At 43.6% G+C, this 134,395-nt stretch overlaps 1 protein-coding gene across 1 annotated transcript; it reads left to right on the top strand.

Moving 5' to 3' along the window:
* Positions 1 to 61,764: 61,764 nt before the first annotated feature.
* Positions 61,765 to 134,074, top strand: LOC124605900 (arylsulfatase B-like). The gene is made up of 9 exons (XM_047137846.1): positions 61,765 to 61,794; positions 70,364 to 70,503; positions 76,120 to 76,279; positions 86,364 to 86,587; positions 91,799 to 92,048; positions 98,616 to 98,773; positions 111,766 to 111,901; positions 129,675 to 129,833; positions 133,572 to 134,074. Exons 1-9 carry the CDS (start codon positions 61,767 to 61,769, stop codon positions 134,072 to 134,074), a joined length of 1,758 nt encoding a protein of 585 aa, XP_046993802.1. The 5' UTR covers positions 61,765 to 61,766.
* The last annotated feature ends 321 nt before the right edge of the window (positions 134,075 to 134,395 follow it).

The following is a 134,395-nucleotide window of genomic DNA, read 5'->3' as shown; positions in this document are numbered from 1 at the left end:
GATGATGTTGGCTGGAAGTCAAAGCGGCGGCAGGTAGTGTGCACTGGTAGCAAAGGCGATGACTGGCAGCAAGCGCTGATAACAAAGGCGACGATGCTGACGATGACGACTGGGAACTTGTGTCTATCCGAACTGTAACTCCAAAAGCAGTCCAGGCAGTTCTTATTGTCGAGAGAAAGAGGCGTTCCAACCCCTGAATGACGTAAAGTTGTATCGTTTTCCAGAGCCTTTCAAATACATATTTCATATGCAGAATATCACGTCTTTACTCACATTTTCATTTGATTCGCAACAAATGGTGGTGAGACTGTAACTCTTTTCTAGGCATGTGTAACATCAAACTACTTAAAAATAGCGTTTCCCAATCAAAGTTTTCAGGGGATTTCTAACACTATTCCTTGTGTGACAATTAGATGTGTTCTGGTGTGGATGCAGAGTACAGCGACGAAGTATTTCACTGCTACACTTGAACTTCACAAAGTCATTAATTCGCGTAGTCTACCTGGAATCACCAGTGACCATCACATTAATTTGCCTGTATATTACAATTCCTACATATTTTCATGGTATGGTATGTTTGTCGCAGTTGTGTTGCCCTTGATTCAGGCTTACATCGCACATGCATTCTTTACTTGAATTTTTCGTTTAGAAAAAGATCTTCAGCTAAAATGTAAGTTGGTGCTAATTTCCTTCTGATGAGATTACACAACAGTTAAGGAATACAGTCGAGCGCCGGCACGTCAGTCGGGAACGACAAAGCAGAGAAGATCAATCAATCACACACTGGCCGTACCTCCCTCCAGGACGACAACGCAACAACATCAGCACCTATGTCAAGATCACGTAAGCGCTGCAACCAACTGCTGACGGCCCAGTTCAACAGCAGCTTTAAGATCAGTGACTTCGATACCAGCGTCAATGCTTGACACTTCGTTTGTACTCTCTAAGTAGCACAGACTTGTATTGTCTGCACTCAAGAAGATCGAGTATTTTCTGTGTCGCACTTTGCTTGCGACACATCTGTGTAATTGCATTTGTAAATTTCTTATTGTAATAAAACTCATTAATACAACTATGTGATTGTTTGTCTAGCGAACCGAGAATGCAGGCTTTCTAGACACCACATATTTGGCGACGAGTTGGACGAATACCACAGCTGAGACTCAGAGCCTACCTGCCACAGTTTTCTGGTGTTGTGGGTTTTTGTGTTTTGCTGGCGCCTTAATTCTCCCTTGTCTTTTCTTCGTGGGGGTGTGTTTACATGTTTTAACAGTGTCTCTTATAGTGTTTCAAAAATGGTTCAAATGGCTCTGAGCACTATGGGACTCAACTGCTGTGGTCATTAGTCCCCTAGAACTTAGAACTACTTAAACCTAACTAACCTAAGGACAGCACACAACACCCAGCCATCACGAGGCAGAGAAAATCCCTGACCCCGCCGGGAATCGAACCCGGGAACCCGGGCGTGGGAAGCGAGAACGCTACCACACGACCACGAGATGCGGGCTATAGTGTTTCTTCCATTCAGTGTTTTCAGGTGGTCGTTGACGATATTTTATTTGCTTGTGTGCTTATTTTTATTGCTTGCGTTGTCTGTTTATTGCATTTGCCTATTCCAAAATGAGCAACCCACCCCACCCACCTCCCGCTCAGGCACCACAAATGCAAGCGATAGATGCAGTGCAGCTCATACAGATGTTTCCGTTTTTCGACGCAGCAGATTGCCACTCTTCTAAACACGGTACAGCAGCTACTAGACAACCACGGGAAAAACGCATCGCAAAATACAGTTGTAGCTCCTACTGCCACACCGTCTTTTCGCCAGTTTAACGTAAAAGAAGAGGAATGGCTTGAGTAGTTGCAACAGTATGAAGGCCATGTCATTGCTCACTATTCCCTATCGCCAATCCAAGTGAAGTTTCCTATGATCAGGTCGTAGATTCTCTAACCAAATGTTATGACCAACAAGTGACTGTGGTACCAGCTACATACCAATCCTTCCGTTGCAAGAAAAGGTAAGAACAAATTTATCGCGAGTGGGTAACAGATTTGCAGAGTATGACTAAATAGGAAATGATAATTCAGATGTGCTTGTGGTGATTTATATTCAGATGCTATGTTGCTTGATGCGATCGTGTACAATGTAACTGTTGATAAACTTAGAGACCAGATTTTGAAACAGCCAGAATGAAGATTTCAATACGTTTTTGGAAATAACGACATTGTGTCAATGGAGTGAGTGACTGATTACTTTGCAAAAAATTTTTGTATATTTATAGACGCAATCACATTCTTATGACACAGTCATAACTGGTTTCGGCCATACAATGACCATCTTCAGATGCTACAACAATACAAAAGAGAATTAATATTAAAACCTAAAGAATTAGTGCTATATTTAACCAGGCTTATTAATAATCTACTGAATTTATGCGAAATACATATAGTTCATACCTAAAGGCGGAATACATTGAACACAGGTTATTGCGTTGTCAAACTAGCTACAAAATGTAAAACCCCGGTCTTATATAGATATAAGAATTTATTAGATTTTGTTCCCTCTCTTTGTGCTAGATGCGCGCGTCCTCTGTAAGATGGTCTTTATTTTTCAAAAGCCTAAAATATGGCAAATTTACTGTTTAGGTCAAATGTATATAAAATTTAAAATTACAGAACAGATCGTTAAAGCAGTGAAATAACATTTCAAAAAAAAAAAGAGAAAACATTGCTATAGATGAAAATAGTAGTAGCACTTGTAGACTGTATGTCTGACGCCAGATGCCGCTGTATTTCGGGCTATCGGCCGTCAGAAATACCCTCTACAAGTGCTACTACTATTTTCATCTATAGCAATGTTTTCTCTTTTTTTTGAAATGTTATTTCACTGCTTTAACGATCTGTTCTGTAATTTTAAATTTTATATGCATGTGACCTAAATATTAATACTAAATTTGTTATATTTCATGTTTTTGAGAAATAAAGACCATCTTATAGAGGGTGCGCGCATCTAGCACAGAGAGAGAGATCAAAATATAACAAATTTTTGTATCTATATAAGACCGGGGTCTTACATTTTATAGCTAGTTTTGCAATGCAATAACCTGTGTTCAATCTATTCCGCCTTTACGTATGAACTATATGTATTTCGCATAAATTCAGTAGATTATTAATAAGCCTGGTTAAATATTGCACTTACTTTTTGGTTTTAATATAAATTTTCTTTTGTATTGTTGTAGAATCTGAAGATGGTCATTGTATGGCCGAAACCTGTTATGACTGTGTCATAAGAATGTCCTTGCGTCTATAAATAAAGGCCCATGAAAAAAATGCAGCGTATTCAAGGCCTGCTGAAGGCATTAGCAAATCTAGCAAGCAAACAATTTCTTCAGTGACATAGCAGTCCAAACACTGTTGGTTTGCATATCAGTGGAAAACTTGTGAAATGTCAGTTGGACACGGGAGCATCTGATACACTGCTGAGTCGTAACGCATATGAACTGTTAGGCTCCCCACGCCTGTCTAAAACTAGCTCACACCTGACGGCTGATAATGGCAAAGATATTCCCGATCTCTGAAAATGTACTTTGCCTGACATGTATCGCTCGCTTACGCGAGCTGTGACTTTCACTGTGCTACAAACAGGCAATTGTGAGAACATATTTGACATTGATTCGTTTGATTTATTTGGCTTAGAAATTTAGGACAATGTGTTGTCAGTGACTGCATTCAATGCCAACGACAGTTCATCTAGCCTGCTGGAAGAATTCCATGAACATTTTCCCGAAGGTTTAGGCAAGGGTAACAGTTTTGTTGCACTTATTACTATGAAAGACAATGCTCAGACGAACTTTTTCCGGGACAGAACTGATCCAATTGCATTATGGGACAAAGTGGCCGCTGAACATAAGGAATTGCAAGGTAGCGGAGCTATTGCACCCATAAAAGATAGTCTATGGGAGAGTCCACTGGTTTTGCTCCCAAAACCTTCCTGTCGCATTTGTCTCTGTGTTGATTTTAAGTCTACAGTGATGGATACTTATCCATTGCCACGCTTAAAAGATCTTACGGACAGATTAAGCGCTGGTCAGCACTTTTCAAAAATTGATTTGCGCGACGCATATCTTCAAATACAACTAGATGAAGAATCTCAAATCATGTGTGTTGTGAACACTCGTTTGCCTTTTGGCAGTGCTTTCACACCCGCCATTTTCCAATTATGTTTGGAACAGCTGTCTGCTCAAGTATAAAACTGTTCAAAATATTCCGACGATAATATAGTAGCACATTGTACATCTGAAGAACATATCGCAGATTTGCGTGCTTTGTTTCGTGTGTTATCTGATGCAGGACTAAAGTGTAGACTAGACAAATGTGATTTTTTAATCCTGAGTTGCACGCACTATCTTGGTCATGTCATAAACAGTTAAGGTGTACATCTTCTTCAAATACGTTCGTTAGCCATATGTGACCTTCCAGTTCCTCGCAATGTCACAGAATTACAGACAGTCTTACGGCAAATGAACCATTATATTCATACCGAATGCTCCACAAATCGCATCTCCACTGCATCGCTTGCGTCTCAAGAACGTCCCCTTTGTTTGGACAGATGAGAGCCAAGATTCTTTCCAAAACTTAAAGATGCATTGCTCAGTGATCGATGTGTTTTTCACTTTGATCCTGATAAACCAGTTGTGTTGAAAGTTGAGCTTCCTCTTATCGAATCGGTGCAGTGCTTTGGCAGAGATTTGGTGATAAACACAGGCCTATTGCTTTCGCATGAAAAGTGTTGTCTAAAGCTCAGTGTAACTATTCGCAAACAGAGAGATCGGCATTGGCTATTCTGCATGGTGTTACCAAATTCCATCACTACTTGTCTAGGAGGAAGTTCTATTTCATCCGATGGAGGCGGTTCCTGTAAGGACTGCCGAAAAAGCTTCGAAGATAGGTTTGTTGTTGTCTCAATACCAGTACGATATTGTGTGTCCTCCGACAGCTCAACACGGTAATGCGGACGCACTGTCACATATGATACAGACTTCGACGCTTCCGCTGCATCTTGTTGTCACATCGATGCTCACAACTCTGAATTGCCTCAATCCTTTCCTCTACACTATGGGAAAACTGCACAGACCCGGAAGGTGATTCAGATTAGAACATTTTGCTAGAATACATTCACACATATTGGCCTCGCTAATTGTATACCATAAAGAACTCTCTAGTGCACCGATACTTTCCACGCCGGCATAGCCTGACTATACAGCTAGGTGTGATTCTTATTCAGAGTGACAGTGAACAGTCACGTGTTTTGATCCCCAAAGCTTTGCAAAAAATGTGTTGCACTTACTTCACCAAGGACAGTGGGGGATTGTTCGTACTAACAGTTAACTCGTCGAAAGTGTACTTGGCAGGGTATGGACACCCAAATAGATCTGATGACGTCACAGTGTTACGCAAGTGCGGAAAATCAGTCCGCTTCGCCACAAAAATTCGCAAACACTATGGCAACGTGTGCACATAGACTTTGCGGGATCTTTTTGGAACCCTCGTTGGTTGATTGTGTTGGACTCTTATAGCAAGTTTCCTTTTACAGTGCCAATGAACTCGACAACCTCACGTCCTCTATTCGGCGTTTTGCCTCGAAGGTTTGCCTGAAATTATAGTGTCAGACAACGGACCTCAGTTCACGTCAAAAGAATTTGAAACAATCTGTGGACGCAATGGCATACAGCATCTAGCTAGTGCACCGTTCCATCCACAGTCAAACGGCGAAGCAGAAAGTTTTGTCAGAATTTTCAAGTAGCAGACGCCCAACTTTCTCACAAACCACATCGCGATCAATCACTGGAACTGTTTCTCGCCTCCTGTCGTTCGCATCCATTAGACGAACCATCGCTCCACGGTCGCCGCAATCGGACACTGCTCTACCTGCTCCAGCCTCTTCAGCATCCGACGTCGAATAAAGGCGGCAAGTGTCGCTTCGCGCCGCCTGATATTGTGTTTTTTAGGGTCTTTAGCTGTAGCAGACGGTGGGCGCGAGGCGAGCTCCTTCGTCGACCTCGTGCTGGCATGTATCTCATTTCAGGCCCAGACGGACTGCGGCGCCGACATCACAATCAAATTCGCCACTCTGATGTACACGCTGATACTTCCCCAGATTCACGGATCCGGAGAACAGCGCGACTTCCAACCTACTAGTTGCCTACTGGCTACCGACAGATGCACCCCTGTGTCCAGCAAAAACTGTGCTTCTAGCCTCTTACAACACCCACTGCACATTCCACCTCTGCATACGTACTTGATGCATCTAATTTTAAGTGCAACACGTTTCATCTGATTTTGGGTTCTCTCGTGCGTTTAAAGGTTTCTTCCTTCCTCCATGTTCACCCCTATCACCGTTACCATAATACTGCTGCTGGTACATACCCCCTTTACTCCAGTAAGGCTGGTGGCACTGCATCCGGATTTGCTGTGCAAGCCCACAGCTGTAACACCTCGCATTCACAGAGAATTCACCACGCGTATCACGCACACTGACACATCACTCCCTTCGCCTTCCATCCCCACCCTGACAGCCTATGTGAGATGCTTACGCAGACCTGTGCACTTACTTTTGACATATAAAGTGACAAGCCTCTTAAAATGGCATTGAGTGCCCTTTACTCGGTCTCATGAAGCAAAACTCAATTTTTTTCATGTCAGTTACCCAGCTCATATTACAAAGATTCACTTTTCTTATTCTGTCAGAAAAATCCTCTGCGCCTTCCCCTTGCCCCTCCCAGAAGAACTTGGCAATGTTTTGCTTCTTCTACGTCTGCAGAAGCCCCTGTTTCAATTACTCATTCGTCTCCACCTTCCTCAGTACTTCTGTGGAACACAAAAAAGTTTTTGCCTCTCCTGCCAGGCATTATTTTGCTATCTACAATACATGACTATCCTACAAACGAACAAAATCACCGACGTCGTCAGTTCTTCCACGAACGCCATGACATCCTCAGTGGACCTTCCAGAAAAGGGACTGATTAGGTTTGTGTCAGATGGATCTACTACAAGGTTTCGAGCCTGGAGCGGCGGTGTTCCCTCATTCTTATCCGCAAACTTGTTCTGCAAATCCGTATTATCATTCACACAAAATATAAATATGTAACAATTAACAAACTGAAACACGAGTAGTGAATTATACTTTACATCTGATGATCATTCATGTAGATTCCTATATTGATTTGCAGCATGACCTAAATGGTGGCACATAAAACAAGTTGCACATACTGATTCAGCACATGGCACAGAATGCCCAAAGTAGGTTACACTGCGAACATCTAACATGTTCCATATAGTACTTCTTGACGTTGCCCTGAAACGCAGATGTAGCAACCAATTCGTCTGTCATAAACAAAGTAACACTCAGGTGACAATGACACTCTCTACTTGACTCTACGTCTGCCACGCTTACCAATGGTAACCAAAAGTTTTTGCTCTCACTGCACTGTGTTGGCACCGGAAGCTGCGATCGAGACGTCGCGCTTCATGGACGAAGCACCCTCTACTGTCTGCTATAGACAACGCCACCAGTTCGATTTGTAACAGACTCTATGGGTGGCTACCTTTGTCAGAATGTAGAATGGCTAAGAGTTGCTGGTTGATGAAGGCTCAGAGAAAAGCGGCTGTGCAAATCAGTATTTTACAATTTTCTTGTAAAACAGCACTGCGTCGATATGGGGAGACTAGCACAACACCATCCCAGAGGCCCAGAAGCTGGCCAGGTGGCTGCTATCGACCGAACAGCTGGCTGTAATACATGTTCACTGCCTACTTTGCTGATACCTGCACCTGGTGCCAGCAGTAGCTTCACGTGGAGATGGACAGGAATCTTAGAGTGGTAACCAACTCCGTGATGAACGGCTGAATCTGGGTGGCCAAAGCGTGTAGTGAGTAAGCGCCCCAGTCGCATTGTGAGAAGGTGGCTGCTCTGCCTGGCATACGACCCGCTGCCACTGGGCCTGAGATTGGCTGCTGCTGGAGTGAGTATAGCAGGCCAACTACACAATGGTCTAAATGAAGACTTAGTGCACAAGGCTGTTTACTGCAACAGAAACTCGAACCCATTGCTTCTGCTGGCAGCTCCATATCATATCGTCTGGTGTAGCGCCTTCACCCCAGGACACTGTTGAGTTTCGAATGAATCTGCCACAAAATCGACAGCGGTTTATTCCAGATATGAGTGCACCTTTTGTGGCAATGCTCCGCTTCTGGTCACGTACTGGGCAACTCCACCGAAACCACGATGATGGAGACATCCCCCTGCCTGTGCCGCGCATTGCAGATGAAATTAGACGAAAACAACATCGATGTTGGCTTAGCCCAAATGATGTCACGCCATATTCAAGCACCTTCTCACTGACTTTGACCTTGAAGCGGTGAAACAGTGATGTGAAGAGGAAAGAAGAAGCAACAGCCACAGATAAACCGAGACCAGGAAGACATTTTGTTCTGACAGAGAAGGACATGGAACATTGTGCAGGATGGTTGAAAAATCGTATGAAGTCAGAGGAAGGAATTACTTGTTGGATCTTAAATGCTAACAGCAGTCCAGCTAACACGATGACTGCGTGCAGGGCGTATAAAAGAATCGGTACAATGGTCGATTAGATCCTCATAAGCCACATATTTATGTTTTCGGTGCTAAGCGAATCTTAAGGTGGTGTAAAGAACGGACAGTGGATGACTGGAAATGAGTGGTTTCGAGTAATGTATCGTGATTTCCCATATGGCACTTCCAATGGAAAGGTTTGGGTCTGCTTAATACCTGGAGGACGTTACCTGTCATGTGTAGTGGCAACAGTGAAGTACAGCGGAGGTGGTATTAAGATATGGAGGTGTTTTCAGTGGTTAGGGTTTGGCCGCTTACTGAGGCGATGATTGTTCACAACCTAAGGACAGGCGCCATCTCAACAAGCAGCATCTGTGAGGCATGGGCTGTGGACAAAGATATTCCTGAAAAGGTCTAGCCCCTCCATAGTCCCGACCTTAAACCAACGGAAGACGTTTGGGATGAGGTAGAACGTCTAATTCGCTCGAGACCAAGTCTAAATTTCTAGTTTAGAATCTAGAGGAAGAATGGGCTGCCTTCCCTTCACAAACATTCAGACACCTCATTGAAAGTGTTCCCAGAAAAGTTGGAACGGTTATCAGTGCCAAGGGTGGAATCATTTCATAACAAAATTAACCAACAAATACCTGCATAGTTTTGTGTCTGATATTCCATACGATATTGAGTTTACAATAGCAAACGGTCACTTTTCGAAATGGTTGCTTATTGTCGACATCCCGTACCACCAAAATATATATCTGAATAGCTCCAATGTGCCTGTTGTGGCTGTCATCAGCCTTTGTTCCATAGCATTATTTGAAGCGGAAGAACAGTGGCAGATGGCGTGACACACTTGCAATCAGGCAAAAGGTCCACCTGTCACCGCCACACTCCGCCGTTACTCCATGACACTCTCACCTTAAGTTGAGGTACCCTGTGTTGTGATGGTGGCCTGTGACGCCATTGTTATGGCGTCTACCAGAGCACATTTCGAAACTTAGGAGAGATGCAGTGTATCAAAGTGAATAGCGTGTACTCTGACAAATTGTCAGTTCTGTTCAGATGAAAAGCACGTTTATTATATGCTGACTGAAGCAGAGCAAGGTAGGTACAGAGGAAGTAAAAATGCAGAAAATAAATAAATAAATAAGAAAGACTACAAACATGCCAAAATAAAAATAGTACAGAATATTGTTATTAAATGTAGCAAATAATTCCATTTGAATTCTTCGCTTTCATCATCTTCTTAAATGGCGACCATCGTAGAGTTATGGGACAACTCTTCCAAAAGTGATCCCTGACCTTTTTATTAAACCATTACTCAGATGAAGAAATCCAATGGATTTAATTTAAATCATTAATACTACATAACAGTATGTACACAATTTAATCTAATATCAATGACTGCAAAACTAAGTACCTCTGTTTCTTTTTATTCTATGCAGTGACAGAACCTTGCAGTGTGTTTCTGGCGGCTGACCAGCTATGAGAATGAACATTAGCTCAGAGGGGAACGGTGTGCAGCCCATAAAAATGCACCTGCTAAAAGCCAGGTTTTCTTTGAGGTATGCGCTGCGAACTGAACACTGTCAGATGCAAATTCCCAGGTGATCGTCATGGGAGTGGCAGACCGAGAGCGCCCAGCACACATAGTGAGAGGAATTTCTGTCTTCTGCCCTACTCAACAGAGAGTATTGGTTAATCACAGCAGTTTTGTTAGGAGAAGGGAAATTGTTCTAGTTGTTATCAAATTTTCATTGGTGAGAACTCGAATAGTATACTTCTAGGGCCTCCCGAGATTCCGGTGCTGGCGGAATCGGTTGGATTTTGTGGAGAAGAGAAACAAGGCACTTGGTCTCAGGACACGATAGAATGCAGACTTCATCTCAGATCTCCACGGGAAGAAGACTTCGTCTTGGGACTACAGAAGGAGGACTCTTCAATACTGCAAAGGGGGATGTCTTCGCTTTAGATCTCTTCACCGAAGCTGGTCTAAGAATTCTCAGCCAACAGTGCAGGTATCCTATGGATCTGCATATCACCAGAGAGGTTACAATGGACCGCATTTGCCCATGTCGTATCGAGGGAACCACAAAGTTTCGTTCTTCTGAAGTGATCCATAAGCCAGCTAGTTGAACTCAGTATACACTTAGGTGAGGGAAGTGGTACTTGCACGTACCTTTCTCGGCCTTTTCTTTAACCTATGAGCTTATTCAACAATCATCAGGTATTTTATTATTCCTATTTCAAATTCATCCACCTGTGCCAAGCCCTTGCATACATGTTTTTACACCCTCGCCCTTGTACCCTATGTTGTTTATTCAGTAGGTAGAATCACATTAATGCATCTAGCAACATATCAGTTTGTTACAGTGACCTTTAGTTTCATGTAGTAGCTTGATGGAAGGTCTTAAAATTATATCTATGGTATCCACATATTATATGTTTAATTGGGCCACCTCTATTTTGATGCACATGTTTAATTAATTATCTGTTTCGTGACTTTGCTTGTTCATTTCACATGGTTCATGAGGAGCTATCTGTTTATTGTACAGATCACTAGGTGCAGTCTCTTTTAGGGCCTCAGGGGTGTGCCATATGCTCAGCAGACACCTTGCAATCTATATCACACTTGCTTATAGTAAAAAGTCCCTTGCTTGTTTGTGACGTCCGTGATGGTAGTCTTTTTCCTCGTCCTCCTTTCCCAAGTATATTTTCTTGAAGAATGTTCTGCAGCAGTTTACACTGTTTCCGTTCCTCAACACATGGTCGAGATATTGCAGTTTTCTAGGTTTCAGTCTTTTCTTTTTCATTCTTCATTTAGGGGAGAATGTCGATGTAAGTAGCTTTATTTGTGCATTCCAGTCTTAGCATTGTCCTGTACAGCCAAATTTCAAATGCCTGACGTATTTGCTCTCGGTATTGGTCAACGACCAGGTCTCAGCACCATAGAAAAGGGTGGGAAATAAATAAGAAAGTAAAAGTTTTCACTTTGTTTCGGTCGACTGGTTGTAGCTCTTGAGCGCGTTAGACATAGTAAAAAAGAGGTCTCTGGATTCCTCAATACGGTCTTTAATTGCTTACGAGTAAACCTATTGCATGCTACTATTATTTCCCAGATAATTCCCTTTGCTTACTTGTTCAAATGGCAGTTTGGCAGGTCTTTCATCCCGATAACAATTCTTTCGATTTCTAGGCCATAAGACTCACTACTTTTGTTGGTTCGGGTTACAAGATGTTGTAGACTATTCAAGCTGTCAGCAGATATAAATCTTCGTCAGCGTGGCGGACATTGTTCGCCTTGTCCCCATTCGAGACGATTCCGTCTTCAGATTTTCCAAGTCGATGTGGTTTTAAAGTTATCGATGTATTTCGATGGATTCTTAATTACTAGTGATTAAAACATCATCTTTTAGCTGAAAATAAGTATCCATAAGTATCCGAAATAATATATTTGGACCTTGTGCTTCGACTGATCTTTGTCTCAATGGCTTCAAAATGCTCTTGAAAGATAGTTAAAAAAACTCAGCAATAAGTACGCTCGTACTAGGTTTGATGGAACTAGCTCAAGGACGTTAATTCACCACATAACACTCTCTATCACTGCCTTTACGAAATCGTTCTGACTTTCAATATTGATAATAATTGGCAAAATTTCTAAAGCAAAAGCTCAAATTACATGATCAGACCTGATAGGGTGAAGCTTGTGTGAAACAGATGGGTTAATTCTAAACAACGCTGTAGCTTCCCTGGCGGAGTGAAAATTCATTCCGGAAGCAATTTTGTCTTCTAGTCGAAAGTGTCTTTCGTATTGTACACAGTTTTTATCACCCCAATGTTCAGACTGATGAAGTCAGGAAAAACAGATCAGATGTACAGCGGGAGTCTATAGTTGGTTCTACAAAAATTGCGCAGTTTTGAACACAATAACATCACAGCGCTTCGCAGGGGAGGTAGATATATTCGAATATTGTTTAAGCGCACTCAAATGAGTGGATAATACGAAACACTTGTGCGTAAGAGTAGTGAGGACTACAAACAGGTGTTATCGTCGAATCCGTCTCTATGGCTTGTTGGGTTAGCTCACTTGACCATCCGTCCGTTACGTGTGACACTGATTCTGATCATAGAAAATGTGTGACAGACAATGTTTCACAGTACACCGGCATGAGGTCGGTTATGTAAGTATTTATTACCTCCTGTATGGCTACAATCTCTCCATCTCAAGTGGTTGCAGATAACATTTATCACAGAATGCTGTCGACGCGTCGGCGTCGCGGCGATAAGCTACCTGAATTTAACTGAAGTGTCACTTACTGTGATCTGTTATATCTTGATCTTTTGGAGCTTGTTCCTAATTGACTGTGTTGACTGTCTTACTTTATAAAGACCTGATGAGATGAAAATAAATTACATAAGGTTCCCATGAAGAATGTGACGTTACGTAATCATATCATTTCAGCTTCGTGTTCTGTAATCGACGACAAGATAAAATCTGGAGAACAGCGGGAAAAAGCCAGATTCTCTTTGAAATGTTATACAGTTACTGTGTGATTACTACAAGCCTCCGAAAGAAAATAACAGTAGGAAACTTAACTCAGCTGCAATGGTAAAACTTCAATGTTCGAGGTTATTATAAGACAGTCATTAATTGGTGAAGATAATCTATAAAATGTCATGAAATTATTGTCTGGTTAGATTCTTTGACCCTGCACAATTTCGTCCATTACCCATCCTTTTCTCTTTGTTTGGTACTAACTTGTCATTTGAATTCTTCATGTTTGCGCAGCAGCTTCTCTTTCTCAAAAGATTTCTACGATTTTCCTGTGTACGATTCATATTTTTCCCTATAGTTATTCATATATCTACAGGTTGTATTTTTCCTCCGGCTGTATCCACATGGCACGGTAAAATTAATCTTTCAAGTGACTTTAACGCCTTCTGATTGCTACATCTCAGCTTGTTATATTCTCTGCTTTCATCAATAAACTTAATATCTATGTGTTTTCTAGGATTTATGATGAACCTTGTCCGTTTACCTAGTTTTCTCTCCTGCTGCCTTCAGTTATGACACCTCACAAAACTACCAACATATGATTTACTGTACTTCCTTCCCCTATTTGAATTAGTCATTGTCAAAAGTTTCCACCGAATTTCTCAACAATCTCTGTTTAAACTTATCGCGTTCTCGTCTCATTAATTACAGAGTGATAAGTATGTTAGCAGTTACAAGGAGAGACAGAGAAACCTGTTGGGACGAGGACGTGGCTGTGAGCTAACGATAATGAGAGCAGAAAATGTCGCTAAATGCTTGTTAGGTCCGATGAATGAACCCATGTGTAATATCAAATGACCTCGATGGGTTATCGTGTACGAGATTAGAGTATTGTGAACAGTTAAGTAGTATTTCTGTTGGCTCTTATTTACTATGAACTTGTGGTACATCTGCACCTGAAGGAGCGGAACCTACAGAGTTGCTTGGGAGTGTAAAACGCGTGAATAAGTCACTCGGAACTTTCTCTCTCATTATACATGAACAGTCACAAAAACTTCGAGCGTTCGCTGCTATAAGCTCACAACTGAAGGCTCTTGTAAACAGAGGTCATTATTACTTGGCGATTTAAACCGAACTGAATTCACGTGAAAGAGCTTGTGGAGGCCCAGTTTCGCTCCTTTCTTTTATGAATGAGTGCATAGTGTTTCCTTCGATGTATGTTTGTCGTGACTACGGAAGAGTTAGAACTGAAACTACAAATAAGTAAGAGCAAATAATCCCTCGTATTGAATTCATAAAATACTCATTGTAGGAAATGTAAGAAGCATTACTGGATGTTCTGAATATACGATAGAAGACGCCAAAACAGGCCTACGAATAGGAAAAAAAGCCATAATTCAACCGTCATCCCATAAAGAAGACCGTGATAATTTCAACAGCTACAGAGGTACAAGCCCCCTAGTGGCGCAGCAAAACTTGTGCTAAAATACTAACAAAGCATATAGAGAAGTATTGTCGAACGGAGTCTTTACAGAGAAAACAAGCAGTACAAAAGTGAAGAGAGTACAGTCAGCAGATATGTTTTGTCTATTGACTTTGTTCAGGAGTAACTTTCTATATACATAAATGATCTGGCGGGAAGTGTGGTCAGCAATTATGGTTCTTTGCTGGAGATGGTGTCATGTACGGGAAGTTGTCTAAGTTTAGTGACTGTAGGAGGATACAAGATGAATTAGACAAAATTTTTAGTTGGTGTAATGAATGACAGCTAGCTCTGAACGTAGAAAATCGTAATTTTGGGCAAGTGTGGTTGAACTCTAAAGGAAACAGGATACAGAACGCTGGTGCGACCTATTCTTCAGTACTGTTTGAGTGTTTGGTGTCCGTACGAGGTCAGATTGAAGGAGGACATCAACGCAATCCAGAGACGAGATTTGATACCGGTAGGTTCGAACAACACGTAAGTGTTACGGAGATGTTTTTATAACTCAAATAGGATTCCGTGGAGAGAAGCCGACGTTATCTTAGAACAACACAATTCCGAAAATATATAGACTGCCTTTTGAAACTGACTGCAGTATGATTCTTACTGTCGCTAATAGACATTCCGCGTAAGGACCACGAAGATAACATACAAGAAATGTGGACTCATGCGGACGCATACAGACTTTTTTCCCTCACTACATTTGTGAGTGGAAGAGGGAAGGAACTTGCACGTAATGGTACAGGGTACCCTCCGCTACGCACCGTACAGTGGCTTCCGGAGTAGCTATCTTCTTGCTACGATCTGCTATGAAAGAGAATGATATAACGGTTAGAAAAGTATGCGTTATTTTGCGTCTACAGCGACGTAATAGTTTGCAAAATAATTTGTTTAGTGAAGACCAAGTAATCTTCGCAGAAAACCTTCCTAAGTTTCACACACAAAAACACAAAAATAGAGTTCAAAAGTAGTAATTTTAAAATTTTAAGTCGTGATTTACAGAGGAAAATATTCAGCCACATCAAAGACAAAGAGTAAGTAATATGATAACGTAACAAGCATTTGGGATGCCTAATTTGTTAAGACGAGGTGGATCATCTATAATATATATTACGCATATTTGAGCAGACAGTCGGGTGCTTTTTTGTAGAGCTATTAAGAGAAAATGACAGAAAACAAAATACAGTAAAATTACGCAAATTTCTAGATATACATTTTCTCATGTACAAAAGTGAAAGCTGGACACTCTTCAAAGCATGAAAACGAAAAAATTACTCAGCAGATATAAAATTTTTAAAGTGTACCAAAGGATACAGCTTGACACATCATATCAGCACACATAAGGTAACAACGGGGAAACTGTAATTAGAAGAAGAGAAAATATATGGTAAACATTATTCGGTAGAAATCCAACGAATGGATGGTTCTTGACTAAACAAAAAATTTCTGTAATCAAAGATGTAAAGCCGTAGAACATCAAAAAACTCTATGGGAAGGTAAAGAGCGTCCGGACAGTCATTAAAGAAGGAAAACATACGTTCAATTCTTCTGAGTTGTCTTATTACTATCAAATCTCACAGGTGTTTCTCTTATTACTATCAAATCTCACAGGTGTCTCCTATGATTACATTGAGATGGCTGCTAAATGTTCACAGGACTGATCTTTCCTTTACATGAGGTTGTTGCGTTATCGAATTGTAGCCTCTCTTTTGAAGTATATTGTCCTATAAGAACAGAACACAGAATTTACATGCATGACACAGGTTCTATGACAGGTCACATGGAAAGTTGCAGCAGCAGTCCATCTGGACACTTGTAACTAATTTCTTGTGATTATTCTAGTATAGTTCGTATTTCTTTACTTATAATCTGTGTAGAAGCGTTGTGCTGCTTCTTTACGGGTGTATTCAACTTAAATGTTAGACTTGGGTAGTGGTTAGCGTTTTTCCACTACTTTTCCTTCTTGAACTGCTCTCTACACACATTCCTGATGAAACTAAACTCCATCCGAGCAGGCCATGGAGGCCCAACGATACCGACCGGCCGCCGTGTTATCCTTAGCCTACAGGCGATTGCATGTTGTCAGCACAACTCCCACCCACCCCCACCTCCCCCAGCCGTAAGTCAGTTCACGAGATCGGAGTCGCCGCTATATTTCAGTCAAATAGCCACACAGTTTGCCTCACAAGGGCTGAGTGCACCCTGCTAGCAAACAGCCCTCGGCAGACCTGATAGCAGAATTTAAATCTAATATTTGGCCGTGCACATAGGCGTGTCCTCTTCTCGGCGCTTTACTGTGTCAAAGTATGAAAAAGTAATGAGACAAAGTGATAACCAAATCGTTAAATAGCAGCAATGAAAAGAACTGAAAGAACAACTACATGATCTACTATTAAAGAAATTTTGCAAATGTTAGAAAAGTTTGCCAGACTGCTGTTCTCCACGAGATATGAAGGGCTTATTTCAATAGTGGTACAAGTCCATTACCTCCACTTTTCTGTCTATAATGCTTCGGAAATTAATGAGCCAAACAAACAGAAAGAAAGGTTCATCTCTAGCAAGAAGCAATATGCTTGAATATTTCTGGTATCTCAACTGCAGATTTTTCAGCGCTTATTTAACTTTAGGACTCTGTATCTCAATATGAACAAAAATGTACCACTATTGAAATAAGCCCTTCATATGCTCTCAAAAATTACAGACTGTTCTTGGATGGCATAACACGTAAGGTCGACTACGAAACTTCCCTTGCTAGTGGAAAGGTCTTTCACGTAAATTTCTTTCATCACTTACTAAACATGCTAGCTATCCTGTCAGTGTATTTATTCTGTTAAACAATACTTTACTAACAGTGATTTGAAAATATTTTTTCGGCACTGTTATGTACATTCTCTAAAATTATCTATTGTCGACGTAAATTTTCAACAATTTGTTCAGTCATTTCTCTCCAGTATTTACTTAACTACTACCACTATGAGTACCGCGTGGGGTAGCCGCGCGGTGTGAGGTGCCTTGTCACGGACCGCGCGGCTCCCCCTGTCGGAGGTTCGAGTCCACCTTGGGGCAGGGGTGTGTGTGTTTTCCTTAGCATAAGTTCGTTTACGTTAGATTAAGTAGTGCGTATGCTTAGGGATGACCTTAGCAGTCTGGTCCCACAAAACGGTACCACAAATTTCCAAATTCCCACTATGAGTACCACAGTTTTGGTGCTTGGCAAATCATTATTGTGTTTACCTGCATATTAGCACTTTTCATCACTCTCGTCTGTTGTGGACTGAGCCCCAGGCAGGCCGTCACAAGCAACCAGATGATAGGCGGGCCAAGCAGGAAAAAGCTTTGCAGCCGGGCGCTCTAGCATCCTTCAGTGTGGTATTCTATTGTCGATGGTGGAATGTGTTGCCAAAATATTGATTCACAAGGCGGCTTTTCCGCAGCTGGGTACGTGACGGGACCCCACCTGCTGTCACAACGCTCCCTGTCACAGGAGGTACAAATGCTTGCATCTCAGCTAGTGTCATCAATCCTCCGGTGCCGTGCATTTGGCAGGAGCAGTCCCCGCGCAAGGCATCGGTCGGATATACAGCTTAGCTTCTCCGACCTCGTCGAGTGACTTCACCAGCTGGGCACAGTCGCTGACGTGCGAGCTGTCAGCTAGCAATGATAGTTCCAGACATTAAATTGGATCTGCCTAGTCGCCCACAAGCTGCTATCGCTTGGCACTCCTGCCAGAGTGCCGGCGGTTTCGAACGACAGCCCGAACTGGCCGTAAGACATCGAGCCGACAAGAAGACTTGCATTGGTAGGGTCACTGCCACATGCTGGACGCCGATGTCCCACCACACTGCCGGTGATGACACTTGCTGCCCATCAGGCGTTGAGGCGAAGCAGTAGATGTTGCCCACAGTGAACCTCACAGAAGCTTTCTTGCTACATGCAATGACTTTTACCTAAGAAAATACCCTTATGTTCGCACTTTAATAAGACAGTCATCAAGCTATGCATATGAAGAATGATCGATTATTACATACGTTGCTATGAATTCTTAATGATGTTTCTAAAAGCCCAATCATTGTGAAACTTTTTTAAAGAGTGTAGTTAACAATAATATAAATAATGGCTGTTTATCTAAAGTAGCTTTCGTAATATCAAAAATTATTAACAATACGGAATTTATGACTTTCTTCGAGAAATAATTTCCTGACATATTAATATGTTATGTGTACGAGTCAGTGAACGATGTTAGCTAAATGTTTAGTATTTCAATAATGGAGTAAACAACATTTTGATGAAAACACTGAAAGTTTACGTAATAATATCAGTACCAGGTTCCTGTTGATATTTCTACTGGACCGTATAATTTTCATTTGTTTTCTTGTCTGAGTGAATGAGGAAATGAATGCAGCGTGTATCTGAACCATAAATCGTTCATATTGTAAATGATAAGTATGAATGGGACTGGGAATGAGGCTATGCAACTATGATGTGAGTCGTATATATGAGGTAAAATGATAATTGTGAACTTGCCAGTTTCCAGTAGTTTAGAAATGTAAAATATACTTCAGTTCCTTCTCAGGATTAACGATACGGATAATCTGTTTCCATTTGTTAATTGCATTCGCTTTTTGAAATGTGTCTTTTACCATTTCGTGTTAACTGGTTTCTGAATACCGATCAGCCCAAGGAGGCAAAATACCGGGCTTAGTAAATGAAAATATGAAAATGACTGGATCTGCGCTACTGTGGCAATCAACAAAGAAATCTTTCGTGTACTTTCGTACCGGGATAGGAATTTTGTGTGAGTGTCGAGATGGGTCCATGATCAGCTCTTGTGGCGTGGGGTAAATTAGGCCGGAGCTCTAGAAATTATGGTTAAAATTTATTAATGCTCTCCAGAGGACCGAGGCGTTTCCATATGGCTTTGTTAACATGTGCTTGATTTTCTTGGGATTTCAACTTTAATTGGTCTCACTTGCTCCACATAACCTCTACGCAGGCTTCCTACAGGTCCACAAAGTTTGGGAAGTTATACATACATGATTACTTCAATTGCCAAGGTACTCACCTTCAACCCCAGACGTTTCTGATGTCATGTTTGTGTAGCAGCTTCTCGTATATCTTTTAATACAGTCTGTGTATTACTCGAGGGGTCTGTTTGAAAGTTGGCATTTCACACTGACTGTCAAATATTGTTCTTATTTTTCCACATCCGATTCGGCTATCACTCAAACTCTAGCAACATCGCTGGGTTACGGTTTATCATGCGTAATTCGCTTCCTGCACTCCCGCAATGAAGAGGCAGGCATGTGCTTCCGTTAGACGTCAGTAGACTTTTTTTATATTGCGTTCACAACAAAATGTAGTCGTTAAACTATTATTCAGATTTCCGGCACTGACGTTGGTTACTATAGTGTTATATGGTAGACTTAGAGAATGTGCAGGAGGTTCCTAATTCTTCTCGTTTGTATAATTATTATTACAGCTTTGTTTGAAGGATCTGTTGGTTGTAACGTCATAGCCAATGGCGAATGTTTCTGGAAGGAATTCTGTCTGATCGCAAGCTCTTACTGTTACTCATGTGGAGTACACAAACAGACAGAATGTTCGGAGGGGCTTGCTTTTGACTGGGTGGTGGTTCGAAGCAACATCTAAATACCAGTTTGTGATGGTAGGCTTGATGGAGGCTCTGCCCTCTAGAGTGCTGTCGCTTTTTTTGTAGATGTACACATCTCAGAATGGGAGCCAGACTTAATTTTCCATCTCCATGGTAAAGAAGTTGTTCTTATGAATGATGTATGACAACAAACGTGACTCAGCTACCACTGGTGACAAAGGTGAACTCGTACTAAACCTGTCACAATGTTTGATAAATTCTCCGTTGTATTTAAAGTATCTCTACCACAAGCATAATTGTAGCAGGTCAATCACATTTGGAGCAATTTTATCGCCAGTAATCTCTATATAACATTTTATTGGCGTGTTAGTAAATAAAGATTTGATGTTGACTAATATATTAGTCGCGGATATCTTCAATGAGTGTTGCATTTCGATAAAATCTTATGAATATTTCACAACAGTGTCCATTTTTCTGAAAAGATGATTCAGTTTCCTTCATAACTGACAAGCTAAAAAGCACGTTGGAGGGTCAATCCCATTCACTCTGGATCTCAGTGACATCCTTCTTCGTGAATCTTCAGTACATTCGTATATTCGAAGCGACGAAGGTAGATATAGGATCGGACTAATTGTAATGGAGCTATCGACTTTGTAATTTAATAACAGATTTTCACTTCTCTTACATTCTTGTTCAGCAGATCACAGAGTATGAGGTATAACCGTAACAGGCTTCTGTACAAGTACCTCTTAACACTCATAGAATGAAAAAGCCTGTAATTAGCCATACATTAAACATTCTACGTACGTTCACAAATATCTAGTGTAGGTGGACTGAACTATAATCGAATAAGGTCTTGCTTGCAATATCGTGTTGTTTGATGTTCTGTGTCACACCCACTGTGGTGCCTTGTAACACTATGTGGCTAAATCATACATCGTTAGTGCACAATGGAGATTGCCACTGCTTACAATTTAAGAATGACCCTCAAAGGTGGGGCGTTACTCCTTACAAGTGCTTGGTAACCAGAATTTATTCTGTAACGCACCAGAATACCCGAATGACTGTATAGAGAATGGGTTTTAGAGCAGGCATAATGGTATGTAAGATAATTACGAGAAATCAAATGTTGCATGTCAAGATTCTTGACTAAAAACTGTTCACTAAAAACTGTAGGATTCTATGGAAGAATACTAATAAATAAGAACCTGTCAAATATGTAGCCAAAGGTTATTATCAAAGACCGCAGCATGGAGCGTACAAACTGTACAGGAAGTATATTCTTATCATAGAGACTTGTGCAATCCAGTTCGTATCTACAGTAGTGGCCATGAATTATACAGTGCAGTACAGCAGCATTTACAAATCGTCTCACTCACAAGGTAGGCCTCCTACAATCATGATGGTCTTTTCCAAGTGCCCCAATTGCCAAGCCTGAAATCATGAAATGAACTGTACAACCTCAATTACTAACATCTTATTTGTTCAGAAATGACTCTAAGCACTATGGGACTTAACATCTGAGGTTATCAGTCCCCTAGAGTTAGAACTACTTAAACCTAACTAACCTAAGGAGATCACGCACATCCATGCCTGAAGCTGGATTCGAACCTGCGATCGCAGCAGCAGCGAGGTTCCAGACTGAAGCGCCTAGAACCGCTCGGCCACATCTTATTTGTTGTTACAATGGCAGTCATGCATGGATGTCTGAAAGAATAGACGTTCTAATAATAATAAGTATTACAATTTATTGACAAAATGATGATAGCACTGACGTTCACTATGTTCGTCTCATTGATCTTGTTGCGGGAATCCTGGTAAGCTGCAAGCAATGAGGAGGTGGGAACTGTGGAATAGGTAGGTTTGGATCGATCCTGAAAGCATGCACACACAGCCAAAATGGTGAAGGCAACCGCTCGCGATAAGCAGGAAATCCCGTTTAGAGTCCTGGTCCGGCATAATTTTAATGTGTCATCAACAAGTATGATTACCACGCCTAATACAGCTGATGTCCAAAATATTTACAATTGCGACAAAATTTCATAAGATCATATTTGTTGTCATGCTGTTTAGTGCTGTGCGTGGCCTGGTCTTCAGTCGAGAAGTACTCAACAGTTGCTGAAACTTCCGCGTGAGGATGTGGTTTCAACAAGATAATGCATGATGCTACATGGATAACAACAACATAGACCTACGTCTTAAGGCAGGAAGCGCAGGTGCTGCCCCACGGCAAACACGGTCGCCTTATCTCACATGCGATGTAGTTACATTGAACCCCAGTAATATGAACTAACTGTATCCCAGCTAAATGTACAAGAAGCACCAGGACTGCTTGGAACGGTACTGTAAAATCTTGTACGTCTTCGTATTGCATGAACTGAGAATGTCGGCCACCACTTGCTATGACCTTAAGCTTTTGCTACAAGTTAGTAGTTTTGGATGTGAATAAGAAGTTGAATATTCATTTCCAGTCATTAGCAAGTAACCTCAATATACTATGGTAAGGATCCTATGCATCATATTTTGGATATTGTGGGAATTGCAACGGATATGAATAAGAAGCTGAATATTCATTTCCAGTCATTAGCAAGTAATCGCTATATACTATGTTAAGGATACTATGAATCATATTCCTGACATTTTGGGGATTGCAACAGATCAACACGATCAGAAAAAAAGGATTTTCTTTACTCTTTACGCTGACTTTTGTTTTGCGTCCTTGCTACCTGTTTTGTTGCCAAATACCATCATCACATCATACTATAATTAAAAAATATCACGGTCCATAGTTTAAAAAATTCTATAACTCAGATTACGAAATATTTTTCCTCTTTGATAGGAAAAGCACGGTATTCAGCGCAGCATGCAAATATGGGTAGGCCCTTATCCCTACTGTGCAATAGCCAAGCTCCCTTCCCATGTAGGGGTGGCGTGTACTAAAAGCAAAGGTGATATGCTGTAAATAGATGTAAACTACAGCCAGAAGTGATAAGAGTAGCCTAGACCGTAGACGACTAGAAAACTGTGGACTGGTCTTATGAATCCCTGTTTCATTTGGTAAGAGCTGATGGTAGAGTTCTAGCCATGGGCTCACGTCGTCAACGAGGCTCTTTGCTGGTTGCTTGTGGTTCTATAGTGATGTGGGCTGTGTTTACATGGAACAGACTGAATTCCCTAGTCCAATTGAACATATCTTTGGCTAGAAATGGCTATGTTTGGCTGCAGCCATTTCAGTACTTCATGTTCTCAAAGAAGGGTGGAATCATTAAATTTTTATGGATGACACTTGGCCATGTCACAGAGTCGCAATTGTTAGCGAACGTTTTGAAGAATATTTTGGACAATTTGAGCCAATGATTTGGCCACCCAGATCACCCAGCTTGAATTCCACCGAAAATTTATGGGACATAATCGAGAGTTCAGTTCGTGCACAAAATCCTGCTCCGGCAACACTTTGGCAGTTATGGATAGCTATAGAGACAGCGTGGCTCAGTATTTCTGCAGGGGACTGCCAATGATTTGTTGAGTCCATTCCATAAACACTTGCTGCAATATTCTGTGTAAAACGAGATCCAACATGATATTAAGAGGTATCGAGTGACTTTTGATGATGAAAGTGATGATATTTGGTTTGTGGGGCGCTCAACTGCGCGTTTACCTTTACACAGTCCAATCTCGTCACTTTCACGGGTGATGAACAAACGATGCGGACAACACAAACACCCAGTCCCCGAGCGGATAAAATCCCCGACCAGGCCAGCCATCGAACCCGTGATTTCGAGGCAGCAATGCCAGCGACTTTTTTTTTTAATCTCATTTTGATCTATATTGTTCGTTGAATTTGTTTGTGGCAGACGTCCGATGACACCTGTTCAGGTTGTTCGTTGATCCGTTCACTCAGTTATTTTATTACAGAAGGTAGATAAACCCTCTGACCGAACACGATGGGCTACCGTGCCGGTAAATGATTATGAAGGACGCACAACACTCAGTCCCCTGCCGGGAATCGAATCCGCGCCCTCCGCATGATTGCCGGTAAAGTTCGTTATGGTTCATTGCATTTGCTCATAGCGGACGTCACATGACATTGTTGAAGTTCGTTGTTGATCCTTTTACTCAGGGTTTTTTTATTTTATTTTATTTTATTTTTTTTATTACAGAGAGCATCCAGCTCTCTAACCGGACACGCTGAGCTACCGTGCCGGCAACCACTAGACCACGAGCTGCGAAACTAGAATAACTTTTATCACTGCAGTGTATACGTAGTCTACGAGGTATGACTGCCGCTATAACTTCAGTACGGATGCACAACAGGGCCAGAGCATCTTGCGGGAATACGGGACTTACTGCGAGCAAGTAGGTGAACGAATAGAGGGTGTCACCAGCGAGTGTAAAGTAAAAATTTGGGTCGGACAGAAGCACGTTCATATGGCAGAGGCGGTTAAGGCAACCGCCAACCTTGAACTTGAGATGTGGGTTAGAGAACCGGTCCGCCACAAATTTTCAACTTTCACTATCGAATTATTTCAACGCTCAATTGCAGCTGGACTTGTTCTCTTCTTGGAAACTAGGTATTTACGGCAACTGTATCAAAAAAAGTCTGATGTCTGTTCTGTCGGTCATTTACAAAAGGGTAGCTATCACTCATATATATAATGTGCAGTGTAGTTGCAATATGTGCTAAGAACCGAAATTATTCGTGCAGAAATGACGTCCAACTTCCAAAGGGAATAACGACACGGTGTGGCTACTTACTACTCTTCAACTATCAGTTGACGAGCTTTGGTCGTATTTCCAGTTTCATGTTTAATCCAGCAATGTTCATGTGTACAATGTTTCTCTAGGTGGCACCTCATCGCAGTTCCTCAATGTCGTGTCCTATTTCACGTGGACACTACTAGGTTGCACAGGAAACTGAAAATGTGGCAAAAATCGTTTCCTGATAGTTTCAGAGTGATACCAACCCACACTGTTGCACTACCCGCTCTGACTACTGAATATCTTTGCTGTCTAAATAATTTTGGTTTTTAGCATATAACACTATTATTATAATCAACACACGCATGATTAGATGATTCGTGGTCAGATGACCGTTTTATAGTAGTATATACCACATACAAACGGTCAATCGAAACATATCAACCATTAATTGCGGCAATACTGGCTATGTTTGGGAATCCTGACTATATGGAATAATTATTTATTTGTATTTACTGCTACCACTACCTTTTGTTTTGCTTCTAATTTAACATTACGCAACGCGTTTCGAACATGTTCTGCCCATCTTTTGGTTTCTGTGCATACAAATAATTGTCCTACACTAGACGAACATAAAAATTTTTGTTTGTTGTTTGCTGCTAGACGTGTATTTGGGTTATTTGGAAGGAGAAGCGTGCACTGGATGGCCAGAAATTGATATCAAAAACTCAAAACTCTTCAGGCTTGTTAATACAGTTCTAATGCAATAGATTTAAGGTGTGTCTATGCAAACAAACGACGACCAGGCTGTCAATACCGTGAACATCGCAGTAAAATCCGATAACCGATAATCACACATGACTGCCATGATGCATTAAGTGTACGGTGTTAATATATATATATATATATATATATATATATATATATATATATATATATATATATATATATATATCGAGTTTGAGAACTGCTCAGCAACGGTAATGGGTACCTATGTTTTAAGGTTACACTCTTTACCGTGCGTATTCTGTCGTGGAGAGAAAATACTCTGTAAACGTTACGTAAAGAGATTTTTTAGTCATTTTGATCATAAGATGGCTTGATGATGATACTTGGTACGGAATCTGGTAGGCACTAAGAAAAATAAAAGAACTACTACAGACTAATACAGTTTTTTTCCATCCAACACAGTGTTTGTCATTTTGAACGTATACCTTTGGGACAATTTACTTGTAAAATCTCATACTCCAAGAACCTGAAGATGAGTGTCTTTCCCCAAAAACTTTGTTACATGTTGTGTTGTATGTAGGCAGCATCAAAAAAGAGTATGATATCAATATTCTGATTTATTTGATGCGGTACGGCAGGACTGTTTCGCCTTATCTCAGAGTACCACTACAGCTTCTCAGCCATTTGTGGGATCTGTCTCTCCCTATCGTTCTTACCCTCTACGGCTCCCTCTACTGCCATGGAAGTTGTTCACTGATGTATTTACATATTTCCTATCTTCCTGCCCTTCTTATCAGTAATCGTTGAAAATACCGCTTCAGTTGCAAATTACGTTATTTTCATTCGACCAGTTTTGGACTGTTATAAGCCCATCCTCAGGTGTCGTAGCTGAGCTGTGGTCCCCAAGCGTCGCGTGTACCAGGCGCGGTGTTCTGCCTATGAGCGCAGAACAGTGAGTCCATCAGTGTTTTCCACATTTCAGTTTCCACGCCGATTCTCCGGAGAAACTCTTCTTCTATTTTTCAACATAATTCCCTAACACCACATTTCAAACGTACCGATTCGTTTCCTACGTACTTTCCCACACCCCACGGATCAGTTCTATACAAAATTTTGCATCAAACGTAGATTCTCAGAAATTTCTTCTTTAAATTAACGATGTTTTATAATAGCAGCCTTCATTTGGTAAGGAATGCCCTCTTTGTCTGAACCACTCTGTTCTTTGCATCATTGTTGCGTCGTTTGATATGTGTTATTTTGCTTCCAAGATAGCAGTCTTAATTCGCTTTGTCTGATTCGTGGTCCCCACATTGAGATGTTAAGTTTATGCTATTCTTATTCCAACTGTTCTACGTGACTTTCCTATTCCTTCAGTTTCATCCCCATCCATACTCTATATTCATTAGGCTGTTCATTCCTCTCAACGAATATTATAATTCTTTCTTCTTTCACTGAAGATAGCACTAAGAACATTGTTGCCTGCAATGACATAAATCCCGCGTTCTATACAATAATCAAAGGAGAGCTCTAATCTACGTTCTGCCGGCAGTCATCCAGATACTGTATTGATGGCACTCTGCCGGTCTTCCAGCAAATCTGGTGAATGAGAGCCTTCGTGCAGTCAAAGCTGTTATGTCTCTCCTCTCTTGCTGTAAATCCTTTTGGGTACAAAACCTCGGACGTATCAGCGGTTCCCGTGTTAATTCAGATCGTTCAGGGACGCTTCTTGTGAACGAACGGACCGATCCATTGACAAGGTCGTTATAGGGATGAGTCGGAGTATTAAAGAGGCTTTAGATGCCCCCAGAGAACATCTTTACCCGCCGCCCTCGCTGCGTTTTGCTACAAACGTTCCATCGAGAAGGGAATACTTCATTGAGATCGCTACTCGCTAGAAAGAATCACAGAAAATCGGTAAGACCCTTCTAATTGTAGACTCTTACAGTGAAGACCAATACAAGTAATGTTTTTATGGATTTACTCCCAACATGCAAGCAGTAAAGGAAACAAAAGAAAAATTCGGAGTAGGAATTAAAATCCATGGAGAAGAAATAAAAACATTGAGGTTCGCCGATGACATTGTAATTCTGTCAGAGACAGCAAAGGACTTTGAAGAGCAGTTGAACGGAATGGACAGTGTCTTGAAAGGAGGATATAAGATGAACATCATCAAAAGCAAAATGTGGATAATGGAATATAGTTGAATTAAATCAGATGATGCCGAGGGTATCAGATTAGGAAATGAGACGCTTAAAGTAGTAAATGAGTTTTGCTATTTGGGGAGGAAAATAACTGATGATGATCGAAGTAGAGAGTACATAAAATGTAGACTGGCAATGGCAAGGAAAGTGTTTCTGAAGAAGAGAAGTTTGTTGACATCGAGTATAGATTTAAATGTCAGGAAGTCGTTTCTGAAAGTATTTGTATGGAGTGTAGCCATGTAGGGAAGTGAAACGTGGACGATAAATAGTTTAGACAAGAAGAGAATAGAAGCTTTCGAAACGTGGTGTTACAGAAGAATGCTGAAGATTAGATGGGTAGACCACATAACTAATGAGGAAGTATTTAACAGAATTGGGGAGAAGAGAAATTTGTGACACAACTTGAATAGAAGAAGAGACCGCTTGGTAGGACATATTCTGAGGCATCAAGGAATCACCAATTTAGTATTGGAGGGCAGCGTGGAGCGCAAAAATCGTAGAGGCAGACCAAGAGATGAATATACTAAACAGATTCAGAAGGATGTTGGTTGCGGTAATCACTGGGAGATGAAGAAGCTTGCACAGGATGGAGTAGCATGGAGAGCTGCATCAAACCGATCTCTGGACTGAAGAGCACAACAACAACAACAACAACAACAACTCCCTATATCCAACATTACCAATGGACTCGAATAAGTTCGGAAATCAAAGATACTTAATGAAAAACTTTCTGCCTATGTTTCACTATCTGTGGACGTAAGTAAGGTACAGTAGGATATATACAGGTTGAGTTTGTGGTCAGGAAGAAATAAATAGGTGATAGTTGCCTATACTGTAACACCTCCTAATTTACACCACTATTATAAAATTTGTACCAGTTGTACTGTACGACATTTACTGAGGTCCGCGTGAACTATGTGCACACTGGAGCCATACTGTCTGTTTGGTGTGTCGAGGATCAGATCGTCTGAAGACAGCGTTGATTTTTTTGTAGTTTTCATATAACGTGTTGCGTACATTACGGATAGAATTGCTATTAGAAGGTAAATGATAACATAATTCATTATTTATGGTTGAATAACCTCACTCAAAAATCTGTATTCGTTGTGGTTAGCTTGCTTGGAACTGACAAAGAGAAAATGGTGACGTTGCATATAATGTACCGCTGTAACTTTCCGATACCGTAAGTTTCAGATACAAGACATTTGCTCATATAATGAACTTGAAGATATGCATTTAGCATTGTGAGAGCAGCACAATGTTTATAAATGTTGTGGTGAATTTGCTAATGCGTTCCTTATGCTTTATGTGTGTTACAGTAATGCAAAAGAAAGGTGTTATGGGAAGTGGAGCACAGATGAACCGTATTTAATAGTAACAGTTTATCTAAACGTGAATCATGAAATAAATCAATGTTCGTGTCTAAAAACAATGTGCCTAAGTTAACAACTAAGTAGCACACTGAAAATAAAACCGAAACAGCAAACGGACATTACAAAGCATATGACAGGAGAGAAGTGTTTTCCAATGAAGCTGAAAACGATTTACAAGAGTGTGCTCTTACGTCTGCAGAGAAGATGTTTGGGTTAAGGTCAGGCGTAAGAACATATCCGTCTGACATTGCAGAAAGGAATTGATTGCCCTGTTATTTCACTGCATGAGAAACCTCGTCAGGCGAAATGTGGCCTAAGGATGTCCGACCAGAAAGTGTCGCCGAATCCGAGGGAACGAACGGAAATGATGAATGCTCCAAGCAAAACTCCAAGGCCCATATAAGGACCCTGCAAACTGAGGATAAGAGGAGTATCCTACGACAGTAAATTAATGGCAATAATACGAGAGTTAACAAAAGTAAAGGAGAAGAAATCTAGAGCTACAACTTCACATGTTACAAACAAATGTATTTGAGACTGCGGGTAAGCCACTACAGAAACTCATTCGTAAAGAAGAGGAATCGTATTGAAAATTGTGAGAGTATGATCGAATGGGAAAAACGATTAGATGGAACACTGAAAAATGTGAATTCGTGGAAACTGTGCAGGGATGGGGAAAGGAGTCTTCTGACTAGTTTCACGCGGTAAAATTTCCTCTCCTGTGCCAACCTCTTCATCTCGGAGTAGCAATTATCTGCTGGGTGTATTTAAATCTCTATTTTCCTCTACAGTTCTTACCTTCTACACCTCCCTACCGTATCATGGAAGGTATTCCGTGATGTCTTAATAGATGTACTATTATACTGTCCATTCTTGTTGTTAGTGTTTCCCATATATTCCGCCAGCCCGGGTGGCCGAGCGGTTCTAGGCGCTACAGTCCGGAACAGCAAGACCGCTACGGTCGCAGGTTCGAATCCTGCTTCGGGCATGGATGTGTGTGATGTCCTTAGGTTAGTTAGGTTTAAGTAGTTCTAAGTTCTAGGGGACTGATGACCTGAGAAGTTAAGTCCCATAGTGCTCAGAGCCATTTGAACCATATATTCTGTTGTGGCCTGGCAAGACAGCCAAGCCACTATGATTGGTAGCCGAAAGGCACGCGTCTAAGCTCACGCAGGCTGGCGTGAGGTCTGGAACAGTTATAGGAGTTTATAGTAGGAAGAAAAGTACGTAGCTTCTGGAATACTTAACTTTAATCCATAATTGGTGAACATCGGTCTGACGGCACATGCATCACAAGATAAATAGCAAATGATAATGGCACCTTGCTAGGTCGTAGCAAATGACGTAGCTGAAGGCTATGCTAACTATCGTCTCGGCAAATGAAAGCGTAATTTGTCTGTGAACCATCGCTAGCAAAGTCGGCTGTACAACTGGGGCGAGTGCTAGGAACTGCCGTGTGGCGGCGCTCGGTCTGCAATCACTGACAGTGGCGACACGCGGGTCCGTCGTATACTAGCGGACCGCGGCCGATTTAAAGGCTACCACCTAGCAAGTGTGGTGTCTGGCGGTGACACCACATATTCCCTTCCTTGCCGATTCGCCGGGGACCCTCATCCTACCTTACCTTATTCAGTCCACCTAATTTTCATCATTCTTCCGTAACACTGCATCTCAAATTCTTTGATTCTCTTTTCTCTGGTATTTCCACAGTCCATTATTCACTACGGTACAATGCTGTGCTCCAAACGTACAATTCCCGGAAATTTCTCCCTCGAACTAAGGCCTGTGTTTGATACCAGTAGATTTCTCTTGGCCAAGAATGCCCTTTTTACCCGTGCTAGTCTACTTTTCATCTTCCTTGCTCCTTTCGTCATGGGTTATTTTGCTGCCTTGGTTGCAGAATTCTGATGTTCTTCCTTGCTGTTCTCATTTCTGCTCCTTCCCGTTACTTTCATCTTTCTTCGATTTACTCTCAGTCCATATTCTGCACTCATTAGACTGTTCATTCCATTCAGCATATCCTGTAATTTTTTTCATTTTCACCACTTTCACTGAGAATATCAATGTTATCAGCAAATATATCGTTGGTATCCGTTCACCTTGAATTTTAATCTCACTCTTGAACCTTTTACTTCCGTAACTGTTTCTTCGATGTAGAGATCGAACAGTAGGGGCGAATGACTACATCCATGTATTACATCCTTTTTAATCTGAGCGCTTCTATCTTCGTCTCTCATTCATATAACTCTCTCTTGGTTGTTGAACATACTGTATGTTACTCGTCTTTCTCTACACCTTACCCCTATTTTTCCGAGAATTTCGAACATCTTGCACCATTTTACACTGTCGAAGGCTTTTACTAGTTCAACATATCCTGTGGCCGTAACACTAGTTTTCTTCACTCTTTCTTCGATTACGAACCACAATATCGGAAATGCCTCTCTGGTGCCATCACCTTCCCTAAAGCCAGACTGATCGTCATCTAACGCATCCTTATATTTCCTTTCCATTCTTCTGTGTATTTTTCTGGTCAGAAAATTGGATGCATAAGTTGTTAAGCTCATCGTGCGATAATTCTAGCACTTGTCACCTCTTTCAGTACCATGTCCAAACATGTAAAAGGGTAAAGTTTTCATGGGGCTCTCATTTTTACCCAGGTGATTCAAATGCAAACAACATGATTATGGGCCAACGACGGTTGTTAACACACTTTTAAAACAGAGCTAGAGGCATGGGCTATTCCATTTCGGAAACTGTTAGGGATTAAATATATCGAGATCCACAGTGCCAAGAATGTGCCAAGAATAACAAATTTCGAGCGTTACCTCTCATCGTAGGCAACGCGATGGACGACAGCCTTCACTTAACGACCGAGGGCAGCGTAGAGTTGTAAGAGCAAGCAGACAAAGAATATTACCTGACATAACCACTGAAATTAATTAGGGACGTCATACGAACGTATCGGCTAGGACAGTGTCTCAAAACTTGGAGTTAACAGGCTTAACAGCAGACGGCCGTCGCGAGTGCCTTTGCTAACAGCGCGACATCGACTACAGCCTCTTCTCTGGGCTCGTGACCATACAGATTGGACCCCTGACGCTGAAAAACCGTGGACTGGTCAAATGAGTCCCGACTTGAGGTGGTAAGAGCCGTTCACAGGGTTCAAGTGTGGCCCACACACCACGAAGCCATGGACCCAAGTTGTCAACAAGTCACTGCGCAAACTGGTGGTGGCTTCATAAGGGTGTGGGCTGTCTTTACATGGAACTCGCTGGGTCTCCTGGTCCATCTGAACCTCTCATTGACTATAAATGGTTATGTTCGGCTACTTGGAGAGCATTTGCAACCGTTCATGGACTTCATGTTCCAAAACAACTATGCGCCACGTCCTTGGGACACTCGTGTTCGCGATTCGTTTGAATAACATTCTGCACATTGAAGCTTATGTTTCAGCCAGCCACATCGCCTGACATGATCCAATAGAAAATTTGTGCGACATATTGGAGACATGAGTTCATACCCTAAATCCTGCATCGAAAACACTTTCGCAATTACAGACGGCTCTAGAGGCAGCAGGGATTACTACATCTGCAGGGGACTTGCAACTACTTCTTCATGTCACGTCGTTTTGCTGGGCTAAGCAGGGCAAAAGGACGTCCGGTACGATGTTAGCAGGTATTCTTTTACTTTTGTCACCTCATTGTACTGTAGTGCTTGCAAGTAGTGATTAACGAACTAAGCATTTCCTTAAAAATATGCTAGGGCATATCTTTCAGCTCAAGGACATAGCTTTCAAGGTTGGTACAATTTATGCACCCACTGGTACAAATTGCGAAACCAGGTTACTAATTTGTACCACTTGCAAGTGCTTAGAAAATACAATGCAGGGTCTTTATTTTTCTCAGGATTTCCTTTCATTAAACAAAATGCCATAATCAACATCTTATAGTTGACAATGACATCCTTTAAATAATTCTATATCTTTGTGATTAGGCTATTAAATAAAATCTCAAAAGTTGTACATTTAGGCAACTCTTCCCTATGTGATAGTTATTCAAGTAATCCATAGGTACTTGCGCAAATGCAAATGAAAGGAAAATGAAATAAAAATTACAATTCCAGTACCTAAATCTTACTTTAAACGAATTCCAGATACATCATAGTAATTCAGGGATAACATACAAAGCGATGTGAGCTGTGTCAACAAATTTGTAATTGGAATGAGTATGCCATAATCCAATAAATAATCCAAAGATTTTGATATGTCAGACAAAGCAACGTCCCAATGCAAATATGAGTATTTCGTCCAAAACTGGACTCCAAATGTCATATGTAAAAACACAGTAATAGAAGGAATGGTAAACTAATCAGTTCACTAAAATATCTGTGGTATCTACATCAGAATAACTGGTGAAGAGTCAATTCCTATGCGGATCGGAAATTTTATCTACTAGGGGTTTGGTATTGTGTTGTCATCATCATTTCATCATGACACATCATCATTTCATTTCATTTAACCTGCTAGGATAATTAACAAGGAAAGATAATTAACCACAGAGGTACAGGGAAGTATGTGTTGGAAACGAACAACTAATAAAACTTAACTGATAAAGAAAATTCTTAAAACAAGTAACAATTAAGGCATTTTCTTTTTACTCTAAAGCTTAACTGGTTTCAAATATAAAGACTACACAAAACACGAAAAAGGTACTTTTTGTTACTTTTTTTTGGTAACTGCTTTGTGATGTGAGTCTTTTAGAAATGCATTCATATATGACTTCACTTTTCTCTGTCACGTACACTTCTGTGATAAAGTGACTGCTTTATAAACAAAACAAATAACATCAAAAAGCGTATAAATGTAATTAATACTAATTCAAATACTGAATATGTTGTTTTGTTGAGATATAAACATGGAAACCTACCTTCCTCATGGATAATGCCATGTTGTATCTGTTGTTATTCGGAATGGACTGCAGACTCGAGAAAGGGAGTGCGGCTGTCGCAGCCGAGCGAAGCAGACGTGCGGTGTGTGCTCTCCGCTGTCAGAGAGGGCCGGCGCGCCTTGTTTACTTTCTTCGGCCGACACTAACGTGATGCTGTCGCGCTACAAGACCATGGCAAACAAATACAGAAGATCAACCTTGAAATTCACATTTCGGAACGACTTTACCCGACCAAAGGCGCTCGAAGTCGAACGCTTTTTAAATGAGGGAGCCAAGATCCCGGCTGCCGACATTGTCGGCATTCACTTTTCGATCGTCAGTAGCACGGTCTATGTAAAGCTCATAAACGAAACTACATGCGACAAGGTGCTTCGTGAGATGAAACAAGAACTCCGCTTCTGCCACGCAGATGGCAATGTTGGCAACGTCGAGGTCGGCCATGCCGCAATGGGACTGCGGACTATCCGCATATTCGAACTTCCATTTGAACTCCCGGCGGCAGAAGTTGTAGCGGCGCTCCGCCCCTACGGCACGGTACACGAACACGTGGCTGAAAAATGGACCCAGTTTAAGGCGTATCCAGTAATCAATGGAGTACGCCAAGTGCGCATAGATCTCCAACGACACGTGCCATCCTATCTACAGATAGGAGGATGCCGGGCCATAGTTATTTATGAAGGCCAGCCGAAGACGTGTTCCGGATGCGGCAAAGAAGGACACCTTCGTTCCGAATGCCTCCAGCGTCGGATCACACAACTCCCACCGAAGGACGTTGCACCACCAGCGGCGAAGACTATTCTACCCGTGACTTACGCGGCGGCGCTCACGACGTTCTCCACACAACAGACACGGCCGACCGCTTCAGCGGTACAAGAATCACTTTCCACGGACAAAAACCTGGATGATCCGCCGACCTGGCTAGTGGTGGAAAATAGTACTACGACTCTGGAGCTACCGAACGCGACAGACATTGACGCCGGCAAGATGGCAATTGATTCCCTTATTGTACCGACCGAAGCGTTTGTTCCGGCGGAGCGTGAGTCAGTGCCGTCTTCTGACAATGAAGGCCATGTACGGAAACAGCGATCACCGAAACGCCGAAAGCGCCGTCGTCGGACCGTTTCGGAACACAGCGGTTCGCATTTGGCCGGGGAAGAACAACTGACCACTCAAGAAGCCAGCCGCGAAGCTGAGGCTGTTTCCACTGACTCCAACCTTGCAGAACAAACAGAAAAACATGCAGCTTTCGAACATCAGCCCATTGACAGAAACAGTGAGCAGCGGGAAGGTACCAGTGCAGGCAGCGAAGTCGCCCGGTCCCTTACTACCAAACATTCCGAGGCTATGGAACATGAACAGACATCCGCGCCCGCTTCGTGGGCCGAGGACGTCGAGACACAAGATCCCGACCCGCGGCCAGCTGAGGCGCCGCCGGATCATGCTGCATAAGCAGCACAAGGAGGACCGCGTTTGGCGGGGGGTGACATTACTTCCGATGTTCGCTTCTCTCCAACTTCAACATGGATAACCTCGCCCAAACAACATGATCAGTTCTCCTGTCAAGATCCAACTTTTGAAAGAAACCATACGAGCCATGGGAGTTGACTTTGCTTTCCTACAAGAAGTGAAAACGACTGCACTCCCGCACTTTTACGGTTATGCCACACATGTGACGCCCGGTAGCCCTGCAGACACCGGAGTGGCGATATTAGTGCGTGAAGGTATTGAAGTTACCGACGTCACGTTTCTTCCCTCCGCGCGAGGAATAGCATTTACGGCACTCAACACCCGATTCATTAATGTTTACGCGCCGTCGGGTACCACAAGACGTCACGACCGCGCCAGATTCTACTCCACAGATGACGCTCCCCTTTTCCTTGGACGATACGACCACAGCGTCTTCGCCGGCGATTTTAACTGCGTACTTCACCCCAAGGACCAAATCCCACATTACATGCCTTGTCCGGAACTGGGTGCGATGATCCAAGAACTTCACTTGTGCGACACGTGGGAAAAAGTCCACGGTAACCGCTCTGGCCACACTCATCTTACCAGTCATTCGGCCAGCCGACTTGACCGCATATATGTGTCACAAGGTCTCACACAAGGTGTGGTGGACGCCGAATTATGGCCTCAAGCCTATTCCGATCACAGTGCCTATATCTGCACTATGCACCTACGCGCCCAACAAGTCTGGCGCAGCAATGGCTTTTGGAAGCTCAACATAACTCATCTCCAGGACCTGGATTGCCGTCGGCAAGTTGCAGTGACGTGGACTGACTGTGAACGCCGCCACCCACGATACACCTCGACCCTGGAGTGGTGGCTCCTCTGTGCCAAACCAGCAATCGGTAGGACACTTACGCGATATGGCAAGGACGTGACTGCGTGGCATCGACAGACCCTCGATTTTTACTACGCGGCACTCAGGGACCTCGACGCCTTACCCCCTTCCCCGGAGAGACAACATGACCAAAGCAGAATCAAGGCTCACATACTATCATTGACGAAGCGTCGACTAGAAGGTGCAGTAGTCCGCTCGCGACGGCACGACCGAACGGTTGCAGAGGAACCCACTATGCACCACGTTGTGGCGGATAAGCGCCGACAACGCCAACATTTAATCACACAACTCAGGACACACGACGGTCGCTTATGTACGACACAAGCAACCATAGTAAAGGCGGTGGAGGATCATTTTCGTCATCTTTACAAGGAAAGAACCGTCAATGACGAGGCCACTACTGAAGTGTTACAGCAGGTAACACGTACTATCGACGAGGCTACCGTGAATGCACTAACAGAGGAAATCTCACTCGAAGAAGTCGAAGACGCCGTCGACAAAGGTGCGGCCAATAAATCTCCTGGACCTGATGGATTGCCCATCGAATTCTACCGGACTTTCCGTGACATCATGATGCCTCGCTGGGTTATAATGTTCCGCGAACTTATGTCTCCAGACTGTGTTGTGCCGCCAGCGTTTGTAGAAGGTCTCCTCATACCAGTACACAAGCCAGGTGGAGGCAATCGATTAACGACTATCGGCCGCTTACAATGCTGAACGCCGATTACAAGATTTTCACCAGGATTATGGCGAGCCGTATTAATACGACTTTGCCGATGATCCTCACTCCAGAACAGACGTCGCAGGGGGGAGAAGCCAACATACACACGGCCACCGGTGACTGCAGGGTCTTAATAGCGATCGCTTCTGCGTGCCGTCTGAGAGCGGCGATCGTCTCCGTCGATTTCAACCGCGCCTTTGATAGAGTGCACCACAACTTCCTCCTACGAGTGATGGACTGTATGGGATTCCCCCCGGGCCTCATCGACACCCTACGGCATCTTTGGACCGCAGCCATCTCACACGTCCAGGTCAATGGAAGGACCAGTACTCATTAAGAGGTCTCTACGACAGGGTTGTCCCCTTTCTACCTACCTTTATGCAATCGCACTCGAGCCACTCCTAGGGGGCCTTAACCACTGCCTATCTGGTATCACGCTGCGGGACGTCACCTTTCGCTTTAGGACATACGCTGACGACCTGCTACTGCTGGTTCGTTCCAATGTCGAAGTTCAAAGCGTACTAACCTGGATTGAGCGATACGGACAGGCCGCAGGCAGTCTTCTGAACATCAAAAAGTCGACGGCGTTGGACATTGGGCGTGGTCTCGGACCGGAAGCCCTCGCTCCCCTCCCACCAGTTTCTGATCTGGGATATTTGGGAATCACGTTCAAGAAAGATCTACGTAAAACAGCTGCAGCAAACTACCGACGGTTATTACAGGTCATACGCGCAATGGTGCGACAGAACCTGCTCCGGGACTTGAATCAGCTACAACGTGTTCAATACCTGAACCTCTACGTAGCATCAAAACTCAACCACGTGGCACAGGTCCTCCCACTACCGCTGCAGATAGGTCGCCGGCTTCAGGCGGCCTTCAGTTACTACGTTTCCGCAGGTCATATCTTTAAAGTACGATACGACACTCTTACCCTCCCAGTGCACAAAGGAGGGCTGGGATTGGTCAACGTCAGGGCGAGAGCAGCTGCCCTTTACATGAGCAACATGAGGAAACGATGGAAAAGTCAATATACCTCTCTCACGGGTCGTTTACTACAGGTTCTAATGCCAGCCTCTAACGTCCCGCCGGTGTCTGTTGCGCACGTCGCACCACAGCTCTCCCATGTGTCGACCTTCATTCTTGATTACAGCTATGTCAGCTCGAACCTCTCCGCCACACGTCCACCTAAGGCGAAAGATTTTTATACCAACCTTCTGCGGGCTGTTCACCATAACGTGGTGGAAAACAAGTACCCTACGGTTCACTGGCCAAGAGTGTGGAAAACGATACACTACCACTTTCTGTCATCCACGGTGCGTTCGAAGTGGTATCAGATCGCCAACAAAAAATATGCCACACGCCAGCGACTTCACACTATTGGACTGGCAGACTCCCCTTATTGCCCAGATTGTCACCTTTTAGACACCGATGAACATCGTTTTACTTGCACATCATCGTCCGGAGTTTGGCGACTAACACAGAAGGTATTGGCTTGTTACCTCCGGGTCACACCTGATATGATTGACCCGCAGACCCTACTCTGTCCCGATGAAACTTACTTTCCGGCTGCAAAATATCATGCGCTTACATAGTTCAAAGGACTTACCGTCGCCTACATCTTTAGCGACGGAGAGAAAGAGCAGCTTGATTACTGGTGGTTCCTTCAAAATGCTCACAATGCCCTCGAAAGCACACCGAAATACCGTACGCTCTTCGCAAATTATTTACGCAGCGTTTTCGTTAACCCCCCACTCAGCTGTGGTTAATGTGCTGTGTCGCATCACGCTAACGGCTCAACGTTCTGCCTTGTCAGCCATGACCAAAGGAAGAGACAAGCTGCTGCAAGGATACTGTTTTCCTTGAGGCACTAGCGAAGCAGAATGCCTCCGTTGCAGATGCCCTTCAAAGGCGCTATTGGCGATTTCAGATAACGATGGCGAGGCTCCAAGTGGAACCAGTTACATTATTGAAGAACCTATTAGTTAGAATTACATCAGTGGTTTATATTATTATTTTTTGATTTCTCTTTTATGCCACCTATGTTGTTGTAACAGTTACTTGTAACTCTTAGTTAGTAGAATTCTCATTTGTACACGCTCCCTAAATGTAATCATATGACAAGTGGCGGTGGCACTTAGGTTTTTTTATTTTTTTTATTTATTTATTTTTAGTTCCATTTTCCTAAGGGGCTTTTTAAGGGAAAAAACTGGTCCAAAAAGGGGTTAGCGTCTAAAAAAATTAAAAACATAACAAAAAAATTAAAAAAGTTGGTAAAGCGCTTGCCCGCGAAAGGCAAAGGTCCCCTAAAAAAAGGGGGGTAGCGTCTGAAAAATAAAAAAAATTAAAAAAAAGTTGGTAGAGCACTTGCCCGCGAAAATTAAAGGTCCCGAGTTCGAGTCTCGGTCGAACAAAAAAAAAAAAAAGGGGGTAGCGTCTAAAAAAAATGGTCTTTGATTCATAATCAAAACGTCTTCGGTACCGGGTTCGATCACCGCCACTGCCTAAATTTTGATAAATAATCAGCATTGGCGGCCAAAGACTTCCGGCATAAGAAGTCAGCCTCATTCTGCCAACAGCCTTGTCAAAGAGGGCGGAGGAGCGGATAGAGGTTCAGGGCACTCTCTTGTCCTAGGGGTGGGAAATTGCCCCTAAAGGCGGAAGAATCAGCAATGATCAACGACATGAGGATGCACAAGGCAATGGAAACCACTGCATTAAAGACACGTAACGTGTATCCACAGGACATGTGGCCTGATCTCTCCATTGGCAAAAGATTCCGGAATAGTCCCCCATTCGGATCTCCGGGAGGGGACTGCCAAGCGGGAGGTTACTATGAGAAAAAGATTGAATAATCTACGAAAGGATAATGTTCTATGAGGCGGGGCGTGGAATGTCAGAAGCTTGAACGTGGTAGGGAAACTCGAAAATCTGAAAAGGGAAATGCAAAGGCTCAATCTAGATATAGTAGGGGTCAGTGAAGTGAAGTGGAAGGAAGACAAGGATTTCTGGTCAGATGAGTATCGGGTAATATCAACAGCAGCAGAAAATGGTATAACAGGTGTAGGATTCGTTATGAATTGGAAGGTAGGGCAGAGGGTGTGTTATTGTGAACAGTTCAGTGACCGGGTTGTTCTAATCAGAATCGACAGCAGACAAACACCGACAACGATAGTTCAGGTATACATGCCGACGTCGCAAGCTGAAGATGAACAGATAGAGAAAGTGTATGAGGATATTGAAAGGGTAATGCAGTATGCAAAGGGGGACGAAAATCTAATAGTCATGGGCGACTGGAATGCAGTTGTAGGGGAAGGAGTAGAAGAAAAGGTTACAGGTGAATATGGGCTTGGGACAAGGAATGAAAGAAGAGAAAGACTAATTGAGTTCTGTAAGAAGTTTCAGCTAGTAATAGCGAATACGCTGTTCAAGAATCGCAAGAGGAGGAGGTATACTTGGAAAAGGCCGGGAGATACGGGAAGATTTCAATTAGATTACATCATGGTCAGACAGAGACTCCGGAATCAGATACTGGATTGTAAGGCGTAACCAGGAGCAGATATAGACTCAGATCACAATATAGTAGTGATGAAGAGTAGGCTGAAGTTCAAGACATTAGTCAGGAAGAATCAATACGCAAAGAAGTGGGATACGGAAGTACTAAGGAATGACGAGGTACGTTTGAAGTTCTCTAACGCTATAGATACAGCAATAAGGAATAGCGCAGTAGGCAGTACAGTTGAAGAGGAATGGACATCTCTAAAAAGGGTCATCACAGAAGTTGGGAAGGAAAACATAGGTACAAAGAAGGTAGCTGCGAAGAAACCATGGGTAACAGAAGAAATACTTCTGTTGATTGATGAAAGGAGGAAGCAGAAACATGTTCCGGGAAAATCAGGAATACAGAAATACAAGTCGCTGAGGAATGAAATAAATAGGAAGTTCGGGGAAACTCAGACGAAATGGCTGCAGGAAAAATGTGAAGACGTCGAAAAAGATATGATTGTCGGAAAGACAGACTCAGCATACAGGAAAGTCAAAACAACCTTTGGTGACATTAAAAGCAACGGTGGTAACATTAACAGTGCAACGGGAATTCCACTGTTAAATGCAGAGGAGAGAGCATATAGGTGGAAAGAATACATTGAAAGCTTCTATGAGGGTGAAGATATGTCTGATGTGATAGAAGAAGAAACAGGAGTCGATTTAGAAAAGATAGGGCATCCAGTATTAGAATCGGAAATTAAAAGAGCTTTGGAGGACTTACGGTCAAATAAGGCAGAAGGGATAGATTACATTCCATCAGAATTTCTAAAATCATTGGGGGAAGTCTGGCGATATACCATCTGACTTTCGGAAAAGCAACATCCACACAATTCCGAAGATGGCAAGAGCTGACAAGTGCGAGAATTATCGCACAATCAGCTTAACAACTCATGCATCGAAGCTGCTTACAAGAATAATATACAGAAGAATAGAAAAGAAAATTGAGAATGCGCTGGGTGACGATCAGTTTGGCTTTAGGAAAAGTAAAGGGACGAGAGAGGATATTCTGACGTTACGGCCAATAATGGAAGCAAGGGTAAAGAAAAATCTAGACACATTCAAAGGATTTGTCGACCTGGAAAAAGCATTCGACAATATAAAGTGGTGCAAGCTGTTCGAGATTCTGAAAATTTAGGGGTAAGCTATAGGGAGAGACGGGTCATACACAATATGTACTACAACATAGAGGGAATAATAAGAATGGACGATCAAGAAAGAAGTGCTCGTATTAAGAAGGGTGCAAGACATGGCTGTAGCCTTTCGCCCCTACTCTTCAATCTGTACATCGAGGAAGCAATGATGGAAATAAAAGAAAGGTTCCGGAGTGGAATTAAAATACAAGGTGAAAGGATATCAATGATACGATTCGCTGATGACATTGCTATCCTGAGTGAAAGTGAAGAAGTATTAAATGATCTGCTGAACGGAATGAACAGTCTAATGAGTGCACAGTATGGTTTGAGAGTAAATCGGAGAAAGACGAAGGTAATGAGAAGTAGTAGAAATGAGAACAGCGAGAAACTTAACATCAGGATTGATGGTCACGAAGTCAATGAAGTTAAGGAATTCTGCTACCTAGGCAGTAAAATAGCCATTGGCGGACGGAGCAATGAGGACATCAAAAGCAGACTCGCTATGGCAAAAAAGGAATTTCTGGCCAAGAGAAGTCTACTAATATCAAATACTTGTCGTAATTTGAGGAAGAAATTTCTGAGGATGTACGTCTGGAGTACAGCATTGTATGATAGTGAAACATGGACTGTGGGAAAACCGGAACAGAAGAGAACTGAAGCATTTGAGATGTGGTGCTATAGACGAATGTTGAAAATTAGGTGGACTGATAAGGTAAGGAATGAGGCGGTTCTACGCAGGTTCGGAGAGGAAAGGAATATGTGGAAAACACTGATAAGGAGAAGGGACAGGATGATAGGACATCTGCTAAGACATGAGGGAATGACTTCCATTGTACTAGAGGGGGCTGTAGGGGAAGAAACTGTAGAGGAAGACAGAGATTGGAATACGTCAAGCAAATAATTGAGGACGTAGGTTGCAAGTGCTACTCTGAGATGAAGAGGTTAACACAGGAAAGGAATTCGTGGCGGGCCGCATCAAACCAGCCAGTAGACTGATGACCAAAAAAAAAGTAGTATTCATAAAATAAGGTAAGGCTAATGAACCATGGACCTTGCCTTTGGTGGGGAAGCTTGCGTGCCTCAGCGATACAGTTAGCCATACCGTAGATGCAACCACAACGGAGGGGTATCTGTTGAGAGGCCAGGCAAACGTGTGGTTCCTGAAGAGGGGCAGCAGCCTTTTCAGTAGTTCCAGGGGCAACAGTCTGGATGATTGACTTATCTGGCCTTGTAACACTAACAAAAACTGCCCTGCTGTTGTGGTACTGCGAACGGTTGAAAGCAAGGGGAAACTACAGCCGCAATTTTTCCCGAGGGCATGCAGCTTTACTTTATGGTTAAATGATGGCGTCCTCTTGGGTAAAATATTCCCCCATTCGGATCTCCGGGCGGGGACTACTCAAGAGGACGTCGTTATCAGGAGAAAGAAAACTGGAATTCTACGGATCGGAGCGTGGAATGTCAGATCCCTTAATCGGGCAGGTAGGTTAGAAAATTTAAAAATGGAAATGGATAGGTTAAAGTTAGATATAGTGGGAATTAGTGAAGTTCGGTGGCAGAAGGAACAAGACTTCTGGCCAGGTGAATACAGGGTTATAAATACAAAATCAAATAGGGGTAATGCAGGAGTATGTTTAATAATGAATAGGAAAATAGGAATTCGGGTAAACTACTACAAACAGCATAGTGAACGTATTATAGTGACGAAGATAGACACGAAGCCCATGCCTACTACAGTAGTACAGGATTATATGCCAACTAGCTCAGCGGAGATTGATGAAATGTATGATGAGATAAAAGAAATTATTCAGATAGTGAAGGGGGACAAAAATTTAATACTAACGGCTGACTGGTACTCGATAGTAGGAGAAGGAAAAGAAGGAAACGCAGTAGGTGAAAATGAAATGGGAGGAAGGAATGAAAGAGGAATCCGCCTGGTAGACATTTGCACAGAGCATAATTTAATCATAGTTAACACTTGGTTCAAGAATCATAAAATGAGGTTGTATACATGGAACAATCCTGGAGATACTAAAAGGTATCAGATAGATTATATAATGGTAAGACAGAGATTTAGGAACCAGGTTTTAAATTGTAGGACGTTTCCAGGGGCAGATATGGACTCTGACCACAATCTATTGGTTATGAATTGTAAATTAAAACCGAAGAAATTGCAAAAAGGTGGGAATTTAAGGAGATGGAACCTGGATAAACTGAGTAAACCAGAGATTGTACAGAGTTTCAGGGACAGCATAAGGGAACACTGAAAGGAATTGGGGAAAGAAACACAATAGAAGACGAATGGGTAGCTCTGAGGGACGAAGTAGTGAAGGCAGCAGAGGATCAAGTAGGTAAAAAGACGAGGGCTAGTAGAAAACCTTGGGTAACAGAAGAAATATGGAATTTAATTGATGAAAGGAGAAAATATAAAAATGCAGTAAATGAAGCAGGGAAAAAGGAATACATACGTCTCAAAAATGAGATCGACAGGAAGTGCAAAATGGCTAAGCAGGCATGGCTAGAGGACAAATGTAAGGATGAAGAGGCTTACCTCACTAGGGGTAAGATAGATACAGCCTACAGGAAAATTAAAGATACCTTTGCAGAAAATGGAGCCACTTGTATGAATATCAAGAGCTCAGATGGAAACCCAGTTCTGAGCAAAGAGGGGAAAGCAGAAAGGTGGAAGGAGTATATAGAGGGTCTATACAAGGGCGATGTACTTGAGGACAATATTATGGAAATGGATGAGGAGATAGATGAAGATGGAATGGGAGATACGATACTGCGTGAAGAGTTTGACAGAGCACTGAAAGACCTGAGTCGAAACAAGGCCAAGGGAGTAGACAACATTCCATTGGAACTACTGACGGCCTTGGGAGAGCCAGTCCTGACAAAACTTTACCATCTGGTGAGCGAGATGTACGAGACAGGCGAAATACCCTCAGACTTCCAGAAGAATATAATAATTACAATGCCAATGAAAGCAGGTGTTGACAGATGTGAAAATTACCGAACTATCAGATTAATAAGTCACAGCTGCAAAATATTAACGCGAATTATTTACAGACGAATGGAAAAACTGGTAGAAGCCGACCTCGGGGAAGATCAGTTTGGATTCCGTAGAAATGTTGGAACACGTGAGGCAATACTGACCTTACGACTTATCTTAGACGAAAGATTAAGGAAAGGCAAACCTACGTTTCTAGCATTTGTAGACTTAGAGAAAGCTTTTTACAATGTTGACTGGAATACTCTCTTTCAAATTCTGAAGGTGGCAGGGGTAAAATACAGGGAGCGAAAGGCTATTTACAATTTGTACAGAAGCCATATGGCAGTTATAAGAGTCGAGGGGCATGAAAGGGAAGCAGTGGTTGGGAAGGGAGTGAGACAGGGTTGTAGCCTCTTCCCGATGGTATTGAATCTGTAAATTGAGCAAGCAGTAAAGGAAACAAAAGAAAAATTTGGAGTAGGTACTAAAATCTAGGGAGAAGAAATAAAAACTTTGAGGTTCGTCGATGACATTGTATTACTGTCAGAGACAGCAAAGGACTTGGAAGAGCAGTTGAACGGAATGGACAGTGTCTTGAAAGGAGGGTATAAGATGAACATCAACAAAAGCAAACCGAGGATAGTGGAATGTAGTCGAATTAAGTCGGGTGATGCTGAGGGAATTAGATTGGGAAATGAGACACTAAAAGTAGTAAAGGAGTGTTGCTATTTGAGGAGCAAAATAACTGATGATGTTCGAAGTAGAGAAGATATAAAATGTAGACTGGCAATGGCAAGGAAAGCGTTTCTGAAGAAGAGAAATTTGTTAACATCGAGTATAGATTTAAGTGTCAGGAAGTCGTTTCTGAATGTATTTGTATGGAGTGTAGCCATGTATGGAAGTGAAACATGGACAATAAATAGTTTGGACAAGAAGAGAATAGAAGCTTTCGAGATGTAGTGCTACAGAAGAATGTTGAAGATTAGGTGGGTATATCACGTAACTAATGAGGAGGTATTGAATAGGATTGGGGAGAAGTTTGTGGCGTAACTTGATTGGAAGAAGGGATCGGTTGGTTGTTCTGAGGCATCAAGGGATCACCAATTTAGTATTGGAGGGCAGCGTGGAGGGTAAAAATCGTAGAGGGAGACCAAGAGATGAATACACTAAGCAGATTCAGAAGGATGTAGGCAGCAGTAGGTACTGGGAGATGAAGGAGCTTGTACAGGATAGATTAGCATGGATAGCTGCATCAAACCAGTCTTAGGACTGAAGACTACAACAACAACAACACATTCTGAAGAAGGGCTCATTCTGAAGGAGGGCTCATTCTGAGGGAGGGCTCATTCTGATAATAGCTTCAAAGTTCTGCACAAATAAGTCAGCTGCTAACCGGGATAAGGCAGAACCCGTCGCTACATCGTCTGTCTGCTCGTAGTATTTTCCTTTATATCAGACGTATATCGAAGACAAACATAAGTCACACATATCCGTCGGGACATGGTCTTGTAGGTTGCGAACAGTTTCGGCCACTTGCACGTTTCTTCGTACTCTACGTCTCCAGCCAGACATGTCCAAGCTCGCTGAGCTACGTTTGTTTGGACATAATTCAAATGGGAAGGAAAACGTTGCGAGCCGACAGACGTTGCAGCCAGAGAGTCTGCGCTTCCCCTGTTAGCAGCCATGTCGGCTTGAAAGCAACTGCACTTTGTTCCGCAGATCAAGATTCTGGATCAGGCAGATGGACGATAGTTGTCTATATGGCCTCACGGTGAAATTGAAATTTCACGAATATTTCACTATAATGCACTAGAAGATACAGTTCACTCTCGTGGTAGAAAAGAATGGCGCATTTCCATTCCCACATGTGGAAGTATGTAGGATAACGGAGGGCACACTAGGATACAATGTATACTGGAAGTCTATATATACCGTCATGTATTTGCATGCCCAATTCAACCATCAACCAGTGCATAAGAATTCTGTTATCCGTTCTTTGGATATCCGTGCGCAGCGCCTAAGCAATGCTCAAAACATAACACATGATGTCAAAAGGCTGCGCACGTCGTTTGTGGCCAATGGTTACAGCCATAAAGAGATCCAAACATCAATGACAACAAACAACAGGAAGCAAGATGGGCATGAAACTGACAAACTGCCGCCAGCACCGTGGCTACCGCATGTGAGAGACGTCTTAGACAAGATTGGTAAACACCTTCGCCAGATTGATGTACAGACTACCTTCCACAGCAGCCGCTATATCGAGGATGTGCAACACTGCACGAAGGACAGCGTGGATGATTTCTATAGCGCAGGTTTGTACAAAGGAGAATGTCATTGTGGAGAGGTATACATCGGTAAAAATATTCAAATGTGTGTGAAATCTTATGGGACTTAACTGCTAAGGTCATCACTCCCTAAGATTACACACTACTTAACCTAAATTATCCTAAGGACAAACACACACCCATGCGCGAGGGAGGACTCGAACCTCCGCCGGGAACAGCCGCACAGTCCTTGACTGCAGCGTCCTAGTCCGCTCGGCTAATCCCGCGCGGCAAATGTTTCTGCACCTCGATGTGTATTCTGAAAGCAGCAGTGCATGATTTAACAGCTAGGTCAACAATGTTTATCATGTTAATATAATATGTAAAAATAATTGTAACGAAACAAGATGCTTAAAGCATTATTCTACGTAAAACAGGCAAGATAAAATCGGAAGTACGCTGTGATAAGTTGCGTTGTTTGTAGAAGAATTGCAGCTTCGATGTGTAAATCATCATTTGACTCAATTACAGAACAGGTAAGTATTGCAATTACACATTCACATTTCAGCATGTTGGAACAGTAAACCTCCTCGTTACAGCCAATTGTACTAGTATGTATCCAGAAAGTTAGGCGATGGCAAAAATGTGTTAAACCAGTTCACCAGAAGCGATATATAGCTCAGGGCAATACACAAAAACTGTTTTTTCTCCTGTAGAGAGAAGCTTGCATTTTGTTATTGAAAATACCTCATGGTACTCTATAGGTTATATTTAATTCGCAACACAATTCATAATAGGCAGATATTTATTTGCAGCTTTACTGACTTGCCGTATCATTTTCGCGTCACCCGTGAAGTTAAATGTAACTCACCAAGAAGGGCAACACACGTGCTTGCTTGGTGCTACTGAGACAGGTGTTTTATGTACTAGACTAAGAGGGCGGACAAGTGTTAGGAATTGTTGGTCGCATTCTCTGCTTGCTCCTGAGGGAAGCGTGAGACATCGCAGAACGCTTGAAATTCCAAGTCGCAAATCCCTGCATGGTTGATGTTAGATGCGGAGCAAGATGAAAAAAGGAGAGCTTACTCAAACTTCTTCGTCGTAAGGAGCGACGACACCACCACACGTAATACTAATTGAACTAATTCACTTAGGTATTCTGCACTAGACTAAGTACGCCACCCTTTTATCTCGTACAATCATGCAAAACAAAAAATGGTTCAAATGGCTCTGAGCACTATGGGACTCAACTGCTGAGGTCATTAGTCCCCTAGAACTTAGAACTAGTTAAACCTAACTAACCTAAGGACATCACAAACATCCATGCCCGAGGCAGGATTCGAACCTGCGACCGTAGCGGTCCTGCGGTTCCAGACTGCAGCGCCTTTAACCGCACGGCCACTTCGGCCGGCTCATGCAAAACATTTAGGGCCAGTATCACCATCTCATTCACCGAGTAACTATTCCACAGTAATAAAGGAATTGTTAATGTCATCTGATCGCAATGATGATAATGTAATTGCTGCTGATGGTTTACCAGGAAAAGCGAAAAGCACCATATGATGAGATTTTCTATTTTCACTATGCCTGCGAGACAGAATCCAAAATAACAATAGGAGAGTAACCAAACCGAGATAAAGGCAGAGTCGGCACACATGCCCTCGAATTCTTGCAGTTTCATCTTGATTTAGTTTCTGATAATTTCACATTAATGGCTGCTGTAGGCTAACAGAACATTCGTATGACAATTATCGGACTGTAATTGTTAGCACACCCAACTTTTTACTTAAGTAAAACTATATTAGGCGTTAGAAATGGGTCGGAAACTGACGTTAACTTGACTTTTAGTCCATCTCCTAGTGACTTAGTGAATGTTTACTGAACTGCTCTGGCAGTTGTGGTGCCTGTCTCGTGAATCTTTTAAAGTCTTTTGGCAGGTGGTAGTCAGTACCCAACGTAGATAACTGGTGGTCGTTTGATTTGTGTGAAGAGGACCAAACGGCAATGCCAGCCTCCATCGGAACAGGTGAGGATGGAGAAGGATGTCGGGCACGTCCTTTCAAAGGAACTTTCCCGACAGTTGACTGAAGTGATTTGAGGAAACCAGAGAAAACTTAAATCAGGGTGCCGGACTCGGGCTCGAACCGTCGTCCTCCAGAATGCGAGTCCAGTGTGCTAACCACTGCGCCACCTCGTTCGGTAAGACCTCTGCAAAAAAATCATTGTTGTAGGCGCTAACTCGCCTTAGCTGAATGTTCCCATACAGTAATTAGTAAGATAAAATAGAGCTCATTCTCTTGAAAAATTTAATGTCTCTACGCCCTTAGATAACAATCTGCAAGCGATAGGAAAGTACGAATACGAAGAGACTGTTTGATGGTAGCCTCTTACAACATTTTTTTTCGAGACTACAATAATAGTCTGGTGTAATATTATGCTTCAGTATTCTGAAATGTTTATTTTCCACTATATAAAAGAACAAGTGCTATGACACAGGAGGAGGAAATGAATTATAAGTGTATAAGAAATCTTATTTGCTTGTACACTACTTTCAATCGCAGAAAAGTTTCTTAGTTCCATTTTGTGTGCTGTATAAATTTCAGTATTTTCTCATCTTATTTTGTGAGAAGAATTATTCTTGGGATCTAAATAGAGTGTACAATAATTACTTGCTCTATTAGACCAGTGACTGGAGTCTGACATTGGCAACCCACAGCCCATACAGAAATTGATGTGCGCACCTGGCATTAAGAGCAAAGATAATTTCTTCGCATATGAATCTAGGTGTCTGCCGCAATATTCCTTCATCAGTCAGCGTAAACAGACCACGGTGGCATTGTAAACTTAACTTGATACAAGTCGTGCGATAAGATTACCGAGACCAGGATAAATACGAGAATATTGCAAACAGTAAAAATCAACATTTCAACTTCTTCCCGTATTAAAATACTTCACGATGAAATTTAGTGCCACTTTCATTGTTTCATTTCTTTTAACTTTGAATGTTATTCAATATACTAACCCACTTTCTTTTAGATATCATTAAGTACCTGCGAAGCTTTTAGTTTTTCATTTAATATTTTAGAGTTTGTATTGGTACTTGAATTACGTAACCATTACGGCACCTCACCTGAACCTATCGATACCAGTAATATTCTACTGTGTTTCTGCAAAGTAGTTGACATATTTCTGAGACAACATTCAGATTTGATTTCATTAATGTAGAGACACTTTGATGCATCGATATGTTTATATTGGAATGATATTATTCGTATGTGTATTATTTTTTTTGTCACTATGATCTTTGACGTACTTGGAACTCTGATTTTTGGGCGCGTAAGCGTTCGTTAGAGTCGGACCTTGAGAAAGTCAAGTCTTGGACGTGATGTTGGAAAGACGCATAACGTAGTCAGCTCATAAAATGTGAACTTTAACAGTGAGTTTTCAAGTATGTTTGGTATTGTGAAGTGATGTTTGTGGGTTACGTGATATTGCAGCAAAAGGAATAAGAAAGAAGTTTAGCTTAAATTCGGAGTGCTGATTATTTTTTTACATCACCATTGTGCTAACTTTGAAAGGTTTAATCTTCAAGAATGGTTTGTCAAGCGCATCTACAAAACTTTTCAATATATAGCAGAATAAAACCTAGGCCTCTTTGCATCCGAGCTTGGAATCATCACCACCTAGATTTTCGACGATTGAGCCATGATTTTACGAGTCCAGCGTGGGAAACACGAAAAGATGAGTGCTTAGTTTATTCATTATTAAATGAAATGACTTTATTAACTGTGCTCTAATGACACCTGCCACATAATAACTTTGTTGTTGCCCGAAAATGCAGTATTTAGCACCGTGAGCAACACCACATTCATTATTAAATTTTGACCTTTGTTGTGGTAGGGTTGTTAGAAGTTCCTCTGTTTAGTAATAAATTGTCTTCTCTGTAAACGGTGCGGTTACATCAAAACATATCTGTTCAGTGCTGGAGCCATTTATTCTATGCCAGCCAAGCTCGTTATAATCGACATGGCTGGCCCATGGGTTGGCTACCGCCCTTAACTTATATGGTAGTAGAGGAGAGAAAATCTAACTCTTGTCAGCACCAGCGCTGTGCCACTGTGTTCAGCATGTGACAAGTCTTTGGTCATTGGAGTGGCCATGCGTGAGACGACGGCTGAATTTCTTTGGTTATCAGTGTGACTGCCATAGGAAGTGTTGGTGTCAACATTGTTCCATATCGACAGACGATGGGCGGCTACTGTCGCCACTGGGAAAGGCAGCTGCACTTCGGCAGAGAGAGGTGGAACTGGCCAGCGAAAGTAGAAGCAGCCAGAAAATTTGAGATCGTCTGAGGGTGTCTGGAGACAAAGCTGAAAGGATGGGGAGCAGCAGGGTAGCTGGCCTGAGGGCTCGTTGCTGGTTTATGCTTTTTCATGCATTTGTTCTGAATTATTTTAATGCTTATATTGTTTAAAAAACTGGGTTCTATTTGGTTAAGAGTCTATGCCTGTACAGCCCCCAGCAACCTTCACTCCCGTCGTATTCCTGCGCCAGAACTGGTAGCAAAGTGTCGTTCTGAGTTGTGTTTGCACACTGCTAGTACCAGTATTAAGGTAGTGGTACTTTGGCTATTTGCCCTTTTTTGTAGTGTTTTAGATGTGGTCCAAGATCTGCTGGCGAAGGAAGGGTGAGCTGGCATACGAAGTGGCCACTCATGGGCAGGCCTTACTGGTAGTGCCTCTGACTTAACCGAATTGATTGGAAAACCTCCATGATAAACATCATCGAAGCAGCAAGACGTGAATATAGAGTTTTCCGCCATACTGTCGGCATTGACTGAGACAAATATTTCTCAAGATTTTCGATGGTGAGGCTCAATCTCTTGCCCAATTACGAATGTTGTAGGGTAAGCTGACTCACTCTATGTACCAGTTGAGTGTGAAAGTACTAAGGAGTGGATATCAATGGGATGGAAGAAGTATACGGTATAAGTGTGTAGCTAGATTTATTATTAAGTGATTCTGAGTCAACTAGTTACTTACAAGGTAGTAGGATGAAGCCAGACACGGTGCAGGAAGAGGATTGTAGTTAAAAGAGGGAATTAGGAGTCTCAAGTTTTGAGACTGGGCCATGGAGCAAACAGTTTATCAGGTTACCTCATCTTCTATTAGAAATGATGAAAGAAGAAGAACTTTCTAGATTCGATTCTGGAAACGGTACTGTTTTTGTACTACCTGGTATCATTTAATGAACAGGAGGACGTGTTTGCAATAGAAGACACCGATATTAGTAGCTATGTGTTTTGTTAGTACGTGGTGTGAGATATTTGTTGGGTGACTACCCTAGGCGACAAGACCTAGGACAACATGGCACTTAAGCGCACCGCGTCGTTTGTATCGTCTGTTCCTTTGTAGAAGTCATTGGTATTTCGTCTTGTCCTGTTTGTGTATTGTAAAGTGTAGTGCCAACTTCGGAGTTTTACAGTGTTATCGCACTTTCTTGAGCTGTGGGAAGTTTCGTGGGGGACGTTTGTGCCGTGTATTAGTAATATCATACCATACTTGAATTCCAGCCTTCTTAGCAGCTACCGAGCGAGGTGGCGCAGTGGTTAGACACTGGACTCGCATTCGGGAGGACGACGGTTCAATCCCGCGTCCGGCCATCCTGATTTAGGTTTTCCGTGATTTCCCTAAATCATTCCAGGCAAATGCCGGGATGGTTCCTCTGAAAGGGCACGGCCGACTTCCTTCCCCATCCTTCCCTAATTCGATGAGACCGATGACCACGCTGTCTGGTCTCCTTCCCCAAAACAACCAACCAACCATCTTAGCAGCTTTTCCAGCAGCCTCTCCAGTGAGTGCATAAACGTACCAGTCGTCAAGCGCAACACTGTGGTAAGGTGATAACCGCTGTGCTGTCCGAGCAGGTTACAGTCTGACGCCCGGAACTGCAGTGGCTCAATCAACTTCAATCAGGGCCGTGCCACCGCAGGTAGAAGCGGACAAGACTTCGGTGCTACTGCCATCCGTGGCGTATCGGCCGGCTTGTTTTCGCGGATGCCTGCTCAGGAGATAGTTGCTGTCGTCAAGCGAGGGGTCACTCGTCGAGAAAGTCGGACATAGCGAACGCAAGCGGCAGTTTCTCTTGGTGTCAGCGGTGGGCTACTGTGGTAGCATCTGACAAGGCTTCAGTGCATCTCTGGGGCTATACCTGGCGCGATGGTTGAGAAAGTTTGGGTGTGTATTTGTATGGCCCAGGAAATTGGGTATAGGGGGAGGACAGGCTGCTGCTGTCGCCATCGGACGAGTTACCTGCGATGGGACAGTGTGGGCTGAGAATGCGAAATCAGCCAGGGAGTGGAAGCTCGAGAGCGGAGATGGAGCTGGAAGTATGGCTGCTGTCAACACGAGGCCTTGTTCTGCTTCGAACAGCAGGCAGTGCTTGGCTTCGTAAGTCCAAGGGACACAGCGAAGCGAGGAGCGAGGTTTCCTTTGCAGCAAATGGAAGGCAGTGTGTAGTGGAGACTTGAGCTACAGAAGTTGATGTGTTGCCGACTACAATGTTACGAGGTAGCAAGACATATGCAGATATGGTGCTGTAAGGCGGTAGTAATCAGTCAATACTAGGTGGTAATAAGCATCAACGGCATGGAGAAAAATGTGAAGGTGTTGAATTCAAGTAAGTCGCCAGGTCCGGATTGAATCCCAGTTACAAAGAGCACTCCACGTCATCCTCCCCTTACTTAGCTTACATTTATCGTGAATCTCTCACCCAGCACAAAGCCCCAAGCGACTGGAAAACAGCACGGGTGACTCTTGTATGTAAAACAGATAAAAGAACGGAACCCCAAAACTGCAGACCAACATCCTTACCAACGGTTTGCTGCAGAATTCTTGGACGTATTCTCAGTTCGAATATAATAAAATACCTAGGGACCGTCCGTGAATCAGCACGGTTTTAGAAAGCATAGGTCGTGCGAAACACAACTTGTCTTCCCTTCAGCTATTATATACACTAAGGTGAAAAAAGTCATAGGATTACGATATGCACATACACAGATGTCGGTAGTATCACGTATACAAGGATAAAAGGACAGCGCGTGGCCGATCTATCATTTGTAGCCTGGTGATTCGTGTGAAAAGGTTTCCGACGTGATTCTGGTCGCACCGATATGAATTAACAAACTTTGAAAGCGGAATGGTATTTGGAGATAGACGAATAAAATTTATACTTCGGAAATAGTTTGGGAACTCAATATTCCGAGATATTCAGTGTCAAGAGTATGCCGAGAATAATAAATTTCAGGCATTACCTCTCACCACGGACAACGCAGTGGCCGACGGCCTTCACTTAACGAGCGAGAGCACCAGTGTAGAGTTGCCAGTGCTTACAGACAAGCAACACTGCGTGAAATAAATGCAGAAATGAATGTGGGACGTATCCGTTAGGACAACGCAGCGAAATTTGGAAATTTGGCGTTGCCTATGGCAGCAGACGACCCACGCGAGTGCCTTTTCTATCAGAACGACATCGCCTGCAGCGCCTCTCCTGGATTCGTGACCAAATCGTTTGATCCAGAGACAATTCGAAAACCGTGGCCTTGTCAGACGAGTCCAAATTTCAGTTCGTAAGAGTTCAACTGTGGCACATACTCCAAGAAGCCATGGACCAAAGTTGTCAACAAGGTACTGTGCAAGCTGTTGGTGGCTTCATAATTACGTGGACTGTGTTTGCGTGGAATGGACTGAGCCCTCTGGTCCTACTGCTACTTGGAGACTACTTGTAGCTATTCACGGACTTCATATTCCCAGACATCGACGGAATTTTTATGGCTGACAGTGCGCTCTGTCACCGGACCACAACTGTTCGAAGTTGGCTCGAAGACGGTTCTGGACAATTCAATGGAATGATTTGCCGTCTACCTCGCCAGATTTATGGGACATAATCCTGAGATGAGTGCGTGTACAAAATCTTGCACCAAAAACACTTCACTTATTATGGACACCTACGGAGGCAACATGGCTCAATATTTCTGCATGGGACTTCGATCGACTTTTTTGAGTCCATGACACGTCCAGTTGACGCACTGCATCGGGCAAAAGGAGGTCCGACACAATATTAGGAGTGATTTCATGACATCAGTCACTACAGTGCACTGCGACATATGGTTCAAGGACAGCACGTAGATTCCATATTTCTAAATCTCCGAAAAGCATTTGACACAGTGCCCCGTTGCAGACTGTACGTATTTCAGTATCTTGAACACCTATTAAGTACATTGCTCTCGATGGCGAGTATTCATCAGAGACAATGATACCGTCAGGAGTGCTCTAGGGAAGTGTGACAGGACCGCTATTATTTTCTTTGTACACATATGATCTGTCGGAAGAATGGGCAGCAATCGTCGGCTGTTTCCTGACAATGCTATGGTGCACGGTAATGTATTGTCGTTGAGTGATTGTATAAGGATACAAGATGTCTTATACACAATTTCTACACTGTTGTCCTAAATTAAAGCAACAAATCGCTAATTTCCACATCCTATGTGTAACAGTCAACAGATGTCCGTTCGATCTTGTTCTTCACGGAAGATGGCATTCCAGTCAACGGAAAACCAAGCCAACGTTGACGTTGGGGCACTCATCAAACGCGGTACTATTTGTCAGGTACACTAGCTGTGTACACATTCACAGACGGCGCAGTATGGCACAGGAAGACACCTACCAGACTCTCTGCAGTTGAGAGCCCTTGGAAGAATAGGAGCAGGACAGTCGCAAACTGATATGGCTCGATCCTTTAATGTGAATCGTTCTGTTGTTTCTCGGATGTGGCGATAGTTTGTGGAGACCGAAACTGTATCACAAAGATCATGGCAGGGCCGACCACTCCTTATTTCCCTGTAAGGAGACGACGTTGCTGCGTTGGTACAGCACGGCCACCAGCATCTGACCCCGCAGCATCCACTGGACATGTAGTATCGAGGCAAACTGTGTACAGAAGGCTCCGGCACAATGGCCTTTATTGACTGAGACTTGCTGTGTGTGAACCTCTGATGCGTCTTCACGGAACGGAACGTCTAGACCGAACTCGTCAACATGCCACTTGGACTATCGAACAATGGGCCAATGTTCTTTTCAGAGATGAGTCCCGATTTGGTCTGGAGAGTGATTCTCGACGGATTCGAATGTGGAGGGAACTTGGAACACGGGTCCCAAACATTGTGGGAAGAGACCGATATCGAGGAGAATCCCTAGTTGTGTCGGCAGGGATTATGCTGACTACACGAACAGCTCTTCATGAAATTGTACGCGTGAATCGGCAAAGTTTGTCAGGTATAGTGACGAGATCTTGTGACCTGATGCATTTTTGTTGCGAGGCGCAGTGGGCCCAGACTTCCTATTGACGGACAACAATGTTCACAAAGGTGATTGATGTTTTCTTGGAAGAGGAAAATATTGCACTCATGGCGTGGCCTGCTCGCTGTTCCATCCCATGCTGCATGCCTGGGATGCACCGCGGAGACTTGTTGCACCACGTCAGCATCCACTAACAACGCCCCAAGGGTTGCGAGCAGCTCTGCAGGAAGAATGGGCGTTATTGCCACATCATGAGACGATATCATCACTTACTGCATGCCCCGTCGTTTTCAGGCCTGTATTACTGCCAGAGGTGGCCATACACTGAACTGAGCGCATTAATCTGTTGTCGGAATGTTTGTGTAAATCGGTTAAGTTGGAAAAAAACGAAGAACATTTTTGTCTACCGTTATGCATGTTGAAGTTGTTTATTTTCTGTATTCTTTACACTGTTTTTACAATACTATCACGGTTTGTGCTCTTCTGTGGCAAACTAATCGCAACCTTGAAAATTTTCCGTTTGTTGCTTCAATTTTGGACATCATTGTAGTTGGTGTGACGAATGATGGCTAGCTCTATGTTTAGGAAAATGTAAGTTTCTGAAGCTGAGTAGGAAAAAGGCACCAGTAACATAGTGACACTTCTTAAATATCTGGGAGTAACGTTGTGAAGCGGTATGAAATGGAACGAGTATACGAGGAGTGTGGCAGTGAAGGCGGATAGTAGTTTCGGTTTATTTGGAGGCTTTTGAGAAAGTGTGGTTCATCCTAAAGAGATCACCTATTTTTGAATACTACTCGAGTGTTTGGGATTTGCAACAGGCCACACTAACCGAAGACATCGAAGTAATTCAGAGGTGGCATGTTCCATACTGTTGATGTTCGGAGAACATGCTGGCCACTCTATTCGAGCGATGTCGTTATCCTGAATAAAGTCATGCACAATATGTGCACAATGGGCGAGCGAATATTCGTCCATGAAGACAAATGCCTCGAAAATATGCTGCCGATATGGTTGCGTTATCGGGCGGAGAATGATATTCACGCATCCTACAGCCGTTACGGCGCCTTCCACGACCACCAGTGGCTTACGTCGGCCCCACATAATGCCACCCCAAAACAACAGGGAACCTCCACTTTGCTGCACTCGCTGGACGGTGTGTATAAGGTGTTCAGCCTGACCGGGTTGCCTCCAAACACGTCTCTGACGATTGCCTAGTTCGAGGCATATGCGACACTCATGTGTGAAGAGAACGTGGCGCCGTTTCTGAGAGGTCCATTCGGCATGTTGTTGGGCCCATCTATACCACGCTGCATGGTGTCGTCTCTGCAAAGATGGACCTCGCCATGGATTTCGGGAGTGAAGTTGCGTATCATTCAGCCTACTGCGCACAGTTTGAGTCTTAACCGACGTCCTGTGGCTGCACGAAAAGCATTATTCAACATGGTGGTGTTGCTGTCAGGGTTCCTCAGAGCCATAATCCGTAGGTAGCAGTCATCCACTGCAGTAGTAGCCCTTGGGAGGCCTGAGCGAGGCATGTCATCGACAGTATCTGTCTCTCTGTATGTCCTCCATGTCCAAACGACATCGCTTTGGTTCACTCCTAGATGCCTGAACACTTGCCTTGTTGAGAGACCTTCCTGACACAAAGCAACAATGCGGACGCGATCGAACAGCGGTATCGACCGTCTAGCCATGGTTGAACTACAGACAACACGAACCGTGTACCTCCTTACTGGTGGAATGACTGGAACTGATCGGCTGTCGGACCCCTCTGTCTATTAGGCGCTGCTCATGCATGGTTGTTTACATCCTCGGGCGGGTTTAGTGACATATTTGTTATCAAGTGAAGTCCTGTGTAATCTCATATATTCTTCATAACTTTTACATTCTGGACCATCAACAATTGTTGACCTATCACATTTATTACTCTCCTTTAGTTTTTGTTGATTACGAAGCTGTTGCTGCACTTCATCCTTTTCCATTTAAACTGAAACCTTATTTCGATTTACGTTCATGAAAGCATGTAAAGATCCTCAAAAGTCCTGCAGGTATTCTACCATTAACATTACTAACATCTTCCATAATTAATTGTGAGAGGATCTCTCTGGTACGGTATGATGTTTTAGTACAATTTTTCTTCGTTCAGTACCTCTAAATGATCAGATAACTTCGGACACCATCCACCATCGAAACCGGTCTTGTAATTGCTTTCTTTATGAGTGCTCTGTTATTAACGCAAACAAGTATTTTCAGAAACAATGAAAATCGATCCTAATCAGATTTGGGAAAACCTCCTCGTTTCAACAGACACTTTAATTCACTCATCATTAGTAACGTCAGCTCATGATCACGTGAAGAATCAGTGGAATTACGCAACTGCCGTTTTTCAGTGTGATGTACAATAGTAATGACTGCGTCAGTTTCTCCGTTGTTTAAGAGCAGCTGCGGCGACCTTCAGTCTCACACAGAACGTGTCGAATGAAGGACAAATTCTCTTTAAATGCAATGGGACTTTAGATTTTGTAATATTTCTGATGTTCAGAAATGTTCTTCTACGCGTTCACGTTCGAACTAATCCATATTAATTCACATTCGTATCATTCAGCTTCTGAGACATTTACTGCAAACTGACAGGGATGTGGTAATACTATTTTATCAGGCAGATTATAGTGGTTGTCAGTGAAAGAGGTATGTAAACCATGTGGCGTTTGGTAGTTGCAGAGTGTTTAAAATTGGTGCTTCTCCATAGTTTCTGCATGTAATCATCATGTATGAAATCGCTGCTGTCCTGTTTTAAAATACGGGCTTCCAATAAAACTTACAGCAGTAACACAGGAGGATAATGGGACATCGATATGATTGTAGAGAAACAGATGCAACTTCTAAGTATTGCTCTGTGATTTATTTTTGTTGGTAGCCCTAATTATAACTGGACAGCTAAGCTTTTTACTGTTTTTATATACAGGGTGTTAAAAAAGGTACGGTCAAATTTCAAGAAAAATTTCTCACACACAAATAAAGAAAATATATTATGTGGACATGTGTCTGGAAACGCTTATTATCCATGTTAGAGCTCATTTTATTACTTCTCTTCAAATCACATTAATCATGGAATGGAAACACACAGCAACAGAACGTACCAGCGTGACTTCAAACACTTTGTTACAGGAAATGTTCAAAATGTCCTCCGTTAGCGAGGATACATGTATCCACCCTCCGTCGCATGGAATCCCTGATACGCTGATGCAGCCCTGGAGAATGGCGTATTGTATCAGAGCTGTCCACAATACGAGCACGAAGAGTCTCTACATTTGGTACCGGGGTTGCGTAGACAAGAGCTTTCAAATACCCCCATAATTGAAAGTCAAGAGGGTTGAGGTCAGGAGAGCGTGGAGGCCATGGAATTGTTCCGCCTCTACCAATCCATCGGTCACCGAATCTGTTGTTAAGAAGCGTACGAACACTTCGACTGAAATGTGCAGGAGCTCCATCGTGCATGAACCACATGTTGTGTCGTAAAGGCACATGTTCTATCCCGTATGAAATCATGATAACGAGCTCTATTGAGCGTAGGTGGAAGTTCAAATGGTTCAAATGGCTCTGAGCACTATGAGACTCAACTTCTGAGGTCATTAGTCCCCTAGAACTTAGAACTACTTAAACCTAACTAACCTAAAGACATCACACACATCCATGTCCGAGGCAGGATTCGAACCTGCGACCGTAGCGGTCGCGCGGTTCCAGACTGTAGCGCCTAGAACCGCTCGGCCACCCCGGCCGGCGTAGGTGGAAGAACATGCCCAATCAAGACATCACCAACAATGCCTGCCCAAACATTCACAGAAAATCTGTGTTGATGACGTGATTGCACAACTGCTTGCGGATTCTCGTCAGCCCACACTTGGTGATTGTGAAAATTTGCAATTTGATCACGTTGGAATGAAGCCTCATCCGTAAAGAGATTTGCACTGAAATGAGCATTGACACATTGTTGGATGAACCATTTGCACAAGTGTACCCGTGGAGGCCAATCAGCTGCTGATAGTGCCTGCACACGCTGTACATGGTACGGAAACAACTGGTTCTCCCGTAGCACTCTCCATACAGTGACGTGGTCAACGTTACCTTGTACAGCAGCAACTTCTCTGACGCTGACATTAGGGTTATCGTCAACTGCACGAAGAATTGCCTCGTCCATTGCAGGTGTCCTTGTCGTTCTAGGTCTTTCCCAGTCGCGAGTCATAGGCTGGAATGCTCCGTGCTCCCTAAGACGCCGATCAATTGCTTCGAACGTCTTCCTGTCGGGACACCTTCGTTCTGGAAATCTGTCTCGATACAAACGTACCGCGCCACGGCTATTGCCCCGTGCTAATCCGTACATCAAATGGGCATCTGCCAACTCCGCATTTGTAAACATTGCACTGACTGCAACACCACGTTCATGATGAACACTAACCTGTTGATGCTACGTACTGATGTGCTTGATGCTAGTACTGTAGAGCAATGAGTCGCATGTCAACACAGGCACCGAAGTCAACATTACCTTCTTTCAATTGGGCCAACTGGCGGTGAATCGAGGAAGTACAGTACATACTGATGAAACTAAAATGAGCTCTAACATGGAAATTAAGCGTTTCCGGGCACATGTCCCCATGACATCTTTTCTTTATTTGTGTGTGAGGAATGTTTAATGAAAGTTTGGCCGTACCTTTTTGTAACACCCTGTAGATGTGCTTTGAATTCAACAGTACGGAATAAGCGCTAAACACATGTTCTAGAGTAATACGTACTTTTGTTTTTGTCACTGTTCGTCACACTTGCAAGGAAACTACTTCCACTACATCCTTTTTAACTTTCTGACTGTGCACGTTTTACATTGAACACCTTTTGCAAATTAGCACAGAAGACCAGCCTGTGACCACACGTAAGAAGCATGTAATTTGCGATATCTAGTTCCGTTGCTGTCTTGATAAAACCCGTATCTCAAGTGAAACCAGTTTTCTACATCGTTGTACCTTGACTCAGAGATAACCAAACGCTCGCTGTGCCCTGCTCACAACCAGACGGCAGCACAGGCCTGGTCGAACCCACAGGAAACGCGCAGTGGCCGTTGTGAACTGTAAGTAGTCAGTAATGGCGACATTGAGTTTTTCCCCTTCGAGCACCGAGCGGGAAGGTTCTTGTTTATTTCACTTGTCGCAGCGCCGCTTGTGTGCAGCTTTTCTCGTTACCGCCTTGTGTTCATCTACTTGCAGTGGCAGTCGGCCGCTCCGCTATGGCTACCATGGTATCCACGTGTATTCTACGAAAAGGTACTGTGAGCTTTACTTACAATAAAACAACGCGACGCTTGCAGCCCGGGTCTCTAGAAATGCACGATTAACTTGTCTATACAATTCATGTGAACCCTGACCAGGTCCACATCGCTTATTTTGACGCAGACGAGTTCTTGTTTTACGTAAGATTTACAGATCCCCTTCACGTTGAAAGATTACTTTCACGACGTGGTTCTCAAGACCCGTTCAAGCATCGGGTAGTATGGTGTCACTCGTATATGCTGAAATTGACGATACCAATGTTCCAGTGTTCAACCTTCCGCCGGAGGTCGATGACAACTTTCTAAAGGTCGTCTTGAATCCTTGTCGTGAACGCTGGTCTACGCAACACAGATTACAGTGTTGTACTGGAATTCGTTCGGTGGAAATGCATGTCAAACGCAATATTCCATCGCATTTACATGTGTGTGGTTTCCGCGTTCGTGTCATGTATACTGGTCAAGAGCGATCCTGCCTCCTATGTAATGAAATTGTATACTTTTGGTCTAATTGCCACCGGAGCGTTTTCGTATTAAAGCCGTCATTAATACAGCGTCACAAATTGACGGATGTTCCTACCACTCCCGACGTCGGACCTACTTCTGCTCAGATCATAATGAATAAAAAGTCAGTACTGACAATCGAGTAAATGAATTTCCGCCTCTACCTCCGCGACAGGTTCAGAATGATATTGCCCCCAGGATAGAACCTGTAACAGTGACAAACAAGAGACGCCGCACTCAAGATGTGAGTGAGGATTTGGCTGTGCTTTCTGCCCCGAACTCGTTCGAATCGATTGTTTCTACTGCTCCTCTCCATGCTACGATAACTCCAATCCATGATACGGTGAGTGGCGAAGACGTTATCCCCAGCATCCCTCCTGCTCGCGAAGTGGCTCCTCCTCAATTGCCTGTGTGTGTGTGTGTGTGTGTGTGTCTGTGTGTGTGTGTGTGTGTGTGTGTGTGTGTGTGTGGAGACGGAGCCCCCCTTCGTCTCTGTGTCCTCCGTTGCAGTCTGAGACGATGTAATGTCCTCCTGCTCCTTCGTCTTCAGACGCCGACGGTTTTCCGAATTTGACGCCTACAGTAACTCCCGTGGAGAATAAAATTAGCGACCAAGTATCACCTGTTGCTTTGGTAGTTCCACAGAATGCTTCCGCCTCAGTGACTGGACCTGCATTATATGTCCCTCGTTCTAACGGGCACGAAGCTGTGCCTACGTCCCCTTCCACACCTCAATCAACAGATGCTGCCATGCCACGTAGCCGACAGAAGCAGCGTATACAACCTGAATGTGTGGCGGCACGTAATAAATCTAAGAAAAATGATTGCAATGACGGGGGTTCTGGTCCACCGATGTCTAATTCATCTCTGCACACCGCAATGGACCTTCATGCTCAGTAGTGTACCTAATTCTGCTCGATACGTCTCGTACATCCCTGTATAGCTGTGGTCAATGACCCAAGCCTACACATGCCGATTCTTAAATGTACATCGTATGGAATCAGAACTGCGACTGGCTTCGCTGCGACAGTTCATTTATTATTCATGTGCGGGAATAGTGTTCTTACAGGAGGTGTTTTTTAGGAATATCTCCTTACCTGGTTTTCGTATGATCTTTAATGTCACGCCCGAATATTCTACGGGGACCGCCTTCTTCTTTGGCGATGGCACTCCTTATTGCTAAGGTGTAAATGTTGAATTCTGTCAGGGGCATAGGTTGCCAATGTTTTAATCTTACCTTGGTTCTTTTATATGCCCCTTCTGGCACTGGACGCCCAGTAGATCGTTAGCGATTTTACAAACAAGGAATTGTTTACTATTGCGTAAGAGTACTCTGGGTATTCTGTTGCGTGATGGTTTTTAATTGTGTATTGCGTTCTGCAGATCAATCTCCACATTTTAATTTCTCTCGTGAATTACATCAATTGGCCCTGGCCGCTCCTTACGCCTGAAAAACGTCTGGATACGTAAATACCCGATGTTAGTTAAATTTACTCACTTTACTGAGACTTCTAGTAGCAGGTTAGATAGGTTTTACTTATCAGACTGCCTGAGCGATACTATTCTTGTTGTTGAAGTCATCACAGCTTCCTTTACTACTTCCTGTGCTGTGACTGCAATTCTCAGTCCTGAACGACAGCCAAAAGAATGGTTCAAATGGCTCTGAATACTATGGAGCGTAACATCTGAGGTCAACAGTCCCCTAGACTTAGAACTACTTAAAACTAAATAACCTAAGTACATCTCACACATCCATGCCCGAGGCAGGATTCGAACCTGCGACCGCAGCAGCAGCGCGGTTCCGGACTGAAGCTCCTAGAACCACTCGGCCACAGCGGCCGTCCGACCGACAACCAATCAAATTATTTCGCACTCCATGGACGTTAAACGTCGCTCACTGAGCTGACCCCTCTCTCGATGAAGTGGTGCGAGCCGTGTGGGAGCGTACTCTACGGTCCGCTGGGAAATACTCTTCCACCCTTGACCGGTGGACACAGCTAGCAAAAGCGAGGCTCAGGCAAATTTTGATACTTTTCTGTGGTGCCAAAGCGTCAAACTTTCGGAGAACTTATGAATATTACTGTTCCATCCTGCGTGAACTTTATGCTGCCTCAGATCACGCTCTTCGGCGAATTGCGGATGGTTGGCGTTTAAAGCCAGAATTATTGACCATGAAGAGAATGCGAATGGAAGGTTTGAATATCCGATCCAAGGCGCACTCATTGATAACGGAAGAACTGACTTCCTTCTATCATTTGCTTCGGCATCAGACACGTCGCCGACGCGCTTGTACTCATTCACTCAAGAGAAATAACGGACGTATCGTATCGGAGCAAGCTGATACAGTGCGTATTTATTTATTTATTTATTTATTGTTCCGTGGGACCACATTAAGGAGAAGTCTCCATGGTCATGGAACGAGTCAATATATGAAATCATAACACGCTTGTAGAAACAGATAAAATGAGATATAAAAACATATTCAGGCGACTAAGTCGTAAGTTTAAATAAAGAAAATCAACATTGTAACACTGGAATTTGCTTAATTTTTTAGCTGTTCCAGGAGCTCCTCGACAGAATAGAAGGAGTTAGCTATGAGGAAACTTTTCAGTTTAGACTTAAAAGTGTTTGGGCTACTGCTAAGATTTTTCAGTTGTTGTGGTAGCTTATTGAAACTGGATGCAACAGAATACTGCACTCCTTTCTGCACAAGAGTCAAGGAAGTGCATTCCACATGCAGATTTGATTTCTGCCTAGTATTAACTGAGTGAAAGCTTCTAACTCTTGGGAATAAGCTAATATTGCTAACAACAGACATTAATGAAATTATATACGGTGAGAGCAATGTCAAAATTCCCAGACTATTGAATAGGGGTCGACAAGAGGTTTTCCAACTTACACCACATATAGCTCGAAAAGCATGTTTTTGAGCCAAAAATACCTTTTTGGAATCAGAAGAATTACCCCAAAAAATAATACCATATGACATAAGCGTATGAAAATATGCGAAGTAGACTCCTTTTCGTGTTGAAATGTCACTTATTTCAGATACTGTATCTTACACCAGTACTATGTACACATCTACGATAACGGTGAATCCCGTTAAACATTTTACGACCCACCAGTCAGCATCATGGATAGGACAATTACACCTTAACATAACGCAGCCGCTGTGACGGAGCAGTTGTAGGCGCTTCAGTCTGGAACCACGTGACCACTACGGTTGCAGGTTCGAATCCTGCCTCGGGCATGGATGTGTGTGATGTCCTTAGGTTAGTTAGGTTTGAGTAGTTCAAAGGTCTAGGGGACTGATGACCTCAGATGATAAGTCCCATAGTGCTCAGAGCCATTTGAACCATTTGAGGAAGTTTACAAACTTATAGTCAGATCGCCTTCTCAAAAGTCCCCAAGTCTGGATGGACTTCCCAAGGAATTTTATGTGTGCTTTTGGCAGTTGTTGAGTGCTACCTTTACGTAATTTTTGAATAAAGTGTTACAGGATAGAAAAGTGCCGACCTAGTTCAAAGTGGGAAAACTTGTTTTAATCCCGAAGCGCCCTGGAGCGGCAGCCCCTAATAGCTTTCGCCAAATTACTTTGTTAAACTTTGATTATAAGACCTTGGTGAGGGCAGTTAATTGTAGGATGTCAACTCTGATGGAGACGATTGTTGCAAAACATCAAAGCTGCGTACCTGGTCATACCATTCTTAACCGCATAGTGAAGTGTCGGGACGTGGTTTCGGTTGCTGCTGTAATGTCCGTACCTCGTACTCTTGCTTTTCAAGACTTTGATAAGGCATCTGATCGTGTTCAACCTTTTGATTCGGATTCTGAAGACTGTTGGTTGTATTATTGACACACAGCAGTGCTCTCAAATCTGAAACTTCCTAGCAGATTAAAATAGTGTGTAGAGCACTTGCCCGCGAAACTGTGTGTAGAGCACTTGCCCGCGAAAGGCAAAGGTCGTGAGTTCGAGTCTCGGTCCGGCACACAGTTTTAATCTGCTAGGAAGTTTCATATCAGCGCCCAGGTTCGCAGGAAAGCTTCTGTAAGGTTTGGAAGATTGGAGACGAGGTACTGACAGAAGTGAAGCTGTGAGGACGGGGCGTGAGTCGTGCTTGGGTAGCTCAGTTGGTAGAGCACTTGCCCGCGAAATGCAAAGCTTCCGAGTTCGAGTCTCGGTCCGGCACACAGTTTTAATCTGCCAGGAAGTTTCATATCAGCGCACACTCCGCTGCAGAGTGAAAATCTCATTCTGCTCTCAAATCTGTTTATGGTATTCCAGCTCCGTTGGTTGTTATGCAGTGGATCGGCATACGTCTCTCGGTACCATGAGCGATCATTGTCCACTCAAAATGGCGACGCTCAACTTATCCACGTGCGCATGTTTGTGGCAGTATATGTTTGCAACATCATTGTCTTGCAGCATCTCTCTCTCTCTCTCTCTCTCTCTCTCCCTCTCACCCTTAAAGCTATGGGAAAGATCAAATAATATTAATTTTGGGTCTCGTCAAATGATTATGTAATTTATAAACTTGCTTAACGTGTGTACTGAAGTACTGTATTTGTCGATATGATTTTACCAATTCTGTACTCCTGTTTTTAACATTGTAATATTCCTTTGTCACATTGTGCATAGACGTACTCATTACGATGAAGTATTCCCTTTGTCACTATGTACGATCACGTGGTACCGTCCACACACATTAGCACTAGGTTGCCTTATGAGACGTGGTCTTGTCTCCCTGTATTGTTTGTTTCGAAAGAAAGGCACCCATTCAATTTAGCAATGCGTGCGCCAATTACCTTTTTTAGCGTTTTCCAAGTATCGAGCTTGGAATAGCAGCTTGACTAAAATGAGTTTCACTGAATCAGCTCAATCTTCGTTGGACTTTCAAGTTAAAAACAGTACGAATGGGAAGCACATATGCCCCCACGAGCTTAGTCTATAAGTCAATGTTCATTAACGTTTTGTCTCTGGTTATCGCGTATGTGTGTTCCATATTTTAGTCTGTGTCCTATAATGAAATATTTCACAGTTGGAAATTTTTGCCGTCGTCACTAAAGACTTTTCCGAGATAGACTGCGTTACCAGGGATCAATGTTTGACTATTTGGAGAACAAATCAGTCAATGCATGTGCGAACATTACGGAAGGCGAACTACTCGCTGTTGAGAGAAATGTCGTTACACGTATTGACAAATGCATTGAGGTTGACGGACATGATTTTGAGCATTTATTGCATTAATGTGGTATTTACAGGTAATCACGCTGTCACAGCATGCGTTGCCAAACGGTTCAAATGGGTCTGAGCACTATGCGACTTAACTTCTGAGGTCATGAGTCGCCTAGAACTTAGAACTAATTAAACCTAACTAACCTAAGGATATCACACACATCCGTGCCCGAGGCAGGATTCGAACCTGCGACCGTAGCGGTCGCTCGGTTCCAGACTGTAGCTCCCAGAACTGCACGGCCACTCCGACCGTCATGCGTTCTCGGAAATGATAAGTTCACAAATTACATGTATCACACTGGAACAACCGAAATAAAATGGTCAAACGTATCTACGTTGTGTATTTTAATTTGAGAAACCTACTTGTTACCAACTGTTCGTCTAAAATTTTGAGTCGTATGTTTGTGACTATTACAGCGCCATCTATCACAAAGCCAAGAAAGTGGTCCAACGAAAACATTCATATTTCTTTAAGTACTACACGAATGTGTAATAAAAATGGGGATTCTTATTTCAAAAAAACGCACTTGATATCCGTTTGACCTACGGCAGCGCCATCTGGTTTCCCACTTCTTTCTTTGCAGTATTTTCGTTTGAAGCTTATTTCGTGAGATATTTGGCCCGGTCACTATCAGTGCACCACCCTGTATATAGTGGCCACAGTATGCCGAGGATACTATATTTCAGGCATTACCTCTCACTAAGGACAACGAAGTGACCGATGGCCTTCATTTAATGAGCGAGAGCATCACCGTTTGCGCATAGTTGCCAGTGATTACACGCAAGCAACACTGCGTGAAATAATCACAGAAATCACTGTGCGACGTACGACGAACGTACCCGTTAGGACAGTGTGGTGAAATCTGGTGTCAGTGGGGTATGACAGCAGACGACCCACGCAAGTACCTTCGCTAAGATCATGTCACCGCCTGCAGCACCCCTCCTGACCTCGTGACCATATCGGTCGGACGCTCGACGACTGGAAACCCGTGGACTGGTCAGATGAGTCACGATTTTAGCTAGTTACCTATGATGGTAGGGTCCGACAGAGCCATGGATCCAAGTTGTCAACAAAACACTTGGAATGTTTGTTGTGGCGCCATAGTGGTGTGGTGTAAACCGATCATTGACTGTAAATAGATATATTCGATTACACTGAAACAATTTGCAGCCATTCATGGACTTAATGTTCCCAAACAACCATGGAACTGTCACATGAATCCCATCGAACAATTATCAGATAGTTCGCGCACGAAATCCGGCACCGGCAAATCTTCCGCAAATATGGACGGCTGTAGAGGCGCTAGAGCTCACTATTTCTCAATGGGACATCCAACGACTTGTTGAATCCCTGCCACGTCGATTTTCCGCATTGCGACGGACAAAAAGAAGCCCCTACACGACATTATGAGGTATCCCAGTGTGTATCTGGTTAGTAGCTTGCAACATGAGTCTCATTCCTTCGGTACTGTAAATCGTAGCTGACAGTTTTCTTTGGCACTCAAATACGTTTCCATGATAAACTGCTCAACCACTGCTAATGAAGTGTTTCCTTTTGATAACAGTAGACGCAGAATAAGGAAGTAGATCAAGGTTGATAAACAGACGGGCGCTAATATCTCACAACAAACAATTAAACAATAATAAGACCGAATTTATTTTTATTTTGTCAGTCTTCGCACACTTTGCTGATGTCAAGTTGTCTGCACTATCTCTATGCCGCTAATGAATTTTGTCTTCTGCATTTTAGAGATACATACGTGTGTCATAGACTCAATCAAAATTTTGTGATTGCGTTGTACTGCTCGGCTTCTTTTAAAGTTGCAAACTGTTAAAGTCGATGTTATATCCTTCGTAACTTATTTTACTGTTTATACGCGTGTTTAATACTGATCATATTGAGGTACATTACACACGCCGTAAGGTTATCTAACAGTTGCTTAGTTTATGAATCAATTTACTGCCTTTCCTAGCTTCAGTGTCATTAATTTCTCTTTCCGGTTTGTTATTTCGAGTTTTGTGTTTGAGATAGATTATGTGAGTGTGTGCATGTGCGCGTATTATGTGCTCTATCGATAAAGCTGTACGCAAGTTTTACTCAACTTCGGCTAATCAACAGGAGTTAAGGTTGGTGACTGAACATAAAGGAATTTATAACGTTACCAAAATTTCAGTGACTACCTTCAGAGAAAGCCCCATTACAATAAAATTTATATTGCATACTGCCATGTTTCTCTCTTTGAGAAACATTTTTCAAGTTACCGTCGCTGCCGTTCGACTGATCATCTATGTATTAATTTTTTTATACCTTGGCCCTTAATTGTAATTCATTTCCCACATTTCACCTTCGTTTTCTGTCCTCTTTTCTGCTTGAATAATATGGCAGATAAGCTGCAGCCCTGACTAATCTTTTCTCAATTATTGTTTCCCTTTCATGTTCTATTGCTCTTATAACCACAGTTGTTTCAGTACATATTGTGCAAAACCTTTTACTTAATGTGGAATAACAATTAACACAGAATCAATCAGAGTACAATGTTTCGGTGCTCATTATTTCATCATGTTCCGTAAATGGTAAGTATTCTGTGTTATCTTATCTCTTTAAATTTTATTAGCTTTTCAGCAAGGTTATTTGGTTCTTCACTTCGCGTATTTGGAGTATGTTATTTCATTATCATTTCATTCGACAGAATTTGTAGAAATTATAATTCTAAATATCCAGCTACACTATTAGTGCATGAGCCAACGCTACTAATCACTTCTTCGTAGCAAATCCGAACTTTCACTGAAATCATAAATGAATTTTCTTTGCACTGTTTGTTCCCAGTACACCACTTGTCGACCATGTATACGCTATTAGCGACAGCATGGCTGCTGGCGGCCTCAGAATACGCGGCGGCAATGGCTATCTCAACGGATTCCGTAACAACGCCGCCAAACATCATCTTCATAGTGGCTGATGATCTGGTAAGTACCACACTTTCACTCTCGAGCCTTCAGTTTCGCACAACGAAGCTGAACAGCGTTTGAATTCTTAGGTGACGGACGAGTAATTATGTGAACTTACCATTTTATTCATAGCTATCATTTTTCCTTTTCTCCCATAGTCCAAGTTTCACTACCGTGCGATACTGCATTCCAAAAGAAGATTCTCAGAAATTTCTTTCTCAAATTAAAGGCTCTGTTTGATGTTAGTAGACTTCTCTTGGTCAGAAATGCTCTTTTTTCTACTTCTATTCTACTTTTTTATGTCTTGCTTCGTCCGTCATGGGTTGTTTTGCTGCCTAGGTAGCAAAATTCCTTAACTTTTTCTACTTCGTGGTTATCAACCCTGATGTTAAGTTTCTCGGTTTTCTCATTTCTGCTTTCTCCTTACATTCGTCTTTCTTGGATTTACTCTCAGTCATTTTCTCTACTCGTTAGACTAATTACTCCATTCAGAATATCCTACTGGACATGAATTCTTCTCCATTTTGACTGACGACAGCAATATTATCGGCGAATCTTATCACTGATAGCCTTTCACCTTGAATTAATTTCGCTCTTGGACCTTTCTTTTACTCTCGTAATTGCTTCTTCGTTGTTCAAATTCAGCAATAGGTGTGAAAACTCTATTCCTGTCTTACACTCTTTGAATCCTAGCACCTCGTTCTTGATCTTCCACTAGTACTTTTCCCTCTTCGCTGTTGTACATATTACCCGTCGTTCCCTACAGCTTAGCCATATTTTCCTGAGAATTTCGAACATCTTGCACCATTTTACGTTGTCGAACGCTTCCAGGTCGACAAAACTGACGAACCTGTCTTGATATGTCTTCAATATTTCCATTATTGTCAACCGCAACGTCAGAATTGCCTCTCTAGTGCTTTTACCTTTCATAAAGCAAAACAGACCGTCATCCAACATATTCTCATCTTTATTTTCCAGTCTCGTGCACATTATTCTCGTCAGCAACTTGGATGTATGAGCTGTTAAGCTGATTGTACAATAATTCTCGCACTTGTCAGTTATTGCAATCTTCGTAATTGTGTAGATGATGTTTTTCCGAAAATCAGACGGTGTTAGCCAAAGAAACTGGTATAGGCATGCGCACTCAAACAAAGAGACACGTAAACAGGCATAATACGGCGCTGTGGACGGCATCGCCTATATAAGACAATAAGTGTCTTAGAACCGTTACTGCTGTTACAATGACAGGTTATCAAAATTTTGGTGAGTTTGGACGTGGTGTTACAGTCGGCGCACGAGCGATAGGACACAACACCCTCCAAATAGCCGTATAGTGTGGATTTCCCCGTACGACCATTTCACGAGTTTACCGTAAATATCAGGAAACAGGTAAAACATCAAATCAGCAACATCGTTGCAGCTGGGAAAAGATCCTACAAGAACGGGACCAAAGACGACTAAAGAGAATCGATGAACGTGACTGAAGACAAGCCTTCCGCAAGTTACTGCGGATTTCAATGCTGGGCCATCAACAAGTGTCAGCGTGGGAACCATTTCGCAAAACATCATCGATATGGGCTTTCAGAGCCGAAAGTCCACTTGTGTACCCTTGATGAATTCACGAGGCAAAGCTTTACGCCTCGCCTGGGTCCATCAGTTGATGACTGGAAACATGTTGCCTGGTCGGACAAGTCTCGTTTCAGTTTGTATCGAGCAGATGGACGTTTACGGGTATGGAAACAACCTCGCCAATCCATGGACCCTGCTTGTCAGCAGGGGACTGTTCAAGCTGGTGGAGGCTCTGTAATGGTTTGGGGCGTGCGGGGAGTGTGCAGTTGGAGTAATATGCTACCCCTGATACGTATAGATACAGGAACACTCTTCTGAGTTTAAACACTTCTGCTGGCCACCAAGCTCCCCAGACATGAACATTATTGAGCATATCTGGGATGCCTTGCAACGTGCTGTTCAGAAGAGATCTCCAACCTCTCTTACTCTTACGGATTTATGGAGAGCTCTGCAGGATTCTTGGCGTCAGTTCCCTCCAGAACTACTTCCAACACTAGTCTGGTCCATGCCACGTCGTGTTGCAACACTTCAGCGGGCTCGCGGCGACCCTACGCGATATCAGGCAGGTGTACCACTTTCTTTGTTTCCTCAGTGTACATTCTGTACACCAATGTGAATAGCTTTTTTGTTGACACTTCTCTCAATGATTTTAGAAATTATGATGGAAGGTTATCTATCCCTTCGGCCTTATTCGATCTCAAGTCTTCCAAGGCTCCTTCAGATGCTGATTCTAATAAATGCCCCATCTCTGTGGTATCGACTCCTGTTTGTGCTTCTATTACGTCATCGGACAAGTCTTCCCCCTCATCTAGGCTTTCAATGTACTCATTCCACCTATCCGCTCTCTCCTCTGTATTTAACAGTGGAATTCCAGTAACGCCTTTAATGTTACCACACTTGCTTTTAATTTCATCGAAATGTGTCATGACTTTTTGGTGCAGTCCTTCCGAGACTAATTTTTCTTTCGATTTCTTCACATTAACATGCAGCCATTTCGCCTTGGCTTCCCTGCACTTCCCAGTTACTTTATTACTATGTGACTTGTATTTCTGCATTCGTGAATGCCCTTGAACATTTTTGTACTTCCTTCTTTCATCGACCTACTCAAGTATTTCTTCTGTTACCCATGGTTACTTCGCAGCTACCTTCTTTGTGCCTATGTTTTTCTTCTAAGCTGCTGTGATTGCCATTTTTAGAGACGTCCATTCCTCTTCATCTGAACTGCCTATTGAATTATTCCTTATCACTCTATAGCCTCAGAGAACCTCGAGCATATCTATTCATTCGTTAGTATATCCGCTTCCCACTTCTTTGCACATTGATTCTTTCTGACTACTCGCTCAAACTTCAGCCTGATCTTCGTCACTACTAAATAATGATCATAATGATCTGAGTCTATATTGCCGCTGGGTATGCCTTACAATCCGATATCTGATTCCGGCATCTCCTCCTGACCGTGGTGTAATCCAACTGAGTGTTCGTTATTACTATCTCAAATTTATTGTAGAACTCAATTAGTCTCTTCTTGTCTCATTCGTAGTACTAAGATCATATTCTTCCATGACCCTTCTTTCTAGTTCTTCCCTCACAATTATATTTCATTCCATCACGACTATTAGATTTTCATCACCTTTACGTGTTGAATTATCCATTGAATATCCTCCTTTACTTTCTCCATCTCTTTATCTTCGGCGTGCAACGTAGTCACATATACCTGAACTATTGTTGACGGTGTTGGTGTGCACTCGATTGTTATGAGAGCAACCCTTTCACCGAACTGTAAACGGTAACTCACTGTCTGCCCCATCTTACTATTTATAACGAAGCCTACTCTCATTATACTATTTTCTGCAGACGGTTATATTGCCCTATACTCATGTGACCAGAAATCCTTGTCTTCTTAGCACTTCACTTCACTGAGCACTGCTATACGTAGACTGAACTCATGCATTTCCATTTTCTCATTTTCTAGCTTCCTTACCATGATCAAACCTCTGAAATCCCACGCTCCGACCCGTTGAATGTTATCCTTTCATTGGTTATGTAGTCTTTTTCTGCTGGACACCTGCCCCTTAGCAGTTTCCTCCCGAAGATCCGAATGGGGGATGTGTCTGGAGTCCTTTGCCAAAGGAGAGATTATCATGGCGATTTTTCAGTTACAGGCTACATTATGTCGTCACATATGATGTGCCTTTAATGCAGTAGCTTCCATTGCCATCTGCATCCTCACGGCATTGATCACAGCTGGTTCTTCCGCCTTTGGGGGCAGCTTCCCACGGCAAGGACAAGAGTGTGCCCTGAGCCTCTGTTCGAACTTCCACCCTCTTTGGCAAGGGCGTTTGCTGAATAAGGATGACTTCTTATGGCGGAAGTCTTCGGCCGCCATTACAGATAATTTTTATTCAGAAATTAAGCGGGTGGAGGGGGTGGGGATGTTCGAACACGTGACAGAGAACCTTTTGATTAGGAAGGAGAGACGCTACCCCTAGACCACGGGTGCACCCTCCTGTAGCTAACTTTCTTTAAAACAATCAGATAAACACGGATATTGCAATATGTCTACAATATCTGTTGTGCGTATTTCTGCCTATATAAATTTAGCACAGTAGACACTTCTGACAATGTGCATTATTGTGTCTGTCACAGCCAATGCGTTTCAGGAGTATTTGATTTACCCAGGCTAGTTAATTCTCGCTTTTCCTCAGTAACGCCTAACACTGAGTACCCCACACCTGAAACAACAACAACAACAACAAAATACACAGTTAATAGCATGTCCACCATGGTAACCCTTCGTTAATAAATCTTTGTGTATGCTACATTCTTGTGTGATCTTCCTTTTTCTTGTCGAGCACCTTAGCTTTTCTGCATAGCGGCTTATATGAAATGTTTACAGTGTTTTCCCTTGGTGTTTACTGTGAAGAACATCCCCATAAAATAGATATTTTTCGCTTCGTATCAGCAGCATGGCAGAACCTGGGCTCTTGTCTCTCTGTTTCGAGCCCACTTACTCTCTTATGCTATTTTGTTTTGTTCATTATCTTCCGTTTTCAGTTTACATGATTATTACTATATACTATTTAGAGAATGTACTTAGACATTTTAGTTTACAAGCTTTCCAATAAATATCTATTGATTTCTTGCCCTCTATCCCTATCTCTCAGTGGAACATTCGACATAGCCGCTTCAATATTGTTTTTCTTCTATACTTAGAATTTATCTGATTAATTTCCGTGTTAGTATTTATATTTTCCTTTTACTGAATAACAGGCGCTGTTCATAATTACAATTTCATTTTTTTACTTAGTTTCTCGTGAACTCCTTAGTACAAGAATTATTATGAGTATCTGCAACGTGTACTTCAACTTATGATCGTCTTTCTGGACTGTAGTTGTTCGTAACGTTTCTGCCACTTACGTTAATCTCTCTACAACCATAACGGTATTCGTGTTTCCTTCGAAGTGTTCTATGTAAACGCTGCATCTACTAACAAGAATCTGAGTCTGTTTAGATACCTCGCTTACCATTTCTGTTTCTCAAATGTCACAGCGTTTGCTTGGAACCTGTTGTTGATGGCAGAGGACACTTTTTATAGTTTCGACTCGCAATCAGTCGCTTTTCTCGCTGTTCATTGCCACCTTACTCGGACAGCGTTGAATTTTATTTGAGCCTTAAATATTCAGTAAGAAACCTGTAGAATGTTACTACAATAGTGTAAAGTTGCGTAACATTTTTTGCTGAACAGTAAGTTGTTTATCTCATCCACAGACTTTTTTGGGTAAGCACTGATTGAGATGTAGCTCAATTATTATTTTATTGACACCTGGTATACATTCCATCCAACAAGAAACTAATTACTTCAATGTCTGACGATTAAAAGCAATTATGAAAAGAGGTACAGAACTCAAAACAGCAGATAACAGATCGTAATAACACTCAATGTTAAATGTCAAAAAGTACAGTTCTCCTGAGCCACTGAATGTAGATATTCACTATTTTTTATGATGTAAAACTAAGTCATTAAAAGACGGAAACATTGCTTTTTTTTATACGAACCTCTTCCAGGGCTGGAATGACGTTAGTTTCCACGGCTCCGATCAGATTCCTACGCCCAACATCGACGCCTTGGCATACCACGGCGTCATCCTCAACAGTCATTACGTGCAGCCTGTGTGTACGCCTTCGAGATCAGCTCTCATGACTGGGAAGTACCCTATTCGCACAGGTCAGTACTATGAATGAAATGGTTCCAGTGCATGACAATTTCTTTCGATTGCGGTAGATGTTATGAACCTATTCGTGACGACGATGTCACCTTAGCCATTTATAAATTTATTTATTTATTTATTTATTTATTGATTTATTTAACCTGGCAAGATTTGGGCCATCAGGCCCTCTCTTACATCTAACCAGGCATTCTACTTATTTTACATTCATATGTTTTAGTAGGCATGTTAAACTACATCTAGTACAAAAAGTGAAATAAACAATTTGAAAGGTACACCTGGAAAAATACATACATATAGAGTTTATATTCTTAGGTCACAAGTACTGTTATAATTAGACGTTATTGAAGAGACAGATTTTAGATAGGAGTGCCGGCAGCACGGAGTATGAGGGAGACTCATGGTGAAGGGAGGAGAAGAATAGAGACATGATGAAACATAATTAAGGAAATATAAAGGAAAAGAAGATTGCGTGGCTAATAGAGAAAGATGAAGGGGAAGGCATCTCAGGAGCAAGATAGGAGACGCTAGCTTTGCTATTTGACAGCTGAGGGGATTGTCCTTGTACATTAATTTTGTGGAGAACTTTGTGAGGATGATAGTAGGAAATGTTTCAACTTCTTCTTAAAAGCAGCAGGAGATCGAATTTTGCGCAAGGTAAGGGGCAGTTTGTTCCATAGGCGGACAGCGGCACCTGAGAAGGAGTTTGCAAAAGTTTTTGTTTTGTGAGTGGGCACAGTTAGGATACCAAATAAGAGTGACCTCGTGTTTCGATTATGATGACATGACAGGTTTTTAATCTCTGAAGCAAGGTACTGGGATGCTTGCGCGATGAGGAGTCGGTGGAGTAGACATAGAGTGTGGTAGTCACGCAATTTGTCCGGCCGCAGCCACCCTAGCTCGGAGTATGAAGCACTAACATGATCATATCGGCGAATGTTGCAGGTGTAACGCACACAGGCATTCATGGTTAGCTCTAGCCGTCTTTTGTTTTCACTACTCATGCCTTGTTGAATCACATCACAATAGTGGAGGTTCGGTAGAACGAGTGCTTGCACGAGCTGGCGTTTCAAGTCCTGTGGAAATATGTTCCGAAACTTTTTGAGAGCATAGAGACAACCAGACGTCTTTCGGCACACTGCGACTGTATTCTCCGCCCAGTTGAGATGCTCATCCAAAGTTACACCCAAGTTCTTCACTGTTTTCTGATATGGTATTAGAGTACCGTCGAGCAGAATAGGAGGTAGCCGTTCGCGGAAATCTGAACTTATTAATTTCTGATGGGCTATTAAGATTACTTGCGTCTTTTTTGCATTTAGTTTAAGCCCCAGGTTTTTCGCCCATCTCACTACTGAAGACAGATCATCATTCATCTGAGCGATTGCAGTGTTTACATCTTCAGGTCTGACGCTTAGGTAGAGCTGGAGGTCGTCGGCATAGAAATGATATTTACAGGAGGACAGAACCGACGAAATGTCGTTGACATATAAAGAAAACAAAAGTGGTCCTAAGACTGATCCTTGTGGCACTCCCGAGGAAACATGTTTCCAGGAAGATTTTTCATTTACGCAGACAACACATTGCTGTCTGTCTTTTAAGTAGCTTTCAAACCATCTCATTGCACTATCAGATAAATTAAGCTGTTGCATTTTTCTGAGCAATATGTCAAAGTTAACAGTGTCAAAAGCTTTGCTGAAGTCCAGTAGCGTCAATATTGTTGCCTTTCGATTGTCGATGCCATATTTCAGGTCATCAGTTACTTTAATTAGAGCATTGTTTGTGCTGTGATGTTTACGGAAACCGGATTGAAATTTGTCATATAGGCTGAATTCATGCAAGTGTTCAGTGATTTGGTCATGAACAATATATTCAAGTGCTTTGGAAACAGCAGGCAGTATGCTAATTGGTCGGTAATCACTAGGCAGTTGCGGGTTTTCGATCTTAGGGATGGGTCGAATTAGGCTTCTTTTCCATGCAGTAGGATATATTCCGTTCACGAGAGAAAAATTAAATATGTCAGTTAAGACAGGTACTAAGATATCGGCAACATTCTTAATCATGGTTATACCGATACTGTCGCTGCCTATTGCATCAGAAGAGATTCTCATTATTGCTATTCTTGCCGTATTTGTTGTTACATGTTTTAGATGGAAGGTATCGTTGTTAGTTATCCTGTTTGGGGATTCTTGTGGACGGTAATTATCAGCTGTGCTGGTATTCAGAGGTGGAGAGAAGAATTCATTTAATTCGTTAGCAGACACATGAAAAGTAGTTTCCGATTTTGCCTTTCCGACCCCCAAGCTACGGAGATTCTTCCATAGAGTCGTGGGCGTCAGATCGCTGCATACAAGGGAGCGAGCGTGCCTGATTTTAGCATTGCGAATGCATTGTTTCACTCTGTTCCGTAGCTTTCTATATTCTTCGAAACGCTCGGGTTTCGGATCTGCCTTGAAACGCCTGTGGGCAGCATCCCTATTAGTCATCATTTGACGTAATTCAGCTGTCAGCCATGGAGCAGGAGATTTTCTTACACGGATTGTGCGCACAGGTGCATGTTTGTCATAGAGGGCAGTGAGTTTATCACCAAGTTCATTAATTTTGCCGTCGATTGTGAGTTTTCTGATTATTTGATGCCATAGGATTTCTGAGCAATCGGCTGTTAGAGCGTCAAGGTCAAAACGTTTCATGTTCCTACAAGTTATGTAACGCGATTTGATCCTTGGGGGCTGCACAGAGTAGGCCAGGAATATTACATCATGTGCTGAGAGGCCAGGGGCCGATGTTTGACCAACATCTCTTACTTTGTCAGTCTGTTTCGTTGCGATTACGTCTATAAGAGTATGACTGTGCGCCGTATGGTGTGTAGGTTGTAATGGAAGAATGTTCATGCTATTGCAACTAAACAGTCTTCTTAGGTTTATTGCGGAGGGAGTGTCTCTTAGCAGGTCTATGTTCAAGTCACCCATTACGATGACATGTTCGTATTGACACTGAAGTGAATGTAATTCCGACTGGAAGGAACTCATTGAGCTTATTTTTGGCGGCTTGTACACGACGCCAGTCAACAATTTCCGACTTTGTATATTTATTTCAATGAACATGAATTCAGCCTCTTTTTCTTCAGCAGGATTTGACGTACATAAGACTTTCGCTTTGAGATCTGTTCGTATACACGCGCCGACCCCGCCACCTCGCTTTTTTGATGTGTCTGCCCTAAGAAATGTGTACCCTGGGAGATGAAAAGATGCAGAGGATATGTGTGGTTTCAACCACGTTTCGGATAAGAGGATTACGTGGTAGTTTAGTTGGTTGAAGAGGAGGCTAAGTTCTTCGTAATGCGCAGGTAAAGACTGGATGTTGCAGTGAGCTGCTAAAAGCTCTGACGCGTTCCGCCGAGCAGCCTGGAGAAGGGTGGCAGACTGGTTTGTCCCTTTGTTAGGCACTACCTGCCGCGAGGGGCACTGGCCGCTGCTTCCGCCAAGTGACATACCACAGGGGTGTCCGAGATTTTGCACGCCCTGTTTGTGACACTGCGAGTGCCGAATGAAGGCGCCTGCTAAAGATTTCCTGAGGTTGCGGGAGTATAGAAAATGGATTAGTGGTATTCTGTGCAAGGAGAATATGACCAAAATAGTGACGGCTGTGTGTCACTGTGTATCCTCTGTCGTACGAGGAGAAATGTAATTAGCGTATTTGAAACAGCTTAGGGTGGAAATAAGGGAGAAGGCAGTGATTTAAGAGGCCGATGCTGCCAGCAGAGAGAAGTAAGCTTAGTAATTAATAGATTATCGTAGGAAGCTAGAAATAAATTATGATTTATGAGTCTTAATCACGCATTTCCTCCCAAAAACCAACGACATCAACAGTCAGCCAGAAACTTTCTCTGGGTTATGACCAAGTACTTGCTGAATCATTCCATTTTTCATATTTCCTTTCATCATAAACATATTCCTTTATGTGGTCCTGGGAGGGTGTATGGGAAAGCTGAATTTGATAAAAGGACGTAACAATTAGAAATGGATAATTAGATCTTTTATTAACTGAAAACTGAGATTTACTTGCAGAGATACATTAACATCGACTTGCGGAGCAAATAACTGTGTTTTCAAAGAGGCACAGTTACCTTTCGGACACTGTTCTTCAGTATTTCTGTATTATTAATATCATCAGTAATTTGGCATTCACTGCTAGCTTAAGAGCTCCTCCAGACTTTCCTGTGCTCTGCGATCTTTAACGATTCTGTACCATGTTGATCCTGTAAATTTCATAAAATCATGTATTTATCGAATGAATTCTTTGTTCCATCTACACTCCTGGAAATTGAAATAAGAACACCGTGAATTCATTGTCCCAGGAAGGGGAAACTTTATTGACACATTCCTGGGGTCAGATACATCACATGATCACACTGACAGAACCACAGGCACATAGACACAGGCAATAGAGCATGCACAATGTCGGCACTAGTACAGTGTTCAAATGGTTCAAATGGCTCTGAGCACTATGGGACTCAACTGCTGTGGTTATAAGTCCCCTAGAACTTAGAACTACTTAAACCTAACTAACCTAAGGACAGCACACAACACCCAGCCATCACGAGGCAGAGAAAATCCCTGACCCCACCGGGAATCGAACCCGGGAACCCGGGCGTGGGAAGCGAGAACGCTACCGCACGACCACGAGATGCGGGCTAGTACAGTGTATATCCACCTTTCGCAGCAATGCAGGCTGCTATTCTCGCATGGAGACGATCGTAGAGATGCTGGACGTAGTCCTATGGAACGGCTTCCCATGCCATTTCCACCTGGCGCCTCAGTTGGACCAGCGTTCTTGCTGGACGTGCAGACCGCGTGAGACGACGCTTCATCCAGTCCCAAACATGTTCAATGGGGGACAGATCCGGAGATCTTGCTGGCCAGGGTAGTTGACTTACGCCTTCTAGAGCACGTTGGGTGGCACGGGATACATGCGGACGTGCATTGTCCTGTTGGAACAGCAAGTTCCCTTGCCGGTCTAGGAATGGTAGAACGATGGGTTCGATGACGGTTTGGATGTAACGTGCACTATTCAGTGTCCCCTCGACGATCACCAGTGGTGTACGGCCAGTGTAGGAGATCGCTCCCCACACCATGATGCCGGGTGTTGGCCCTGTGTGCCTCGGTCGTATGCAGTCCTGATTGTGGTGCTCACCTGCACGGCGCCAAACACGCATACGACCATCATTGGCACCAAGGCAGAAGCGACTCTCATCGCTGAAGACGACACGTCTCCATTCGTCCCTCCATTCACGCCTGTCGCGACAACACTGGAGCCGGGCTGCACGATGTTGGGGCGTGAGCGGAAGACGGCCTAACGGTGTGCGGGACCGTAGCCCAGCTTCATGGAGACGGTTGCGAATGGTCCTCGCCGATACCCCAGGAGCAACAGTGTCCCTAATTTGCTGGGAAGTGGCGGTGCGGCCCCCTACGGCACTGCGTAGGATCCTACGGTCTTGGCGTGCATCCGTGCGTCGCTGCGGTCCGGTCCCAGGTCGACGGGCACGTGCACCTTCCGCCGACCACTGGCGACAACATCGATGTACTGTGGAGACCTCACGCCCCACGTGTTGAGCAATTCGGCGGTACGTCCACCCGGCCTCCCGCATGCCCACTATACGCCCTCGCTCAAAGTCCGTCAACTGCACATACGGTTCACGTCCACGCTGTCGCGGCATGCTACCAGTGTTAAAGACTGCGATGGAGCTCCGTATGCCACGGCAAACTGGCTGACACTGACGGCGGCGGTGCACAAATGCTGCGCAGCTAGCGCCATTCGACAGCCAACACCGCGGTTCCTGGTGTGTCCGCTGTGCCGTGCGTGTGATCATTCCTTGTACAGCCCTCTCGCAGTGTCCGGAGCAAGTATGGTGGGTCTCACACACCGGTGTCAATGTGTTCTTTTTTCCATTTCCAGGAGTGTATTATCAAGTCACCTAACTCCATATACAACTCAACTCCATTTTTAATACAGGCATAGTTATGCCTTCAATTCCAGTCTATTCTCTGATCAATGTATTTGTTTGCTAATTTGCTCTAATAGTTCTTGACTTGCAGCTCTCCGTTCCTAGCTAAGCAACTTTCCGCTTTGAAAATCCAAGTCCCATGGTTAAAAGTTAAAACTGGTAATAAATATTGGATATAAACTTTTTGGTCAAATAGATATATGTCTTGGTTTTCAAACGTCAATTTAGTCCTCAGTGCTGCTGTTAGGTTCCGAATGCCCTCAATTAAAAAGGGTGGCCTCTTGCGAGGTGGCCAGTAATAGTTTGAAAAACATGTAAAGGTTTGCAGGGTAGGTTGTGCTGAGAAGTAGTAGTTGAGGAAAAATTAAATAGGTCGCGCCGTTTCCTCGTTAATTAGCATTGAAGTTAGCCAATCAGGCCGTCGCGTGTGAAAATTCATGCGCCACGCCAGAGACGCTGACGCCGAACTTCTTTGTTTGGTTTCCTAAAGGAGAACAGGAAAGCGCAACAAAAATTGGACGTTGGAGGACAGCAAGGATCGAGCCGGAGCCAAAGACTGAGCAGTCTCGTGCGCTATTATAACTGGTTCATGTATGTCAGATACAGTATCCTTAAGTGACGCTCTCTCATTTCGCAGTGTCATACCAACCTGATAAATTTTACTGGAAGCTGATGTACCCAGTAAAATTGTTGTATGGTTGAATGAAAACTTCTTTCTCGAATGCACTCGGTATATATTTTGCTGAAACATAATAATAATCTCTGAATCTCATATAAAATAATAATTCATTCTAATAGTTCCATACTACAATTTCGTTTACAAACTGTAAGTGGTTCTTTGCGCTATACCAACGTTTAAGGCAGGTTGTGTCGTAGACTGATGTAGAAAGAAGTACAACATTTTCCTTTTCTTTTACAGTGTTCATATCTAAGCCTCTGTCTGTCTTCATTCTGCACTCCGCTGAAGCCTCATGCGGAGAAGTAAATCACAATTCACCTACTGCTACACACTGCATGATATGGCTTTCCTACACTATGTACTACGTTGAAGTAATTACGAAGGTATTGTTAACGTTGTGTGAGCAGTCTGTGTGGCCAGCTAGATTTAACGTTGTGTTTTGTTCAAATGGGATTTTAAGGCATTTTTCACACAGATTCAATTGATTAACAGGTTTGGAGTTTATAGTGTGAAAACGTGCGTATTCAAGCGATTCTCAGTGTCAGTTCGATACTGGTGGTGAAATAAGAGAAATTCATTTAGGAACTTTTCATCCGTTTGTGGATTACGAGCCTGAGAAACACTGACCATTGATGAAAGTTGTGAAACACAAAAACATCTGCCAGAATTAAACAGATAAGTCTTAATGATACTTAAAGCAGCAAATGAATCGGTTCAAACAATAAAATGGATGAATAGTATGAAGGCTTTCACGACCGGTTGACATATCTTCTGATAAACCTTCCGGGATGTAAGGTCGTGGTCCATGAAACTCTTCAGCTCCTAACGTTTCGTCCAGAGCTGCGCTGGACATCTTCAGGGGGGTGTTTCTCCTCCGGTGAGTCTTGCCGACTGACGGGTCGGACGTCTGAGAGTGACTTATATATCGTAGAAAGTGGGTGTGACCAGAGTTACGGGACGAAACGATAGGAGTTGAAGAGTTTCATGGACCACGACCTTACATCCCGGAAGGTTTACCAGAAGAAAATGGAAGAATTTCGATGTCCAAAAAGAAAATGTCAGAGAGATGACCACTACTAGAATGTAAAAGTCTGATCAGCGGATTTGGTTAGTAAATGTAACATAACAGTTTGAAGCTAGTGTTATGGAAAAGCTCTCTTCAAATCTCACACTTAAATACAGGGATTATTAGAATACGACGAATATAGTACGAAAAGAGGACAAAGTGGCTGAAAGGCCTTTGATTATCGCCTCCAAGCGAAAGGTATTCCTTGGTACTACACACATCAAAAAAATTTTGCATCACCCCAGTTCACAGAACTCCTGAAGATAGACATTGACTGGATATTATATCACAGACACAGTCCTTATGACTGTTCAGAGATGTCACTAAACCCGCCAAAAGATGTAAACAACTATGCATGAGCAGCGCCTATTAGACAGAGGAGATCCGGCAGCTGGTCAGTTCCAGTCATTCCACCAGGAAGGAGGTGCATGGCTCGTGTTGTCTGTAGTTCAACCATGCCTACACGGTCAGTACCGTGGTTCGATAGCATCCGCATTGTTATTTTCTGCCAGGAAGGGCTCTCAACACGGGAAGTGTCCAGGCGTCTCGGAGTGAACGAAAGCGATGTTGTTCGGACATGGAGGAGATACAGAGAGACTGGAACAGTCGATGACATGCCTCGCTCAGACCTCCCAAGGGCTACATACTACTGCAGTGGATGATCACTACCTACGGATTATGGCTCGGAGGAACCGTGATAGCAACGCCACCATATTGAATAATGCTGTTCGTGCAGCCACAGGACGTCGTGTTACGACTCAAACTGTACACAATAGGCTCCATGATGCTCAACTTGACTCCCGACGTCCATGGGGAGGTCCATGTTTGCAACCACGGAACCATGCAGCGCGGTACAGATGGGTCCAACAAAATGCCGAATGGACAACTCATGATTGGCATCAAGTTCTCTTCACCGATGAGTGTCGCATATGCTTCCAACCAGACACTCGTCGGAGACGTTTTTGGAGGCAATCCGGTCAAGTTGAACGCCTTACACATAGTGTCCAGCGAGTGCAGCAAGATGGAGGTTCCCAGTTGTTTTGGGGTGGCATTGTGTGGGGCCGACGTACGCCACTGGTGGTCATGGAAGGCACCGTAATGGCTGTACGATACAATTGTGAACCAAATTGGTAGCATACTGGCGAGGCCTTCGTCTTCATGGACGACAATTCACGCCCCCATCGTGCGCATCTTGTGAATGACGTGACCCACAACCGCTCTGTGGGATCTACATCGAATCACCGATGAGGTGTGGGACAATCTGGACAAACAGTGCCTTGACGAGGCATGCATCAATGCAATGAACGTGCTACTGGTTATTAGAGGTACCGGTGTGTACAGCATTCTGAACCGCCAGCTCTGAAGGTCTCGCTGTATGGGGGTAAACATCACATGCGTGGTTTTCATGTGCAATAAAAAGTGCGGAAATGATGTTTATGTTGATCTCTATTCAGATTTTCTATACAGGTTCCGGAAGTCTCGGAACCGAGATGATACAAATCTGTTTTTGATGTGTTTATATTCAAACTACCACTACAGAGCAAAATCCAGAACGGAGGGAAATTTGATCGGCATGTGTTTATTTTTGTCTTGCTTTCTCGTGAGAAACTTTTGTGCTGGCCTGCACTTCCTGTGTATTTGTGTTTGTGAAATGGTTCAAATGGCTCTGAGCGCTATGGGACTTAACATCTGTGGTCACCAGTCCCCTAGAACTTAGAACTACTTAAGCCTAACTAACCTAAGGACATCACACACATCCATGCCCGAGGCAGGATTCGAACCTGCGACCGTAGCAGTCGCGCGGTTCCGCGAGACCACCGTGGCTGGCGTGTGTATCTCGAAGAGTACACTGAAATATGCATGTCGTTATGTTAGTCAGAGAGTACACTGAAATATGCATATCGTTGTGTTAGATAAACTAAGGCGATAAAAGCGTAGCAAACGCGGAGGAACAAAGCACTTGTCAAGAGAACAAGAAAACACTATTCGTAGTTAGAAGTTTAACTGTAACGGTTGCAACTATCATAAGTATACGTAACGTGACTACGTTGAGCATCATATGCTATGCTGAAACTCTGTTATTTGTGACGAAACCGATAATTTAGACGAGTAGTTGCATGAGTCGGAAGTAGGTTCCAGTCCTACAAAACAATAATAGCTAATGTAATGAAAACAAAATGATTTCCGAAAACTCTATAATAAAAATTAATATCGTTGTCTCCATTCACACTAATTAACAAGAATTTTCTTTTGTACTGATTATATTGTAATAATTCTCCACATTGGAAGACTGTACATCTGCTAAACCACTGTCGAGAAATGGTTGTCTGTCAACAGGTATGCAGGGGCAGCCCATTTCTCCCGCTCAGCTTCGCGCGCTGCCCGAGGGGAAGATCCTGCCGCAGTACCTCAAGGACCTGGGCTACGTCACCAGAGCTGTGGGCAAGTGGCACCTCGGCCACCACTCAAAGAAGTACACCCCAACGTACCGTGGGTTCGACTCACACCTCGGCTACTGGAGTGGTCTGGTTGGCTACTATGACTTCATAATCCAATCTGGAGTAAGTCTGTATACGTATCGGGGAAGAGTCCCAGTGACATTTTATTCTTGCAAGTGGGAATGGTGGTAGCAAGAAGTAATACATAAGGAATAACTTCCGAACGCCTGGCCAACTTTTGGTACTCATATCTGGAAAAAAATCTGCTGTCGACCAGGTCAAACCTAACAATCATAGAGTGGGAAATGGATGCGACTAGAGGAGAGACGGTGATGACATGTAAGAAACGCAATTGAAAGTTGGAGCATGACGATGACTGAATAGTACAGAAAGAAATGTTACGGGATTACGATGCGTCTAACGCCTTCAGGATGTGTTTCATTGTGGGAACGTGTTGGCATGTAAAATGATAAGGACTAAGACTTACGTTCCTTTCTCCATGTAATAACAGTTTCGAGAGAAACGAAGATCTAGGCCAAAACAATACCACAAGAGTCAGAATCCAGTGTTATTTCAACCAAATATTAGATTTCCAATAGGTCTACATTAATCACTGTTATTATTTATCGAAAAGTACAGTAAATAAAACGAATAAGTCACATGAAGCAGTTCAGCGTATCCATGATTTCGTTAATGTAATTATCAATTAGGTTTTATTTCCCTGGTTTGCTTTATAGCTGGATCACGTAGTGATGGTTTTTGATCAGTATAGCAGACAGAGCTCTGTATAAACATTAGATCAACATCAGAGCAGGCGGAGGCGTCTTGGACATCTCACGCTTTAAGGCCAAGTGTAAAACTCGGAACGAAGCAGGACCATATCTGCATTGCCAGACATTAACGCTGTAACACAGTGAGACAAACGTCAGGTTGTCATGGGGTATACCACACGTTTGAATACGCAAATCAGCAGCATTTCAGCGAAATCGCATGCGGTAAGTAGCACTAACATCGTCGTCATTCTAAACATAGGGAAAGATTACGCAGTGGATATCTCATTCAGATATCGCATTTGAGTGTTGATTTTAGAGACCGTGTTATGCCAAGTCAAACGAAGACATGCCTACCAAGACGTGTCTCCATTCGAGAGCATCAGGATCGTACCATGTAAGGACTGCGGGTAACGGATCAGAGACGTAGCCGTTAGCGTAGGTCCGGTTGGTGCCGCTGTCATGTGATCATGGAATTGATGGGTTCAGGAGAACCCTATTGAACGCCATGCGTGATTCCAACGCATCATTTGGGTTGTCCTTCCTTTCCATCAATGAACAATCGCTTAGTAGTGCAAAGTCACCAGGACCAGATGGCAGACCTAGAAAAATCCCGCCTTATATCGTTGGGGCAACGAAGGATACCCATCAACTGGAAAAAAACACAGTTATTCGAGTTTTCAAGAAAGGTCGTAAAAAAGAAGCATACAGTTATAGAGCTTTATTGTTCTCGTCAGTGTGTTGTGGAATTACGGGCAAAGTTTTATTCTCAAGAATTATGACGTTTTTGGAGAACGAAATTCTCATCTTTCAAAATGAGTATGGGTTCTGCAAACAAAACCTGCGGAACACAGTTTGTTCTGTTTCTCCATGAGATCCACAGCGCAGTAGACGACGGTGCCCAGGTTGATGCCGTGTTCCTTGAGTTCATGAGCTTATAGAGTATCGCAGCAGATTTGCTACTGGATTCAATACATCCTTGCAGACAGAGCTCAACTCACCGTTCTTAACGGAACAAAATGGACAGATGTAAAGGTAATTTCCGAAGTACCCCAAGGAAGTGAAATAGGACCGTTACTATTTACAATACATGTAAATGATCTAGTAAAAAGCATGGATGATCTTTAAAACTGTTCGCAGATGATGCGGTTGTCTATAACAAAGTAGCACCGCCAGAAGAGAGTAGTGATCTTCAGAATTACGGAGGATTGATGAATGGTACAGACTCTGGCTGTCGACCCTGAACGTAAATAAATGTAATATACTGCTCACGCACAGGAAAAGAAAGCAACTACTTTACGACAACACTATTGATGAGAAACTGCTGGAAACCGTATCCATCGTAAAATATCTAGAAGTATCTATTCAGATTGACCTTAAGTGGAATCACCACATGAAACAATCAGTATCAAAAGCCATTGCCAGACTGAGATTTATAGAAAGAAACTTAAACAAATATAGTTCATCGACGAAGGAAGTGGCTTATGTGGCACTTGTTTGACCGATACCTGAGTATTTTTCATCAATATGTTATCGTTACCAGGTAGGATTGACAGAAGGGGTAGAGAAGATCCAACGAAGAGCAGCTCATTTCGTCATGGGATCATTTAGTCGACGTGAGTGCGTTACCGACATGCTCAAGAAACTCCAGTGGAAATTTAGAAATTCGTGGTAAGTTCCTATGGGACCAAACTGCTGAGGTCATCAGTCCCTAGGTTTACACACTACTTAATCTTACTTAAACTGACTTACGCCAAGGACCACACAAACACCCATGCCTGAACGAGGACTCGGACCTCTGACGAAACGTCGGTGGCAGAGGCACTGTGCACCACGGAGAGGTTTACTAATGAAATTTGGAGAGAGGACTATCCGGGAAGATTCGGAAAAGATACACTACTGGTCATTAAAATTGCTACACCACGAAGATAACGTGCTACAGACGCAAAATTTAACCGACAGGAAGAAGACGCTGTGATATGCAAATGATTAGCTCTTCCGAGCATTCACACATGGTTGGCGCCGGTGGCGACACGAACAACGTGCTGGTATGAGGAAAGTTTCCAACCGATTTCTCATACACAAACAGCAGTTCACCGGCGTTGCCTGGCGAAACGTTGTTGTGATGCCTCGTGTAAGGAGGACAAATGCGTACTATCATGTTTCAAACTTTGATGAAGGTCGGATTGTAGCCTATCGCGATTGCGGTTTATCGTATCGCAACATTGCTGCTCTCGTCGGTCGAGATCCAATGACTGTTAGCAGAATATGGAATCGGTGGGTTCAGGAGGGTAATACGGAACGCCGTGCTGGATCCCAACTAGCAGTCGAGACGACAGGCATCTTATCCGCGTGGCTGTAGCGGATCGTGCAGATGGGTAGATCACGTAACTAATGAGGACGTACTGAATATAATTGCGGAGAAGAGGACTTTATGGATGGCACAACTCGACTAGAAGAGGGGATCGGTTGGTAGGACATGTTTTGAGTGGTCAGGGCATCACCAGTTAGGTACTGGATGGCAGCGTGGAGGGTAAAGGGATGAATACAGTAAGCAGATTGAGAAGGACTTAGGTTGCAGTATTTACTTGGAGATGAAGAAGCTTGCACAGGATAGAATAGCATGGAGAGCTGCATCAAAGCAGTCTCTGGACTGAAGACCACAACAACAACAATATCTTTTGTTGGGTCTTAAATGATTAGTGGCACATGTTTCTCCTAATGCCATTAGTTCCTTTCCTTTCACAGCAGCATTTTTGTGTAACCTGTGACCTTCATCGGCTCTAATAATGTCTTCCTTTACTTCGTATTTCGTGCAGTTGTCGTGAAATTCATTAACATGTAAATAGCCGTTCGAAACTCTTTTCCTACTTACTGACAATAGTTTTTTCTGATGTCGATTCGAGAGCGAGGAATGATTCGTCTGCGGCACTGAGGATTTCCTCTTCTTCCATTCTCTTACTCCTAGCGGCCGTAATTATTTTCTTACTATTACTCTACATATTATTGGGACTGAAGACCACAACATCGACAACAGAATACTCTAATTATTGGACTGAAGGTCACAACAATAGCAACAGTATAACCATGGCAGCACGCAAATTGCCTACCATTATAGACGTTTCGGTAATACTTCCATCGTTAGCCCGAAAGCCAACGAGGACGTCCTTATGGACGCAAATAAATCGCTCCCTTTGATCAGTACGACAACGACTGCACTGTTGACCACATCCCCTCGACACGCTTTGCATTCCTCCCGCTGCTGCTTCAACCACCCGTCGTGTGTACGTGGTTATTGCACGTTGACGCAGTTTTCTATACCAAACCTGCAGAGAATTTATGATTGGTGCAGCCACTGGCAGTAGACTCTGAACGTAAATAAATGTAAGATATTGCACATACATAGGAAAATAAATCCACTACTCTACAGCTACACTATTGATGGCATACAGCCGGAGACATGGTCTGCCGTAAAATATTTAGGCGTAACTATCCAGAGTAACCTTAAGTGGAATGATCATATAAAACAGATAGTGGGAAAACCAGACACCAGAGTCAGATTCATCGGAAGAATCTTAAGGAAATGTAACTCATCCGCAAAAGAAGTGGCTTATAAGGCGCTTGTTCGCCCGATTCTTGTGTATTGTTCATCTGTCTGGGATCCTTGTCGGGTAAGACTGATAGAGGAGGTAGAGGATATATAACGAAGAGGGGCGCGTTTCGTCACGGGATCCTTTAACTGGCGAGAGAGACTTACGGAGATGCTAAACAAATTCCACTGGCAGACGTTGCAAGAGAGTCGTTGTGCATCACGGAGAGAGTTACTATCGAAATTTCGGGACAGCACTTTTCAGGAGGCCAACAGTATTGCCGCCATGGTAACACCGATTCACGTCAGTTAAGCGCTGTCGGGCTGGACACTCAGCCCTTGTGATTTGAAACTGAGGAGCTACTTGATTTAGAAGTAGCGGATCCGGTCTCGGAAACTGATATACGGCCGGGAGAGCGGTGTGCTGACCATATGCCCCTCCATATCCGCATCCATTGACGTCTATGGACTGAGGATGACCAGTCGGTACCGCTGGTCCTTCGTTGCCTGTTCGGGAGAGTTTACTTTCCAGGAATAGTCAGACAACATATTACTTCCCACAGCATACATCTGGCGTGTTGACCACGAGGAGAAAATCCGAGAAATTAGAGGCAATACAGAGGCTTACCGACAATCATTCTTCACAGTGTTGGAGAGATCAGATAGTGATACCGAAAGTACCCTCTGCCACACCCATTATGTGGCTTGTCTAATATGGAGTAGATATAGACGTAGATTCACCATAGGTGGTATTCAAATTACTGTGACTGACCCGTGTATCTCCCAAACATTCATAGAAACTGGTTCCTATTTGGTATGACAATTCTTCGAATGTACGTCACTGTGATGCTGCGAATAGGAGTTACTGTAACTTGTTGTAGTAAGACGTCTGGAACACTTCAATACTTGAATTTCCTCGTGAGAAACGTGATCGCCAGCGCTTTTTACTGACGCTTTTCCGTGATATCATTGCAGAACATGAGCGGCTACGACATGCGCGACAACATGCGGACGGCGTGGGAGTACTCTGGCCGCTACGTGACGGACGTGTTCACGGAGGAGGCGGAGAGGCTGATAGCTGAGCACGACACTGGGAGGCCGCTCTTCCTCTACCTGGCGCACCTCGGCTGCCACGCCGGAGTGGCCGCCAAGTGGCTGGACGCTCCGCAGCAGGTGGTGAATGCCTTCGGCCACGTCTCAGACCCCAACCGCCGGCTCTACGCAGGTACGCCCACTCTCCTCTCCATCCCAACCTTATCTCACCTGTTCAGGGCGCCGGCAAGCTAATACGGTTTTGGAAATACCACTGGTAGACGGTGGATAGCTGCCCTTCCGGTCGCCATCCGTTCCGAAGTCTGACAGCATTTCTGTATCCCACATACCCGCGTCTGGCGTTGTACCATGTGGAAATGTGAGAAAGTTTTGAAGATGTTTACGAATTGTACAACTGAGGTGGAATGTGGGTACCAGTGCAGTATTCTCCTAGTCGGATGTGGGAAACTGCCTAAAAACCACATCCAGACTGGCCGACACACTAACCCTCCACGTTAATCAGGCGGAAGGATACGATCCGAATCCCACAAGATGCGTGCTAATGCGCGCTGCTATCCAGGCAGATCGCTGTGTGCCTCCTCTCATAGCGTCCTATTCTCAACAGGGTTACATACGAAAGCTTGCTGAAATAAAAAAAAACATATTTTTGTTTATTCATTTATTTTGTTAGTCGGCCAACATGTATCACGTTAGCTTACCATAGTAATGACAGTAGTTATCGGTATTCCTTCATTCAAGCTCTATGTGTAGAAGTGCCTTCATCTCACCCTTTTGGGTCGAGCTGTTCTAGGCGCTTCAGTCCTGAACCACGCGGCTGCTACGGTCGCAGGTTCGAATAGTGCCTCGGGCTTGAATGTGTGTGATGTCCTTAGGTTAGTCCACATCTGACCTCAGATGTTAAGTACCATAGTGCTTAGTGCCATTTGAACCATTTTCAACCTTTTGCAGCAGCTCGTTTGTCGTCTCATAAAGTCCCAAACGTCACTGTAGCTGCTTTGAAGGTATTTCAGTTTTGTGTGGTTTTTGTTTGCTTACTTATCTACTCTAGGTTTAAGTATTGAGGTATTTAGGGTTCTAAACTATAAAACTGAAAATGTCTTTAGTTGGAAAATGACGTATACTATTCATAAGGAGTCTCCACACTCGCTGCTGTGCGATATTAAGTTTTATTTCTTTCCTTTCACTACAGATCTGTTACGGCTGTTATCGAGTGACGTATGCATTGTCAAGGTGGAATGACATACATGTAATATCATTGGCAGCTGCATTTTAATTGTTTTACTCTATTTGTTTTATGAGTTATAATTTTTCTTACAGTAATTTGATGAATCAGCAGGTACGGTGCCGTACGACTATGCATTAAGAGCTATGGAACACAAATGATTCTTAGTTCATATGGTGTCATTCATTCTTCTCGTATGACCATAAAATCGATTGCAATATTTTTGTCTCTTTCATTTCTGTTTATGCAAGTAAACGTCTCTGAGAGAGGGTAAGAGTTCTAGGTCCACTGATCTGTAAGGATACATTTTGGTCTTTGCGAGTTAGCACTCCTTGCTGCATATGAGTTGCGTAGTCTGGAACGTAATTTCAATTTCGTTAGTTATTGCTTAAGGCTCCATTACATAGTAGGCTAGATATTTAAAGCACATTCAAGAGTTTCATTGTTTCGTATATCGTGATTAGATTGATTGAATTAACCTTGATATCCGATATTACTGCCCATTTTTCAAAACAAAATAGCAAGTCAGTTTACTTGTGACACGTCTTTCAGTACAATAATTTGCTCTGCTACTACCTCACAGTCTTTAGTCTTTAAGCGTGTATCTGTAACAACTAGACTGAAAGGTGCGCCTGTTTAAGTTGGCTGTTTGGCTGTTTTTGGGGGAGGAGACCAGACAGCGAAGTCATCGGTCTCATCGGATTAGGAAAGGATGGGGAAGGAAGTCGGCCGTGGCCTTTCGAAGGAACCATCCCGGCATTTGCCTGGAGCGATTTAGGGAAATCACGGAAAACCTAAATCAGGATGGCCGGACGTGGGGCCTGTTTAAGTATTAGCATTAATCACTTCTCCAAGTAGTGATGTGCAAGTTCTGATGTTACACCGATATGCAAAAAGAAAATTACAATGTCCATGAAAAGATAATTAATGCTAACTGGCTCACCATAATGCCTCAAGAATACTTACACAGCACTAAATATCATATAACCGAGCACCACAGATAATAATGGACCTACATGGCTCAGTATAGTATAGAATACATGATTAAACAGATTCGTGAAAGCAACAGGTAATCCCACCTGTAGCGATGGGCAGTGCAAGGGGGTTGTCTTCCCAAGCATGAGTTCATCTATTTACAGTGAAGGTAATAGCTAACATCTAAGGGCCATTCGATAGGACTCACACGCTTTTGATACATATTAGGTTGATGCAAAAGTTCGTAACATTCTCGTTTTCCTAGTTTTTCCGGTTGCTATAGGGATACATTCAGCGATTTTTTTAGTTGTACTTGACTGTTACTATTTGAGTTCACATATCGTCATGTTGTCATCTGGAGATAGTGAGCGGAACTGTGGACGCTAGAAAATGAAGTGCCAAATCGAGAAATCGGATCATTTTCCGCATATCCTTCTGTTTGAGTTCAACAGAGAGATGACAGCAGCGGAGGCAGCGTGAAACATTTACACCGTGTGTGAGAATAATGCCATTGGACAGAGCATGGGAAGGTAATTGCTTTCTCGTTTCAGGGAGGATATTTTTGACATTCGACTCTCTCCACGTTCAGGAAGATCTTCAAAGTTTGATGAAGATCATTTTAACGCATTAATTCACAATTATGCACTTCATTGTACTCAATAACTTGCAAATGTGATGAATTATGATCATCCCACAATAATGCGACATTTGCATGCATTGGGGAACGTTCAAAAATTGGGCGTATGGATACCGCATGCTCTGAGTCAAAATCACATAAATCAGATGGTGGCCATTTGTGCACCTCTGCTTGCTCGTCATAAACCGGATCGTGAACGGAACCGGCCATTGCTATCCTCTACCGTTACTGGTGACGAGAAATGGTGTCTTTATGCTGACATAAGGAAAAGAAAGGAATGGGTGAGTACAAACAGCAACTCCCCGTCCAAGGATCTGCGCGCATCTACAAAATTTAATATCATGCATGTGGTGGAGCAGTGACCGTGTAGTGTACCAGGAATTGCTTCCGAGAGTTGTAACCATCACTGATGATATTTATTGTCGACAACTGAGACGTCATGTAGACACAATCCAAGAACAACGACCAGGAAGACTGAATGAATTGATCCTAGTCCACGGTATCGACCGCCAACAAAAAACACTATCGGCTACAGGAGTCGGATTGGGAAGTCACTCCACACCCACCTTATTGACCTGATGTTACATCGTCGGATTTTCACCTTTCTTGCTCTATCGAGAACTTCCTTTCCGAACGAAAAATGCGCTGCGAACGTATCTGAAGGAATTCTTCCCCTCAACGCCACGTGATTTCTACGTTCGCGGAATCGTAAATGTTGGGAATGCAAGGGGACGGCGTAGGTTATCTTCAGTCAGAAAGATTCCCAACAATTAGTAATAAAATGGTATTTATTAAATATGAACAAATACTCAACTTAAATAATGCTTCTTTTTGTGAAATGTCCGACACAAGTAGACGTTTGAAATTATTACAAGTTCTCTAAAATAATAAAGTCCAGTCACTGTGACTCTCAGTTATGCCTATGGGGAGTCCAGAGCTGGCCTACGATGCCCGAGTCTTTGAGACGAGGCACGAACACTGCAGCTTGTAGACTCGCCAATAACTGGAGACTAACTGAAAGGAACTGTCCGCCGTAGCTCGGTGTTCCGGTATTTAACGAGCCATCGAGCAATTGCTTTCCGCAAACGTGATGGCAGCTGCAGCCCCTGGCTTTCCTCAGTATTGTTCGTACTGCCAATCCATACAGCTGCTGCGCTTTGAGTGTTTCGAACGCGGTTTATCGATTGTGTTGCAGTACTCTCTGGTGTCGTGAGTACCGTCACTACAGAGAAGTTACCACAGCGTATCTGTTGTATTTATTAAACTTACGGAAAATCGCTACGAAATTTTGCACACGTAGCAACCAGATGTCAACAATCACTAACCCACGTCGTCTTACCTTGTTTGAAGACCGAAAATAACTTACACGCAGAGGTAACGGGCCAAAATCTGTCGTTTCACTCCAACCTTGCTTCATAATACAGAATGTATTGAGAATACGTTTCTTTTGAATCACTCTTCGCCTAACATCATGTTAACCTGATAAATACAGCCAATGTTCAGTACACTTAAGCAAAACATGACTGAAAGAAATAGTCTAGCTAGAAGTGACTGAGCAAAATACGTTATGTTAACAACGAATATATTGCTCCTCAAAAACACAGACACAAATTACAAGTTGACAATGTATGCATATTCAGCATTACTAAACAAGCTTAGAGCGTGGGAGCAACAAGACGATATCTGTTAGCAAGACGACCTACTCTTTCTCATACCCGCCCGGTTAGCCGTTCGATATAAGGCACGGCTTTCCGGACTGGGAAGGCGCGCCTGGTCCCCGGCACGAATCCGCCCGGCGGCCTTGTGTCGAGGTCCGGTGAGCCGACCAGTCTGTGGATGGTTTTTAGGCGGTTTTCCATCTGTCTCGCCGAATGCGGGCTGGATATCCTTATTCCGCCTCAATGTTATTATTTTCTTAAGCTCCCACATATACTGTGCAGTCACTGGATGATGATGTTTATGATGATGTTGGTTTGTAGGGCGCTCAACATCGTGGACATCAGCGCCCGTACAGGTTTGAATCTCTCCATTTACAGTCTAGTCACTGTACGAATGATGATTAGATGATGAGGACAACACAGACACCCAGTCCCCGGACGGAGAAATTTCGCGACCCGGCCGGGAATCGAACCCGGGACCTCGTGATCCAGAAGCAGCAACGCTAGCCACTAGACCACGAGCTGCGGACTGCAGGCACTCGAGACAGTGTGGTTCTTGTAGAAGAAGTGATCCAAATTTGGGTTACCATTTACTGTTTAAGACGTAACTCAACTTACGTTGGAAATTAGTTCATGAACGTTACAGTAAACAATACTTTCAAGTAGCCTGCTTTAACCCAGTAAAGAAAATGTCACACAATCTCACTTTCTGAAATTCTGGATTTCAAAAAATGCTAGCATTCCTGTCGAAGTTTGTGATTTGGGATAATCACGGGTGTAAGACAGAATTTTTAGCAACACCACAATTATTATTAAAATGAACCAAATTTCACATATACCTTATCCATTTGCGGAGTGCTAAATATAAACAGTTTAGTGGAAGGCTGGTGGCACTGGTGGCGTAGTTTCCAGTGGCTGTTAAAGTGGCGGCGATGCAATAATGGCAGTACTGTTAGCTTCGTCCCGCTACAGATATTCTTGGCGTCAGAAAATTATATTTTTACTGGGCCAAACACATGCCATGATAATAGTATCACCTAATGCAGCATCCGAGGCCGGTAAATACTGCTCTTAAGCTCCTCTGGCCACAAAACTCCAAGAATATGAGCCAAAATGATCCGCTGCTGCTAGCGAGATGTTAACCACAGCACTACTCAGCCCAGACCCCTTACCAATCACAACGGACGAGTTGCCACTTGCGTGTCAACCACACCTTTTCCACTACGCCAGGCTGCTTCCGCAGGTGCGTGGCTTCCTCCGTCTTTTACATTCAACCCTACGTTCCCTAACTATGGACCACGTCATTTACAGTACATTATATAACAATCATTCAAGTAGTTATTAAAATCCAGGAGCACAGTAAACAACTTCGTTCAGAATGTTCATATAACTAAAATATAAATACGTGGTCAAAGAATTTCCATGACAGTTAGGGCCTGCAACACTCTACATATGCAACACCACAAATTGACATATAAATATCGATACAGATACAAAATAGGTCGAAATACTTGTTACAATGTGACTTGAAGATTTCGCTTGACCAAAACTGGTTGTTTACAGCACAGTAGCGTATTGTTGTCACAACATACCGTAACAGAGATTGCCATAGAGTCTAACTCTGGTCTTTTGTAGTAAACGTAATTGTCCACATTCCAGTCAATTCATGTGCCACATAGTCTTTTTATGTTTCATTTCCCGAATATGTGTTTGGCAAGTTCTGCTTGCAGGACCGACGAAGCGAACAGAACCTCTGGATGGACGAAAACAGCATGGTAAGGAATGACAGCTATATGGCTCTTCGTTAGCTGTACGTACCAAACAATTCAATGTACTTATATGTGATAAAAATGTGTTACTTTAAATACAACTTAGCAGCTACATACACCCATTCCAGAATTTCTGAAGTTCTCTAGGGGTGTGCAGTCCCTAAATTAAGGAGTGCTACATGAAGCAGAGCTCTGGTCTTGTGTGGCGAGACGGAGGCCAGACTTACACTTGACATTTTCCTAGAAAGTATCTAGACTCAGAGTTTGTATTGATTTGAGAAGTCGTGTAAAAACCCAACCCAGCAAGCTTGGGCCGGAAATTGGACCACAGTACTTCAATGATAGGGAGCAATGTCTTAGTGCTGTATCTCACTCACTGACTTCGAAGGTATTTGATACGAATATCTAGCAGGTAACAATGTTTCAAGAAATATCATACATGTCCAGACCAACCACCGAACATTTCATCTGTTGGCAGCCGTGATGTCAAAGGTGGACGAGTCGGTTGGACGTGTGGCGGCGGCGCTGCAGCAGCGCGGCATGCTGGAGAACTCCATCATTGTCTTCATTGCCGATAATGGCGCCCCTTCGTCAGGCCAGTACAACAACTGGGGCTCCAACTATCCACTGAGAGGGGTGAGTCTAAATTCCAACAAATGGTAAGATCAACCTCCATCAAGCTTTTCTCAAAACAGATGGAACGTTTCTCATGTACACTTCATGAAAGGATGAAGACAATGTTCGTTTTATAATATTTATATGAAAGGAAGCCAAAATAAAAGTACAATTTCTTTAAAAGAAACCTTCTGTTGGGAAATAGCCATATGAGTAACTACTTTATACTATATAATAACCATCATACTCATATTGACTCGGTACAGTTCTTAACAGATTTCCTAATATCGTCCTGAAGTACAGTTTGTGCCTTCGTGCTCGCTCATTCTTCATGGTATGGCGAGTTCCTTATCTGTTAGACTTGTAGTATCCTTGGTATTTGTTCTGTCAACAGTGTGAGCTACTTCAAACCTTAGGGGGGTCTAGTTGTAATTACTGATTCAGAGGGAACCATACAAACCTGTAGATAAACTAGAAAAATGAAATCCTCTGCACATAAACGATTTTTGTTAACCGTTATTACTGCCTGACTTCGCGTTTACTCTGACTGATCAGATGATATTGCGTGTAAAACCTCCTTACACTAACCCCTTCTGATGAAAAATTCAAGAAAGTCAAGGAATAATCCACTTGCTCAGAATGTAGTTAATCAAATACAACTTGTGAAAAAATCAGTAATTCAGGCATCATAATTAAAGGCACCAGAGCATCACAGAAAAATCTTCACGTAACACATCACACTGCTTATCCATTTTAATTAAAACTTTCTAAGCTACTTAATCACATCCAACCGCAATTAATGATAACACTCTTTGTATTTCCTCTCAAATCACACAACGTTGCACCAACAATCCCTGACTACCTATGATGTTCAGCAATCACAATCAAATTTCGGTTGACTAATTTTCTAGCTAGTATTTGAACATTAAATTAATTATGACACAACGGATCAGATTTCAAATTTTTATGGTTATTTGATGAGTTTGTGCTCACATTAATTTCTCAGCACAGTTTCATCGGCAACGGTTTTAAAGATGACAAGGAGATGATGCTATATGGCAGTTAATCGGTAAACTGCCACGCAACGTGTTTTATAATGTACTATGAACATTCCAACAGTCAATGTGGACGATCCTTTAACGCTGCATCATAGCTGCAGACAGTATTCAGTACTGTTAATGACTTCTTCTCTTCCTTTCTTTTTAATATGGTGAGGTGGGCTTGTTGTTTCCTGCAGCACTGAGAACTCTTTTTAGCTGGCTTGCACAATGCGGAAGTTTACTTAAAAGGACCAGAAGGGGTCATAAGTTTATTCAGCGCCTAAAGCTGTTCACCAGAGCAGGTAGGAGACGCAGAATTAGCTACGTCCCATCTCAGATCAGCAGGTCACTCAGGGTGATCTATATTGTAGTATTGTGTGAGACACTTCAAGAAATCCATTTTGAAAGACAACATGTGAAGCCAGGTGCAGCCACCAGAATGTGTGAGACTGCCTATTTCCCTGCTGTCGCGCAGTAAATGAATGTTCATTTGAATTCCTAGTAACGAGCACTCAGAGTGGGTCACAATACCTATTTCTGTAGAAGGCACATTTTCCAGTGGCGATCTATGGTGAGAAGTCTGTCACAGACTGGGAGACTTTTTTGGTTTCCTCCCAACAGCACATCACCATATAGGTTAACCACAGCAAATTCGTGAGAATTGGAGTTTCTTAAACTTATTTACAAACTTATTACTGATCGGAACTCGCAAGGCCTAATGCAGTTGTCCAGCAAGATTCCTACATTGACAGAAACAGCCAAGTCTCAAAGACTTGAGTCAGGCAACAGTTGCTACTACACCACATAGCAGTGGTACTGATGAAACAGCAGTATAGTCATCGCATCGAGTGGGAAAACAAGATTAGTTAAATTCAGTCAGGGTTTAATAGCACAATTTTAACTTTCACACTGGGTCAGTTGCTTCCACCACGCACTTTGGCAAGTCTACTGATACACTTATCTTTCATATATCCACCCACCTGCATTAAGGCTAGATTTCATAATTACAATCGTTAAGTTAACTTATTAAATGTTTCCATACTCATTTTAGTGGATAATTCATTAGTTTATGTTAAAGGAACAATGTTTATAGGGACTGCTAGTTTCTTTTATAGTCAGAAGAGCTCCTTCATTAATGTATCCAAATGTAGTGTGTGATCCATCCTTGGAGCTTCCCCTCCCTGGGGATCACCAGGTATTGGGCTTGTAGAATCTTAGGGATATGCTGAAGATCTCAACCTCCATCTGACATTTGTCTTTTGAAATTTTTTGCTATAGGCAACGAACGATATATCCACTTCATGCTCAGCCCTTTACTACATTGTTCATATGCCCACTGCTCACCAGTGATTACTGTGTGGCTGAGAATCTTTCCTTCTTCCTCGTCAGAACCCCTTAAATGTGACTTTCCATTTTCAAATATTTCTCTTGTGTTCATACATCAGAAGGCGTGGTATCCAAAGAGAACAAACCTCACGATGTTTTAGAAATTCATGGACGTTTCTAATGCTGGACAACTGTTAGTGCTCAGATTACCGACAATATCGTAAATGCTTCTACGACGATAATCAGGAACCATTTGTGCAGTTGTCTGAATTCCCTATGCTCTTTTGAAGTGGATGGCCCCCTCAGACGCTCTTTGTTGCAAGCAAATACACGCTCACCTTTAAAAGAACTAAATCACTTCCAAGTGTTTCGTTATTGAAGATAGATGTCACTATACTGCAGCTGAATTCTGTGAGTAATCTTCGCATAATATGTTCGTTCAGAATACAGAAAATGGATCTCTCATTTAGATTTTGATTCATGCAAGCAAAAGAGCTCTCCTAATAAAATTCTCTAAAATCACTACAAAAAGTGCTATTCACTGAAACAACAGAGCTAATGGACAAGAGCAAATAAAATTAAAGAATGCCAGCTGGAGTCAAAGCTGTAAATCCACTGAGAAGAAAAAAATATAGCTTTCATTCATTGAGTTGCTCTTGTACAACATATTACGTAATGCAGTAAGACACAAAAATTGTATCCTTTTCTATATTTTGTTCGCTGTTTATTTCTTAGATTATGTGTGTGTTTTTTCTATTTAAGAAGTGAAATATCGAGTTTTAGTGTCTATAAAGTACAGGCTACGGCAATCTGTAGTGCTGTTATCATTTATTTTTTAGTTTTGAAGATCCAACAACCGTTCGCTTCCGCCTAGGCGGCCAGTCAGATTCCAGATGTCGCCTGCTATGCACCAACAGAGCAGCGAGTTACTTGTTTAGCGTTTTCCGGGCTCGTGATCCGCGAACACCTGAAGGCACTTTCGGCTAGGGCCAGCCATGTTGAGGCTACTGCCTCACGGTGGCGAACTGAGCGGGACGCCTCAGGTGCCGCTAATGTCGCCCACAGTCTCTGCTGCCGAGGCATCGCCCAGTGTAACGCACGGTGGATCAGTCCTCACAACAGGCTGAGTGGCGGGAGGTAACGCGTTCGCTTTGCTCCTGTGAGATGGTCAGTGTGGAGGCTGACTGCTTGGGCTCACACATTCACCCTCTGAGTGGACAGGTGCCCGTTTCTTCACCAGGATCCGAGCAGGCGCATGGGGCTGACGGATTTGCTAGTTTCGGAATCTCCAACCTTAGGCACGTCGTGGAGCGTCTTAGGAAAACACCGTTCGGTGCCAGAAAGCTATTCAATGTGCACCTTCTATGTCTGCTGGAGAGCTCATCTGCAATGTGGAGGAGACCTTGCCTGCGGCTCTCGAGCGTGCAGGATGGAGTAATCTGCAAGTTGTGGTTCATGTCAGCTCCAATGACGCCTGTTGCTCGGGACCTGAGGCCATCCAGAGTTCTTACAGACGGCCGACGGAAGTGGTGGAGACTGATGGCCTCGTGTGTGGGATGCAAGCAGAGGTCGCAATTTGCCACACTTTTCCCAGAGTTTCTTCGGGATCCATTGGTTTAGAGGAAAAGCCTTCGTCGTCTCAGTGTCGGTCTTGGATGCAGATCTCTGTACATGCGTCGACAGATGGAGAATTTCTAGAATTCCCCGTGGTAGATTCAGGGCTGCACCGCACTAAAGAAGCAGCCTCTCTGGTAGCAGAGCACCTGTAAAGTTCACAAGATTCTTTTAAGGCTAGGAGGAAATTTTAGGTACTTTGATGCATAATCGCCAGTCGATACGTAGCTAGTGAAAACAGACCACGTTCAGTGTAAAGACACTTTGACTGTGAAAATTTTTCAGTACATTTTTTAAGCATTCGTAAAAAATTCTCCAATTTACTTCCCTCCTCACACTCTAGTTATTCTTGGGGCCGATCGCTGGCTGAAATCCGAAGTAGAAAGTTCTAAAATACACTGTAAGGCAATAAGTACGACACACCCCGAAGCAATTATTCGAATGAGGTAAAAATCGGTAGATGTGACGTACATGTTCAGGCAAACGTATGATTACAATTTCAGAAAAATTGGATGGTTTAGTCAAGAGAAAGAGCTTCACAAACTGAAAAAGTCAGAAGGGTGTTGGTCAACGTCTGGCAACTATGCAAGCCGTTATTCGGCTTGGCATTGATTGATATAATTTCTGGGTGTCTTCTCATGGATATTGTGCTGAATTCTATCCAAGTGCCCATTAGATGGTGGATGGCACTCCCCGTAATGCTTCAAACGTTCCCAATCGGGGCGATGTGCGGCGACCTTTCTGTCCAAGGTAGGGTTCGACAGGCACAAAGACCAGCAAAAGAAACAGTCACCGTTTGCGGGCGAGCATTATCTTGTTGAAATTCAAGCCGAGGATGGCATGCCATGAAAGGCAAAAAAACCGGGCATAGGATAGCGTCTACGTACCGCTGTATTGTAACGGTGACGGGGATGACAACTAATTGGGTCTTGCTGTGAAACGAATTGGCACCACAGACCATCACTCCTGGTTGTCAGGGTAACAGTCACATTGGTATCCCATCGTTGCCTGACTGTCTGGAGAGTCTCGACACACGTCTTCTCTGGCCATCACGGCTCAGTTCGAAGCGGGACTGATAACTAAATTATATTCCAGTTAATTTCTTGACCACCATGACCACCGAAGAAGTGAAACAGGATAGGGAATGACTATTAGCGGTACAATACAACATCCTTCATGGTTTGCGCAGTAGCTATATTCAGTAGTTTGCTAAACCTAAGGCTGAACGTATCTTTCGCCAGGTAACTTAACACGAAGATACTTGGAAAACACGTAGAAATAAATGTTGCAGAAGGTAATGAAATAAATATACGATGAGACGAACAGAAATGAGAGTTTTATTCAAAGACAGAAATTACACTGAACTCACCACTATTCATTGTGGTCCCCTGCACATATCAAATGGCGTGGGATGGTTCTTTATAAGATGTGTGATCACCATGGACAACACTACATGTTCGGCGAATTGCTCCCATGCTGAGAGTTGGTAAGGAGTTATTGTCATAGGGCGTTCCATTCTTCCACCAGTGCGGTTCAAACCGCTTGATTGTCTTTGGTGCATGTCGATATACTGCAATAAATATCCCCATCGCGTGCCACATGTGGTCGACGGGATATAAGTCGCGGGAACTGGCAGGCAAATTCATTCGCCAAATACCCTCTCGTTTAAAGAGCCTCTCCTACTACTTCTCCTCCTCTTCCTCCTCCTCCTCAAGCACTGTTTGATACAGTCACGCATTCTTGTCCCAAATAGTGAAGGTGTGGCCGAATTCACCACTGAGAAGATGCACATAGAGGAACACAGCGTCACTATGACGTTGAGTGGTGAGTCTACCATGTTCAAAGATAATCTCGCATGTTCCAGTGCCAACACTGTACCTCGTCTAGAACACGATGAGTACACATACTTGAGCAACCTCCATAGGCTACAGTACCGTTCTATACAGATCTGGGACCAGTGAATTAACAACTGCGAATTCGTTTTTGATGGAAGAGAGCCAGGAATTCATATTCAGGAAGAGCAGAAAACACAGCTCACCCTCTACGCCACAAGCTAAACAAACTGCTTCACTGAGGACAACTGGTACCCCGAAGGAATTCGAGGGAGCTACAGACAACAAAGATAGTCCGTAACCTAAATTTCGCTTAGAATACGAACTCCTAAATTACAAGCCCTAAAGTTTCTTGCAACCCATTCGGATTTATCATCAGCTTATCATCAATCTCCCAGCTGAATGTATCAACGTGACCGCCATCGATCAGAATATACACATACGGCTCCAAAACAAGAAAGGGGACTGGCTTCGCTTACTTCTGACGTGATGCACTATTTTTGGCTATGCTTAAGGTTCCAACGGAACCCAGCATGTTCACTGACGAAATTCCGGAAATCAAGTACGAACATAGGTACGGGCCATATCAGTCCAATGACATCCTTGCTGACTTGGGTTTAAGGAGTGAGCTTGAAAATCTTTCTTCATTTCAGTTGTACAAGGTGCATCTTGATTTTCCAATTGTATCAGTGAAATGTAAAATGTCTAGGTGGTACACGTGATAATGAATAATACATTTGTCAATAATCAGTTGCCTGGCTACGCACCAGTGTCAAAGGACAGTTAATAAATAAATCAAAACATCATAGGAATCAAATGCGCAGGTAATGTGGCCTGTTTATGTGAACACTATCCTTTGTTGTTTGCTACTTTTTTCTGGTTTACCTTGCTATAGTTTAAACTATGAAAGAACCCCTTAGAAAAATTATGAATGACTGTGCTGGTAAACTTCTGTGTTCTTTGATTTTCAAACAGCTGAGCAAAACTCAACGTACTCAAACAGTTTTCTCTTTACTTATTCTGATCATCACCAAACTGGCACACAATATTTTAGCGCAACGCAATCTGACTTTCAATAGCCCCTACAAAATAATGGCCCCACTAACAGAACCCTATACCTTTCGTGTATCACTTACCTCGCCGGCCGAAGTGGCCGTGCGGTTCTAGGCGCTGCAGTCTGGAATCGCGAGACCTCTACGGTCGCAGGTTCGAATCCCGCCTCGGGCATGGCTGTGTGTGATGTCCTTAGGTTAGTTAGGTTTAACTTGTTGTAAGTTCTAGGGGACTAATGACCTCAGAAGTTTTGTCCCATAGTGCTCAGAGCCATTTGTCCCAATCACTTACCTCACAAGAATCTTCGTTACTCGAACTACTCAATACAGCGAGCGACAACACTGCCAGCTAAATAAAAGGTTCTAACTACTGAAGGCACCAACTACTGATAGGTCTAGTTAGCACAGGAAAGATTGTGACAGAGAAGAAACAAGGTTAATAATGTTCAAAAGTCATTTCATGACAACCATCTTTACAAATTTCCTTTTTGTGGCAGACACACGGCCAGATCGTCTGCTTACAGTAACCTATCAAAACTCTGGCATTACTCTCTCCCCACATCCACCACTGCTGGGTGCCCACCTCCAACTGCACAACGCTACGCGCTGTTCACATCCAACTGCCCAACATTTCACAAGCGAATATTCCAACACCGAGTCCAACCAGCCACAGACTGCACAGATGATGTTTGGTTTGTGGGCGCTCAACTGCGCGGTCATCAGCACCCGAAGAGTCCCAATCTTTACACGGTCCAATTTAGCCACTTTCACGAATGATGTTGATGGAATGAAACACAAACACCCAGTCTCCAGGCAGAGAAAATCCCCAAGTCGACCGGGAATCGAACCCAGGACCCCGCGATCCAGAGGCAGCAACGCTAGCCACAAGACCACGATATGCGGACTGAGTCACCGTAAGATCTAATGTTCCCCAAAGAATCAACGAATAGATTGCTTGCTCCTACAAATACGTCGCGAAATGACCATGAAGGTCAAATTAGAGAGATTCGGCTCGACGCAGGAGACTTACTAGCAATCGTTCTTCGCGCGAACTATTAGCGACTGAACAGAAAAAAGGTGGAATTCGCAGTGAGACGCCCCGATAAATCTACAGGACAGGACAGGTACTCTAAGTAGTGGAAAGGGGCCAAAATAAGCGGCTGTCAGTTACACTCGAACAGACAAACTTTTATTTGATCAAACATTACAAGAGCCAAGAAAAAAACCACAGCTTTAATTTTGGAACTTAATTAGCGGCTGAATGTGCCGTACAATCTCATGTCTTAAGGGCAAGACCACTTTAATTTAAAAAAGGCTGAAAGCCAATAGCTTAAAGCTCAACCAAAATCAGAGACATAAAGGGCAAAGCCTTATCTTACAACAGATCCTTAATTAGGTTGAAGGCCCAAAGAATCAGACACTATAAGAGCAAATACTTAAGACTCAATAACATTAATTTTTGAAATGCCAATGGCTTTACTTAAAACTGTTGTTAAATTAGGCTGAAGGCCCAAACCATCTAACCATTTAACACCTTAAGAGCAGAACAACTTTAATTCAAAAATGTTCAAATGTGTGTTATATCTTATGGGACTTACACACTACTTAACCTAAACTATCCTAAGGACAAACACACACACACACACCCATGCCCGAGGGAGGACTCGAACCTCCGCCGGGACCAGCCGCACAGTCCTTGACTGCAGCGGCTAGACCGCTCGGCTAATCCCGCGCGGCAACTTTAATTCAAAATCGGATGAAGGCTCCAAGAATCTGACACTTTAAGAGCAAAACAACTTAAATTCAAAATCGGCTGAAGACCAAACATTTAGGACTCATTAACATTAGTTTTAAAAATGCCAAAGGGTTTACGTAAAACAGTTCTTAAATTAGGCTGAATGCCCAAACCATCTGACGCCATAAGGACAAAACAACCTTAATATAAAAATCTGCTAGAAGCCATACTAGTACAAACAACAAGAACATACAAGAAAAAGCAGTACAACCAAGGGAGGTCAGAAGTTCCGATGGTCGGCCTGAAATTCATACACTAACGTTCGCTTAGGTGAGGCTGGCAGTCAGCCCAACCATTGTCGATCCGACGACAACCCAACCGACAGACAGTCAACGGACCCACCGACAAGACAACCTCCGCTTCACCCGACCAGATTCACAACAGGGAGTTCAATGGAAGAACGTAGAAGGTATTGGCGCCACAACCAATTATACATTGAGCTGCCAAGCTACACACTGTGCTGGACAGCGACAACACGATGAGGAAAACACACTGCCTGAATTTACGTCAACGGCCAGGACAGGTAACCGGAACGTTACCAGCCATAAGGCAGAAGATACCGCTGGTGCACTTAAATTCAAAATAACCAAGCACGGTTAAACCCCACCGGAGGGTGGCTAAAATTTGTCAACATGAAAACACACCTTCTTGCTCGCGGGAATATCCCAACAACCGACAACTAACTCCAAATGACACAATGTGAACAGTCGTGACTTGCTAGTAGATTAAGTCAAAACTCAACTTTCATGTCCAATGTCGGTGAGCCACGAACCTCGTAGCAATGGGAACATCACTACTCACTCCAGCAACGCATAGAGGCTGCCAGCGGGCCCTGCCAAACCACGCGCCACGGAGATTTCCTCGCTGCTTCACGCCAACCGACCAACAGCCCGCACACAGCCAAGCCGGTAACTATAAGCGCTAGGCCAAAGATAGTCCAAAGTACGTATATCGATACACGCCGCTGCTGGCACCCGTGGAAAGAGGGGGTAACAGCATAATCGCGATAACCGCGGGAGGCTAAACACAGAATAGCAACCGAGGTTTAATCCAACACATAGCATGAGCCAGCCACAGGTCAAACAGTGGTGCACATTGACGGAAAAATATCACAATATGAAGAATGAGTTGGGTGGTATAAACGAAAACTGGTAAGCGTGTAACTACATCTGTAATATGACGTCTGTCCAAGTTCCGCAACAGGCGTCTAAAAGTGGCTCTAGTAAGGCGACTGTGAGGATTCAAATCAGGTTTGCTTTAAATAAATGCTGTAATGGTCGTGCGTTAATTACCCTATGGGACTGGATATGGTGAGTTGATGTTAGTCAAGAATGCCTTTAAGGCCACAAAGACTTCTCTGAGTTTGATCGATGTCGTGTAATAGGCCTACGAGAAGCTGCATGATCCGTCTGCTAAACTGCAGAAAGGCTTAGTTGGAATGTAGCAACTGGCTGCTGGCAGTGGTGGTCACGACAATATACGGTCGCAAGGAGACAGGCCTGCGAACTGTCACGTGGCAGTACATCTACATCTACATTCATACTCTGCAAGCCACCCAACGGTGTGAGGCGGAGGGCACTTTACGTGCCACGGTCATTACCTCCCTTTCCTGTTCCAGTCGCGTATGGTTCGCGGGAAGGACGACTGCCGGAAAGCCTTCATGCGCGCTCGTTTCTCTCTAATTTTACATTCGTGATCTCTTCGGGAGGTATAAGTAGAGGGAAGCAATAGATTCGATACCTCATCCAGAAACACACTGTCTCGAAACCTGGGCAACAAGCTACACCGCGATGCAGAGCGCCTCTCTTGCAGAGTCTGCCACTTGAGTTTGCTAAACATCTTCGTAACGCTATCACGCTTACCAAATAACCCTGTAACGAAACGCGCCAATCTTCTTTGGATCTTCTCTATCTCCTCTTTCAACCCGCCCTGGTTCGGATCCCACACTGACGAGCAACACTCAAGTATAGGTCGAACGAGTGTTTTGTAAGCCACCTCTTTTGTTGAGGGACTACAGTTTCTAAGGACTCTCCCAATGAATCTCAACCTGGCACCCGCATTACCAACAATTAGTATTATATGATCATTCCACTTTGAATCGTTCTGTACGCATACTCCGAGATATTTTACGGAAGTAACTGCTACCAGTGTTTGTTCTGCTATCATATAATCATACAATAAAGGATCCTTCTTTCTATGTATTCGCAATATTTTACATCTGGCTATGTTAAGGGTCAGTTACCACTCCCTGCACCAAGTGCCTATCCGCTGCAGATCTTCCTGCATTTCGCTGCAATTTTCTAATGCTGCAACTTCTCTGTATACTACAGCTTCATCCGCGAAATGCCACATGGAACTTCTGACACTATGTACTAGGTCATTTATATATATTGTGAAAAGAAATGGTCCCATAACACTCCACTGTGGTACGCCAGAGGTTACTTTAACTTCTGTAGACGTCTGTCCATTGAGAACAACATGCTGTGTTCTGTTTGCTAAAAACTCTTCAATCCAGCCACGCAGCAGGTCTGATATTCCGTAGGCTGTTACTTTGTTTATCAGGTGACAGTGCGGAACTGTATCGAAAGCCTTCCGGAAGTCAAGGAAAATGGCATCTACCTGGGAGCCTGTATCTGATATTTTCTGGGTCTCTGGCAGTACCGAGGGGGAAGACTGTCGTTCTCTACGTATGGCTCAAGCGCAACGTACTGCATCTGCAGCAGCAATCTGAACAGTAGTTGGCACCATAGTAACACAACGAACTGTCACATATTGGTAACTTCAAAGACAGCTGAGAGCCAAATGCACTGTAGTGTGCATTCCTCTGACCCCAAACCACCGCCATTTGCGACTTCAGTGGTGTCAAGCGAGAGCTTATTCTAGAGAAGAGTGGACGTCTAAATGGCTCTGAGCACTATGGGACTTAATTTCTGTGGTCATCAGTCCCCGATAACTTAGAACTACGTAAACCTAACTAACCTAAGGACATCACACACATCCATGCCCGAGGCAGGTTTCGAACCTGCGAGCGTAGTTCAAAAATGGTTCAAATGGCTCTGAACACCATGGGACTTAACATCTATGGTCATCAGTCCCCTAGAACTTAGAACCACTTAAACCTAACTAACCTAAGGACACCACACAACACCTAGTCATTACGAGGCTGAGAAAATCCCTGACCCCGCCTGGAATCGAACCCGGGAACCCGGGCGTGGGAAGCGAGAACGCTACCGCACGACCACGAGCTGCGGACACGAGCGAGCGTAGTGGTCGCGCGGTTCGAGACTGTAGCGCCTAGAAATGGTCAGCCACCCCGGCCGGCAGTGGACGTCTGTTGCGCTTTCTGATGAAATCTGGTTCTGCCTCGGTGGCAGTGATGGCTGTGTGTTGGCTAAAAGAAGGCCAGTTGTGGGCCTGCAATCGTTCTTTCTGAGTCCTAGACACACTGGACCCACGCCTTGGGAGCCATTCCGCATGATAGCATGAGCACTCTCGTGGTTGGACCACACATCCTGATTACAAGTTTGTACGTCATTCTGGTGGTTCGCTCTGTTGTGGTTCCATTCATGAACAGCATTCCAGTGTGTGTTCTCCAACAGGATAACACTCGCCCACGTATTGCTGTTGTAACACAACGATTTCTAGTGGCGACGTCTTGCCTTGGCCTGCTTGATTATCAGATCTGTCTCCAATCGACTATCTTTGGGCAGCATCGGAGGACACCTCCTGCATCCTCCACAAGTAGTACTAACCGTCCTTGAATTGACCGAACTAGTGCAACAGGCATGAAACCCTGTCCCTCAAACTTACGACACATGCTACAGCACGATCCATGCACGTTTGCACACTTGCATTCACCACTTTGGTGGTTACACCGATTATTGATGTACCATCATTTCAGATTTGCAATGGTTTATCCCGCTCTTACATTGACCTATGGTCTTGCAATGTTAATCACTTCAATATGTTACCTAGACAAAGGTATTCATGACATTTCGTTACTGTATGATAATTATAATTATTTTTTTTCCTTTTGAATTCATTATCGGAGTGACAGTGATCAATGTGTTACAAATATTTACTATAAGAACAGTCTTGATCACGATTTATTTATTAAGGTGACCGGTTTCGACCACTACTGTGGTCACCTTCAGACCAGATTCAATGGTCAAGACTGTTTTTATAGTAAATAATTATTTTTTCGTTTGGCTTTTTCCGTCAGTGAACATTAGATATAGATGCAGGTGTTCATTTGTGATTTTGAGACGGTCTAGGAAAGAACGGTTGATGGCTGTTGTTGCTGTAGAGGCCCAGAGTCATGGAGAAGTACAGCGCGACTTGATCTGTGTTGCAGATTAAGAACACCCTGTGGGAAGGCGGAGTGAGAGGAGTCGCTGCCGTCTGGAGCCCGCTGCTGGACAACACGCCCAGGGTGTCCAACCAGCTGATGCACATCACAGACTGGCTGCCCACGCTATACGCAGCAGCAGGTAATTCAAGTTTGAAAAGGTCTATGTTAGGGGACGGTACCTGTGGAGTGGGGCGACGGACGAAATGTAGGTAGAGAGAATGTGGTTGAGCAGAGAAGAACAGTAAGAACGATACACAAAATTAAATCATTGTTTATTCATTAGCCTTCTCCCAATCACAAGTCTTACTCACTCCATTGACTGAACTAGATATAAGGAATTACCAGTATAACTACAGTTAGATAGATTTCACTACAGAGATAGTCTGGTGTTGTCTTTCGGACCTTTATTTCGTACACTGCTTGGGTAAAGACGGGAAATGAAGGAGTACATTAAATATTAGGAATTTTCCCCACAGCGTGCGATCACGCTTTCTAGCGATACGAATAGTTCAACATGGTGCTCTATCGTTTTTCTTTTGCTCATCCAGCAAAAAATAAATAAAAATAAAAAAATTAAAGGCACTATGTCCTGTTATTCTGCACATTACAATTGTCAAGTCATAAACACACAACAATATGTTATAGCTGTTGTTAAATTATCATAAACGATTCACAATGCGTTGAAAGATAACATCGAAAGCAGACATACCTATAAGCGTATAACAACAACACAGAGAAACAATTAAATGATATAAGGTGCCGCATGTGTTTTTCTGATTGGTAGCCTGGTAAAATAGTGATCTTTCTCTGTATTTATGGCTGAAAATAGGCAAAAATACCAGAAAAAGTAACTAACTGACTCCTTTCGAACAGTCCTCGGAAGACCAAACAGTACCAACCACCGCTGTGTCGTCCTCAATCGACAGGGATCACTGGATTCGGATGTAATGGGGCAAGTGGTCGGCACGCCGCTCTCCCCGGCGTTGTTAGTTTTCTTGACCAGGGCCGCTATTTCCCCCATCAAGTAACTCGTCAATTGGTCTCATAAGGGCTGAGTGCACCTCGCTTGCTAACAGCACTCGGCAGACCCGGACGGTCACCCATCCAAGTGCTAGCCAAATCCGATAGCGCTTAACTACGGTGATCTGACGGGAACCAGTATTAGTACTGCGGCAAGGCTGTTGGCAAAATTCCACAGTAATACCTTCAATCACTGTCTCCTATTTTCCTACACCATGAGTGCAATGGCCACACTGTGGTTAATTAAACTGGGAGGAATTTCTGCCCTGAAAACAAGTAAAACCATTTCTTCTGCCTAACACAACTGAAACAAGCATCACCGTATGGCCTTATGGAGACAAATACAATGTATAGCCGTACCTCAAATAATTCTCAATTTATTGCCTGATGCATATGGAAATCGACCTTTGGGGACCGAAGTAAAAGATTGAATAGAAACTTTTGGCTTTATTAACAGCTACTTCTACGTGAAGGAAATTTGAATTAATGCTGCTGTCCCTTACGAAATGAAGACTTGACAACAACGTAGTTGACAATATTGACGCATACACAATCGTTACGGTTACTACAACCCACACCACAAGTTGGGAAACCGGGCCAAATTTCTAATAGTTTACTGTCGAGTTGAGATTTTCACACACAAATTTTTTATTCATATCTTACAGGAAATAACAGTACGGCAACAAACAACCTTTTAAACACGCCGCTAACGGCAATGAAGCCATTTACAGCAAGGCAATAGTTTAAAAATTTCTTTTAAAAACGGCAATCCAGTCATTTATAGCACAATTCAAAATTTCTTTTTTTTAAATAAAAAAAAATATAGAAGCTAATAGTACGGCAATAACAGCCTTTCAAAAGACGCCGCTAACGGCAATCTGGTAATTTATAGCAATACAACAGTAAAAAAATTTAAAGAACATTAGTAAACAGGCAACTAAAGTAAATACAGAACTTTGCTAATAAAGTACGGTGAGGTAGTGTAGCTACCAACACCGCCATTAAAAAAAAATCAAAGGTCTCAGGAAACACACGATTAGTGGCAATAAAGGAATAGAGGAATTTAAATAAGTTTCTAAACAATGGTGCCCTGGAATATCATTAGAACATAACAGGTTTGATGGACTCTTGTAAGGCGGCCACAAATCACACACTCAGGGATGCTCAGGCTAGGCAGAATACTGACCAATATAAATACGCCCGTAAACGCAATTGCTACTTTCAGGGTGGTCACTGCACCGACTTTTAGCCAGCCAAAACTTGTAATAAGATGGCTTATCTTCCTGACCGAATTAGAGCTAACATCGTGCAAGGAAACATTGCACCACACAGTCCTGAATGAGCGACCACATAATCAACCGACAAGAAGCATGAATTTACTCATAACACACGGCAGAATAGCGAAAAAAACTGCCAAAACTACACCTCCCATCGGACAGTAACGAGAGGAGGAGTAAGATGACTGTCTTCAATTACACCGGTGCCGGGGACAGGAAACCCGATCGCCGGAGGCCACAAGGCAGAAGAGACACTGGTTACGAAGACTTATTAGTTAATGTCTAAACCTTCCACTAACTTAACTTGCAATTATGCTCGAACAGGCAGTACACGACCTCCTATGGCAAGGATCCACACATGAGACCGCGCACGCGTCGTCCGTGTAACCAGCACGCCACGGTCACGCGACAACACGCTCTGTCAACGGAGTTCACGTCTTCTCTGCAACGTTGACGGCTAGTGACCGCTCCTTCATGTAGTATCTCCCTTTTAAACTTCAGTGTTGAAACGGAGGACTTAAAGGAGATTGTTGACGTCCCACCAAGCTGAAATGAACAGTAACTACTCGTGGGGCGATTCTGTATACAACCAACTCCACCCACTCGTCACACACAACCGACATACATCACGTGGCGACTCGGTACAACCGACCACGCCTGGTCCGCGCTGGCGAGTCACACTGCCCTCCCGTGTCCACCAGACTCTCTCTGCGCGCACAACGCTCCTACTTCCGCGCCACCACACGAGGTTACAACCGGTCAAAGATCTCACTTCCTCCATAGCTGGTTCCCGGAAGCAAAAACGCAGATATCAATAGCAGAGGGAAAAGACAACCAAGCAGCCACTTAATGACAGACAACATATGAAACAAACATGTCATGGGAAGAGAAGGAAGACCAATGCAATTTGAACACAAGGTGTAGCACGAGTCGATACACGGCTCAAAAATTATCAGCACGGGGGTGCCACTGTGGGAAAAAGGGAAAGGCTATTTATTATAAGACTGCGTGTGGCCGAACATGCTGAGGACAAATAACAGGAGAGAAAGTTCTATTACTCATCCACAGAGACAAATTTACAATTTCGTTAACCGATTTGCTTGGGACAAGGGCAGAGCCAGAGAAAAATACGTTGGTGTCCAAAATTAAAGTAACATAGAAATTTTGCAATGTTGTTTTTTTTTTCCACAAAACAGTATAATCAGTCGACAGTAAAGCAGAAACAATATGAAGAATATAGAACATAAATAACTGCAACATGCATAGCGATAGACAAAAATGTCCTTCGTTTTTTCCAAGGTAACGGATTTACACACACGTTCCGACAAGTGGTTAATGCACTCAGTGTGGGGCGTGACCATCTCTGGCAGAAATACAGGCCTGACTAGCGACGGGGTATGCTGTGTATGATGTCATCAACCTCATTTTGAGACAATAACGCCCATCATTCCTTCAGCGCTGCTAGAAAGTGTTGGGGAATGGTTGGTGAAAGTTGGCGTGATGCATCCCGTCTCCCAGTGCATCCCAGATTCCAGACATGCACTATAGGATTCAGATCTGGAGAGCCAGCAGGCCACACCTTGTGTGCAATAAGTTCCCTTTCCAAGAAAACATCGACCTCGTGTGCTCTATGAGATCGAGAAATATCGTCCATCAGTACGAAGTAGTGGCTCACAACTGCTCACAACAACCGCTAATGAGGTCCCACGATCTCGTCACGATACCTGACAGCTGTTAAACCTTACGGATTTAACCGTACAGTTTCACGAAAAGGTGTTCAAATGGCCAACGTAATCACTGCCTACACCATTAATGACCATCCTCGATATCAGCCTCTTTCCAGAATGGCTGGGTGCCGAAAGCGCGTTCCACGTTCTCTCCAGATGCGAATCGGACTCATCTGTGAAAGGAACGACCGTCAAAGTGGCATGTTGACCACTGAAGAGACCGAGCGAGGTGGCGCAGTGGTTAGCACACAGGACTCGCATTCGCGAGGACGACGGTTCAATCCCGTCTCCAGCCATCCTGATTTAGGTTTTCCGTGATTTCCCTAAATCGTTTAAGGCGAATGCCGGGATGGTTCCTTTGAAAGGGCACGGCCGATTTCCTTCCCAATCCTTACCTAACCCGAGCTTGCGCTCCGTCTCTAATGACCTCGTTGTCGACGGACCGTTAAACACTAACCACCACCACCACCACCACCACCACCACCACCACCACCACTGAAGACGTTCTCTTTCGTAAAGACGTGTCAGAGGTACACATATAGAAGGACTCCAACAATGAAGACCACTCTGCCGATTCCTTCTGTACACCATTTGCCTTGCTACAACAGGACCTGTGGATGCTGTGAGGTCAGATGCCAGTTGTCGTACTGTACTAAGGCGGTACCGTGGTGCCCCTGCAGCCAAACAACGATTCTCTCTTTCTGATGTTACACGTGGTCGGCCCCGCCTTGGTCTTCGGGATACAGTTTCGATCTCTGTGAACGGTCACCACTGCCGAAAAACAACAGAACGATTCACGTTAAGCCATCAGGCCACATCGTCTTGTGACTGTCCTGGTTCCATTCTTCCCATTTGTCTCCACCGTGGACAGCCTGGTAAGGCGTCTTCTCTGTACCATACTGCACCGTCTGTGACTGTGCACACAGCGGTTGTGGATGTGGGACTACCCGGCGTACACTATCCAGTTTGACAGGTGCCCTGACGTCATCATTGGCGTGCTTGTTGACAAAAATGCCGTCTTCTGTGCAGGTCACGATCGTACGGACATCTGCTGACAGTTTGTAAAATTACAGCGTGAATTAGACGCAGGACGGGAAAATAATGGTTCGTTGGTTTAATTTTGGACACCAATGTAGATATTTGTTACAGTTATTGAAGCGAGAGAACCAGCATACTGGTCAGCGTCAACAGGACGGTGTAAATAATTCATCTTACGACACACATGGTAAAGATTTCTGCAATTCGGAAAGATTTTGGTACAAAGAATTGTAACTACGAACAACTCCGATCGCGACCTAATTAGCAGCACGCCAGCAAGCGTCTCACCTACATTGCCTCGTAGTACAGCTGCACAGCGCGTCCCCACAGCATCTCCAACGCACGCGTCCACACTGTGGCTCGTCATGCCTGGAACTGACTCCCTTTCGCTCCTCAGTATCCAGCGAGAGGACACACTTCCTGGCGCACGTTGCCGCCAGTCAGGGGCCCAGCTTCCGGGCTCAGTCGGCTTGCGTCTCAGAACGCGCCATACGGATCCCCTGTTCACTTGTTTTCACTGCCAGATTTGCTGAAAAAATATCTAAGCTTCTATCGGGAACTTCCAGCAACCAATGGAAACATTCGCCCACGAATTCGGCTGGGAAAGAGCGTTCCACCTACGAGCTCCAAGTCACGTACACCAAGGAGAGACGGCTGTTGGGTCTCTGCCACCATTTGTTTCCTTGTTCCTCGATTCAGCCCTTCAGCCTCCCCCCCCCCCCCCCCATTTGCTATTGTACTGCGCATTTCAAACGGTTCAGCCCTCTGATCCTCTGCTTGGAGAGGATAGAAAATTCGCGTTAGCCCACAGTCAAACCAACAGAATGAATTTCACGCAAGGGAGAGATTGTTCTTGAAATAGAATCTGCTGATCATAAAGGAAATGTCAGCCATTTGTCCGAGTAGAATTCAATAAATATGGCGTATAAAAATGGTAAAATAGCGTACATAGTTGAAAGGATGTACTCTAATAAAAGGTATACTCTAAGAGATGTATGTGTTTCAATATGTAACATACTTTTTTTAAAAAAATAAAGCGAGAGCCACCTATGACACATCATGAATGCTGAGTTACAATCATTTAAAAAAGGTATCGAACCTATTCCGCAGAAGTCATAGCTTAGAAACTATATTAAACGACCAATATACACTACTGGCCATTAAAATTACTACACCACGAAGATGACGTGCTACAGTCGCGACATTTAACCAGCAGGAAGAAAATGTTGTGATATGCAAATTATTAGCTTTCCAGAGCATTCACACAAGGTTGGTGCCGGTGGCGACACCTACAACGTGCTGACATGAGGAAAGTTTCCAACCGATTTCTCATACACAAACAGCAGCTGACCGGCGTTGCCTGGTGAAACGTTGTTGTGATGCCTCGTCTAAGGGGGAAAAATGCGTACCATCACGTTTCCGACTTTGATAAAGGTCGAATTGTAGCCCATAACGATTGTGGTTTATCGTATCGCGACAATGCTGCTCGCGTTGGTCGAGATACAATGACTGTTAGCAGAATATGGAATCGGTGGGTTCAGGAGGGTAATACGGAGCGCCATGCTGGATCCCAACGGACTAGTGTCACTAGCAGTCGAGATGACGGGCATCTTATCCGCACGGCTGTAACGGATCGTGCAGCCACGTATCGATCCCTGAGTCAACAGATGGAGACTTTTACAAGACAACAGCTGAATGGACAATCATCTCGGAGACCATGGCTGCGGTTACCCTCGACGCTGCATCAGGAGCGCCTGCCATGGTGTATTCAACGACCAACCTGGGTACACGAATGGCAAAACGTAATTTTTTTGGATGAATGCAGGTTCCGTTTACAGCATCATGATCGTCGCATCCGTGTTTGACGACATCGCGGTGAACGCACATTGGAAGCGTGTATTCGTCATCGCCATACTGGCGTATCACCCGGCGTGATGGTATGGGGTGCCACACGTTACACGTCTCAGTCACCTCTTGTTCGCATTGACGGAACTTTGAACAGTGGACGTTTCGTTTCAGATGTGCTACGACCCGTGGCTCAACCCTTCATTGGATCCCTGCGAAACCCTCCCATTTCAGCGGGATAATGGACGACTGCATGTTGCAGGTCCTTTACGGGACTTTCTGGATACAGAAAATTTTCGACTGCTGCCCTGGCCAGCACATTCTCCAGATCTCTCACCAATTGAAAAAGTCTGGTCAATGGTGGCCGAGCAACTGGCTCGTCACAATACGCCAGTCACTACTCTTGATGAACTGTGGTATCGTGTTGAAGCTGCATGGCATGGGCAGCTGTACCTGTTGACTCAATGACAAGTCGTATCAAGGCCGTTATTACGGCGAGAGGTGGTTGTTCTGGGTACTGATTTCTCAGGGTCTATGCACCCAAATTGCGTGAAAATGTAATCACAGGTCTAGTATAATATATTTGTCCAATGCATATCCGATTATCATCTGCATTTCATTTGGTGCAGCAATTTTAATTGCCAGTAGTGTATTATTGCAGGTGGTAGTGACAGCGTATCGGTCCGCTTATCTTGACACGCCGAACCACTTCACGTATATAACCAACTGGCCTGAAAAGTTGATAGTGCGATGCACTTACCTGAGCCACCACTCGTTGATTAGAACGTCTCCTCATGTTTCCGATAACGGCCACAGGAGGCCAAGTGCAGTAATATCGTGGTGGGGTATCACATACTTTACAAATGGAGCAAAGTAGGCCTAATGCGTTTACTAGAAAAACACAGGAGACAAAGGAATTTTAATTTTCATCTCTCGTCGTTATTGTCCACTCTACATTCCTCGCAATCCCCATCTACTCTCGGTTTAGTGAGATACGCATTCAGTAAAGAATTGGGCACCAGAAATCCTGAGGAGCTTAACGGGAACGCAGATGCTGTGCTGCGATGGCAACAAGGATGATCGCCCAACGTCCAGGTGGGCGACCGGTTCTAGGTGCTTCAGTCCGGAACCGCGCTGCTGCTACGGTCGCAGGTTCGAATCCTGCCTCGGGCATGGATGCGTGTGATGTCCGTAGGTTAGTTAAGTTTAAGTAGTTCTAAGTCAAGGGAACTGATGACCTCAGATGGTAAGTCCCATAGTGCTTACAGCCATTTTTGAACCCATCGTGAAGGATTGGTCATGCAATACGATTTCAGTGCTAAGACGGTATATGTATGCCATCAGTAAGCAACTGCAAATTTTGGGGTCAGAAAATTCGGGGGTTAAACCTGTGACTGAGCAATGTATCTCAGTAGGTGAGACATTGAATCACCAACAGACTAACCTGACTGCTGGTTTTCCATCTATTTCCTAATTAAGTGCAAGCAACTGCTCAGATGACTCCTTCAGTATACGAACGGTAAATTTTTGTCATTACTATTTTTCAATTAATAAACTTTCTAATGATGTGGATGTCCATCACGTGCTAACCTATAACAGCCCATTCTGAACCATATTCATAATACTGAAAATAGATGTATGCGTATTACTTTTACACCTCAGCGCCTATTTATGACAAACTACACTGTAAGCGAAAACATATTGACCATTGCCCATCCAGGCGTTGGATGCCGTCTGGTGGCGTTTCGGGCACGTGATGCAGTAAGAGAAGTACGTAAGAGGAGCAGAAACGCACGGGTGAACACCCTAGCTAATATATGGGCTGCAAATCGGGAAATCGGTTGCGGTAAGCGACTTCGACAAAGGGCGGTTTATTATTACGTAGAGGCTGTCAACGAATGTCTCGAAAACGGAGAAGCTGGCTGAATGTTCAGGTGGTACTGTCCTGAGCATCTACTGAAAGAGGTAGGACAGTGAAACTACCACTAGGCGACTCTTCACAGAACGTGGGGTTCGGAGGCTTATCTGATCTGCAAAGTAGGATAGATGGTGATCTGTGGCATCTTTGCCGAAATAGCACAATGCTGGTGCATGCACAAACGTTTCAGAACACACCGCTCATTGTACATTGTTGAAAATGGAGCTCCACAGCAGACCACCCCTACGTGCTCACATGTTTACCAAACGATGTCGTCAGTTACGATTTCGGTGGGCACGTAACTATCGGGATTCGATTGTCGATCAATGAAAAAGTGTCGGCTCTTCGGGTGAGTCAAATTTTTGCTACACTGGGTCGACGGTCGTCTACACAGGCGCTGTCATCGAGGTAAACGACCGCTCGAAACGTGAATCGCGCCACGAACGCAGGCTCCTGGGAGCAGTACTATGCTATGGGAGACATTCTCCATAGCCTGCGTAGGACCTGTGGTAGTAATCTAAGACACGCTGACAGCTGCAAACCGCCTGCATCCTTTCGCGCTTGATCTCTTGTCCGACGACTATGTCACCTTTCGGCAGTATAGTTATCCGTTCAAAAATGGTTCAAATGGCTCTGAGCACTATGGGACTTAACATCTAAGGTCATCAGTCCCCTATAAATTAGAACGACTTAAGCCTAACTAACCTAAGGACATCACACACATCCATTCCCGAGGCAGGATTCGAACCTGCGACCGTAGCGGTCGCACAGTTCCAGACTGAAGCACCTAGAAACGCTGGGCCACATCGGCCGGCTATAATTGTCCGTGTTTAAGAGCCATCATAACCGAGCAACATTGGTTTCAGGAGCATTCTAATGCACTCACTTTGATGTCCCGGCGACCAATTTTGTCTGATATAAATCCTATGGATCCAACCCAGGTCGCTATAGGGCGCCATCACTGCGTATGCAAATCAGCGGCCCGTTATTTACGAGAATTACATGGGCTGTGTGACGCCATATACGTCCACAAACCTACTAATGTTCTGTCGTTTCCTGACACGCAGAATCATTAATCTATTTCGCTTCGAAGACGGACAAGCAAGCTATTAAACAGGTGGTCATAATGTTTTGGCTCATCAGCGTATATTCACTGCAATTTACTCATCAGATTATATATATATATATATATATATATATATATATATATATATATATATATTTAATTTACACTTCAAGTTCCATAGGACCAAAATGAGGAGCAAATCTCCAAGGTCAAGGAACGTGTCAGTACATGAACTTACAACATAAAAGTAATAACAGATAAAAATAAATGTTCATGAACCTGAAAAAAGTCAATCCATAAGTTTCAGTAAACGCTATCAGCAATAGAATAAGAATCAACTTAATTTTTCAAGGAACACCGCGACAGAATAGAATGAGTGACTCATGGGGAAACTCTTCAGTTTCGATTTGAAAGCGCGTGGATTACTTCTAAGATTTTTGAATTCTAGTGGCAGCTTATTGAAAATGGAAGCAGCAGTACACTGCACACCTTTTCGCACAAGAGTTAAGGAAGTCCGATCCAAATGCCGGTTTCATTTCTACCGAGCATTAACCGAGTGAAAGTTGCTTATTCTTGGGAATAAACTAATATTGGTAACAAGAAACGACAATAAGGAATATACATATTGAGAGGCCAATGTCAAAATACCCAGACTCGTGAACAGAGGTCGACAAGAGGTTCGTGAACTCACAGCACTTATTGCCCGAACCGCGCGTTTCTTAGCCAAAAATATGCTTGTAGAATGGGAAGAGTTACCCAAAATATAATACCATACGACGTAAGTGAATGAAAATAAGCAAAGTAGATTAATTTTAGTGTAGACGTATCACTCACTTTTGATACCGTTCGAATAGTAAAAATGGCAGTATTAAGTCTTTGAACAAGATCCTGAACGTTGCCTTTCCATGACAGCCTACTATCTATCTGATCACCTAGAAATTTGAACTGTTCAGTTTCACTAAACTTGTGCCCATTCTGTGAAATTAAAACGTTATGGTTTGTTGAATTGTGTGTTAGAAACTGTAAAAACTGAGCCTTACTATGATTTAACGTTAGTTTACTTTCTACAAGCCATGAACCGAGGTCATGTACTGCACTATTTGAAACCGAGTCAATGTTGCACACAACATGCTCTACTACCAAGCTATTGTCATCAGCAAACAGAAATAATTTAGAGTTACCCGTAAGACTAGAGGGCATATCATTTATAAAAATAAGGAACAGAAGCGGCCCCAACACTGATACCTGGGGCACCCCGCCCCCCCCCCCCCCCCCCCTCCACTTGACAGTACCCCACTCATATCCCACATCACATTGTGAATTTTTCTGTCTGTTGCTAAAGTAAGAGGTGAACCAATTATGATCTACTCCCCATATTCCGTAACGGTCCAACTTCTGGAGCAATATTTTGTGATCAACACAATCAAATGCCTTAGTTAAATGAAAAAATACGCCAAGCGTTCGAAACTCTTTGTTTAGCCCATCCAGTATCTCACAGAGAAAAGAGAATATAGCTTTTTCAGCTGTTAAACGACTTGTAAAGCCGAACTGTACATTTGATAGCGAATAGTATGATATAAAATGATCAATTATCCTTACATACACAACCTTTTCAATAACTTTTGCAAACAATGATGGCATAGAAATATGTCTAAAATTATCTACATTATCCCCTTTCCCTTTTAATAAAGCGGCTTTACTACTGACTACTTTAATCGCTCAGGAAACTGACCATTCCTAAAGGAAACATTACAAATATGGCTAAATACAGGGCTAACATGTGCAGCACAGTCCTTTAATATTCTGCTAGACACTCCATCATAACCATGAGAGTCCTTAGTCTTCAGTGATTTAATTATTGACTCAATCTCCCTCTCGTCTGTATCACAGAGGAGTATTTCAGACATCAATCTCGGAAAGGCATTTGCCAAGAAAGTTATATGATTTCCTGTAGAAACTAAATTTTTATTTAATTCACCAGCAATGCTCAGAAAATGATTGTTAAATACTGTACATATATCTAATTTATCAGTAACAGAAATATTTTTTCTGCGAGCTGACTTTATATCGTCGACCTTGTGCTGCTGACCAGACACTTCACAACTGACCATATGGTTTTAATTTTATCCTGTGAATTAGCTATTCTAATTGCATACAACATACTCTTTGCCTTCCTAATAACATTTTTAAGCACGTTAGAATAATGTTTGTAATGGTCTACTGTAGCTTTATTGTGACTACTTCTAACATTTTGATATAATTCCCGCTTTCTTTTACATTATACCCTTATCCCACTAGTCAGCGACCCGGGCTGTCCATTACTGACAGCACCCCGTTTAGAATGTTCTTATGGAAAGCAACTCTCAAAGAGCATGAGAAATGTCTTATGGAAAACATTGTATTTATCATCTATATTACCAGCACTATAAATATCTTGCCACTCTTGTTCCTTGACAAGTTTTATAAAACTCCCTATTGCTATTGGATTAACTTTCCTACATAGTTTCTAATTAAATATGACATTGGTATCAGTACAATAGCCTTCTAATGTTAAAATTTGTGCATCATGGTCTGGAAGGCCATTCACGCTATTACTAACAGAATGCCCATCTAGTATGAAGAATGAATAAAAATATTGTCTATGACTGTGCTACTGTTCCCCTGCACCCTAGTTGGAAATAACACAGTTTGTATCAAATCTACCAACATACTTTTCCTTGCACAATCATATACAAAATTAATATTGAAGTCACCACTTATGACTACTTTCTGGAACTTCCTACAAAGTGAATCAATAACCCTCTCTAGCCTAAGCACAAATGCTCTGAAGTCGGAATTAGGCGACCTATAAACAACAACAATTGGAAGTTCAGTTTCACTAAATTCAACTAATGCTGCACAACTTTCAAATATCTTTACAGTGCAGTGTCGTGATACGTCTATGGACTCAAATGGAATTCACAGCAGTTTCAGAAGAACATTATTCATAAAAGAACCTGAAGAGAAGAAAGTGAGATAAATGCAAAAAATTTCGTATGTTAGCTTTACAACTAATGCTTCCAAGTTTCTAATAACATGTACAGGTACATGACTGGAGAAATATTTAATATCTGATACATGCCGATTCGTTTCTCCTAAGAACGTTACAGTCTCCACAGAGACAACTGTGACGTTGCTCTTGAGTATGGAAGTTAAAATAAGAACCATTTCATGAATTCTGTCGACATAGAGAAGGCATTTGACACTGTAAAGTAGCACATCATGTTATAATTGTAAGCATAGTGGGTACAAACTATCGGCAAAGATGGCTAGTGTCCAACATGTGCAAGAACCAAGAGGGAACGACAAAACGAAAGTCCAAGACAGAAGTTTTCTGATTATAAAGGGCGTAAGGCATGGGTACACTCTTTCGCTCTTTGTCAACCTGTAAGCCGAAGAATGAAAGACGGAATTGCAACTAAGATTCAGAAGTGGGATTGAAATTTTGTGCGAATGGTACAAGAGACTAAGGTCGCTGATATATTTGCTATCCCATGAATATGATTGAATGAAGCCATCAGTCTAATGTGCACAAAATATGGATTGAGGGAAAACCGAAGAAAGAGCAAAGTAAAAGAAAGGAAACTTGCTAGCTTTCGGATTTTATAGTTTGACGAGCTAGAGGAATGCGTAATAATCTAGGATGCTTCTGACCTCGGTGTGAAGTACTGCAATAGGAAACATCATGGGAGACAGCTAGAACTTCTCAGGCTACACGTCAGCTATGACAGTATCGAAAATTTTATAGACTGAGAGGCGTGGTTCTGTAGCGTCTTTCATTCGTTGGGTGTGTAAGTGAGGTTATAAAGCAGTCAAAGACGAACTAGACAGGATGAGAGGGTCAGTGAATATGCCATCTGTTGGCCTGCCAACCTATTAACGACTGAGTCTTGGATTGGACATCTGCCTTCATTCTGATGTCTATCAGAATGAAGACCCATTTCTATCCACGTCGAATGTATCTTCCTCGTGGTCGGATGCAGAATCTTAATGCAATACGAATGCACTTCCCAGCCTCCAAATACTGCGTTCACTCTGCCTCCGCGAGATAGTCACCCCAGACAGTTGATACCAGGCCGAGGTACAGTAACAACCCGTAGGCCGCCACGAACTGAAGAAATTAAGTCAGTCCAGCAGAAAAATAAATGGGTAAAACCGGCCAGGGCGTCGCAGCTAAACTGCAGAAGGCGGAAGAAGAAAGTTATCAGCTGTCAGCCCACAGCCATACATTCACAATGAGGTGTGAAGAACGCACCACACCTACTGCACACAGTTGCATGTAAAACGGAACCCATCGAATGGTGGGATGAAATGGTACATTCCTCACCTACCTGCTCTATTATTGAGTTATTATCGTGACCAGACAAATCGGGCCTGAGATTATAATATCAAGAAATTCTATGAAGTGGCCGGAAGTGGCTGTTGTCTTCATTGCAGTCTACATTTTTACTCTGCAAAATTGTGGCAACTGCATGATGGAGGGTACATAAGAGCAAACATTTATTATGTAGAATATTAGGTTATACCTAAGGTGTTCAAACTGATTGGTACATTTTTTGTGCGCACGAGCAGCATTTACGGAAGAGACCAAAATAAATTTCAAGTCTCCCCGACCCCCTCCCAACGTGTATGCACATGTGACATTGTTCTGGAAGGTTCAAACCATTCTTTCGATCACGGCGTCAACGGTGTGCGATTCGTCACTGATGGTGAATTTGTTACCCCACGTGACCTCTTCCATTACGTCGAATAAAGCATAGTCGCGAGTAGGCATATCCAGAGAATAGGGAGGATGCAGCATCACAGTAAACCCTTGTTCACACACAGTGGCAGTGGTCTAGCGAATTGCGTGTGGCAGCACATTGTCATGTTGGAGGAGAACGTCACAGCCCCATTCTTCATTAAGACATTGTTGATTGCGTTGGCGGCGTTGGTGCAGTGAACTGCAGTACTGATCGTTATTGAGAGCCGTATTGAAGAACTATGACTAGTCGGCGGTGACCAGCCACTCAAAAAACTCCGATAGATCAGCACTGTACTGTTGCGTCATCCGTTGGCGTATCTCCACACGCTTTTATTTCTCCGTAACAGCGGGGGAATGGGGCGCCCAATATGCACAGACCATCATCTTCTAATCCTCATGTATCAGGTGTGGAGGGTTCCTTGTGGCAGACTTGTTGACTTCTGTAGTTCATCAAACATGACTGGTTTTGGCCCATCATCAGGTGTTTGCGAGGCTGGGCGTTGTTGGACACCCAACGCTCTTGTGTTTTGCAGCACAGTCCGTGCAGTCTGTGAACTATGATACCGAACGAAACAAGAATCTTCACTTGGCGCCTTTTCCCCACATGTAGCTACTAATCTCATGTCTATCTTTGCCCATACTCGTCTGCTACCATGTTGTGATACCGATGTCCACCGGCGTACTCGACAATTGGAACCAAATGCTGCTGTAGTGCGCCCCTATTGGAAGCAGTAACACCATCTAGCGACGGTAGATAGTACTATAGTCTTTCTTCACACGTATATCGACACACATTTCAGACTGTGCCTTGAAGCAGTTATAGAGAGAGTTCCAATCAGTACTGGGCGAAGAAAATACGAAGGTCGTTCAACAAGTAATGCACCACATTTTTGTTAAAAAGTCATTAATATACTTCAACAAACGTACTTGTTGGTGCTTCATATTTGATGTATTTTCTGTTCACCGGGAAAGTTTCGAACCGTTCTGGCAGATGACAGAGCAGTAGTACAGCGTCAAAATGGCGTCTATATAAGACTCACGTTACAAACAGCGTGCTGTTATTGGATACTTGTATGCGGAAAAAGAAACCGTGGTGAACACCCACAGACATTTACTTGCCGCGTATGACGATGCTGCAGTTGGTAGGAGCACAGTTGGGCGGTGGGTAAAGAAAGTTACAGCCTCAGGAAATGCAGAAACAGAGCTCCATGATCAGCCACGATCGGGACGACCTGTGACAGCCGCTGCTACAGACATGCTGAATCGTGCCGACCGGCGCATCACAACTCGACAATTGGCTATACAGTTGTCGGTCAGCATTGGTCGTGCATCTGCAATGATCGAGACACTTGTATACTCAAAGAGGTGCTCACGATGGGGTGCGTGAATGCTAACAGCGGACCACAAGATTCAAAGAAAGGCCATTTCATCTGGATTGTTGGAGGGGTTTGAGAGCGACGGAGAGGCCTCTCTGTCACGGACCGTTATGGGGGACGAAAGCTGGGTGCACCACTTTGCGCCGGAAACAGAAAGCCAATTCATGGAGTGGCTTCATCCCCATTCACTACAAACGAAGAAAACAAACACCCTTAGGAGGAAAAGTCATGATGACGGTCTTCTGGGACTGCAATGTCGCCATTCTCGTGGATGCGATGCCAAGAGGGTCAACTATCAATTCAGACACTCTGAATAAACTCAAGAATCGTTTCCGATGTTTTAGATCGGACAAGAATGCAGCATAAATCTTGCTCCAACACGATAACGCACGCCCACACACGTCTCAGAACCCGGGAACACATCACCAAACGGGGTTAAACATCAGTGCCTCATCCACCCTGCAGTGCAGATCTGGCACCCTCCGACTTCCATCTCTTTGGGCCGCTTAAAGATTGTCTACGGGAAACACACTTTGAAGATGATGAGAGTGCCAGTCATGCAGTGAAAACATGGCAATGCCTAAAGCACAAGAGATTTTACCAGCAAGGAATGCTTGCTCTTCCACACCATTGGCATACGGTCGTAGAAGGTGGTGGAAACTACGTAGAAAAACAGCACATGGACAAGACGTGTTGACGTATATTGTCACCAAATTCTGACTCTTAACAATAAATCGGTTTTTAGGGAAAAAATTGAGGTATTACTCATTGAAAGACGCTCGTAATGTAGTAAGTTTTAATCAGTGCCAATCGATTAAGCGAAGATTCAATGGTTGCAATCGCTCTCGGATGAAAAGAGCGGCGATTTCAACACAACTTTATCACACAATGTACCACAACGGCTCTGGAACGTCCTCACAGTTTAGTCAACGTTGCGATTAGACATAGATGATTAGCGGCTCCGATCGTTGTCTACCGTCTTCATATCTACAATAAAAAAGTTGAATAAAACTGACAAATGTACAGGACGAATAAAGCTATTTGATTAAATGTATTAGAATAGCTTGGTTACAGAGTGCAGCATAAAATTCATCACCGTGTTTACCTACCTCAGCATTACCTAGAGACACATATAGCAATAATGTTGACGCGTTACGCGATAACTAAGGTAAAAGCCGGCCGGAGTGGCCGTGCGGTTATAGGCGCTTCAGTCTGGAACCTCGGGACCGCTACGGTCGCAGGTTCGAATCCTGCCTCGGGCATGGATGTGTGTGATGTCGTTAGGTTAGTTTCGCTTAAGTAGTTCTAAGTTCTAGGGGACTTATGACCTCAGCACTTGAGTCCCATATTGCTCAGAGCCATTTTAACCATTTTGAACTAACGTAAATAAATCTGTTGCTTGCCGATAATTATCGAAACCGATAATCAACAAGTTAACAATAGATTTTTGGACAGTGTGGTTGTAGAGAGAAGCAGCGATTAATATGATTAATCAATAATTCGAGAACAGTCGTAATCGCATATATTATTGTTATAATACCACCAACCGGTTTCAACCCGACGTAGGGATAATATTCCGGGCGCTTACATCATTGGTCGACTGCTGGTGGTGTCACTCCTGTCTACATAACGGCAGGAAACTATAGTTATGCCGTCGAACAATGGTGTAAGCGCCCAAAGATGACTCCTACGTCGGGCTGAAACCGGTTGGCGGAATTATAACAATAATAAATGCGATTAAGACTGTTCTTGAGTTACTGATTAAAGTTTACAACAGTTGCTGCAACTCTCCAGAATAAACTTGCCTGTCCTTTTCTTGTGCCTATTTATAGCGTATACAGAAGATATACTTTACTTTTTAGGAGGCAATGCATCTTCCCTTCCGGAGGACCTGGACGGCGTGAATGCGTGGCCTCAGCTGGTGACTGGCTTCGGATCTCCGCGGTCGGAACTGCTGATCAACGTCGACGAAGTGGTTGGCAACGCCGCCATACGACTGGACGATTGGAAGCTCGTCAGAGGTGAGCAGACGTTTACCATCACGTGCACTTACTCGTAACCTCGACTGTTCAGCACCGTCCGTTCCCTCCCCAAGACCCTGCACACCACCTGTGAAGTCTCATACAGGATCTGCGAGTCAGTAGGCTGAACTCCTCAGCAGAGTTTGATGGATGTGAAGGAGTCTTTCTGGATCATCAAGACGCGCTCTTCTAAGAACTTTACAAATACAATTAGGTAACAAAAGTCACTGGATACCTACTAATATCTGTTCGGTTTCCTTTTGCACGGCGTATTGCAGCAGTTCGACGTGGTATGGACTCAACAAGTTGTTGGAAGTCCCTTGCAATAATAATGTGTCATGCTGCCTCTGAACCCCTCCTTAATTGCGAAGGTTCAAATGGCTCTGAGCACTATGGGACTTAACATCTATGGTCATCAGTCCCCTAGAATTTAGAACTACTTAAACCTGACTAACCTAAGGACATCACACAACACCCAGTCATCACGAGGCAGAGAAAATCCCTGACCCCGCCGGGAATCGAACCCGGGAACCCGGGTGTGGGAAGCGAGAACGCTACCGTACGACCACGAGCTGCGGACAATTGCAAAGATGTTGCTGATGCACGAAGTGGCCTCTCGATTGTCACCCATAAATTTTCTGTGGGATTCATGTTGGAGCAGCGTCGGTGCAATGCCATCCACAAAATTTCCATCGTTATTTAGGACCACGAAGTACATGAACAACTGCAAATGGTCTCCAAGTAGCCTAATGTAACCATTAACAGTCAATCATCGATTGAGTTGGATCAGAGGATCTGAGTTCATTCCATGTAAACATAGCCCACACAATTATGGAGCCACAACCAACTTCCACGGTGCCTTGTTGACAATTTGGGTACATGGCTCTTTGGGGTCTTTGCCACACTCGAAAGCCATCATAACCTTTTAACAACTCAAATTGGAACTCATGTGACTACGACACGGTTTTTCAGTCGTCTAGGTTACAATCGACATAGTCACGGGCAAAGTGGAGGCCCTCTAGCCGATGTCGTGCTGTTAGCAAAGGCACTCACGTCGGTCATCTACTGCCTTAGCCCATTAACACCACGTTTCGCCGCACTGTTGTAACGGAGCCGTACGTGGCAACATCGACTTCTGCGGTTTTTGATTCAGTTTTGTTTGTCTGTTACCAATGACAAGTCTACGCGAACACCGCTGCTCTCGGTCGTTAAGTCAAGGCCGTCGGCGACTGCGTAGTCCGTGGTGAGAGGTAATGCCTGAAATTTGGCATTCTCGGCACACACTTGGCACTGTGGATCTCGGAATATTGAATTCACTAACGATTTTCGAAGTGGAATGTGAGATTTGTGCAGCTCCAACGACCATTTCGTGGTCCGTACCTGTTAATTTCCTCGACGACGCTCTAATCACGTCGAAAACCTTTTACGTAAATCACCTGAGTACAAATGACTTCCCCGCCAATGTACTCCAATTTCCTACCTTGTGGACGATATACTACCTTCATTTGTGTATGTGCCTATCAGTGTCCGATGACTGTTTGTCACTTTAGTGTAGTGTAGCTGAACATATCCGTAAATTTTTCTCCCATATTTCTCTAATGTGTTTGTAGCTGAAACCTACACTGACCATGGTATACCACCTGCTTAATGGCGTGCTAGCTTTCGAACGCCACACAGCAACGATTCTACATGACTTCAGTTCGATAAATAGGTACGTAAGTAAATAGGTCGGTAGATTAGTTTATGGGAAGTACGTGGCATCAGTTACCTATGCGCAACCCACGCAATACCCTCACATTTTTGGCTGGTGGCCTGTGGGGACGGGGGTGGCGCCAGATAGCGTCTCAGATGTGCCATCGGCTTCAGGTCAGGCTGCTTTGGGGGCAAAGACATCAACGTCAGTTATTTACCTTTGACAGCTCTGGCACTGAAGCACATACACCTACACTGCTGGAAGGTGACATCGTCGTCGGGGAAAACGTCGAGCACGGAGGGTCAGAAACAATGTTCAAGTTGTACATACTTGTTACGGTGCCATAGGTTCCTACAATAAATCTCAATGAAACCCAGATGAAAGTCCCTCATTTTGTAATAGTGCTATCTATGGCATTCATCCGTTACACATTGGACGCTCCGAACAGCACCTACATGACAGCGAACTCAGAAGTGACCATCAGGCTGAAGTGATAAGAAAGGGTAATCATTCTATCGACGATATGGCCGCAAATGAATATGCAACTTTGACAGATTGTTATGGCCCAGCGCCTGGGAACGTTCAATCGTACTCGGAGAAATTGCTCAGCTGCTCGGGCATTGTTGATGGGAGTATCTAAGGAAAATGGTTGAATGTCAGTTAAACAATGAGCAGGTGACAAGGTCCGCATCTCATCACACAACGTGGTAGATCGTGACCGGCCGTGCGGTTAAAGGCGCTGCAGTCTGGAACCGCAAGACCGCTACGGTCGCAGGTTCGAATCCTGCCTCGGGCATGGCTGTTTGTGATGTCCTTAGGTTAGTTAGCTTTAACTAGTTCTAAGTTCTAGGGGACTAATGACCTCAGCAGTTGAGTCTCATAGTGCTCAGATCCATTTGAACCATTTGAACCAAGATCGTGACCTTGTCCGCTCTATAAAGGACAGACGGCGATCCTTGTGCAGGTCTGATGACTGAGTACAACGCTAGTACAGGGACAAGTGTTTCGTAGGACACCATTGGCCTTGTATTGTTGACAGTCAGGCTCCACAGCACGTGACCCTAGCGTAATGACCGAACGGCATTGTTAACGGTGCTTTCAGCCCCCAGGGGATCATAAAAAATGTTCAGATGTGTGTGAAATTTTATGGGACTTAACTGCTGAGGTCATGAGTCCCTAAGCTTGCACACTACTTAACCTAAATTATCCTAAGGACAAACACACACACCCATGCCCGAGGGCGGACTCGAACCTCCTCCGGGACCAGCCGCACAGTCCATGACTGCAGCACCTTAGAGGGGATCATCGAGAATGGACCGCGGAGCAGTGTAAATGTGTCGACTGACTAGGTGATCCCCATCTTTTATTACATCACATCCATGGTTGTGACGACTGCTCAGTGATTCAAGCGAACAGCCGCCTGATAAATGCACTGTACTTCGAATGCGTGCCAATGGGGGCAGTACAATTTTTTGGGGGACCTTTACCAGAGCCTCTAGGTGACCAGTGGTAGTAATCGAAGGCACTGTGAGTGCTACGGAGAACGAGAACACTATTTCGGACAATCTGCAAGCCTTCATGTTCGATGCCTTCCTCGACAGCGACGCCATCTTCGAGCAATAAAAATGTCCATGACACAAGGCCAGAACTGTAATACAGTGGTTTTAGCAGCGTGATGGGGAAACTCTTGTTGATGGCTTCGCCACCAAATTCGCCTGATTGGAACGTCATGTAATATATCTCGCCAGGTGTGCACTCAGTTATTAGCAGTTCTTAAGGTCAGGGAATTTCGTGGCCTGTGCGTAGAAAGCTGGTCTCACAAATCTCTGGAAACCTACCAACGACTTCTCGGGATTATGCTATTCATCTCTGCTGTATTGCGTCCCAAAGTCGGATCAGTACTTTATTATATAGCTAGGCATAATGTTTCGGCTCCTGAGCGTATTAGTAATTGCCCCTGTTTCACTTATATTCTTATTCCTTAAACTGCTGCTCTCGATTTCCTAATTTTGTATGACTGGGTATTGTAATACTACGTGCCACAGGCCGGCAGAACAGCGCTTCCGACACTGGCTACCAGGGGTCGACTGGCCGGGAGGACGCTGTCTACACCCCAGTCTACACTCCAGAGCAGGTGCTGTCCAGCGCCGCGGGCCGGGCCATCTCCAGCACGCTGGGCAACTCCACTCCAGCCGAGGTGATGCTGAGGCTCCGCGCAGAGGCCACCGTCTCCTGTCCTGACCGCCCCCAGAAGCCGCGGTGCGCCGTCGTCAACGGCAGCGACGTTTGCGTCTTCAACGTCAGCCGCGACCCGTGCGAGGCGGGCGACGGCGCGGCCTCCGAGGAGGTGCTGTCCACGCTGCTGGAGCGCCTGGAGGCGCTGTCGCAGCCGATTCTGCCCCAGCAGGACTCGACCACGTACCCCGGCCTGGCCGATCCCAGGCGCTGGAACAACACCTGGGTGCCATGGACCGACTGCCTCGTCGACGCTACGGACGAGGCCTGCAACGTTGTCGCAAACACCACAAGACTGATCAGCGTAGTATGACCGCGGAATCTACACGACGGCTGACGGCGTCACAGCCGATCTGTAACTGCCCGCACCCATTGCGATTGAGTCTTCTTACAGATGCCATGACCTTACATAAAGTGGGATAGTGATAACATACGTAATTCCTGCAGACTGTAGAGAGCATAACTCAGTGCCGGTACAGTTACAATAGTTGGACTCAGAAGCAAGGTTTCTGCCACTTCTCTGCCTCCACGCTTAATCTGATCTTAATTTCTCTATGCTACCCTCTAATCTCCCCCTATCATGCTCGGTCCCTCTCTTTTATTCTTCCTTCCTCTGCCTTTCAACGTGAAGTGA

Source organism: Schistocerca americana, chromosome 3 (assembly GCF_021461395.2).
Source record: "Schistocerca americana isolate TAMUIC-IGC-003095 chromosome 3, iqSchAmer2.1, whole genome shotgun sequence".
Taxonomy (NCBI): domain Eukaryota; kingdom Metazoa; phylum Arthropoda; class Insecta; order Orthoptera; family Acrididae; genus Schistocerca; species Schistocerca americana.
This window is presented reverse-complemented; position numbering and strand designations above follow the sequence as displayed.

Bases quoted from the DNA above. Each gene is read 5' to 3' on its own strand.
- LOC124605900 (XM_047137846.1), top strand. From the start codon at position 61,767: ATGGTATCCACGTGTATTCTACGAAAAG. The intron at 86,588-91,798 runs GTAAGTCTGTAT...ATATCATTGCAG, and splicing joins ACTTCATAATCCAATCTGGA to AACATGAGCGGCTACGACAT. The intron at 129,834-133,571 runs GTGAGCAGACGT...TACGTGCCACAG, and splicing joins CGATTGGAAGCTCGTCAGAG to GCCGGCAGAACAGCGCTTCC.